The 121,339-nt window shown below is 45.7% G+C and overlaps 2 protein-coding genes and 1 pseudogene across 2 annotated transcripts; all 3 read left to right on the top strand.

The window, feature by feature from the left end:
- The first annotated feature begins 39,600 nt into the window (after window positions 1–39,600).
- Window positions 39,601–63,864, top strand: LOC122943163 (cytochrome P450 4A4-like). The gene is made up of 12 exons (XM_044300680.1): window positions 39,601–39,961; window positions 45,573–45,717; window positions 47,393–47,437; window positions 52,711–52,838; window positions 53,000–53,124; window positions 53,437–53,588; window positions 55,465–55,571; window positions 56,838–57,028; window positions 57,271–57,404; window positions 57,663–57,727; window positions 62,102–62,184; window positions 63,520–63,864. Exons 1-12 carry the CDS (start codon window positions 39,770–39,772, stop codon window positions 63,692–63,694), a joined length of 1,542 nt encoding a protein of 513 aa, XP_044156615.1. The 5' UTR covers window positions 39,601–39,769; the 3' UTR covers window positions 63,695–63,864.
- Window positions 63,865–80,410: 16,546 nt separating this feature from the next.
- LOC122943287 (cytochrome P450 4A4-like) lies at window positions 80,411–105,450 on the top strand. The gene is made up of 12 exons (XM_044300898.1): window positions 80,411–80,587; window positions 81,115–81,259; window positions 82,358–82,402; window positions 82,523–82,650; window positions 83,791–83,915; window positions 84,365–84,516; window positions 100,718–100,824; window positions 100,932–101,122; window positions 102,566–102,699; window positions 103,453–103,517; window positions 104,926–105,008; window positions 105,273–105,450. Exons 1-12 carry the CDS (start codon window positions 80,411–80,413, stop codon window positions 105,448–105,450), a joined length of 1,530 nt encoding a protein of 509 aa, XP_044156833.1.
- A 5,528-nt stretch (window positions 105,451–110,978) lies between these two features.
- LOC122944135 lies at window positions 110,979–119,003 on the top strand (annotated as a pseudogene).
- The last annotated feature ends 2,336 nt before the right edge of the window (window positions 119,004–121,339 follow it).

Here is a 121,339-nt window from a genome sequence, read left to right as displayed (position 1 = left end):
ACGCATATGTCCTTGATAAAGGGGCGATGACATGCCATATACTGCATGTGACTTCTGCATCCAGTCCCTGGCCTTGGTGGTGTAAGGCTCTAGGCCAGTAGCTGGCTGCAGTGGTCACATGCAGTTTACAACACTGTCACACTGCGGTCAATTGGAATCCACTGCTGTGTGGCCACGTTGCAGCTGTGTCGCAACCGTGCCATGTGGTCATACATTGCAAAGCAGAGGGTTATCATGTTGGACTTGGACAACCCATGGAGGCTTCCTTCACACTGATATTTGGTTTGGCTCTGGTTTTAATTGTTCTTTGAGAGAAAAAAAAGTACAGCAGAAAAATTCTAACAAGAAAAACCATTGAAATTTAACTTTCACAATATTAGGGAGATTTGTGTTTCCTCTGTGTAATTCTCTAATGCCAGCCATAAATAATTATTTAGTTGAATCTTGATCTGAGTCCAAGAAAATCTGAGTTTCCGCAATCAGTACTCGTGGTGCATTTAATGGGAAGGGGCACTGTAGGATTTTTTACTTAAAAAAAATTATCCAATAAAGTTTTGTTTTTTTGTGGCAAATGCCTGCTGGTGTAAATACACACAAATATAATGCATGGGGTAATGTGATCCTCCTTTATCTTTCCAGCCTTCTGATCTGAAAAATGGCTGACCCAATTTTGAGAAATTAGCCTGAATCGAATCATAAAAAATTCTCATTTCACCCAAATTTTTGGGAAATTCATGTTGATTTGATTACTTTAGAATGAATTTGCTAATTTCTAGTTAAGACATATAATATAGCACAAATTATCTACTAGTAATAACCTAGCTGAACTGTCCATACGCTATCTTGGCAAGACTTAGCTGCTGTCATGGGAACCAGGTTAGTTAAGCTTCATGTGTGTTTTTTTTTGTTATGAGGAGTAATATTATTTTTAGGGATCTGGTGCACAAAAGATATTGCTAATATTACTATATAAGGGCAGAACAGGGGAAAAGCATCATTGTATGGGGGAATAAAGAGTCATTGTACTTTAACACAATTTCATTTCATTTAATAGAGAATGGTGTAACTTGCAAACTTCTAAATCACTTCGTTTAAAAAATCTGCCTGCATCCCCCTGAAAAAAGCTGTAAAGTCATGGCCACTAGGGGTCTCACTTCCACCTAATTTGAAGTCCACTGCCTGTTGTCAGGCAATATCTATCCCTTGTAACATAGACTCAGAAGAGGGTTCACAGGAAATGAAGGTGTGTCAGAGCTAGCTGAGATCCTGAACTGCTTCTATACAGGTTCTGAAGATTATAGGAACCTCCTGTCTGTCTGTAAATGTGATCTTTACCTCCTTATCTGTTCTGTGAGCAAGGTAGCTGAAAAGTGGGAAGGGAAAGGACGTCATAGCAGTACAGTGCTTGCAGAATCCACAAAAGGAAGATGCCTCCTGCTTATGTGTGAAATGCATCTAGCTGTGCAGCTGAAACAGTGAATGAGCCTGAAAGTTAGGGAAGCCCCCAAAACATCTGTTCTTTCACACTTATGATTGTACAATGAAGCACAGCCATTATGCAAACTTTTTGAATACTCAGGTACGCTTTAAAAAGAGGGGCGGAGAAGAGGGATGCATTACTGTGTGTAGGCACAAGGGAGGCACTATTACTTTATTGTAGCACCTTAACTATGATTGTATTAATAAAAAATTCCAGCACAACATAAAAATGACAAGAGTCAAATTAAATCTTTGTTTTATTTTTTTATTTAAAATCCCACCTCACAACCGTTCCGGATCTAACGGGATAGTCCTGGATTTTGGCAGCTGTACCACAGTCCTGGGAAGACTCAGGTATGTCCTGTCAACTGATCCATTCAATGGTGAATCATCGAACCGTCAGCTCCACCATTCCCCTGAATGCGCTCTGCAAAATTATTTTAAAATATGCAGAAAAAAAGACTGTAGAAAACCATTCTAAAAGTACAGGGATGTTTTGTTTTTGTTTACAATTTTTTTTCCTAAAGTATTTTTTGAGGGTGGAGTTGTTTTTTTTAACGTTTTCTTGAACATTTTTAAGACTTTATTTTCTATAGGAAAAAAATAGAAAAAATGCCACACCCAGAGCATACAGCAATTTCAAAAGAACATTATAAATAAATCTCAAAACTCACTTTCAAAGCCACTTATAAAAAAGATAAAATAACTTTTTGTGTGACACCCCCCTTATAAGTAATACCTTACAATACACAACTTGTATGTCTCACAGACTTTAATTCAGTATACTATTACCTTTGGGCATAGAGGTCGTGTGAGGTTTTTTTTGTCTGCTTTTGGTCAAAGTCCAAAAGGTGAACCAAGTTCTGCTGCTGTAAACTCTGCGAATTTCCACATGACACTCATTTCCTCCACCCCCACTCCAGATACTTAATTGGAATTTGTAGGAGTCGTGATGCAACAAACATGTAAGGAAATACCCCCTGATTTCCTTCGAACTTAGTAGATTTGATTAAAATGAATAAATGATCTGAGATTGTGCACCAGAGGTATGATCAGCATTGGACTGGAGTTCTTTGGGCCCACCAAAAGAAATTATTTTCGGGGCCCAACCATTATATTATCAATAAGGTTTTAATTTAAAGTAATAGACCCTTGTGGTAAGTGTCTGGTTCCTAAGGCAGCCAAAAGGGTTCTTTTCTATTAGATCTTTGGGACCCACTACGGTATCAGAGCCATGGGCCACCTGAGGATCCTACGTTACTCTGGTGGACCAGTCCAATGCTGTAAGAGATACTAGCCCCCATGTATCACACGCCATTTATAATACTCATAGCACTAGGGCCTTTAAGCCTCAGAATCTGATGCAACTCCTTCTCTGATCCCCAATAGCTACACCTCAGAAGTGTCTTACTACACCTATGAAATGATGAAAAAAAGATTGAGATTCCACTGTGGTTGATACCAGGAGAGTATGGGAACACAAGTTCATGACAACCTTTGACACAGTCAGATCAGGAATTAATGTGTCTCATGGCTTAATGTCCTTCAGCATCTCTTAACGAAAGTGCCCCTCTGACCTCTTGGGTTCATTGTGTAACGCCCCAGAGTGCTGTTACCACCTTTGCGCCTCACTACTATCGCCTATGGTTAACCTAATGTCATCATATGTATTTATTTCCAGGTTCTGAACAATGTGCATATCTCTTTCCATGTAACTGTTATGTTAATGTATTGTGCCTGGTTCACCAGCAGATGGCGGCATACATGGCAAAGCTAGTTTACTTAGTATGGAACCCTTCTTTCCGTTCTAGCTCTCTCTAAGAGAGGGAGGAGTTTGCTTAGTTAGAGGTCAGTCTAGCTTACCCCCTGCTTGGGGAAGGAAGCAGGTGCTCGTCCCTGCTGGATGAGCCTTGCCTAGGCCATCTAGAGCACCTTAAGCTCTGCTGGACACAGAGGCCAAAGCCTGAAGCATCAGAAGCCAGGAGGAGAAAGTTCCCTGGATAAAGTTAGAGACCAGATTACAGAGCAAAGTACAGCCTACAGCTACAGCCAAAGTCTACAGTTATCCTGTTAGCACAGCAGAGCCAGAGAATAACATACATAGCAGAGTTGAGTTTGTTTGTCTGCCACAGTTAATGCCAAAGCATGCTGGAGACCAAGACAAAGCCTGTAAACTGTTTGGAGAAGATTAATTCAAAGTAAAGAGGTTGTTAACTTCATCACAAGGTCTGGACTCAATTTATTTCTTCATCCCCCTCATCAACAATTCCCCTTTCATTGCTTTGGAGCCAACCCCTGGGGTTCAGCGTATCCAGGTAGGAGCACTGTGACAAGTGCGTGCAACACCACTAAGGGACATTAGATCACCCATCACCACTCTGGCATTCCTACGCAGGGTACCATTCATATCACTAAAAGGGGCCTTGTGCCCTTGTTGCTTCATTGCAACTGGTGTCACGACAAATCAAACAAGTACTTTACTCATTATCCCTTATTTCTTAAAGGGTCCTGGGGGGAAGTGCCCGCTGCAATTGCATTCATGGACTGGATATCAATTAGAGAACAATAAAACTTTCACACTGCTTATCTATAATCCTCATGTATACAGTTGCAAGAATAAGTATCTGAACCCTTTGGAATTATATGGATTTCTGCACAAATTGGTCATAAAATGTGAATGATGCCTTGCACAAAAGAGCTCTCAGAAGACCTACGATTAAGTATTGTTGACTTGCATAAAGCTGGAAAAGGGTTATAAAAGTATCTCCAAAAGCCTTGCTGTTCATCAGTCCACGGTAAGACAAATTGTCTATAAATGTAGAAAGTTCAGCACTGCTGCTACTCTTCCTAGGAGTGGCCGTCCTGTAAAGATGACTGCAAGAGCACAGCGCAGACTGCTCAATGAGGTGAAGAAGAGTCCTAGAGTGTCAGCTAAAGACTTACAGAAGTCACTGGCATATGCTAACATCCCTGTTAGCGAATCTACAATACGTAAAACACTAAACAAGAATGGATTTCATGGGAGGATACCACAGAGGAAGCCACTGCTGTCCAAAAAAAACATTGCTGCACGTTTTCAGTTTGCACAAGAACACCTGGATGTTCCACAGCAGTACTGGCAAAATATTCTGTGGACAGATGAAACCAAAGTTGAGTTGTTTGGAAGAAACACACAACACTATGTGTGGAGAAAAAGAGGCACAGCACACAAACATCAAAACCTCATCCCAACTGTGAAGTATGGTGGTGGGGGCATCATGGTTTGGGGCTGCTTTGCTGCGTCAGGGCCTGGACGGATTGCTATCATTGAAGGAAAAATTAATTCCCAAGTCTATCAAGACATTTTGCAAGAGAACTTAAAGAGGACCATTCATCAGAAAAAAGTATGTAAACTGACTATACTGACGTGTAGAGCGGCGCCCAGGGATCCCCCTGCACTTACTGTTATCCCCGGGCGCCGCTCCCTTCTCCGGTTATAGCCTCCGGTATGTTCCTACTTAGGCTCCACCCGGGGGAACTTAGGTTCCACCCAGGGGAACCTGCCGCGGTCTCTTTCCCCTATGCTGTAGCGCTGGCCAGTCGCAGCGCTCAGCTCATAGCCAGGCTATGAGCTGAGCGCTGCGATTGGCCGGCGCTACAGCATAGGAGAAAGAGACGCCTAAGTTTCCCCAGGTGGAGCCTAAGTAGGAACATACCGGAGGCTATAACCGGAGAACAGAGCGGCGCCCGGGGATAACAGTAAGTGCAGGGGGATCCCTGGGCGCCGCTCTACACGTCGGTATAGTCAGTTTACATACTTTTTCCTGGTGAAAGGTCCTCTTTAAGGCCATCTGTCCACCCACTGAAGCTCAATAGAAGATGGGTGTTGCAACTTGACAACGACCCAAAGCATAGAAGTAAATCAACAACAGAATGGCTTAAACAGAAGAAAATACTCTTTCTGGAGTGGCCCAGTCAGAGTCCTGACCTCAACCCGATTGAGATGCTGTGGCATGACCTCAAGAAAGCGATTCACACCAGACATCCCAAGAATATTGCTGAACTGAAACAGTTCTGTAAAGAGGAATGGTCAAGAATTACTGTGCACATCTGATCTGCAACTACAGGGAACGTTGTGTTGAAGTTATTGCTGCCAAAAGAGGTTCAACCAGTTATTAAATCAAAGGGTTCACATACTTTTTCCACCTGCACTGTGAATGTTTACATGGTGTGTTCAATAAAAACATGGTAACATTTAACTCTTTGTGTGTTATTAGTTAAGGAGACTGTGATTGTCTATTGTTGTGACTTAGATGAAGATCAGATCAGATTTTATGACCAATTTGTGCAGAAATCCATATCATTCCAAAGGGTTCACATACTTTTTCTTGCAACTGTAAGTGCTCCAACCATTAATTGTTTATTCCTCCACTCATATTGATTTGCTTAATATCACTTGTCTCATCTACCTCATTATTCCTATGTACTTTGGTGCATATGTGAATCTTCAGATGCTGTCTTAAGTGACACTTGACGAAGAGGCCCAAGTAGCCTCGAAAACTTGCAATTTTGTCATCATCTTTTCAGTTACCCATGAAAAGTATCAACCACTGAGGAATCTCAATATTTTTTTGATCTTATATTAACTAACAAACACGGTACAAATATGTTTACTACATTTATGAATTAACCAATTGTAAGTGTGTGCTAAAAAGGTGAAACTAGGTAAAAACTGTGTCTTAGCATTTCAGCAGATACACAGTCCATTCCTATACTTTCTCTAATTTTAGGGTGCCATTTAATTTTTACCTTAGCCATCAAAGGTTGTAAGAACCCCATAGGTAGTCTTGCTATTCAGGAGGCTAAAACGAGTGCCATGTTTTTTTTTATTATCCATTCTTTTCAAGAACTGATAGAACTATAAAGAAACCTCATAGCATTTTACCTAGATGGAAGAAGACATCTTGAGATCTTTAAAGCGAGTTGTCTACGATTAGACAACTATTTTTTCCAGACATGGCGCCACTCTTGCATCATTGAAGAAAATGAGCCTGAGCTGCAATACTAGATGATGACAATGGACAAGGGTGGTGCTATGTCTGGAAAAACGCAACACCTTTTTTCTAACTCTGGACAGGTCCCCCTAGTGGTCAGACTCTGACAGTCAATTTTGAATGGCTTTATTGCCATTATAAATGCTAAGACTACACTTCACACAGACAAAAACATGGTAGAAGTAGAACATTAGAAGAATCGCAGACTCTACAGTCGTGGCCAAATGTTTTGAGAATGACACAAATATTAGTTTTCACAAAGTTTGCTGCTAAACTGCTTTTAGATCTTTGTTTCAGTTGTTTCTGTGATGTAGTGAAATATAATTACACGCACTTCCTACGTTTCAAAGGCTTTTATCGACAATTACATGACATTTATGCAAAGAGTCAGTATTTGCAGTGTTGGCCCTTCTTTTTCAGGACCTCTGCAATTCGACTGGGCATGCTCTCAATCAACTTCTGGGCCAATTCCTGACTGATAGCAACCCATTCTTTCATAATCACTTCATGGAGTTTGTCAGAATTAGTGGGTTTTTGTTTGTCCACCCGCCTCTTGAGGATTGACCACAAGTTCTCAATGGGATTAAGATCTAGGGAGTGTCCAGGCCATGGAGCCACTTAGTTATCACTTTTGCCTTATGGCACGGTGCTCCATCGTGCTGGAAAATGCATTGTTCTTCACCAAACTGTTGTTAGATTGTTGGAAGAAGTTGCTTTTGGAGGGTGTTTTGGTACAATTCTTTATTCATGGCTGTGTTTTTTGGGCAAAATTGTGAGTGAGCCCACTCTCTTGGATGAGAAGCAACCCCACATATGAATGGTCTCAGGATGCTTTACTGTTGGCATGACACAGGACTGATGGTAGCGCTCACCTTTTCTGCTCCAGACAAGCCTTTTTCCTGATGCCCCAAACAATCGGAAAGAGGCTTCATCGGAGAATATGACTTTGCCCCAGTCCTCAGCAGTCCATTCACCATATTTTCTGCAGAAGATCAATCTGGCCCTGATGTGTTTTTTTGGAGAGAAGTGGCTTCTTTGCTGCCCTTCTTGACACCAGGCCATCTTCCAAAAGTCTTCGCCTCACTGTGCGTGCAGATGCGCTCACACCTGCCTGCTGCCATTCCTGAGCAAGCTCTGCACTGGTGGCACTCCGATCCCGCAGCTGAATCCTCTTTAGGAGACGATCCTGGCTGGACTTTCTTGGACGCCCTGAAGCTTTCTTAACAAGAATTGAACCTCTTTCCTTGAAGTTCTTGATGATCCTATAAATTGTTGATTGAGGTGCAATCTTAGTAGCCACAATATCCTTGCCTGTGAAGCCATTTTTATGCAACGCAATGATGGCTGAACACGTTTCTTTGCAGGTCACCATGGTTAACAATGGAAGAACAATGATTTCAAGCATCACCCTCCTTTTAACAGGTCAAGTCTGCCATTTTAACCCAATCAGCCTGACATAATGATCTCCAGCCTTGTGCTCGTCAACATTCTCACCTGAGTTAACAAGACGATTACTGAAATGATCTCAGCAGTTTCTTTAATGACAGCAATGAAATGCAGTGGAAAGGTTTTTTTGGGATTAAGTTAATTTTCATGGCAAAGAAGGACTATGCAATTCATCTGATCACTCTTCATAACATTCTGGGGTATATGCAAATTGCCATTATAAAAATTTAAGCAGCAACTTTTCCCATTTCCAATATTTATGTAATTCTCAAAACTTTTGGCCACGACTATAGACATAGAATCTGACCGGAGAGTGATACAGTTTGTGTTAATATTACTTATCATAAGTATCCTCCAGTGGATGAAATGATGTCTTCAGTTCAGTCTTTTTGACTGATCAGGCAAAAGAGAAAACCGCAGCATGCTACGCTTTTATCTCCGGACAAAAAAACTGAAGACTTGCCTGACTGCCGGCATTTTTTTGATCCGGTATTTTTTTGCATAGGAATGTATTAGTGCCGGATCAAAATACCGGAATGCTGGATACGTCCTTCTGGTCTGCGCATGCTCAGACTTAAAAAAAGGTGAAAAAAATAAATGCCGGATCCGTTTTGGCAATAGGCAATAGGCTTGACATTTACAGTCTTTAATGGCCAATTTAACTCATGGTTGCAAGTAGTAGCCCACAGCTTGCTTTTTACAATGGGCACAAGGCTTGATTGTTACAAGTAATGATCATAACTTGGCAGCTACAGTACAATGACAATGCTAATCTTCCATCACATGGAGTTCAAGGCTCATAGAGTTCCTCCATGGGCCTGGCACTGTCTTGGTCTCTGGTCTTGCTTTTGGGTGGGGGCAGTATAGTTACCACCTGCCTCAGGACAAAATCACAATGGATATTGTCCACAACCACTTGCAGGACATTCAGGGATTTCTTCACCATTCTTGAAGGACTCTTCCCCACATTCTGGCAAGGCAAGGTACTAGAAGTGGTCCACAACCTCTCAGCAGGACTCTTGAGGTCTCTCTGCTTGCAGCCAATATACCTCCTATATAGTTTGGGCCTACCTTCTCAACACTATTGCTTCCACACACGTGACCAGTGACCCCACCAGTCCACCGTGGCGGTCACACAGAGTGCAAAACATATTAGTAAGATCCTAAACGCACAGTACCTGTAAAATAAAAGTATGTTAAAATGGCATAACATATAAACACAGCACAAATATCCAATTAACTTCACAAGTTTGAAGGGAATATATCAGGATATTTCACTCTACTAAACCACTAACGCCACTGGATGGGTCACGTAAAAACAAGCCTGAACATAGCTATGGCAGCATTTCATGCCTGAAAAAAAGAGCTTTAATTGTGTTCCCCACCATGATTGTAATTGTCCGCTGCCCGTGGCCAAGATCCTCAGTGCATCTACCTGGATACACTGGACCCTAGGCATTGGCTCCAAAGAAATGAAAAGGGGGGTTGTTGATGAAGGGGATGAAGAAATAAATTGAGTCCAGACCTTGTGATGAAGTGGATATCAGCTTTACTTTCGTTAAATGTTTCTCCAAACAGTCTCAGGCTTTGTCTTGGTCCCCAGCAGGCGGTAACTTGTAAACTCTAGCAGGCAAACAATTTCAACTCTGCTACATCTGTTGCTCTCTGGCTCTGCTGTGCAAGCTTAAATAGAATCTCTGCTTCTGCAGTATGCTGCAACTTCTCTCTTTAGTCTGACTCAAGGTTTGTCCAGGGAACTTTTCCTCCTGACTCCAAGCTATGCCTCCACATCCAGCAGAGCAGAAGGTGCTCTAGCTGGCCTAGACAAGGCACGTCCAGCGGGGTAAGCTAGACCTTCCACTGGCAGGGTAAGCTAGACTGACTAAAACTGGTCTCCACCCTTCCTGCAGGAAATGGGAGGGGGTGGGGGTTAGAATGGAATAGACAGCTCCATTCTATGAGACTGTAGCTCTGCCGTGTTTGCTGCCACCTACTGTTGAACTAGGCACATTACATGAACATAAACATAACATAAACAGTTTCAAGAAATAGATATGCACAATGTGACGGTCCTTCAATAAATACACAGAATGACATTAGGTTAACCATAGAAGATAGTAGCGGGTGCAGAAGTGGTAATGGCACTCTGGGTCATTACACATGCATGTTCTGTGTGTGTGTAAACTTCATACATGAGTACAGGAGCGTAAGTTTAGGCCGTGTGCAGAGCCTGTGACCTGTGTTCTCAGTTGGCATGAAACTCTGCCTGACAAGTCCAATAATATTAATCACCTGCAATACTGGAGTCAATGGAGAGCAAACTGCTATATAAAAGGTAATCTGTACCTACGCTAAAGGCATAAGGTAATGTAACACGGAAGGCAGAAACTATGACGTGAAATAACCTGTCAGAAGTGTCAAATCACGCAATGGATTATATAAAACCAATGACCCCCAAGGATCTCTGACTGGGGCTTCGCGGTGACTTGGGTCACGACACACGTTGCACGGTCAAAAGCCGCAGTATAGCGTTGCATACATCGCAATTCGCGGGGTCCGACGCGATCAGTTGTTTGAGAAGGCACCAGTGCGCGCAGTATTGCCGTGGCCTTCTCTCAGATCACCAAGCACAGCTCTGTACATTATATAGCGGTTGGTTTCACAGCTCATCCCCATTCCCTTCTATGGGGCTGATCTGTGACCGATACGTGATATCACTAGGCCTAAGAAAAACCGGAGAAGTCCACAGAGCTACTGTGAGATCCGATGACTTCTCAAACAGCTGATTGGCGGGGGTCCCAGGGGTTGGACCTCCACCGATCAGATATTGATGACCTAATCAGAGGATGGTTCATCAGTAAAAAGAAAAACACTTGGAAAACCCCTTTAACTGCTATAAAACAGGTAAGTGGCTCCTGCGCTGAGAAGGTGATGGAACAAGGAAGGCGTAAATTAAAACACAAAACAATCGGTCAGAGGTCAAATCACCGAATAGATTGTGTAAAACCAATGAACTTGAAGGAGCGCCGGCTCTAAAATCATTAGCTAATAGGGTACGACCTCATGTATCGTAAACTGCAGGTTTTCTGCAGCTGAATTGTGTTAGGTTACAGTATTTTTAAAAATCTCATGCACACTCTGCGGAGAGTGTCCACAATGCAATCCGCACATAAGTCTAGAGAGGGAACAGCCTTGTGTGAGTGCTTCTTTTACCTTGTTTTAGTGAGCAGGGGTGTCAGCATTTGGACAGTCACACTTTAAAAATACACGTATTAGGTATCTCTACACTGGTAATGACCCATACAATACGGTTATAATACTTATTAAGGTCAAAGGTAAGCGCTGAAAATGGAAAAAACACCAAAAATATGACTGTTAAATCATCCTAAAACAAGTTTTTGTCAATTTTTTTATTTATTTTTTGCATGAAAAACAAACAAAACACAATTTAAATGCTATTTTGCAATCTTTATTTTTTTCTTTTTTCTTTTTTGAGAGGGGGGGCATTGTTTAGTCACACATTTTACAGTTTTTCCTGGCACTTGATAAAAAATAATTAATACCGGGAAACCCCTTAAAAATTCACAGCTCTCATGGCTGACAGATGTGATACTTTCTACTGTTAATATCCTCATGAACAGAGTCGACAATAAATTGGGACATGGGTCGTGTGATTTTTTAGTTGCTTTTGGTCGGAGTCCAAAAGATGAACTGAGTTCTGCTGCTGTGCTAATCCGGCGCAAGTGTCTGACACACCCATTTCCTCCATCCCTGCTCCAGATACTTACAGTATGTAGGATTTCTAGTAGTCATGATTCAACAAGCATTTACGGTGATTTCTTACGCCGAGCTTAGACATAACAGAGTTAATACTACCTCTACATCACAAATGAAACAGTGTTTGACATTTGGTTCTACTAGTCACAAAGCCAAGATATAAAAAATCCAGGATTACATAAGGATCTTGTGAGGGTCAGTGTTTGGTGTGTGGCCCCCAACACTGTACCCCACATGATGATGGCACAGAAATGAAGCCACCCAAAGCATAGTACAAAGGAGCAGGACTTTACTCTGGTTTGGCCAACAAGCATAATGGTTACTTGTAGCTGTGTTCCCATTTGTGACTGTAACCATCAAGCTCAATGCCACAAACAGTGGCTTTGAGCTTGATGGTTACAGTCCCAAGTTAATAGCACAGTTACAAGTAGAGATGAGCGAATTTCTTAAAAGTTCGATTTAGCTGATTAGCCGAATTTCACCCAAAAATTTGCTTCGTGATGAATTACTTCGCCACGAAGCACATTTTTTTGTAAGTAACAGGTGCAATGATAGGGAGCTGCGATAGCTATTCATGTTTGACCGTATGCCTGTTTTACGCTCTCTGTGTGTCATCCGTGTTTCACTGTACATTTCAAAATTAATTTTTATTACATCTCCTCCAAATGGTCCGTGAAACATGGGTGACATCCGTGTTGCGTCCGTGTTTTTCAAGGATCCATAGACTATAATGAGCGTGACGGACAAAATATAGCATGCTTCCATGCTAAAACCACAAACCCTCATGTGGCAATGCTTGCGGCCAAAAGATGCCTTTTAAATGATTTTCCTAGGCCTCATGCACACGACCGTTCCGTTTTTCACGGTCCGCAAAACACGGAAGCCGCCCATGTGCCTTCCGCAATTTGCGGAACAGAACAGGCGGCCCATTGTAGAAATGCCTACATAGGACATGTTATATTTTTTTTGCGGGGCTACGTAATGGAGCAACGGATGCGGACAGCACACGGAGTGCTGTCCGCATCTTTTGCGGCCCCATTTAAGTGAATGGGTCTGCACCCGAGCCGCAAAAACTGCGGCTCGGATGCGGACCAGAACAACAGTCGTGTGCATGAGGCCTTAGTCCAGATACTCCACCACTGAAAGAGATCATTCAGTGTAAGCCGTGTACCGGTCGGGGTGGGCTCCCCAGGATACAGCGAAGTCACAGTTAAGAAAAGCGACACTGACACCAGCTTTATATGTAGAACAGAAACTTTACTTTAACAATAGTGAAAACACAACAATATAAGTATACACCGACTAAGTTATACCCCAGGCCCACAGTCACCGTCCCTGTCCGAGGGACAGGCCTAGGCCGATGGCGCACACAGCAGAGCCTGCAAGTCGTGCTGTGCCGCTAAAGAGGACACACCTAGCTGGTGGCGGACACAGCAGAGCCTGCAAGTCAATAACTGCACTGCAGTCCAGTACAGTAAGGCCTAGCAAAACATTTAACCCTAACTATCTAACTACTATAAGGCCTAGGCTAGTCTCTGTTACTTCAGGCGCCACACAGTAGAATACAATCAGTAACCAGGTGTACTGACCTGCGTCTGTTCTGGGCCAGAGGATGCCGCTTACCCGGGATGGCCACAAACCTCTCAGCAACCGTGCGGCCTTGCTTGATAATAAAACTGCCCACACGCTGTGGAACAATCTCTCTTTCAAAGAGCTGGATCCAGTAAAGGGACAACAGCTAATCTCCTTCCTCTGCGTGTCCATTCACTCCCGGACTTCCGCAAGCCAAGATGGAATCGGATTCAGTCTCTCAAAGAACAGTGCTTCCATCATGTCAGATCAGCACTTCCTGGTTTTAGAAGCAGCAAGCAAGAGTCATCATCTGCTTTACATATGCATATCCCAGAGTGTGCTGCGTTTGCTGCAAAACAGTGGCCTCTAGTGCCCAGAATGACAAATGACAGCTCCTATACAAATAAAACATGAACATTATACAGGCACAGTTTATCCACAATCTCACATGCCACCCCACTCGAAGTTGTCGTCCTTGGCAACTCTCCCCATACAAACTCCTCCTGAGCATAGCGCTGTGGAGGCACACCAGCATTGGGCCTTGCTGACCTTCTCAGATTGAAGGTTTCAGAAGTACTGGGGACATCAGGCATATTTGACAAGAGAGGAAATGTTGACTGTTCAGCATTGCACCTGGGTGGCAAACCTGTCACAGCCGGAACCTCGGTGGACACCTGGGCAGGGACAACCCACCATTCCTCCTCTTCCTCATCTGAGGGATTTTCCTCCATATTCGGAGTGTGAGGAGGCGCCCCCTCCACGCACACCGGCTCATCAAAATTGCAACGTCTCAACATATTACGGTGTAAGTTCCGTGAGGGTCCCCCTGTCCCTACTGGCTCTACCTCATAGACCGGAATAGCGGGGTCTACCCTTCTCTTCACCGTGTATGGAACTGCCTCCCACCGTCCATCCAACTTCCCAGACGGCCGTTTAGCTTTGACCATCACCCGATCACCCAGGACATACCCATCTTTATGCACTGGTCTTGGGTTAGGGTATATCCCCTGTCCCAGGCACTCCCCCACAACCTTGTGGACCGCTCTCAGCTGGCGGCGGTGCTCCTGCACCCATGCGGTGGTACTTCTCGGTGGGGGCTCCATCGGGTTGGGCATGTGGAGATCTTCAATCTCCCGTCCGGCTCGTCCAAAAATGAGCATATGTGGAGAGTATCCGGTGGTACTGTGTACTCTGTTGTTATAGGCCCACATCAACTCAGGTAGGTACGCGGGCCACTGGGCTTTTTGACTGTCTTCCAGAGTCCGCAGCATCTGAAGCAAGGTGCGATTGAAGTGTTTGCATGCCCCGTTTCCTTGTGGGTGATACGGAGTGGTGCGGGAGCATTCAATCCCATATAGTTGGTACAGTTCATTCATTAGAGTACCTTGAAAGCATGCTCCCTGGTCAGAATATATCCTCCGTGGACACCTGAACATCTGTATAAAGTGTTTACAGACAGCTTTGGTGACCGACTCTGCGGTTTGGTCTCTGGTGGGCACAGCCACCGCATACTTGGTAAAGTGATCTGTCATTACTAGACAGTACGAGTGTCCCGAGGTAGAGTACCTAATCTGTACATAATCGATCATCAGAAGTTCTAAGGGCGCTCAGGTGCGGATGGTCTGCACAGGAGCCCCCGCTGTTCAGTACTCTTACTCAACTCACAGGATCGACACTTGAGACATGCCGCAGCCACCATGTCGGCCAGATCTGGACAGTATACCAGCCGTTGGAGCCACTTGAACGTTTTGTTGCTCCCAAAATGAGCTCCCTTTTCATGAGCTTCCCTGGCGACATGGGAATGACAATCTGTTGCCAGTACTGCAGCTCTGACTGTAAGTATATGAGCCGGCACAGGAGGCCCTGGGTAATTTTCAGCTTGTCTCACTGCCTTAACAACTTCTAACCCTCTGGGGTCAGGCTGGCTCGTTCTTCTGGCCGAGGCCAGATCTTGCTCCGAACCCATTCTTTCACTTTCTACAAATCCCAGCAACTCTCCTGGACTCTCTCCCAATCAGTCAACGTTTTCCCCAGCACTAGCGTCATTCCAGACGCCACCCCGCTTGAATGTGCCACATCCAGGAACAGAGGTAAGTGACCAAGCTTAGGAGTTTCAGTATCCTCTAACTCCTCATTGGCTCTCTGAGTTGACTGTCCTACTGGAACTCGAGAGAGAGTGCATCGGCGTTGCCGTTCTCCCTACCGGACCGGTATTGGTACTGAGAGAGGCGGGCCAACCATCTTTGCTCGAGTGCACTGAGCTTGGCATTCTCCAGGTGTGCCAACGGGTTGTTGTCCATCATCACGGTCACTTTTGCACCAGTCAGGTATTCTGCAAACGCTTCGGTCATGGCCCACACCAGTGCCAGTAGTTCCAGTTTAAAGGAGCTATAGTTATCAGGATTGCGTTGTGACTCTTTTATGGACCGGTTCCCATAGGCGATGACTCTCTCCTGTCCATCCTGGACTTAGGACAATACGGCCCCCAGACCATGTAGGCTTCCATCAGTATACAGCAGGAATGGGGTATCAAACCGTGCGTAAACAAGGAACGGGGCATTGGTCAGCGCCTCTTTCACCGCTTCAAAGGCCTCTTGTTGCCGGGGCCCCCAGTCGATGGGGCGTTTCTTTGAGCCCCCAGCCGTGCCTCTTTGCAACTCGTTTAATGGGCCCACCAGATGAGCGAATTTGGGTATAAACCTCCTGTAGTAGCCGGCCAGTCCCACAAGAGCCCGTACCTCCCGTAGCGTACTTGGCCGGGACCACTTCTGAACGGCCTCCACCTTGCTGGGGGCCGGTTTTACTCCCTCCTGGGTAACCACATGTCCTAAGTACTCTATTTGCTGTCGGAACAGCTGGCATTTTTTTGGATTGATCTTAAGCCCATGGTCTCGTAGCCATCCCAAGACTTGTCGCAGCTTCTGGAGGTGATCTTCAAAGGAAGCCCCAAACACTACTATGTCATCCAGGTATACCAATACTGATTCGAAGTTGAGGTCCCCCAGACAGTGTTCCATCAATCGCTGGAATGTCCCCGGAGCATTGGAGAGGCCGAAGGGCATCTGGTTGAACTCGTATAGTCCCATAGGTAGAACGAAGGCCGTCTTGGCTTTGTCCTTCTTGGCCACCGACACCTGCCAGTACCCACTAGCCAGGTCAAGAGTTGAGAAGAACTTTGCTCCTCAATCCACGGAAGGGGGTAGGCATCCCGGACAGTCTGAGCATTCAGCTTCCGATAATCCACGCAGAACCAGAGACTCCCGTCTTTCTTCCGCACCAAGACTACCGGAGCAGCCCACGGACTTTGACTCTTCTGGATCACCCGGTTCTCCAACATGCTGGCCACCATATCTTTCACCTCCTGATACATCTTAGATGGGATCTGCCGGTAACGTTCCCTGATCGGCGCAGCATCGCCGGTTGGGATTTCATGTTCGATAGCAGTAGCACACCCAAAGTGCTCATCATGTCTTGAGAAGGCCTCCTGAAATTCCCAGAGGGTGTCTCCCAGGAGCTTTTGTTCCCCCGGGGTCAGGGTTCTGCAGTCCACCCCCATACAAGCCATGATCACTCGACCATTCCACTCCACTGTCGGGGTTTCCCCCTGAATGGATCTCCACAGCATAGGTCCAGGCTGATCTCCTATCCGGCTGCAGCGTGAAGCTCCTTCGTCGAGCGATACCCCCTTCGGACACATAAACTTTGGCCAGCAGGGTGCTTGCGGGGACGTTTAACTCGCAGTCCTCAACATTACAGCAGGGTATAGGCACACATCCGTCCTTCACAATGGCGAGGGCCCGGGCTACCAGTGGGCGAATCTGCGTTTCTTCTTGATAAGCGGGTTCGATTAGGACCTCCAGTCCATTCAATCGTCATCCAGCCCCCACTGGCAGCATCAATATTCGCTCTAGTCGAGGTGGGATCTTCAGCGGGGTCCTCTGGAGCACCCTCACGTCTCCAATGGCCCAACCGTACAGGTTACTCTTTTGCAGGCTACAGCTCCTCACCATCTGTTGTAAGACCTTCTGGGTAGGCCGGTGTGCGGTGGCCCGTTGCCAGCGCTTCGGTCCTTCCTTGGCATAGAGTTGATGGTCTAGGTCTCAGTATATTCATGCCCAGGGTCACGTCCATTCCTTTCCGGGACGAATGGTCCACCAGCACGACCCCTTTCTTGCCGATGTCTTGCCCAAACAGTCGGACACGCATCCAGACTATCCCTCTGACATTCATCTCTCTATTATCGGCAGCCGTCAGCCTGATGACGCTCCTGTCTTCGGGCTCCATCATATGCCCGAAAGTGCCTCTCGAAGAACTCCAGAAGCATTAAGGTACACTCTGACCCTGTATCAACTAGGCAGCAGACCTTTCGGCCTTCCAACTCGGCTTTTATTACGGGGCTGCTGGCATACAAATCACGTTCTTCACGCAGAGGGCTTAACTTCTGGTGCACCGCTGCAGGACGCCCAGCTACTGCAGCGGTTGGAAGTTTAACATCGGCTCAGACACTAACTGTTCTGGGCTCTCTCTGGCCATATGGCCATACTTTCGGCAAGCCCAACCGAGGGGCCCTCTTCTGACCGGATCCCTCAACGGGGTTGTTCTGGGTGGAGTGGCACGAGGTGCGGGGACCGTTTCCGGATGCTGGGATGGTTCTGCCGTCATCTGGGACACCTCCAGCCGAAGCTCTTTCAATTCCGCCTGCAGGGCCTGGACCATATCCTTTAAGGACTCCAATTCTTCAGACCCCGGCCGGTCCCTTGTAACATGCGTGCTATTCACCACTCTTGCTGCCGCAGGTATGGGATCTTCCTCTCTCTCTACGGCGGCTAAGTAGACACTGTAGACTGTTATACCGGCCATTGTTGGGGTCAACTCTTGTAATTTATTTTGTAAGAATTTATTGGAGAGCCCCACTATGAACTGATCTCGTAGAAGCCGATCCACCTCTCGGAAGGTGCCCATGGCCTCAGAGTCTTGTCGTTGTATCTCATTCAGCGTCTCGCTCTCCCACTGGGGTCGGTTAAAGAAGTGACTCCGTAACTGTACAACTTTGGCCCGCCCCCTTGGGCTCTCTCTAGCAAGGAGAATATCTTCTCTAGGGTATCTCTCTCGGAGTCAGGCCTTACTGTCATGGTCTTACCTCCTTGCTGTTCTCCTTCGTTTGACATGTGCTGGCGGCCATCTTGGTTTCTGGGTTTCTTGTAGCCTCCCACCCTGCGGCTCCTCCTTCCCACTGGGAGGAGCTGGATGCCTAGCTCATATATATAGGAGGTCTGTGGCTTCAGTTCCCTGCTTGGTCCTCCTGTGCTCACATGCTTCTAAGACTGCTGCTGCTTCTGGTTCCTGATCCTGGCTTCGTCTGACTACCCTGCTGATTCCTGATCCTGGCTTCGTCTGACTACCCTGTTGGTTCCTGATCCTGGCTTCATCTGACTACCCTTCTGGTTCCTGATCTCTGGTTTCGCAAGACCCTGCTTCGGTTTAGCCATCCGTTTGGACTTTTGCCTTACAGCTTTATTTTCAATAAAGCCTTCTTATTTCCACTCATCTCTTGTTGTACGTCTGGTTCATGGTTCCATGACATTAGGACCAAGCCATGAATTCTGACGGTACAGGGCCATCCTCGCTACCTACGCTGGTTGCCAGACTTGATCAGCAGGATCACCTGTTGGGTCGGTTCGCTGTGGCGTTGCAAACCCTGCTTGAACGCACGGCTCATTTAGCTTCCGTTGCCGATGGGTCGGTTGTCGCTCCTGGGCCCGCTCCTACTGCCGCTCCGGTTGTTGCGCCAGAGTCTACCCCGACACCTGTTGCTGCGCCTGCGGTGTTTCGGGGTATGACCGGTTCTGCCCCCCTTCCACAGCGCTTTGGGGGAGAGCCAACTCAGTGCCGAGGTTTCCTTAACCAGGTGGGCATTTACTTCGAGTTGCTGCCACATGCCTTTCCTACTGAGAGATCAAAGGTGGGCTTCTTGATCTCGCTGCTCTCGGACAAGGCCTTGGCCTGGGCCAGCCCTTTATGGGAGAACAACAATCCGGTGGTTGCCGAGTTTTCCGGTTTTGTTGCTTCTCTTCGGAAGGTATTCGATGTGCCGGCTCGTGCTGCCTCTGCTGCGAAGCTCCTTATGTCCATCAGACAGGGTTCACGATCCGTAGCTGAATACGCCATTGAGTTTCGTACCCTGGCAGCAGAGGTGGGCTGGAATAATGAGGCTCTGGTCGCTGCTTTCTCTCATGGTCTCTCGGATGCCTTGAAGGATGAGGTTGCAGCTAAGGACCTACCTGTGGAGCTCGAGTCTCTTATTTCTTTCCTGATTTTGATTGACACCAGACTCAGGGAGAGACCTTCCTTTCAGGAGAGCCTGCGGAGGCCTTCTAACAGATTGGCGCCTACGTTTGCTGTCCCACCCGTGCCTCCCTCTCCTCCCACGCCTCCTGGGGATGACTTGTCTGGGGGTGAACCCATGCAGCTGGGGTTTGCTCGCCTGTCCGAGGGGGAGAGGGTACTCCGGAGACGCGAGGGCCGATGCATGTACTGTGGTCTCGGTGGGCATTTTCGGTTGGCATGCCCGAACCGTCCGGGAAACGCTCGCACCTGAGATCCTGTCGGGGGCAGATCTTGGGTGGAGTCTCCTCGTCCCCGGTTTCCCGTGTTGACAAACCACTGATTACTGTTGTCCTCTCCTGGGTCGGGGGCTCGGTGACGACCCAGGCGTTGGTGGACTCTGGTGCTGGTGGTTTGTTCATTGATAGTGTGTTCGCTGCCGCCAATTCCATTCCTCTGCAGCCTCGAGGTTCCCCACTGGCTCTTGAGGCGATAGACGGCAGACCCCTTCTGCCGCCACACGTGACTCATGAGACCCTTCCAGTGGGGATGGCCATTGGTGCCGTTCACAGAGAGTCGGTCTGTCTCCAGGTTATTTCGTCTCCACACTACTCGGTGGTCTTGGGGTACCCCTGGCTCCAGAAGCATAATCCGACTTTCGATTGGAAATCGGCCGAGATCCTCTCGTGATCACCGCAGTGTGGGGCTAGTTGCATCCATGGGCCTGTCAAGTTGCTGTGTACTTCCTCGGACTCTCTGTTGCCTCCTGAATACGAGGAGTACCGGGATGTATTCGATAAGGTGCGTGCGGTTGCCCTACCTCCGCACCGCCCATACGATTGTGCCATAGAGTTACAATCTGGTGCCGTTCCGCCTCGTGGCAAAGTCTATCCACTGTCGGTAGCGGAGAATGAGGCCATGGAGGAGTACGTGAGGGAGGCGCTTTCACGCGGACACATTCGCAAATCCTCGTCCCCGGCAGGGGCTGGATTTTTCTTTGTGAAAAAGAAGGGCGGTGAGTTGAGGCCTTGCATCGATTACAGGGGTCTCAATCGCATCACGATCAAGAACGCTTACCCGATACCCTTGATTTCTGAGCTGTTCGATCGCCTCAAAGGGGCCACGGTCTTTACCAAACTCGACCTGAGGGCGGCATATAACCTGGTAAGGATCAAGGCGGGCGATGAGTGGAAGACCGCGTTTAACACCAGGACCGGTCATTATGAATCCTTGGTTATGCCCTTTGGGTTGTGCAATGCGCCCGCAGTCTTCCAGGAATTCATCAACGATGTTTTCCGTGACCTGTTGCAGCAGTGTGTGGTGGTCTATTTGGATGACATCTTGGTATATTCTGAATCCATGGAGGCCCACATTCTGGATGTCAGACGAGTGTTGCAACGGTTACGAGAGAACAAGCTGTTCGGTAAGCTTGAGAAATGCGAATTTCACCGATCCCAGGTAACCTTCTTAGGTTACATCATTTCCGCTGAGGGGTTCTCCATGGATCCTGAGAAGGTTTCGGCTGTCTTACAGTGGCCCCAGCCCAGTGGTCTTCGTGCCCTGCAGCGCTTTTTGGGCTTCGCCAATTATTATCGGAAGTTCATCAGGGACTTTTCCATGCTAGCCAAGCCTCTCACGGATCTGACCAGGAAGGGCAGTAATCCCCAGGTCTGGCCGCCCGAGGCCATCCGAGCTTTTGAGGCTCTAAAGTCCGCCTTTGTGTCGGCTCCGATTCTGTCGCATCCCAACCCTGGGTTGCCGTTTGTCCTCGAGGTGGACGCGTCTGAGACGGGAGTAGGCGCCCTCCTGTCTCAGCGTAGAACACCAGAGGGTCCTCTGCTTCCTTGTGGGTTTTACTCCCGGAAACTGTCTTCCGCGGAGTGCAACTATCAGATTGGTGACAGGGAGTTATTGGCCATCGTGCAGGCCCTTAAAGAATGGAGGCACTTGCTCGAGGGCTCGGTGGTTCCGGTTCTCATCCTGACGGACCACAAGAATCTGACCTACCTCTCTGAGGCCAAGAGATTGACACCACGTCAGGCCAGATGGGCTCTGTTCTTGTCACGTTTTAATTACGTGGTCTCCTACCTACCCGGTTCCAAGAACATCAGAGCGGATGCCTTATCACGGCAGTACTCCGAGCTGTCCGGGGAGGAGTCGATTCCGACTTCGGTCATACCTCCGAATCAGATCCTGGCCGCCATTCGCACCAGCCTGACCTCTCCCCTGGGTGAGCAGATTTTGGCGGCTCAATCTGGTGCTCCCTCTGGGAGACCCAACGGCAGGTGTTTTGTGCCTGAGGAGTTGCGCACTCGGTTGTTGCGAACCTACCATAACTCCAAGGCCGCGGGGCATCCTGGAAAGAATCAGCTGTCCTGGGCTGTTTCACGTCTGTTCTGGTGGCCTTCTCTACGTTCCGACATCGCCGCATATGTAGCGGCATGCTCCGTTTGTGCCCAGAGTAAGTCCCCTCGGCACCTTCCGTTGGGCCTTTTGCAACCCATAGCCACCGGGGAGCGTCCATGGTCACACCTGGGGATGGATTTCATTGTGGACCTCCCTGCATCCCGAGGCCATACGGTCATTCTCATGATAGTGGATCGGTTTTCCAAAATGTGCCACTGTGTACCTCTCAAGAAGTTACCCTCTGCACAAGAGTTGGCCTCGATTTTTGCCAGGGAGGTCTTCCGGTTGCACGGTTTGCCCAAGGAGATTGTGTCGGATCGGGGGAGTCAGTTTGTGTCCAGGTTCTGGCGCGCCTTTTGCTCCCAGTTGGGGATTCATCTCTCTTTCTCATCGGCCTACCACCCTCAGTCCAATGGGGCCGCAGAACGATCCAATCAGGCCTTGGAGCAATTCCTTCGTTGCTATGTCTCCGATCACCAAGACAATTGGGTTGACCTCCTGCCTTGGGCTGAGTTTGCCAGGAACACGGCGGTGAACTCTTCCTCTGGGACGTCTCCCTTCATGGCCAATTATGGGTTCCAACCTGCCGTGTTACCGGAGGTATTCTCTCCCCAGGATATTCCGGCTGTGGAGGATCACCTTTCCGTCCTACGTGCTTCTTGGGTACAGATCCAGAGGTCCCTTGAGGTCTCTGCGCAGCGCCAGAGACTCCAGGCTGATCGCAGACGAGCGCCCGCTCCTTCCTACCAGGTCGGAGACCGCGTATGGTTGTCCACCCGCAACCTCAACCTTCGAGTGCCCACTCCCAAGCTGGCGCCTCGCTTTGTTGGTCCCTTCCGAGTGCTTCGCAGGGTAAACCCGGTAGCCTATGCCCTTGCGCTTCCTCCTGGCATGCGGATCTCCAACGTGTTTCATGTCTCCCTCTTGAAGCCACTGGTGTGTAATCGTTTCACTTCCTCGATTCCTCGGCCTCGTCCGGTCCAAGTGGGCAATCGTGAGGAGTATGAGGTGAGCAATATCCTGGACTCACGCCTGGTCCGCGGCCGGGTGCAGTTTTTGGTCCATTGGCGTGGTTATGGTCCAGAGGAGCGTTCCTGGGTTCCCTCCGCAGATGTCCATGCTCCTGCCTTGCTCCGAGCCTTCCACGCACGCTTCCCTCAGAAACCGTTCCTTACTCCGCGGAGGAGGGGCCCTTGAGGGGGAGGTACTGTCATGGTCTTACCTCCTTGCTGTTCTCCTTCGTTTGACATGTGCTGGCGGCCATCTTGGTTTCTGGGTTTCTTGTAGCCTCCCACCCTGCGGCTCCTCCTTCCCACTGGGAGGAGCTGGATGCCTAGCTCATATATATAGGAGGTCTGTGGCTTCAGTTCCCTGCTTGGTCCTCCTGTGCTCACATGCTTCTAAGACTGCTGCTGCTTCTGGTTCCTGATCCTGGCTTCGTCTGACTACCCTGCTGATTCCTGATCCTGGCTTCGTCTGACTACCCTGTTGGTTCCTGATCCTGGCTTCATCTGACTACCCTTCTGGTTCCTGATCTTTGGTTTCGCAAGACCCTGCTTCGGTTTAGCCATCCGTTTGGACTTTTGCCTTACAGCTTTATTTTCAATAAAGCCTTCTTATTTCCACTCATCTCTTGTTGTACGTCTGGTTCATGGTTCCATGACACTTACCATCACTGTCCGCCTGACGTCACCCTCTAGGGCTCCCAATGCAACCTCAGCCCGCAGTTCGGGGGTCAGGTTACACATTTTAACCGCACTTCGCACCCTTTCAGTCAAGTCCTGCAATGTCATGTCATACTTTGGCAGATGACGCCCCTACAGGGATATATCCTACATGGGTTACCATAGTGTTGGGGCAAGCTGGACTTGCGCCTGTGCACCCTGGGCTAGGTCCTGATACGACACCAATGGCGCCGGGGGACGATCTCCCGCCGCATTCCCATCCATAATGGCCGCTGTATCCTGCTGACTACGCCAAGTTGTAAGCCGTGTACCGGGGTGGGCTCCCCAGGATACAGCGAAGTCACAGACAAGAAAAGCGACACAGACACCAGCTTTATATGCAAGAACAGAAACTTTACTTTAACAATAGTGAAAACACAACAATATAAGTATACACCGACTAAGTTATACCCTAGGCCCACAGTCACCGTCCCTGTCCGAGAGACAGGCCTAGCCCGATGGCGCACACAGCAGAGCCTGCAAGTCGTGCTGTGCCGTTAAAGAGGACATACCTAGCCGGTGGCAGACACAGCAGAGCCTGCAAGTCAAGGGCTTTTGGAGGATTTTATTGTAATTTTTGTACAACTGCTGTTGTTATAAAGAAAACTAAAAAATATGTTTAAAAAGAAAAAAAAAAAAAACGAAGACGGTGCTAAAAAGGATGTGTGAATGCACACATTAAAATGTGATGTTTGAATGAGACTTGAATTGCAGTAATGGACTAGCCCGCCCACAGGGTCTTCTTGCTATACAGCGCTTCCTTGGATTTGCTCATTTCTATTGTCAGTTCTTCCCGAATTTTTCAGCACTTACATCTCCAATCTCCGCTCTTACTAAGAAAGGAGTGAATGCCAGAGTCTGGACTCCTCAGGCGGAGGCCGCCTTCATCCAATTAAAAAGGTCCTTTGCTTCTGCATCTGTTCTGCGTCATCCTGATGTTTCCTGCCAATTGTTTTTAGAAGTGGATGCCGGTGCTGTTCTATTACAGAAAGGTTCCAAGGGCAAGATGTTTACATGTGGATTTTTCTCCAAGCTCTTCTCCCCTGCTGAGAGGAATCACTGCATCCAGTGATAATCTTCACCGACCACAAGAACCTTACATATCTTCAGACGGCCCAGCGTCTGAACCATCGCCAAGTCAGACGGGCACTCTTCTTCTCCCATTTTTATTTTGCGCTTCACTTTCGTCAAGTCGAGAAGAACATCAAGGCGGATGCTATGTCTCGGTCTTTTGATGTCTCTGACCAGCAGGAGGAGCCCCAGTACGTTGTAGATCCTGCTCGCTTGATCACAGTGGCTCCTATTCTGGTAAAGGACATCCCTCCCGAGAAGACATTTGTGCCATCTGCCAAGAGAAAACGTATTCTAGCTTGGGGGCACAACTCCAAACTGGCTTGTCACCCAGGGATCTGCAAGACCAAAGAACTTTTGTCTCGCCACTACTGGTGGCCCACACTGTCTAAGGATGTGCGTGATTATGTGTCTGCCTGCACCATCTGTTCTCAGAATAAAGTCTCCAGGACAAAACCACCCATGCTGTTGTTACCTCTTCCTGTTCCTGATGCCCCATGGCAACACATTGCCATGGATTTTGTTACAGATCTGCCCTCTTCTGCCGGATGCACAGCTATTTGGGTGGTCGTGGACCGCTTCTCCAAGATGGCGCACTTCGTTCCTTTGGCTGGACTGCCCTCGGCTGGTGAACTTGCTAAACTGCTCGTATGACACATGTTTCGCTTGCATGGTGTACCTTGCCATATTGCTTCTGATCGCGGAATCCAGTTTACCTCTAAACTCTGGAGAGCTCTTTGCTGGCTGCTTGAAATTGAGCTGGATTTCTCTTCTGGTTATCATTCCCAGACCAATGGGCAAGTAGAGAGGGTCAATAAAACATTGGAGAACTATCTCCGACATTTAGTTTCAGCCCAACACGACAACTGGGTACAATTGCTACCTTGGGCTGAGTTTTCCTATAACAACCACATTAGTGAGTCTACCGGATCCTCTCCATTCTTTGTCGTTTATGGACAACACCTTCGTACTCCTCTCCTTGCTCCTACATCTTCTGTGGTACAAGCTGCAAATTCCTCTTTTAGGTATTTTCTGAAGATTTGGCGTGACACCAAAGACTGCGTGAACAAAGCGGTGACCAGCATGAAAACAAATGCGGACAAGAGAAGAAGAAAACCACCTCAGTTCTCGTCTGGAGATAAGGTATGGCTCTCCTCTAAAAACATCCGCTTAAGGGTTCCCAGTTTCAAGTTCGCTCCTAGGTTCCTTGGACCCTTGAAGTATTGAGGAGGATCAATGTATCTCAAAAGGAACCCGACATTTGACAATGCAATGGATACAGACTCTCAGAGACTTTACTCAACCTCGTAATGTCCGACAGTTGAGAGCCCTTCCAGGTCTAATCAATTATAGCAGAGATTGGATCCCTAACATCTCAATCAAACTGGGTCCTCTCTATACACCATTTCAATTAACTGATGAAAACTGGTCAACCCTCCAGGATCTGATCCAGGAACTTTCTAGAGCCCCGTCACTAGGTATTCCCAACTACAACCTACCCTTTTCCCTTTTCTGTCACAAAAGTAAAGGGCATGCCACTGGGGTACTGACCCAATTACACGGATCCAGGTACAGACCCATCATGTACATTTCAACTGAACTGGATCCGGTCATCAAAGGCTCACCTGGGTGCGCCCGAGCTGTAGCCGCCTGCGCTGTACTATTGCACAAAGTAGGTGATATTGTTTTAGATTCCACTTTGACCCTTTTCACCCCACACTCTGTCCAAGAGATCCTTAACCAGGTCCAAACCAAACATCTTTCGGTCGCCCGTTTGACCAAATATGAAGCGGCTCTCCTCACCCCTACTAACCTTCCTCAATCCTGCATCTCTTCTCCCGACCCAATCAGACTCGGAAGAAGAGAGGGGGACAACAGGATTGCGACTGATGCTAGCACGACCATGACTGAAAACTCAGATGATCACAACTGTCTCGAGCTCATGGAGCTTGAGACAGAAGCAGTTAGCCTTGTCAAGGGAGCTCCCCTTCTGGAAGCAATAAATCTTTTTGTAGATGGCTCCAGGTATTACACATCAGATGGTATACCTCACACGGGCTACGGTGTAACAACAGTCGAGAAAATAGTAGAAAAAGGCTCACTCAGCAGCCACATGTCGGGCCAAGAGGCCAAACTACATGCATTGGCCAGAGCCTGTGAGAAACATGAAGGATTAAGGATGAATGTATACACGGATTCAAGGTACGCTTTCAGAATAGCCCATGATTTCGGTCCAATTTGGAAGGCCAGAGGATTCCTCACTAGCTCGGGGAAACCTGTGAAGCACGCCGAACTAATCAACAGATTGTTCATAGCGTTTACACTCCCATTAGAAGTCGCTATCTTAAAGGTCAAGGCTCACACCACAGAGACCACCATGAAAGCTAGGGGCAATGCAATGGCAGATCTGGCTGCTAAAGAAGGAGCCCTAGACCCCCCTCCCCTGACACTAATGCTGGCTAAACCCGCTGATGTGTCGTTGGATGAGTTCAAGAAGTTTCAGGCTCAGACAGAGAACTCAGAGAAGTGGAAATGGGCAGCGTTGGGGGCAACGGAGGGGGCTGATAAGATCTGGGGTCTCGGTGGTAAGTGGTGCTTGCCAAGAGTATTGTATCCAATGATGGCCCATTTAGCTCACTACCCCAGTCACCAGTCCAAAACTGTCATGAGTGCTCAAGTGGAAGAGTACTGGATAGCTCCAGGATTCTCCACCACAGCCACCAAATTTTCTAGTGCTAGCCTGGTCTGTGGTTTACACAACACTGGACGACCGGCTATAACCCCAAAGAAACATTCCCCAAAACCTGAGTACCCTTTCCAGAGAATCCAAATTGATTACATCAACATGTCTAAGAGTGGGCCCCACGAGTATGCTTTGGTCTGTGTAGACATGTTTTCTGGATGGCCGGAGGCTTGGCCCGTTAAAAAAGCTAATGCCACAACGACTGCCAAAAAGATCCTTTCTGAGGTTGTCTGTCGATGGGGAGTACCCGAAGCCATTAAAACCGACCGGGGGACTCACTTTACGGGACAAGTTTTCAAGGAGATATGTGAGGCTCTCCACATCAATCAGGGTCTCCATACTCCTTATCATCCCCAAAGCAGTGGCAAGGTGGAGAGACTAAACGGTGCTATCAAGAACAAGATCTCTGCCGACACAGGTAAACCATGGCCCGAGTGTTTGTCCATTGCTCTCTACTCTGTGTGCAATGCACCAAGACGGCCTCATGGGCTGTCCCCATATTAGATTCTGTTCGGGAGTAGACCAAAGACGGGGTTGTACTTTCCCCAGGATCTGTTATCTTTACATTCTCAGCTGACGGGGTATGTGCAGTCTCTTCAACGGGAACTCCAAAATATACACCAGAGAGTTATAAATCTATTCCTGATCCACAATCTATAACTGGTTTGCATTCCATACAACCAGGCGATTGGGTGGTCGTTAAAAAACATCAGCACCAGGGACTGGAGGCGAGATATACCGGGCCATACCAGGTTCTACTTACAACACCAACCTCTCTCAAGGTCGAGGAACGTGACGGATAGATCCACGCCAGCCATTGCAAGAAACTACTGGACCACAAAGCGCAATGATCAGGTACCTCGCATCCCTTTATTCTTTCTGTCTAATGCACTTTGGAAAATGTTATGAAGAGTCACATCCGAATTTGTTATTCAGAATGCATTTGCAGTTAGCAAAGACGGCAAGTAGATCCAACTGCTGGGTGTGCTCCAAGCCACCTCCGGGTCAGAGCCTCCCGGCCATGGCAGCAGTTTATGCCCTTTATGACATTAGGGTGGGCATGAGAAAAATCAACCCTTTAGGTAAATCTATGGCGTGTCACCTATCCATGGAGTTCAACCATACATTCTTAGATGGTAACGTCACTTATGGTCTTGATTTCAGCCCTGAGACTTTTAGTAGGCTTAGTAGACCCGTGTGGGTATCCGGTCGATTAGGGCGACCCCAGATTTGTTTTAATATCAGCTCTGGATTTGGAGCTAAGTCCATGGGTCGTACCGAATGCCCATCTGGGTGTCATGGAACCATGAACCAGACGTACAACAAGAGATGAGTGGAAATAAGAAGGCTTTATTGAAAATAAAGCTGTAAGGCAAAAGTCCAAGCGGATGGCTAAACCGAAGCAGGGTCTTGCGAAACCAGAGATCAGGAACCAGAAGGGTAGTCAGATGAAGCCAGGATCAGGAACCAACAGGGTAGTCAGACGAAGCCAGGATCAGGAATCAGCAGGGTAGTCAGACGAAGCCAGGATCAGGAACCAGAAGCAGCAGCAGTCTTAGAAGCATGTGAGCACAGGAGGACCAAGCAGGGAACTGAAGCCACAGACCTCCTATATATATGAGCTAGGCATCCAGCTCCTCCCAGTGGGAAGGAGGAGCCGCAGGGTGGGAGGCTACAAGAAACCCAGAAACCAAGATGGCCGCCAGCACATGTCAAACGAAGGAGACAGCAAGGAGGTAAGACCATGACAGTACCTCCCCCTCAAGGGCCCCTCCTCCGCGGAGTAAGGAACGGTTTCTGAGGGAAGCGTGCGTGGAAGGCTCGGAGCAAGGCAGGAGCATGGACATCTGCGGAGGGAACCCAGGAACGCTCCTCTGGACCATAACCACGCCAATGGACCAAAAACTGCACCCGGCCACGGATATTGCTCACCTCATACTCCTCACGATTGCCCACTTGGACCGGACGAGGCCGAGGAATCGAGGAAGTGAAACGATTACACACCAGTGGCTTCAAGAGGGAGACATGAAACACGTTGGAGATCCGCATGCCAGGAGGAAGCGCAAGGGCATAGGCTACCGGGTTTACCCTGCGAAGCACTCGGAAGGGACCAACAAAGCGAGGCGCCAGCTTGGGAGTGGGCACTCGAAGGTTGAGGTTGCGGGTGGACAACCATACGCGGTCTCCGACCTGGTAGGAAGGAGCGGGCGCTCGTCTGCGATCAGCCTGGAGTCTCTGGCGCTGCGCAGAGACCTCAAGGGACCTCTGGATCTGTACCCAAGAAGCACGTAGGACGGAAAGGTGATCCTCCACAGCCGGAATATCCTGGGGAGAGAATACCTCCGGTAACACGGCAGGTTGGAACCCATAATTGGCCATGAAGGGAGACGTCCCAGAGGAAGAGTTCACCGCCGTGTTCCTGGCAAACTCAGCCCAAGGCAGGAGGTCAACCCAATTGTCTTGGTGATCGGAGACATAGCAACGAAGGAATTGCTCCAAGGCCTGATTGGATCGTTCTGCGGCCCCATTGGACTGAGGGTGGTAGGCCGATGAGAAAGAGAGATGAATCCCCAACTGGGAGCAAAAGGCGCGCCAGAACCTGGACACAAACTGACTCCCCCGATCCGACACAATCTCCTTGGGCAAACCGTGCAACCGGAAGACCTCCCTGGCAAAAATCGAGGCCAACTCTTGTGCAGAGGGTAACTTCTTGAGAGGTACACAGTGGCACATTTTGGAAAACCGATCCACTATCATGAGAATGACCGTATGGCCTCGGGATGCAGGGAGGTCCACAATGAAATCCATCCCCAGGTGTGACCATGGACGCTCCCCGGTGGCTATGGGTTGCAAAAGGCCCAACGGAAGGTGCCGAGGGGACTTACTCTGGGCACAAACGGAGCATGCCGCTACATATGCGGCGATGTCGGAACGTAGAGAAGGCCACCAGAACAGACGTGAAACAGCCCAGGACAGCTGATTCTTTCCAGGATGCCCCGCGGCCTTGGAGTTATGGTAGGTTCGCAACAACCGAGTGCGCAACTCCTCAGGCACAAAACACCTGCCGTTGGGTCTCCCAGAGGGAGCACCAGATTGAGCCGCCAAAATCTGCTCACCCAGGGGAGAGGTCAGGCTGGTGCGAATGGCGGCCAGGATCTGATTCGGAGGTATGACCGAAGTCGGAATCGACTCCTCCCCGGACAGCTCGGAGTACTGCCGTGATAAGGCATCCGCTCTGATGTTCTTGGAACCGGGTAGGTAGGAGACCACGTAATTAAAACGTGACAAGAACAGAGCCCATCTGGCCTGACGTGGTGTCAATCTCTTGGCCTCAGAGAGGTAGGTCAGATTCTTGTGGTCCGTCAGGATGAGAACCGGAACCACCGAGCCCTCGAGCAAGTGCCTCCATTCTTTAAGGGCCTGCACGATGGCCAATAACTCCCTGTCACCAATCTGATAGTTGCACTCCGCGGAAGACAGTTTCCGGGAGTAAAACCCACAAGGAAGCAGAGGACCCTCTGGTGTTCTACGCTGAGACAGGAGGGCGCCTACTCCCGTCTCAGACGCGTCCACCTCGAGGACAAACGGCAACCCAGGGTTGGGATGCGACAGAATCGGAGCCGACACAAAGGCGGACTTTAGAGCCTCAAAAGCTCGGATGGCCTCGGGCGGCCAGACCTGGGGATTACTGCCTTTTCTGGTCAGATCCGTGAGAGGCTTGGCTAGCATGGAAAAGTCCCTGATGAACTTCCGATAATAATTGGCGAAGCCCAAAAAGCGCTGCAGGGCACGAAGACCACTGGGCTGGGGCCACTGTAAGACAGCCGAAACCTTCTCAGGATCCATGGAGAACCCCTCAGCGGAAATGATGTAACCTAAGAAGGTTACCTGGGATCGGTGAAATTCGCATTTCTCAAGCTTACCGAACAGCTTGTTCTCTCGTAACCGTTGCAACACTCGTCTGACATCCAGAATGTGGGCCTCCATGGATTCAGAATATACCAAGATGTCATCCAAATAGACCACCACACACTGCTGCAACAGGTCACGGAAAACATCGTTGATGAATTCCTGGAAGACTGCGGGCGCATTGCACAACCCAAAGGGCATAACCAAGGATTCATAATGACCGGTCCTGGTGTTAAACGCGGTCTTCCACTCATCGCCCGCCTTGATCCTTACCAGGTTATATGCCGCCCTCAGGTCGAGTTTGGTAAAGACCGTGGCCCCTTTGAGGCGATCGAACAGCTCGGAAATCAAGGGTATCGGGTAAGCGTTCTTGATCGTGATGCGATTGAGACCCCTGTAATCGATGCAAGGCCTCAACTCACCGCCCTTCTTTTTCACAAAGAAAAATCCAGCCCCTGCCGGGGACGAGGATTTGCGAATGTGTCCGCGTGAAAGCGCCTCCCTCACGTACTCCTCCATGGCCTCATTCTCCGCTACCGACAGTGGATAGACTTTGCCACGAGGAGGAACGGCACCAGATTGTAACTCTATGGCACAATCGTATGGGCGGTGCGGAGGTAGGGCAACCGCACGCACCTTATCGAATACATCCCGGTACTCCTCGTATTCAGGAGGCAACAGAGAGTCCGAGGAAGTACACAGCAACTTGACAGGCCCATGGATGCAACTAGCCCCACACTGCGGTGACCACGAGAGGATCTCGGCCGATTTCCAATCGAAAGTCGGATTATGCTTCTGGAGCCAGGGGTACCCCAAGACCACCGAGTAGTGTGGAGACGAAATAACCTGGAGACAGACCGACTCTCTGTGAACGGCACCAATGGCCATCCCCACTGGAAGGGTCTCATGAGTCACGTGTGGCGGCAGAAGGGGTCTGCCGTCTATCGCCTCAAGAGCCAGTGGGGAACCTCGAGGCTGCAGAGGAATGGAATTGGCGGCAGCGAACACACTATCAATGAACAAACCACCAGCACCAGAGTCCACCAACGCCTGGGTCGTCACCGAGCCCCCGACCCAGGAGAGGACAACAGTAATCAGTGGTTTGTCAACACGGGAAACCGGGGACGAGGAGACTCCACCCAAGATCTGCCCCCGACAGGATCTCAGGTGCGAGCGTTTCCCGGACGGTTCGGGCATGCCAACCGAAAATGCCCACCGAGACCACAGTACATGCATCGGCCCTCGCGTCTCCGGAGTACCCTCTCCCCCTCGGACAGGCGAGCAAACCCCAGCTGCATGGGTTCACCCCCAGACAAGTCATCCCCAGGAGGCGTGGGAGGAGAGGGAGGCACGGGTGGGACAGCAAACGTAGGCGCCAATCTGTTAGAAGGCCTCCGCAGGCTCTCCTGAAAGGAAGGTCTCTCCCTGAGTCTGGTGTCAATCAAAATCAGGAAAGAAATAAGAGACTCGAGCTCCACAGGTAGGTCCTTAGCTGCAACCTCATCCTTCAAGGCATCCGAGAGACCATGAGAGAAAGCAGCGACCAGAGCCTCATTATTCCAGCCCACCTCTGCTGCCAGGGTACGAAACTCAATGGCGTATTCAGCTACGGATCGTGAACCCTGTCTGATGGACATAAGGAGCTTCGCAGCAGAGGTAGCACGAGCCGGCACATCGAATACCTTCCGAAGAGAAGCAACAAAACCGGAAAACTCGGCAACCACCGGATTGTTGTTCTCCCATAAAGGGCTGGCCCAGGCCAAGGCCTTGTCCGAGAGCAGCGAGATCAAGAAGCCCACCTTTGATCTCTCAGTAGGAAAGGCATGTGGCAGCAACTCGAAGTAAATGCCCACCTGGTTAAGGAAACCTCGGCACTGAGTTGGCTCTCCCCCAAAGCGCTGTGGAAGGGGGGCAGAACCGGTCATACCCCGAAACACCGCAGGCGCAGCAACAGGTGTCGGGGTAGACTCTGGCGCAACAACCGGAGCGGCAGTAGGAGCGGGCCCAGGAGCGACAACCGACCCATCGGCAACGGAAGCTAAATGAGCCGTGCGTTCAAGCAGGGTTTGCAACGCCACAGCGAACCGACCCAACAGGTGATCCTGCTGATCAAGTCTGGCAACCAGCGTAGGTAGCGAGGATGGCCCTGTACCGTCAGAGTTCATGGCTTGGTCCTAATGTCATGGAACCATGAACCAGACGTACAACAAGAGATGAGTGGAAATAAGAAGGCTTTATTGAAAATAAAGCTGTAAGGCAAAAGTCCAAGCGGATGGCTAAACCGAAGCAGGGTCTTGCGAAACCAGAGATCAGGAACCAGAAGGGTAGTCAGATGAAGCCAGGATCAGGAACCAACAGGGTAGTCAGACGAAGCCAGGATCAGGAATCAGCAGGGTAGTCAGACGAAGCCAGGATCAGGAACCAGAAGCAGCAGCAGTCTTAGAAGCATGTGAGCACAGGAGGACCAAGCAGGGAACTGAAGCCACAGACCTCCTATATATATGAGCTAGGCATCCAGCTCCTCCCAGTGGGAAGGAGGAGCCGCAGGGTGGGAGGCTACAAGAAACCCAGAAACCAAGATGGCCGCCAGCACATGTCAAACGAAGGAGACAGCAAGGAGGTAAGACCATGACACTGGGATCAATGTCTAGATCGACCATAGAATCCCTGACCGTAACAACCTAACCACCAGACACGACTATATCTGCTGGGGGGAGGGTCTGACATTCAGGAAGGTGCAGCAATCCCTTTATCCATCCAGCTGTTGCTCAACTCCCGTAACCGGAACCCTAATGACCTTTGTGTCTCTCTAACTGGGCACTATTACTTCTTGTGTGGGCAGGCTGCTTATAGAGTCATTCCGACTAATGCTAGAGGGTCATGCTCCATAGTCAGGTTAGTCCCCGCCTCCTACATTGCTGATGGTCACGAGGATCTGATGGTGCAGCGGAGGGTGAGTATGGGAAAAAGGACTAGGAAGGAGCTGTTCTCTGCAGGGGACCGTGCTTGGGCATGGTTTACGGCATGGACCGGATGGGGTATAGAACTTATGAAGCGACTGAACAAATTTTCTCCCATAGTGGATGAGATGTTCAACTAGACAGTCGAAGCCATGAGAGAACTCTTCTCTGAACAGCGACAGTTAAAAACTCTTCTCCTCCAGGAGAAGCTGGCTCTCGACTATCTATTAGCTGAAAAGGGGGGTTTCTGTGAATTCATTGGGGAGGATTGCTGCACCTGGGTGGAAGATACCGTTGACAAGGTGCAGGCCCATCTAGATAGAGTTAAGGCGTTATAGGGGCAAGCACGTGTGAGTGCAGATGAAGGTTGGAACCCCTTTAAAGGTCTGGGGGGCTTCAGTGATATGTTGTTCGCTATAGGATCGTGGCTTAAGGAAATAGGAGTGTATGTCCTGTTACTGCTGTGCTTTCTATTTCTTTTCTATGTGGCCGTGAGAATGACCTGCTGCTTGATGAATCGAGTCACAAGGAGCCGTTCAGAGGACCACGTTATGATCGCAGAGAACCATCGCCTGGAGTAACCGGATTCTTACTCCAGGAGGACCAACCCAAGAAGAACCACCGCATTTTAAGGAACCGTCATGGAGAATCACCCTTCCTTTTGAAGCCATTTCTTTATTAGAGACACTTTATAGACTTTTCACTGCCACCACCCTTGCCGGACGTCGCGGTTAAGCAACCGAAGAGGCCCAAGAATGATAGGCCAGGTTCTTCTTGTTAGTTTATCTGTAGTGTAGCATGTTCCCCTTTACATGTTTATTCCCTTTAGAGGTCTGGTTTGAGTGATTGTAGTGTTAGGAAGCCGCTCAAATGACGACATATGGCGAAAAAGGGGGGAACTGTTGTGGAAAAATTATTGTTCGCTGTATGGTTGCCATCTATCCTATGGAGATGCGCAGATTCATTTGCATTCGCGTTCGCATCTGTGGAGAGACTTTCGCACGATGGTCTGGTCGTCCCGACCTGTAGCTGATTTGCCCAGCTTAGTATTACTGCAGGATACCAGTGTCATGGCGCTGGCTGAGGCGGGAGGGATGGGGACCTTCGAACAAAGGTTTCTTCATCCACAAGGATAAGCGCGGCAACGGAAAGGGCGCAAATAAGTGTGCGAACGCGCGAACATAAGTTTGCGCTATCATTCACATCTTCGCAAGCCAATCACTTCATATCATAACCTGTCTCCCTATTGGTCATGATTGTAAGACCGCCTTCCAGCCAATCACTTCGTACCATAACCTGTCTCCCTATTGGTCATGATTGTAAGACCGCCTCCCATCTTCTAGTATAAATAAACCATGCCTAGCCGTTGGAAGCAGGCACATTATTGGAATTTACTTGAGAACGTTACTGTGATGTTATTTTGGAGGAATTGCGCACACACCGACGCATACTACACCAAGGTTTTCCCGATTGTACTTCTGGCAGTCGTTTTCAGTTGTGAGAACGAGACAAAGGAGCAAACGGCAATATCAATACCAAAGTACAAGAGGGTCTTCAAGTGTGACCAGGCTCTAACACAATAATGGGCTACAAAGCTCCAGCAGAAGACAACTTCATTTGGAGGTGATTTTGGAGACAATCACTTGGTATATTCATATGGGATATGTCACATATTATATCCTATAGACTTGATACGTCTTGTTTGCGCAGTTAACATTGAACCCCAGTCTATTTAACATATATTTCCATGACCATGAACTTCTGCATCAAGGACCCGCACTGAAACATCTAGGCTAGGTGGCCTTCTGCTCTGAATAGTAGTGGGACAAGCTGAGGTTTTAGCTGAAATAATTCTTCTTCTTAACAGTTCAAACAAGACGGGACTGATTTGGACATTGTGAATAGTTATGCAAAGCAATTTAATTGCTTCTTCCCCCCCGTGGCTTGAAAATGTCTTTGACACTGTAGTGGAGTACCTCAGGGGTCAGTATTGGGCCCTATTCTCTTCAATATATTTATTAATGATCTTGTAGAAGGCTTGCATAGTAAAGTATCAATTTTCGCAGATGACACTACACTGTGTAAAGTAATTTACACTGATGAGGACAGTATACTACTACAGAGGGATCTGGATAGATTAGAGGCTTGGGCAGATAAGTGGCAGATGAGGTTTAACACTGACAAATGTAAAGTTATGCACATGGGAAGGGTTAATGCAAGTCACCCGTACATACTAAATGCCAAAACACTCGGTAACACTGACATGGAAAAGGATCTAGGAATTTTAATAAACAGCAAACTAAGCTGCAAAAACCAGTGTCAGGCAGCTGCTGCCAAGGCCAATAAGATAATAGGTTGCATCAGAAGGGGCATAGATGCCCGTGATAAGAACATAGTCCTACCACTTTACAAATCTCTAGTCAGACCACACATGGAGCACTGTGTACAGTTCTGGCCTCCTGTGAACAAGGCAGACATAGCAGAACTGGAGAGGGTCCAGAGGAGGGCAACTAAAGTAATAACTGGAATGGGGCAACTACAGTACCCTGAAAGATTATCAAAATTAGGGTTATTCACTTTAGAAAAAAGACGACTGAGGGGAGATCTAATTACTATGTATAAATATATCAGGGGTCAGTACAGAGATCTCTCCCATCATCTATTTATCCCCAGGACGGTGACTGTGACGAGGGGACATCCTCTGCATCTGGAGGAAAGAAGGTTTGTACACAAACATAGAAGAGGATTCTTTACGGTAAGAGCAGTGAGACTATGGAGCTCTCTGCCTGAGGAGGTGGTGATGGTGAGTACAATAAAGGAATTCAAGAGGGGCCTGGATGTATTTCTGGAGTGTAATAATATAACAGGCTATAGATACTGGAGAGGGGTCGTTGATCCAGGGAGTTATTCTGATTGCCTGATTGGAGTCGGGAAGGAATTTTTTATTCCCCTAAAGTGGGGAAAAATGGCTTCTACCTCACAGTTGTTGTTTTTTTGCCTTCCTCTGGATCAACTTGCAGGATGACAGGCCGAACTGGATGGACAAATATCTTTTTTGGCCTTATGTACTATGTTACTATGTTACTATGTTACTCTCACTATCTACCATCCAGACTACATAAAAGCCATTCTGTCTAGGCAAGGTGAGGAACAATTCTGTTAATATAATTTTTTTATGTTTGCATTTTATTCATTCAGAATATTCTGTTCTGAAATAATTATTTTTCAGAAACAGCACCATCTAAGGGCAGCATCTGGTATTACAGCTGAGTCTTGAAAAGGTCTGAACTGCAAAACCAAACATGGCTCATGGGCAACAATGAGTAATGAAAAACACCATTTTTTATCTACAATAGCTTAAAAAAAATTGTAACTCTTTGTTCCCATTCTGCTCTTTATAGTTCATGGAAAACCCACAATGCTCCGTTTTTATTTTTTTGGGGGGGGATGGCATTTCAACATACTTTATTACCCTAAACCTTAATTTCCACAGATTTTATTATGTTAAACCCCAACTAATTCCCACTCAACTGCCCCACAGAGGCGAGGGGAACTAAAAAAATGTTTTATTTAGTTTTACCTTGTCTTGGCTCCCTTCTTTTTATAACAGCAGATCCAATGTTTTCCGGTATGTTTCCCCATGGGCGCCATCCATATCTATTCATACATCTTACTGTGCCTTTATTATAAAAACATTTTTTAACTGCTCCTATTGTTATTCACAACTTCCAACCATTCTTTCCTTAATGATATTTCAGGACTGGAGATGAACAAATCAATTCTCAAATTCATAAATTCATCCCAAATTTTCTAAAAGATTTTGATTGGAACTAACTGAATTTTGTATGATTCGAGAAAGAGAAGAGAAAGAGAAGGATGGAGAGAAATGAGAGAGAGACAGAGAGGGTGGGAGGAAGTGAGAGTGATGGAGGAAGGGAGATGGAGAGAGAAACAATGTGGGAAGGAGGGAGAGAGACAGATGGGAGGGAGGTGGAGAGAGAAACAAGGTGGGAGGCTGAGAGACGGAGATTGAGAGTGACGGAGGGAAAGAGAAACAAGGTAGGAGGTAGGGAAAAGGAGGATGGGAAAGTGGGAGAGAGAGACGAAAGAGAGTGAGAGAGGGTGGGAGGGAAAGAGAGTGACGGAGGGAGATGGACAGAGAAACAGGGAGGGAGAGAGATGAAGGGAGGGAAAGAGAGTGACGGAGGGAGATGACAGAGAACAGGGAGGGAGAGAAGATAGTAGGAGGGAGAGAGAGAGAGAGAGAGAGAGAGCGAGAGGAGAGGAGAGAGAGAGAGAGAGAGAAGAGAGAGAGAGAGAGAGCTAGAGAGAGAGAGAGAGAGAGAGCAGAGAGAGAGAGAGAGAGAGGTGCCTGTGGGGGAATTTAACAGACACTGGAATGGAAAGGCTGACATACTTGAGGAGATGCTCATTTAACAAAAAATTGGAGCGGACACTTAATTTTTTCCAAAGCTGTATATACTATGAATAAAATAATCTAATGCCATTATATGAAAAACCTGGAATATTTCCATTAAATGATCTTTGAATTTCCTGCAGTTCCCCAGCAGACCACCGCCTAAACGAGTTGTCCCATTGACTAGGGGTGTTGTATGTAAGCAGACAGCCACATCTATAGCATCCAAGGTGTCGGCAGTCTTATGATTTACCCACATGACTGCCTCCATGGCTGCATCTCTTCTGTGCAGGTGCTGAGAGTGTTCACTTTTTAGCGCTTGCACAGTAGAAGATGTAGTCTGGGGAGGCAGTCATGTATGTGAGCAATGCCTCATTCACGCGTCAGTGTTCAGTCAGTGATTTCCATCAGTGATTTTGAGCCAAAACACAGAACAGGAGCAGATCTTTCCCTTATACCTTATGTCTGTGGAGGCTCCAATCCTGGTTTTGGCTCACAATCACTGATGGAAATCACTGACTGAACACTGATGTGTGAATGAGGCATAATCAGGAATCAAGAATCTTTCCATTCACTGACAGCAAGGTCAGCCCAGTGCATAGTAGAGATTCTAAAGTTCAGCGCATGTCGGTTGCATCATGTTTGCTACCAGAGAACTGTTGTCAGCACTTTCTCTTGATCTGATGTGTTAGAGATTTCCATGGATTATAATGTCACTGCTTCCTCCCTCTGCTTACAGTAATGCAGCTTCCTAGTTGCACTGATCGCTCCATGTTTGGGTTGTGGACACACCTCACGCTTGTCTCCTCCTCTGTACATTGCCCTGTCCTCCTGCATTTGTGACATCGTATAGCTCCTCCTGTCACTAATATATACCCTGGAAGTATAGCACAGAGCACAGTGCAGGCATGGCATCCTCCATCCTGCCGGGTCTCCTCTCCCTGAGCCTCACCGACCTGCTGTACGGGGGAGCCTGCCTGTGTGTCTTCTACCTGCTCTACAAAATCTCTGCCCTCTACCTGAGACAGAAATGGTTGGAGCGAATATTCAGTGCTTTCCCAGGTCCTAAACGCCACTGGCTGTATGGCAATGCCCACGAGGTAAGTGGCATCTGAATTTTTTTATTTTTCTTTCCTGCTGCAAAGTGTTTGTGTTACTTTTTTCCTCTGGTGTGAATAAACACTGAACTTTTTGCTTTACTACCATGTTCTTGCCTCTGTACTGTGACCGCTTACCCTGCCTACCAGAGCAAATCCCCACAATATATATATATATATATCCAACAGTATACAGGACAGGAGTATATAGTGTATATATATATATATCCAGCAGTATACAGGAAAGGAGCATATAGTGTGTGTGTGTGTATATATATATATATATATATATATATATATATAAAGAAATAAAAAAGCAATGGCAGCACCGTCCTCAATGCAAGCTGGTGGGTGCAGCAGGCCCAATGTGGATCACTCCAAAAATAATAGAAAAATGGGCAGCACTCCAAAGAGTAAAATGCAAGAAAACGTTATTTACCCCAGTGGGAAATACGCGACGTTTCGGCTCCGAATCAGAACCTTTCTCAAGCGATTGAGAAAGGTTCTGATTCGGAGCCGAAACGTCGCGTATTTCCCACTGGGGTAAATAAAGTTTTCTTGCATTTTACTCTTTGGAGTGCTGCTCATTTTTCTATTTCTATATATATATATATATACATATATATATACTCACACACACACTATATACTCCTGTCCTGTATACTGCTGGATATATACAGGTCCTTCTAAAAAAATTAGCATATTGTGATAAAGTTCATTATTTTCTGTAATGTGCTGATAAACATTAGACTTTCATATATTTTAGATTCATTACACACAACTGAAGTAGTTCAAGCCTTTTATTGTTTTAATATTGATGATTTTGGCATACAGCTCATGAAAACCCCAAATTCCTATCTCAAAAAATTGGCATATTTCATCCGACCAATAAAAGAAAAGTGTTTTTAATACAAAAAAAGTCAACCTTCAAATAATTATGTTCAGTTCTGCACTCAATACTTGGTCGGGAATCCTTTTGCAGAAATGACTGCTTCAATGCGGCGTGGCATGGAGGCAATCAGCCTGTGGCACTGCTGAGGTGTTATGGAGGCCCAGGATGCTTCAATGCGGCGTGGCATGGAGGCAATCAGCCTGTGGCACTGCTGAGGTGTTATGGAGGCCCAGGAGGCTTCAATGCGGCGTGGCATGGAGGCAATCAGCTTGTGGCACTGCTGAGGTGTTATGGAGGCCCAGGATGCTTCAATGCGGCGTGGCATGGAGGCAATCAGCCTGTGGCACTGCTGAGGTGTTATGGAGGTCCAGGAGGCTTCAATGCGGCGTGGCATGGAGGCAATCAGCCTGTGGCACTGCTGAGGTGTTATGGAGGCCCAGGAGGCTTCAATGCGGCGTGGCATGGAGGCAATCAGCCTGTGGCACTGCTGAGGTGTTATGGAGGCCCAGGAGGCTTCGATAGCGGCCTTAAGCTCACCCAGAGTGTTGGGTCTTGCGTCTCTCAACTTTCTCTTCCCAATATCTCACAGATTCTCTATGGGGTTCAGGTCAGGAGAGTTGGCAGGCCAATTGAGCACAGTAATACCATGGTCAGTAAACCATTTACCAGTGGTGTTGGCACTGTGAGCAGGTGCCAGGTCGTGCTGAAAAATGACATCTTCATCTCCATAAAGCTTTTCAGCAGATGGAAGCATGAAGTGCTCCAAAATCTCCTGATAGCGGCTGCATTGACCCTGCCCTTGATAAAACACAGTGGACAAACACCAGCAGCTGACATGGCACCCCAGACCATCTACTGACTGTGGGTACTGGACACTGGACTTCAGGCATTTTGGCATTTCCCATTCCCCAGTCTTCCTCCAGACTCTGGCACCTTGATTTCAGAATGACATGCAACAGTCCAGTGCTGCTTCTCTGTAGCCCAGGTCAGGCGCTTCTGCCTCTGTTTCTGGTTCAAAAGTGGCTTGACCTGGGGAATGCCACACTTTTTCCTTCCCACAGACTTCCCACTGAGGGGCCTTGATACAGCGCTCTGGGAACAGCCTATTCCTTCAGACATGTCTTTCTGTGTCTTACCCTCTTGCTTGAGGGTGTCAGTGATGGCCTTCTGGACAGCAGTCAAGTCGGCAGTCTTACCCATGATTGCGGTTTTGAGTAATGAACCAGGCTGGGAGTTTTTAAAAGCCTCAGGATTCTTTTACAGGTGTTTAGAGTAAATTAGTTGATTCAGATGATTAGGTTAATAGCTCGTTTAGAGAACCTTTTCATGATATGCTAATTTTTTTAGATAGGAATTTGGGGTTTTCATGAGCTGTATGCCAAAATCATCAATATTAAAACAATAAAAGGCTTGAACTACTTCAGTTGGTGTGTAATGAATCTAAAATATATGAAAGTCTAATGTTTATTAGTACATTACAGAAAATAATGAACTTTATCACAATATGCTAATTTTTTTAGAAGGACCTGTATACTCCTGTCCTGTATACTGCTGTATATATATATATATATATATATATATATATATATACACAGTACAGACCAAAAGTTTGGACACACTTTCTCATTCAAAGAGTTCATCTCGATTGGGTTCAGGTCCGGTAACTGTGGAGGCCAGGTCATCTGGCGCAGCACCCCATTACTCTCCTTCATGGTCAAATAGCCCTTACACAGCCTGGAGGTGTGTTTGGGGTGATTGTCCTGTTGAAAAATGAATAATGGTCCAACTAAACGCAAACCGGATGGAATAGCATGCCGCTGCAAGATGCTGTGGTAGCCATGCTGGTTCAGTATGCCTTCAATTTTAAATAAATCCCCAACAGTGTCACCAGCAAAGCACCCCCACACCATCACACCTCCTCCCCCATGCTTCACGGTGGGAACCAGGGATGTAGAGTCCATCCGTTCACCTTTTCTGCGTCACACAAAGACACGCTGGTTGGAACCAAAGATCTCAAATTTGGACTCATCAGACCAAAGCACAGATTTCCACTGGTCTAATGTCCATTCCTTGTGTTCTTTAGCCCAAACAAGTCTCTTCTGCTTGTTGCCTGTCCTTAGCAATGGTTTCCTAGCAGATATTCTACCATGAAGGCCTGATTCACACAGTCTCCTCTTAACAGTTGTTCTAGAGATGTGTCTGCTGCTAGAACTCTGTGTGGCATTGACCTGGTCTCTAATCTGAGCTGCTGTTGAACTGCGATTTCTGAGGCTGGTGACTCGGATGAACTTATCCTCCGCAGCAGAGGTGACTCTTGGTCTTCCTTTCCTGGGGCGGTCCGCATGTGAGCCAGTTTCTTTGTAGCACTTGATGGTTTTTGTGACTGCACTTGGGGACACTTTCAAAGTTTTCCCAATTTTTCGGACTGACTGACCTCCATTTCTTAAAGTAATGATGGCCACTCGTTTTTCTTTACTTAGCTGCTTTTTTCTTGCCATAATACAAATTCTAACAGTCTATTCAGTAGGACTATCAGCTGTGTCTCCCCCTGACTTCTCTACAACGCAACTGATGGTCCCAACCCCATGTATAAGGCAAGAAATCCCACTTATTAAACCTGACAGGGCACACCTGTGAAGTGAAAACCATTTCAGGTGACTACCTCTTGAAGCTCATCAAGAGAATGCCAAGAGTGTGCAAAGCAGTAATCAAAGCAAAAGGTGGCTACTTTGAAGAACCTAGAATATGACATATTTTCAGTTGTTTCACACTTTTTGCTATGTATATAATTCCACATGTGTTAATTCATAGTTTTGATGCCTTCAGTGTGAATCTACAATTTTCATAGTCATGAAAATAAAGAAAACTCTTTGAATGAGAAGGTGTGTCCAAACTTTTGGTCTGTACTGTATATTTATATTTTATTTATATAGAATAAATATATATATATCCTATATATACAGTACAGATTCTCAATTGGATTCAAGTCTGGACTCTGGCTGGGCCTCTCCAAAACATTAATGTTGTTGTCTGCTAACCATTTCTTCACCACTTTTGCTGTGTGCTTTGGGTCATTGTCATGCTGAAATGTCCACTGGTGCCCAAGGCCAAGTTTCTCTGCAGACTGCCTGATGTTGTCGTTGAGAATCCTCATGTATTGCTCTTTTTTTATGGTGCCGTTTACTGTGATTAGTTTCCCTGGTCCATTGGCTAAAAAACACCCTCAAAGCATTAGGTTCCCACTACCATGTTTGACAGTGAAATGAAGGAAACATCATTGTGACCAAACAATTCAATTTTTGTTTCATCAGACCATAACACAGAAGACCAGAAGTCTTCTTCTTTGTCCAGATGAGCTTTTGCAAAGGCCAAGCAAGCTTTTGTGTGCCTTATCTGGAGAAATGGCGTCCTCCTTGGTCTGCATCCGTAGAACCCAGCAGTGTGCAGTGTCCGTTGGATTGTCTGCCTTGAGACATTGCCACCAGCAGAGCCCAGATTCACCAGGATGGCCTTGGTGGTGATCCTTGGATTCTTTTTCACCTCTCTAACTATCCTCCTGGCCAGCACAAGTGTCACTTTTGGCTTCCGACCACGTCCTCTGAGATTTTCCATCTTGTATTTTTTGCTTAAATGTAAATAAAAGCAGACTTTTATCTTTTGGGAGACACCTATGTCATTTCCCATCAAAAAATGACTTGATGGTTTAATAAAAGTAACTTTAAGTCAAAATTTGCCAGGGGTATGAATAATTATGGGCAGCACTGTAGATGTTGGGGGACAGAAGGATCGGTCAAGTTGAATCCTTTCGTTCTTGGGACGATAAGCCACTGGCAAAGGTATCTGTCGCCAGCTTTCACTCAATAACAACTCAGCTGAGAATGCTTCTATGTCTATGAGGGGATTGGGAGAGACAGCTGTCTGTCAAATACTCATTAGACCAACAATAATCTGAAGTGTATGGCCGTCTTAATTTTCTGGAAAGGAGTATCCAAGAATCTCTCAAAATAATCATATTTGGATAAAAAAGACATAAAAAATGAACTTCTTCAGAGGTAAATTAGGCAAGAGGGATGAAACCAGGATTGTGTGGATCCTTTGAGGTCCTCCAATTTTGGTCAGGGGTTCCTCAGAAGATGGCAAGAGTAATAGTAGAGATAAAGTAGTTTTAGGGTTTCCTGAAGAGGGGTACCTTTTTTCGGGGTTTCCTATGTGGTAGAAAGGTTGCCAATCACTGCTTTTGAGGAACCACAATATGGGCTGCATGACCAAGCTATTGCTATGTTCTCAACAATCCCTTCATATTTTTTAAGACCAATGTAGGATTGGGGGAGGGTGAGATAGACGAAACAAGAGTGAATTTCCCCAAACAAGGTCAGACTTGCATACCAAAGTACAAGAGGGCCTTCGTGGGACCAGGCTCTAACACAATAATGGGCTACAAAGCTCCAGCAGAAGACAACTGTATTTGGAGGTAATTTTGGAGACATTCACTTGGTATATTCACATGGGATATTTCACATATTAGATCCTATTGACTTTAAACGTCTTGTTTGCACAGTTAACATTGAACCCCAGTCTATATAACATATATTTCCAAAATGTATGACCATGAAGCTCTGCAGTAAGGACCTGCACTGAAACATCTAGGCTAGGTGGCCTTCTGCTCTGAATAGTGGTGTGACAAGCTGAGGTTTTAGCTGAAATCTTTCTTCTTCTTAACAGTTCAAACAAGACGGGACTGATTTGGACGTTATAAATGGTTATGCAAAGCAATTTGATTGCGCCTTCCCCATATGGCTTGGAAATTTCTTTGCCACTCTCACTATCTATCATCCAGACTACATAAAAGCCATTCTCTCCAGGCAAGGTGAGGAACAATTCTGTTGATATCATTTGTTTATGTTTGCATTTTATTCATTCAGAAAATTCTGAAACAGCACCATCTAAGAGCAGCATCTGGTATTACAGCTGAGTCCTGAAAAGGTCTGAACTGCAAAACCAAACATGGCTCATGGGCAACAATGAGTAATGAAAAACACAATTTTTCATCTACAATACAGTAGCTTAAACATTTTTTGTGACTTTTTGTTCCCATTCTGCTCTGTATAGTTCATGGAAAACCACAATGCTCCCTGTATTTTTTATTTATATTTTTGGATTGCATTTCAACATATTTTATTACCCTAAACCTTAATTTCCACAGATTTTAAACCGCAACTAATTCCCACCCAACTGCCCCACAGAGGAGAGGGGGAATTTTTTTTCATTTTTTTTCTTTTTACCGTGGCTCACTTCTTTTTATAACAGCAGACCTAATGTTTTCCGGTATTTCTCCCCCAATGTTCCTATTGTTATTCACAACTTCCAACCATTCTTTCCTTAATGATATTTCAGGACTGGAGATGAACGAATCAATTCTAAAATTCATAAATTTATCCCAAATTTTCTAAAAGGTTTTGATTGGAACTAACTGAATTTTGTGTGATTCGAGAAAGAGAAGGATGGAGAGAGATGAGAGAGAGAGGGTGGGAGGTGGAGAGAGAAACAAGGTGGGAAGGAGGGAGAGAGATGGAGGGAGAGAGACAGATGGGAGAGAGGATGGGTGGGAGGTGGAGAGAGAAACAAGGTGGGAGGATGACAGACGGAGGGAGGGAGAGAGAGAGGGTGAGAGTGATGGAAGGAGAGAGAAACAAGGTGGGAGGGAGGGAGAGAGACGGAGGGAATGTGGAAGAGAGAGACGAAAGAGAGTGAGAGAGGGTGGGAGAGAAAAAGAGTGAGAGTGACGGAGGGAGGGTGGTAGAGAGAGACGAGAGAGAGAGGGTGGGAGGGAGAGAGTGAGAGTGACGGAGGGAGAAAGATGGACCGAGAAACCGGGAGGGAGAGAGAGAATGATGAAGGGGGGAGCCAGAAAGAGACAAAAGAGGGAGGGAGATGGAGAGGACAGAGAGAACTTACAGCCACTTTCAATTCGGGTTAAATTCATTGGAACTGAAATTGAATTGGCCATCCAATTTGGACCAGGATCATATTTTAAGAAATTCGCTCATCTCTATTCAAGATCAATATTTAGTAAATAATACTCTAGCCTTTTGAAGATCCAAATCTGTGAAATACCCCAATATACATGTAAATGGGTCCAACTGGACCTTTATTCCAAGAATTGTACTCAGTAATTTTGTTACTTTGATCCAAAAGTCGAACAATTTTGGGCACTTCCAAAAATGATGTAAGAATTCTGATCCTTCCATTTTACATTTCAAGTACTCTGATGATGTTTTCGTCCCTATCTTAAAAAGAAAACGATATAAAGTACGACATAGTCTATGCTCCAGAAAAAACATGGATCTCCTGGCTGAGGACTTCTTGGAGACCATGTTCCTTGTACTCCTCCTAACAACGCTTGACAGATTTTAGAACTAAAACCTTCTACTACCCACCATAACGGCATCTAGAATATGAAGCCGAACCCTGTTATTTATATGAATCAAAGCCTTGTCATGCTTAACAAACATATCCTAAATACACCTACCATGTCTTTATAGATCCAAAGGACAACTTTATCTATCATTTCATCACCCCCTGGATTGGTATGTAACATGGCTTTGTTAGTTATATCATATCTAGGCAAGCTTTAACCTCACATTTTCTGACCACTGTGTTTCAGATTTTAAACATAACACATTACGGAGGGTGAAATAAGGGATGAGGGTAATGTAGAAGGGACATATTCACTAACAATATGGCGTGCCAGATGGGAGGCTGTTTTCTATGGATGCAGAATTTTGCCTATTTTTATACCATGTGAATTGAGACTGATGAAGAGTAATAGTGGCCCATCTCTTAAAGGGGAACGATAGTGAAACTGTATTTATGGACAAGTGGCTCTTAAAGAGGGTTGTCTAGGATTTTTTAAATCCGCACCCCACCACCAAGAGCTGTGAAAAATCTATATCTACCTGTTCCCCGCATCTCAGTTTCTGGCTCTGTGGCTTCCGGGCTGTCTACCCCAGACTTCCTGTCTGTATCTGTCAACTTCCACACGAGAGAGGTCATGTGCACTTCTGCAGAAAATGATTGACCTCATTGATGGCCTTCTCCCCAGGTGAATTAGGAATGAAAAAGGGATGTAGGACACGTCATCAATGAGGCCAGTCATTGGTTGCAGCAGTGCACATGACCCCTTCTGTGAAGTGCAGTGAAGACAGTCCAGGACCCACAGTACCAGAATGGAGCAGCAAGGAGCACCCGAGCACAATGGAAGTCAATGGGAGAACCTGAGCATTAAACCAGGCAGCCCCTGCTCTGAAGAGGTGAGGGAGTCTGGTTCACATGAAAAGGTCAGAAATTGATGGAAACACCACTGAAATGGTTCGGGAGCAGCATGGGGAGGATGTCTGGATGCATCTTGGACTCCCAGGTCGCTGCTGGGGACGATGTTGTCCGAGTAGTACGCAGCTTGTAAAGACTGACAATAATACGCACAAAACCAAAGATAAAATCGATTTTAGAGGAAAAACTGTTAGGAAACATTCTTTCCTGTATATTTACTTGTATATAAAGTGCTAGTGCTGCCAAAAATTACAAGAAAGAGGCACTCCGATACAACCTGTATATCACATAAAGGAGGGCCTCATTCACATTGTGGTACAATTGTTCAGGTAGTGGGACTCCTACACTTATAAAGCCTATGCAGTAAGTGAAAGGGCTGCCAAAAAATACAAGGAACTGGCACTCCAATATACCCTTTATTACACATAGGAGGGCATCATACATTGCCTTGAAAAATTTGGATTGATGGCCTGCTGGTGACTCTCTAAAACATTAGGGGCGAGGGCCTGCTGCTGATCTGACCATGTAAAACATTAGGGGTGAGGGTCTGTTGCTGAGCTGACCATCTAAAACATTAGGGGTGAGGGTCTGCTGCTGATCTGACCTCCTAAAACATTATGGGCGATGCCTGCTAATGATTTGACCATGGAAAAAATTATGGGCGAGGGCCGGCTGCTGAGCTGACCATCTAAAACATTATGGGCGAAGGCCTGCTGCTGAGCTGACCATCGAAAAAATTAAGGTTGAGAGCCTGCTTCTGAGCTTACCATCGAAAAAATTATGGTTGAGGGCCTGCTGGTGAGATGACTCTAAAACATTAGAGGCGAGGGCCTGCTGCTGATCTGACCATGGAAAAAATTATGGGCGAGGGCCTGCTGCTGAGCTGACCCTCTAAAACATTAGTAGCGAGCGCAGCCTAATAAGTATGTTGATATGATGGAGGAGGAGGATGAGAAAAGTAAGATTTAACCAAGGGGTGCTCGGTAATACAGTGTATTCAATACACCATAAAAGCCACATTTAAAGTGCCTTAATGTTCAGCCACTTTCCTCTAGTGCAGTAGAGAAGTCAGGGGCAATCCAGGCCTTGTTCATTTTGATAAGAGCCAACCTGTCAGCATTTTCAGTTGATAGGTGGATGCGCTTATCAGTTATTATGCCCCCAGCAGCACTAAATACTCGTTATGACAAAACGCTCGCATCAGGGCAGGCCAGCACCTCCAAGGCTTAGAGCGCAAGTTCATGCCACGTGTCCAGCTTGACACGGTCTGCTACGTACTCCTTCACCATCTTCCAAAACCTTTCCCTCTTTGTGACACTAGGCCACGCATCAGGGTGAGGTTGCTGGCGGCGTGTCATGAAACTGTCCCAGGCCTTGGAGAGTGTTGCCTTGCCTCTCTTGGAACTGCTGTGTGTTCCCCTCGTCTCCCCTTCTCGGTTGCCCAAGGAACTACGTACTCTGCTGCCTGCATTGTTAGCTGGAAATTTTTAGAGCAATTTTTCCACAAGGACCTTCTGGTATTGCACCATTTTGCTAGTCCTCTCTACCACAGGAATGAGAGATGAGAAGTTCTCGTTGTAGAGGGGGTCGAGAAGGGTGAACAACCAGTAATTGGTGTTGACCAAAATGCGTATAACGCGAGGGTCACAGGAAAGGCAGCATAACATAAAGTCAGCCATGTGTGCCAGAGTCCCAACAGACAATACTTCGCTGTCCTCATCAGGAGGATGACTCTCAATCTCCTCATCCTCTTCCTTCTCTTTGGCCCATCCACGCTGAACAGATGGAATAAGCCTTCTGTGGGTACTACCCTCTGTAGCGGAGGCAACCGTCTCCTGCTCCTCCTCCTCATTATCCAATTTGCGCTGAGAAAACGAACGGAGGGTGGTCTGGCTATTACCCTGTGTACTGTCTTCCCCTATTTCCACCTCTTGCACATGCAAAACGTCCGCCTTCATTGTGAGCAGCGAGCGTTTCAGCAGACACAGAAGTGGGATTGTTACGCTGATAATAGCGGCATCGCCGCTCACCATCTGTGTTGATTCCTCAAAGTTGCGTAAAACCTCACAGAAGTCAGACATCCATGCCCACTCGTCGCTTGTGAAGAGTGGAAGCTGACTGGAAAGGCAACGATCAGGTTGCAGCTGGTATTCCACTACTGCCCTCTGCTGCTCACAAAGCCTGGCCAACATGTGGAACGTGGAGTTCCAGCGTGTGCTCACGTCGCACAACAATAGGATAGGTTTTGAGAAACCACTGAACCACTAAGTTGAATACGTGGGCTAGGCATGGTATGTGTGTGAGCTTGCTGAGCACCAAAGCCGCCACCAAGTTACGGCTATTATCAGACACAACCATGCCTGGTTGTAGGTTGAGTCTGGTCCCTTATACCCTGCCACAGCTATGCGGCATTGTGCTGTTTGTCACCTAAGCAAATTAGTTTCAGCACGGCCTGTTGCCGCTTACCCACTGCAGTGCTACACTGCTTCCAGCTACTGACTGATGACTGACTGGTGCTGCAAGATGAGAATTCAGAGGTGGAAGTGGAGGAGGAGGTGTAGAAGGAGAAGGGGGAGTTGCAGCCACTAAAGTAGGTGGTGGCAGAAATCCTGATGGAAGTAGGGCCCGCAATCCTTGTTGTTGGTAGCACCTGTGCCATCCCAGGGTACGACTCGCTCCCGGCCTCACCCAGTGTGCTGTCAGGGAAATGTAGCATTCCTGGCCAAAAGCACTTGTGCATGTGTCAGTCGTTAAGTGGACCTTCCCAATAACTGCGCTGTTCAGGGCATGGGTGATGTTAAGGGACAAATGCGGGTGTAAGGCAGGGACCGCACACCGGGAAAAAATAGTGGCGGCTGGGGACTGAGTAACGAGGGACGGCCCCCACCATCAGGCTGCGGAAAGCCTCAGTGTCCACAAGCCTAAATGGCAACATTTCCAGTGCGAGCAATTTGGAAAGGTGCGCATTTAGTGCTATGGCCTGTGGGTGGGAGGCTGGGTATTTGCGCTTTCATTCTAAGGTATGGACATCTGTAAGCTGCGCTGAGACACAGAAGTGGATGTGCTAGCTGATGGTGCTTGTGAAAATCCAAGTGCAGGGCAGGAGGCATCCAGGCCTGCATCTTGGAAAAGTGATTGGCCAGCACGTAACACAGGGGAAGAGGAGGCAGTGGTGTAACCCGCAGACATTGGTTACACCACTGTGTGTCATCCTCATCATCAACCTCTTGAGACACTAATTGCCGTTGACTTATTGGCAACTGTGCCTCATCATCATCATCCACCTTGTGAAACACTAATTGCCGTTCCCCACCAGAATCTTCTTGTAACTGTAGATGATCCAGAGTTTGGGAATCAGGGCAAGAACTCCTCATGTCCCTCTTCAAGCGGGCTTTGCGAGAGGCCCAAATCAAGGAATGGCAATGAAAAGAGCTCCTCGGACTATCCGAGTGTGGGATCACTTGTTTGACAAGACTCTCCATGGTGGGAGGAAGGAGGATCAGGGTGAGGATTCTGTTGACCAGACTCTTGGCTACTGAGACTGGACTTTGTGGAAGACAGGGTGGTGCTTAACCGACTGGAAGCATTATCTGCTGCAATCCAACCGATCACCTGGTCGCACTGGTCTGATTTCGAGAGTGGTGTCCTGTGCCACCCTGCAAACTGGGACATGAAGCTAGGTATCGTGGATGAGTGTGTTTCTTGTGCTCTGGCAGCAGGCACAGTTTCACCGCGCCCAGGGGCACGGCCTCTGTGTGCACCATCAGCAGCACGGCCACTTCACCGTCCCTTACTGCTCGCCTTGAGCATATTGAATGGTATATATGCTTGAAAGTATGTCACATGTAGAGTAGACAGAAGGGATAGAACAAAAGATATTTTTTACCCCTTTGGGGGGCACCACCATCCCTCGAATACAATAAATACAATATATATATATATATATATATATATATAAAATATGACCCTCAGTGGGTTAGAGTCTTCAATAAATGTTTCCCTTTTTATATATGTATATAAATTAATAGCACATACATTAAAAGACTAATTTAGAGATCAATCGGATAATGTCATAACATAAATTCAAAGTAAAAGCAATTTTGACTCACTTCACCCAGGAGGTATCGGATGGGATAAACTCAAAACACCCTCCGAATTACCTCCTGCGCATGGGTAGCCGGTAAGATGTCACGGAAGGACAGCAGTCCAGTTGAGCTTCTTGTCAATCGTCTTTATTGAACCACAGGTTAGGGGTGAAGGTGCTGAAGCAACGCCCTAATAGCACCTAGAGGCTCATTAACAAAGTTTAAAAGTTATTTTAAGAGAACGGCGGCAGGCAGGGAGTTATAAAGCACACTGGTATGTACTATTAGCACATCACTAATGTCAGTCAGCTACATAACGTTATTTCTCATGACAGAAACCCTTTAAGCAATTTTAGTAGATGTTCTTGGCTCAAACAGTAAAACTTTCCCTATATACCTGTATATCTCCACCACTTTCACCTGTCTACTGCCTTCCTGTCTTTCAGGGAAAGGTTTGCTGGTGTTGTCAGGACAGAAATGGCACCAGCACCGAAAACTGTTGACCCCGGGATTTCATTACGATGTTCTGAAGCCATATCTTGGAGTGATGTCCGACTGTGTTAATGTCATGCTGGTAAGGAGAACTCACAAGGTTGAGAAACCTCCTCAGCCAAAAATCCATCTAGTGTAAAACAGTACATAGAAGACAGGACGGGAGGAGGGGATCAACCTATGTGTGGTTATTATTTGATTGCAATGAATTGTATATTTGGGTTGATAATGCGTTTTGTTTAGGACAAATGGGAACTAATGGTCCCAGATAAGAAACCAGTGGAGCTTTTCCATCACATCAGCCTCATGACCCTGGACACCATCATGAAATGTGCCTTCAGCTACCAGAGCAACTGCCAGCTGGACAGGTTGGTTTTTGCCTATAATTATTTCTATCCTTGGTAGTTTTCCTTCAGCGTGGTGCAGAAACCTCAGAAGGGATAAAACAACTGGCTGGAGACAACTACGCCAGTTATCAAGGACATGTATACCATAGAGGTGGAACATGTGGCTGCTATAGAACTATTGGAAGGAGGCGGCTCAGCCCTGGTTAGTATCATCCAGTTGGCAACCTGGTGGTAAGAACCTGTGCCGGACTCCCGTCTGCAGAGGAAGCGCCTAGTGGCCATGTTGGGTATTGCACTCCATAAAACATAATTGGGACTTCCTTCTCTTTGCAGTGAAAATGAATACATCAAAGCAGTGTATGAGCTCTCCTACCTGGTGGAACACAGAACCCGCTGCGCTCCCTACCATAATGACTTTATCTTCTACTGGAGCCCGCATGGATTCCGCTTGAGGAGGGCACTGAAAACAGCACATCAGCACACAGGTCGGGTCTTTTATTTAGATTTTTCTGCAAGTCATAATCCAATAGAAAAGATTATGATGAACTTTTTTTTAACACATTGATGGATGTTAGAGATAAGCCAGCTTGGATAGAAGCAGACCATGAAACGAGTTTACATGATGACAGCATCGGATGGCTTTCTCTGGTTTGCATCACACAGCCATAGCGCTTGCCTGCATCTGCCACAAGGGGGGGCTCCTTTCATATTGATTTATGCAGCTTCTCTTAACTTCAATGAGATGTTTAAAATCTACTTTCCCCTAGAGGCAGGAAAAATGTTATCATTTCATACCATGGCTGTGAAATGGGACCTTGGGATTTGTCATAGGTCAGTGTTAAGTATTAAAATATATGATGTCTTTGTATGCACCAACCTGCGTATTTTAAACTCATGTTTAAAGGGGTTGTCTAGTGAAGCAAGCTACAAAACGTTGGCTAGATGAACTAAATTTACCAGCTTTGAAAAGAGAACAGGCATTTCCCCTAAGTTCCCCTTTTACATTATCTGAACTACAGACTGCTTTAAAAGAATCACCATTGCATAAAAGCCCAGGCCCCGATGGGTTCCCAGTTTTTTAATATTATTCCACTTTCAAGGAAATTCTACTCCCAATCTTTTTAGATACCTGTAATGAAGAGAAGGAGAAGGGGGCCTTCCCCACAGACATGTTGCATGCACAGATTTCTATCATCCCCAAACCTAAAAAAAAGACCACTCACTCTGCACAAACTACAGACCTATATCATTGTTAAACGATGATCTTAAGCTTTACGACAAACTGTTAGCAAACAGATTGAAGAAGTACTTACCGGATCTAATCTCTCCTGAACAAGTAGGTTTCGTGCCTGGTAGACAAGGGAAAAACAACATTGTTAGGGTGATCCAGCTTATACAACTGGCAAAACGATCATCTATTCCTCTGATTTTGCTCAGTATGGACGCTGAGAAAGCGTTTGACAGAGTGGACAGGTTATTCATGTCTACATTACCTTTCCCACTCTTCCTCTCAGTTTTTCCTTCACCACCCCCCCCCCCCACCCCCTTTATATGTCATGTTCGATTAATCGCCACAATGTTGCAGTATCTTACTTTGCAATGATTGTTATATTGTATTTATAACTATTTTATAAGATTTTGTATGAGCTTACTGATATATGTGTTATTCATACCTTTATGTATTCTCTCAGTGGTATACAACCTTTCGAAAACAATAAAAACAATTTAAAAATAAATAAAGGGGTTGTCTAGGTTTAGAGCTGAACCCGGGCATACCTACATTTTCACCCAGGCAGTCCCCCTAATATGAGCATCGGAGCATTTCATGCTCTCATTGCGATTCAGCGCAGGGCTAAGGCTCTTTATGGAGATTCAGTGACTAACCGGGCTCTCCATAAGGACTACTAGGCAGAGGCTTCCCCCCGGCAGTGAGCCTGGTGATGTCACCAGCACTAATGGGCCGGCTTTAGCGCTGCCCTAGCCTGTAAAATGGCTAGGGAAGCGCTAAAGCCCGCCAACCAGAGCCAGTGACGTCACCGAATACACTGCTAGGCAGAAGCCTCCGCCTAGCAGTGTAAAAACAAATATAGAAGCCCTTGCCCTGCGTGATATAGGGCAAGGGAGAGCATTGGAGCAGGAAATGCTCCGATGCTGATATCAGGGGGGCTGCCTGGGTGAGAATGTGGGTATGTCCGGGTTCAGCTTTCAACCCGGACAACCCCTTTAATTTTGGTACAAGAAAAGGAAGAACATTCTATGAAGTGTGGTTGAAAGTAAACATCAGTAGTCCCTGGACCGTTTTAGTCGAAATCTCTGAAAATATGCTTCCGGTAATAATCACATTATGTCTGTTCCATATAGAGAAAGTCATCAAACTGAGGAAAGAATCCCTAAAACAGGAGACAGAACTGGAGAAGATCAAGCAGAAGAGACGTTTGGATTTTCTGGACATTCTTTTATCCGCCAGGGTAATAAATTGATTGACAATCTGACTTGTACCCAGAGGGGTAGCTATAGGGGCAATTGGGGCAGTTGCATCCGAACGTTGCCGCATTACATTAGAGTATAAAAGGGGTTTTCCAGAAAAAGAATATTGAAGACCCATCCTCAGCAGGGCCGTATTTAGCGTTCATGTTGTCTTAGGCACTTTTTGGGCCCGTTCACACAGCAACAGCAGGCACAGGGGGCAGTGCTTCAGTTCACAGGCTGGTGGTTTAAAACGTTGAGATGGTACATGTACCATCTTGGCGCAGTGTCGCCTCTTGAAGCTGTGACAGGTGTTCGCCTGTGGTTTAGCTCCATTTAGTGTAGTTAAGTTGCTAGCGGGTCATTGAAAGTGAACAACCGCGGCAGAAACCATCAAGTAAGGCCTCATGCACACGGCCGTTGTGCAGTCGTTTCGTGCATTGTGGACCGCAATTGCTGTCCCCAATGTACGGGCAACATCCGTGCAGCAGGCCGGACCAACTTAACTTGAATGGGTCCATGGTCTGTCCCCACCGGAAAAAAATATGACATATTTTTTTGTGGTGTGGAACCACGGAAAGAAACACAACAAAAGCACTCTGTAGAGCTTCCGGTGTTCCGTTCCGTGACTCCGTTCCACATCTCTAGAATTGCGGACCCATTCAAGTGAATGGGTCTGCATCCGTGATGCGGGGTGCACACGGACCGGCGGCCAGGGACTGCCGACCCGCCATTTGCAGGCCGCAATATGGCCACGGCCGCCCAACGGCTGTGTGCATGAGGCCTAAGTAGCAGATTTTTACAGCGTCAAAACCCACCGTGTAAAGGACATTCAAGACAGTAGCTGCTGCACAGGTTTCACGTTGCGATGCAGCTAAAAGCTATGGTTCCTGTGGATGAAGGATGTCCCAATCTTGGGGTTGTGGGTGGCACAGGCAGAGTCATTCACTCCAGTCGGCCTCCATAATAAATCAGAGTGATCTTGGAATTATCCAGGACCACAAAGCAGCTTTACATTACTTGATTATTTTGGTAAAAAAATGAGGCAGAAGCATAACATTGGGGGGTGCAGAGGTTGCAGTTTTGCAACTTTAAGCGACTCTCCATTTAAGTGAATGGAGCTGAGCTGCAATACCAGACACAGCCCATAAACAAGAGTGGCGCTGTTTCTGAAATAACATTAAGCCCTTTGTTCTAATCCTGGACACCCCCTATAGCTGTCATCCAAACATTTCCAGTAACAGAGTTACGTGTCTGTTTTTTGTCAGGATGAAAATGGTCAGGGATTGTCTGATGAAGATCTGCGGGCAGAGGTGGACACCTTCATGTTCGAAGGGCACGATACAACAGCCAGTGGCATCTCCTGGGCATTTTACTGCTTGGCTAAGTATCCAGAGCACCAGGACAAATGTCGGGAGGAAATCAGACAAGTCCTGGGAGATCGGAGGACGGTGGAGTGGTGAGAGCTTATATTATCTTAAATATAGAACATGACAAAGGAGTAGTAGTAGGGAACCATTGTATCTCCATAAGGGGACCAACGATACATCTAGATATGGCGGTGTAGCTGAATTGGGCAATTGGGGCATATTGCCAGGGTAAGAATTCTAGGTAACTTGTTTTCAATGGCCAAAAGAGGTGAGAGGTCCTCTTTAAGTATGGTATTACAGTATTATTATTATTACTCTTTTGTGATGCCAGGGAGGACCTGAGTAAGCTGCCGTACACCACCATGTGTATTAAGGAGAGCATGCGTCTCTTCCCGCCTGTGCCAGGGGTGGCTCGTGAACTTAAAGAACCAATCACCTTCTTTGATGGACGGAGCGTACCTAAGGGTCAGTGACAATTTCCGAAAGATATTAACAATTTGTAAACCCAAATTATTAAAATAGTGTGTATATATATAGAGAGAGAGAGAGAATATATGTATGTGTCTCTCTCTCTCTCTATATATATATCTTGCAGAGATATTAACCTTATATTAAGAGTCTATAAAATCCAATAATCTTCAAGACTAGTAAACTAGTCAATCTGTGATGAAATAATAAACCAAGATTTTCTTCCTCTTTTATTTTTATCTTTTGTTGTAACAGGTACTGTCATCTTTCTAAGTATTTATTGCATGAACAGATCTCCCAGCATGTGGGATAACCCTGAGGTACGTGGAATCAGCAGTGGTATTTATATGGCAGAACTAATGTGAATGTCAGCCCAAGATATAACTACTATGGTCCCTGGTCATCAAGTCTGGAGCAGGATAGAATAATGTTAATGACTATAGTTTGTATAGTAAGTTCTAGCACATCGTCTCTTGTGTTAGGACTTAAAGGGGTTTCCCAGCAGGATTAAATATAGGGCATAATGGCTTAAAAAAAAAGTATTACTCACCTCATCAGTCCCCCACAGCTGTTATTGCGATCTACAGATGTTGCAGGGTTAGCACTCCAACTTTTAACTCAAATTTCTTAACTCATAGAAACATAGAAGCATAGAATGTGTCGGCAGATAAGAACCATGTGGTCCATCTAGTCTGCCCAATATACTAAATACTATGAATAGCCCTTGGCCCTATCTAATATGAAGGATGGCCTTATGCCTATCCCATGCATGCTTAAACTCCTTCACTGTGTTTGCAGCTACCACTTCTGCAGGAAGGATATTCCATGCATCCACTACTCTCTCAGTAAAGTAATACTTCCTGACCTGATATTACTTTTAAACCTTTGCCCCTCTAATTTAAAACTATGTCCTCTTGTAGCAGTTTTTCTTCTTTTAAATATTCTCTCCTCTTTTACCTTGTTGATTCCCTTTATGTATTTAGCAGTTTCTATCATCTCCCCTCTGTCTCGTCTTTCTTCCAAGCTATACATGTTAAGGTCCTTTAATCTTTCTTGGTAAGTTTTATCCTGCAATCCATGGACCAGTTTAGTAGCTCTTCTCTGAGCTCTCTCTAAAGTATCAGTATCCTTCTGGAGATATGGTCTCCAGTACTGAGCACAATACTCCAGATGAGGTCTCACTAGTGCTCTGTAGAGCGGCATGAGCGCCTCCCTCTTTCTACTGGTAATGCCTCTCCCTATACACCCAAGCATTCTGCTAGCATTTCCTGCTGCTCTATGACATTGTCTGCCTACCTTTAAGTCTTCTGAAATAATGATCCCTAAATCCCTTTCCTCAGATACTGAGGTTAGGACTGTATCACTGATTGTATATTCTGCTCTTGGGTTTTTACATCCCAGGTGCATTATCTTGCACTTATCAACATTACATTTTAGTTGCCAGATTTTTTACCATTCCTCTAGCTTTCCTAAATCCTTTTCCATTTGGTGTATCCCTCCAGGAACATCAACCCTGTTACAAATCTTTGTGTCATCAGCAAAAAGACACACCTTACCATCAAGGCCTTCTGCAATTTCGCTGATAAAGACATTAAACAATATGGGTCCCAGAACAGATCCCTGAGATACCCCACTGGTAACAAGACCCTGGTCTGAATATACTCCATTGACTACAACCCTCTGTTGCCTGTCCCTCAGCCACTGCCTACTCCATTCAAAAATATGGGAGTCCGAGCCCAAAGACTCTAATTTATTGATTAGCCTTCTATGTGGGACAGTATCAAAAGCCTTACTAAAGTCTAGATAAGCAATGTCTACTGCACCTCCGCCATCTATTATTTTAGTCACCCAATCAAAAAAATCTATAAGATTAGTTTGACATGATCTCCCTGAAGTAAACCCATGCTGTTTTTCATCTTTCAATCCATGGGATTTTAGATGTTCCACAATCCTCTCCTTAAGTATGGTTTCCATTAATTTCCCCACTATTGATGTCAGGCTTACTGGCCTATAGTTACATGTTTTTTCCCTACTACCTTTCTTGTGAATGGGCACAACATTTGCTAATTTCCAATCTTCTGGGACGACTCCTGTTACCAGTGATTTGTTAAATAAATCTGTTAATGGTTTTGCTAGTTCACCGCTGAACTCTTTTAATAGCTTTGGGTGTATTCCATCAGGCCCCTGTGACTGATTTGTATTAATTTTAGACAGCTGACTTAGAACCTCTTCCTCTGTAAAGACACATGCATCAAAAGATTCATTAGTCTTCCTTCCTAACTGAGGTCCCTTTCCTTTAATTTCCTTTGTAAAAACTGAACAGAAGTATTTATTGAGGCAGTCAGCTAGTTCTTTATTTTCTTCCATATACCTTCCTTCTTTTGTTTTTAATTAGGTAATTCCTTGTTTTAGTTTCCTTTTTTCATTTATGTATCTGAAGTATGTCTTATCGCCTTTTTTCACTGACTGAGCTAATTTCTTTTCTGCCTGTGCTTTAGAAGCTCTTATAACTTGTTTGGCCTCTCTCTGCCTAATCTTATAAATTTTGCCTGTCATCCTCATTTAGTTTATTTTTATAATTACGAAATGCTATCTGTTTTTAATGATTTTGGCCACTTCTGCCGAGTACCACAGTGGTCTCTTCCTTTTTTTGCTTTTACTGACAAGCCTAATGCAATTATCTGTTGCCTTCAATAGTGCCACTTTTAAGTAGTCCCATTTCTCCTGGACTCCATTGAAACTGTACCAATCTGATAGGGACTCGTATACCACTAATCTAATTTTAGAAAAGTCAGTTTTTCTAAGATCTAAAACGTTTGTTTTTGTGTGGTGTGACTCAGTCACTGTACTTATAGTAAACCACACTGACTGGTGATCACTAGATCCCAAGCTTTCCCCTACAGTAATATCAGATACCAAATTCCCATTTGTGAATACTAAATATAAAATGGCCTCCTTCCGGGTTGGCTTCTCAGCTACTTGCTGTAGAGATAATCCCAGTAGGGAATTTAGAATATCTGTACTCCTGGCAGAACTAGCTATTTTGGTTTTCCAGTTTACATCAGGAAGATTAAAGTCTCCTATAATGATAACTTCCCCTTTCAATGTCATTTTAGCTATTTCCTCAACTAGTAGATCATCTAATTCTTTGACTTGACTAGGTGGTCTATATATCATACCTACACGAGTTACCTTATGATTATCAAGCTGCAAGGTAACCCAAAGTGACTCTAAATTGGTCTCGCTAACTTGTATTAAATTAGATTTTATGCTATCTTTCACATATAGGGCCACCCCTCCCCCTTTCTTGCCTTCTCTGTCTTTCCTATATAGAGGGAACCCTGATATTGTTATATCACAGTCATTACTCCCATTGAACCATTTCTCAGTAACAGCCACTAAATCTATATTCTCAGATGCTATTATAGACTCAAGTTCATTGACCTTGTTCCCTAAACTGCGAGCATTTGTAGACAAGACTCTGAGCTTGTCATTTCTTAACCTCTGTGCTACTGGCATTTTCTGTCATTGTTCCGGGGGGCAGTCGGACTGCTGGATTATCACCCTTTCGCCCCCCTTTCCTAGTTTAAATGCTCCTTAGCAAATACTTTGAACTGTTCACTGAGGACATTCGTTCCCTTGAGAGAAAGATGCAAACCATCTTTCTTGTACAGTTCTTTTCCATTCCAACGAGAGCTAACTCATTGCGTTATCTTGAGACAAAAGCCATTGGAAAGCAATTGAAGGTGTTTGCTTAGATTAGATAACACAACTCAGAAATCCCAGAAAACAGGATTGTTAACTGTACTCCATCCATAGGAACTATTTTCAATCCTTGTTCTTCAACCTCAATGCAACCCACGCCAGTGGTGCCAACCTGAAAAGCATTTGTACAATAAATTATTAGAAGGGTATTCTGGTGAAGTTATTTTTTTTATACATGGTGCAGAATAGATCAAAAAGAAGCATTACTCACCTCACTGATCCCCCACAGATGTTGTTGCGATCCTTACCAGATCCCCAATGGTCTCGACTTCCTGGTCTTGACATGCAGGAAATAGAGATGCTTGATCAGCCAATCACTGGCTGAAAGTGACACACCTCAGTCACTGATTGGCTAAGCAGGCATTTCTTGCTGCATCAAGCCACTACCAGGTAATGGAGACCTGCTGTGGGGGAAAGGGGGGGGGGGGTCAGCGAGGTCAGAAATGCTTAGGTTTTTTTAAACCCATTTTACCCCATATATATGAAAGTGCATTGAGTGTGAAAAATAGGGATTGGTAACAGTAACTTAAACACAGAAAAACTAGTATTGTGCACAAAAATACAGTTTCAGCAACCCTGTGCTAACCCCTACCCTACTGAACTCTTACTGAGGTTTGATGTGGAATTAAACATTTCTGCATTTGGGCTTTTGGTCTTTTCAAGGCACATCTAATAAGGTTTTATTTTAAAACATTGTGGGTACCTTCCCCAGTAAAAGGTCAAACATGTAGAACCCTCTAGTACCAGGTGGTTATACAAGCAGCAAAACGTTTATACAGCACTTTCATGATGGATTTCAGCTTCCTTAGAGTCCTCTGTCCTTTACATACTCTGTATAGATTGTGGATGAGCCTCATTATCTTGTATCATCAAGCTATAGGACCTCTATCTACAATCAGGTTTATGTCTCATCTATTTATGGATTTTAGGTTTTTGATCCACTGAGGTTTTCACCGGAGAATGCATCAAACAGACATTCACATATGTATGTTCCTTTTTCTGCTGGAGCAAGGTAAGACATCTTGAAGATCTAAAAACGATGATATATGTAGATAAATAACAGTATTGGGATACAGGTGCGGTATGTTCAAGTCTCACAACGTTGGTATATACTTGTAGTTGGCACCAGGGTTGGACTGGGTTTCCTTGGGCCCACCAAGGGAATGATTCTCAGGACCGAACCCCCCTATATCATCCACAAAGTGTAATAGGTTAAGAAAAAGAAATAGACTCTAGTGCCATATATATTTTTTTGTTTTGTTTTTACTGGATCTTTGGGGCCCACTATGGTATCAGAGCCTGGGCCTACCAAAGGATCCTCTGGTTCTCTGGTGGGTCAGTTGGACTTTGGTTGGCAGTAACTCAGTAACAAGTCCCTTAAACAAAGAAGATCTTGAAAATGGCTTTCAAGTTTTATGTAAATAAACGTTTACATAACGAATCCTGCTCTTAGCAGAGAATTTGATACAACTGTATCCAGTCCAGACAACCCTTATTCTGCTGTTTAGTAAAGAGAAACTTTGTTTTCTACCTTTAGCCTGAGTACTGACTCCAACACCTTTTGCTGGCCACAGCATCAACATCTCGTGCCTTACATCCACACTAAAAACCACAACACCAAGGACACCTCAAGTACCATCAGGCAGGACCCCTAACATCTGGATGTGCCCCGATGGAAGAAAGGGTGTACCCTTTTTTCACTGCCCTGGCCCTAGGGAGCAGCAATTTATGGAAAGAGAGAGACTTTTGCAGCCAGAGCCACTACCACTCCCATTCTCCTTTCTGGCTCCTCAGAGCCAAGCGCCCAAAATCAAGCCCACATTCATTAGTTTGCACCAGTTTTTTGTGAAAACTACAGCAAACATTGTATGCTAAAATTGCTTAGAATTTCACTTTCTGGTTGCTCTTGCCAAACGTTGGAAAAATGGGTGTACTCACTATGGAATGGGCATGCCTTCATGTTTAAAGCTTCTCATAGCTCATATATAAAATTTTTACTTAAAGGGGTTTTCTGGGATTTTGATTTCAATGGCCCATCCTCAGGATAGGCCATCAATATCCAATCAGCAGGGGTCCAACACCCGACACCCCTGCCCATCAGCTGTTCTGCAGTAGCTCCAGCTCTGGAAGTTGGCCATTAATCTTAAAATCCTAGAAAACTAGAAAAAGAGGCGCACATCTTTTAATAAATCTGGCACTAATAACTTCAACAATCCGGTGTAAAGAACAACAGTCTTAATAAATGTGGCTCAATGTTTTTATTTGCAGTCATTTTTGTGACATAATCTGCCCCATATTTAATACATTTTCCAATTCACACCAAAACCTTCATGTCTTCTCCCCCTAGGAACTGCATTGGACAGAACTTTGCTATGAACGAGATGAAAGTCGCCATGGCTCTGACACTTCTGAGGTTTGAACTGAGTGTAGATCCCAACAATGAGCCGCTGAAGTTTCCTCAGCTTGTCTTACGTTCTGTGAATGGCATTCACTTGAATCTGAAGAAAATACAAAAAACATAAACTCTTAAGATCGCAGTGATTTCGTCGTGCCTTCACTTTTGTTTGTTCATGCTGTGCTTCTGTAATTTACCCCCAAAATGTATTATACAATAAACACCATTAATGATGTATTGTTCAATGGAGAATTTAGTGTTATGCCCCCTAGAGGAATAAAAGTGGAATTAACATGATTGCATTGCTTGGAGCTACAGGATAACATATTCCAGCTCCACTGGTCATTTTAAAGCTGGGGACATAGGTTAAAGGGGTGCACGGGTGGAAGTCACACCCAGACAATTATGTCAGAAAGAATTAAAGACTTTCACACAACCTGTAATATAATTACATGTGCAGAAAGCTCCCCCTGGTGGTGGAAACCTTTTAGTGGAAACATACCTGCTGTGCCGAAGTCAAGAGAGTTTTCCTGTTTGGGCAGCCAGCAGGACAGTCCTGGTTTTATAGACTTGGCTTATTGCAGATGCAATGCCGAAAATATGACATTTCCCACTCTGCCAGTCTGTAGCTTTGTTGTCCCCATTGTCTGCTGCTTGACCTTGTTCTTATGAACCGTCATCTTTGAAATTTTAAGGATAGAAGCGACCTGACAGTCCCTGTATCCCTCCACAGTAAAGCTAGAATTGAACCCTTCTTTTCCTCACTCAGAACTTTTTTTTTCAACTCTTTTGTTATTTTTTGATTAAAAGTCTTTCAATACTACGAGTAGTTCTTCTGCCATCCACCCGGTTCTATAACAAGAGAACAGTGATGACCACAGGAGTGGTTTTTATACTACTGTCTCCCTAGCTGCATCCTCTTCTGCGCAGGTGCTGAAAGTGTTCAGAGCAGGTGAAGATACAGGAGGTTCTGTTGCCTGTATCAGGGCTGAACACTTTTTAACGCCTCTGCAGTGAGACCCAGAGGAGTCTGTGCAGAGGATGGGAGTGGTAGTGCCCTGATGAAGTGTTGTGTCATGGTGTACTTGTAACAGCCCAGAGCTGTGTTACTAAACTCTTCTACCCCGCTACAATCTGTTAAAAACATTTACCTTGTCATCTTGTGTAATTTCACATAATATCCTCACAACTGTGCATTATAAGCCTTGTTAAATGTACAGACGTGGACAAAATTGTTGGTACCCTTTGGTCAATGAAAGAAAAAGTCACAATGGTCACAGAAATAACTTTAATCTGACAAAAGTAATAATAAATTAAAATTCTATAAATGTTAACCAATGAAAGTCAGACATTGTTTTTCAACCATGCTTCAACAGAATTATGTAAAAAAATAAACTCATGAAACAGGCATGGACAAAAATGATGGTACCCCTAGAAAACACAGAACATAATGTGACCAAAGGGACATGTTAATTCAAGGTGTGTCCACTAATTAGCATCACAGGTGTCTACAACCTTGTAATCAGCCATTGGGCCTATATATATGGCTCCAGGTAATCACTGTGTTGTTTGGTGATATGGTGTGTACCACACTCGACATGGACCAGAGGAAGCAAAGGAAAGAGCTGTCTCAAGAGATCAGAAAGAAAATTATAGACAAGCATGTTAAAGGTAAAGGCTATAAGACCATCTCCAAGCAACTAGATGTTCCTGTGAGTACAGTTGCACATATTATTCATAAGTTTAAGATCCATGGGACTGTAGCCAACCTCCCTGGACGTGGCCGCAGGAGGAAAATTGATGACAAATCTAAGAGACGGATAATCCGAATGGTAACAAAAGAGCCTAGAAAGACTTCTAAAGAGATTCAAGGTGAACTTCATGCTCAAGGAACATCAGTGTCAGATCGCACCATCCGTCGTTGTTTGAGCCAAAGTGGACTACATGGGAGACGACCAAGGAGGACACCATTGTTGAAAACGAATCATAAAAAAGCAAGACTGGAATATGCCAAACTACATGTTGACAAGCCACAAAGCTTCTGGGAGAATGTCCTGTGGACAGATGAGACAAAAATCGAAGTTTTTGCCAAGGCACATCAGCTGTATGTTCACAGACGAAAAAATGAAGCATATCAAGAAAAGAACACTGTCCCTACTGTGAAACATGGAGGAGGCTCTGTTATGTTCTGGGGCTGCTTTGCTGCGTCTGGCACAGGGTGTCTTGAATCTGTGCAGGGTACAATGAAATCTCAAGACTATCAAGGAATTCTAGAGAGAAATGTACTAGCCAGTGTCAGAAAGCTTGGTCTCAGTCGCAGGTCATGGGTCTTGCAACAGGACAATGACCCAAAACACACCGCTAAAAACACCCAAGAATGGCTAAGAGGAAAAAATTGGACTATTCTAAAGTGGCCTTCTATGAGCCCTGACCTCAATCCTATTGAGCATCTTTGGAAGGAGCTGAAACATGCAGTCTGGAAAAGGCACCCTTCAAACCGGACACAACTGGAGCAGTTTGCTCATGAGGAGTGGGCCAAAATACCTGCTGAGAGGTGCAGATGTCTCATTGACAGTTACAGGAAGCGTTTGATTGCAGTGATTGCCTCAAAAGGTTGCGCAACAAAATATTAAGTTAGGGGTACCATCATTTTTGTCCATGCCTGTTTCATGAGTTTATTTTTTTACATAATTCTGTTGAAGCATGGTTGAAAAACAATGTCTGACTTTCATTGGTTAACATTTATAGAATTTTAATTTATTATTACTTTTGTCAGATTAAAGTTATTTCTGTGACCATTGTGACTTTTTCTTTCATTGACCAAAGGGTACCAACAATTTTGTCCACGTCTGTATATTGTTGTCATTCTTCATGTTCACCAGCAGGTGACAGCACTGTTCTGGCAAGGACTTAAGTTCAGTTTAGTGTTCCTTGGCTGGAATAGTTCATTCCAGTTTAGCTCCCCCTCTGTGAGCAGAGTGGGTTGCTCCCACATCCTGCCTCATGGGTGGAGAAGGAAGTTCGAGTCAGTGTGCCAGCCACCCCTGCTAGAGGAAGGCTGTGCATGTTAGGAGCTCCCAGATATAGAGGAGAAAGCCAGGATCTTGTCTCGGTTGAGACATTTGTAGTGTCCCACTACGTAAATGTGGGCACTGTATTGCTCTATTTATTTATGTGTATTCTTCCCTGTGATGTGTGCAGCAGGCCTATTAGGGTGCAGTGTATCATCCTAGACACTAGAGGGAGATAGGGAGCCCCTAGTATATATATTTAGGCCCAGACAGGGAGGGGGAAGTCTGTAGTCAGGAGTCTGTGGAGACAGAAGTGAGAGGGCCCCAGCCAGAGACAAGCTGAGGGCCTCCTCCTGACATGCAGCTAGACAGTCCAGGCTTCTAGTTGCCACCAGGAGGCTAGTAGAAGGATCCTAGCCTGCCTGAGGATAAAGAGCCAGAGGTAGCTCAGAAGAGTCACCCCATGAGAAGAGTTTGCCTCCTGGGAGAAACATGCATTTCCCACAAGCCGAGCAGAGCCAGTGTTCCAGCTAGACAAGTAAGCTGAAGGGCAGAAGGATTATTAATCTTAAGCAAGGGATATATACCCGAGGAAGATTGTAGCCAAGGATAAAAGCCAGCATTAGGGCATCCGGGCCTTGGTATAAGAACAGACAGGAGTTCTTAGGAACAGTGTACAGTATTTCTGAGGAGAAGGTACAGCCTGATCTGGAGTGTTGTTGTTACCCTCTGAGTATCTTGCAAGGAACATTATACCTGCCGTTGATGTGAAAGCCTGCTTGTAATGTGAACCTGCTATATGGATCTGAACTTACAAAGGACTGTATAACGTTTAACCGTTCCCAGTAAAATAAAGTTTGGTTCACCACAACCTGTGTTCCTAGCTTATTACTCCTATAACTCGGTGTGCCACCGTTACAGGCACTGGCGTCACGAATCTTAAAGGGACCTTGCTCTAGGCACATTAAACACCTGCAACATCCAGGGCACCTCATCCACCATCAGGCCTGGTCCCTAAATACAGAGAGTGCCCCAGAGGACCCCTGTGCCAGCCTCTCCATCACTGCTCTACGCCTGCCCAGGGTCACCCTACAAACTATGAGTAATCCAGAGCAACCCTCGTATGCCTATTAACCGTGACCTCACATATCAATACCCTGCAGGTCGGCGTACTGCAGACGTCAAAGCAGTACAGTGCTTGAAGAATCCACAAAAGGACGATGCCTTCTGCTTATGTGTGAAATGCATCTAGCTGTGCTGCTATATTTAGGGAAGCCCCAAAAACATATGTTCCTTCACACTTATGATTGTACAAAGAAGCACAGCCATTATTCAAACTTTTTTGAATACTCAGGTACGCTTTAAAAAATGGACGGAGAAGAGGGATGCATTACTGTGTGTGGGCACAAAGGGGGACACTATTACTTTATTGCGGCACCATACCTTCCAGAAATTCATACCACCAAAATTCCAGCACATCATAAAAATGACAAGAGTCAAATTAAATCTTTATTTTTTTTAATTTAAAATCCCACTTCCCAACCGTCCCGGATCTAACGGGATAGTCCTGGATTTTGGCAGCTTTACCGCAGTCCTGGGAAGACTGAGGTATGTCCTTATGTCAACTGATCCATTGAATGCAATGGTGAAGCATAGAACCATCAGCTCCACTATTCCCCTGAATGTGCTCTGCAAAATTATTTTAAAATATGCAAAAAAAAAAAGACTTTAAGAAACCATTCTAAAGCTACAGGGATGTTTTGTTTTTGATTACAATTTTGTTTGTAAAGTATTTTTTGGGGGTGGAGTTGTTTTGTTACATGTTTTACTTGAATGTTTTTAAGACTTTATTTTCTCTATAGAGAATTCTATAGGAAAAAATTTGAAAAAATGCCACACCCAGAGCATACTGAAATTTCAAAAGAAGAATATCTCAAAACTCACTTTCAAAGCCTCTTATAAAAAAGATAAAATTACTTTTTGTGTGACCCCACCCTTATAAGTAATACCTTACAATACACAACTTGTATGTCTCACAGACTTTGATTCAGTAAACAATTAATACCTTGGCGAATAGAGGTCGTGTGAGTTTTTTCGTCTGCTTTTGGTCAAAGTCCAAAAGGTGAACCAAGTTCTGCTGCTGTAAACTCTGCTAATCCCGCACATGTGTCTGACACATTTCCACATGACACTCATTTCCTCCACTCCCACTCCAGATACTTATTTGGAATTTGTAGGAGTCGTGATGCAACAAGCATGTAATCCAGCAATCTGGAAATACCCCCTGATCGCCTTCGAATTTAGTAGATTTGATTAAAATGGATAAATCTGAGATTGTGCCCCAGAGGTATGATCAGCATTGGACTGGAGTTCCTTGGGCCCACCAGAAGAAATTATTCTCGGGGCCCAACCATTATTTTATCAATAAGGTTTAAATAAAAAGTAATAGACCCTAGTGGTAAGTGACTGGTTACTCTGGTGGACCAGTCCAATGCTGTAAGAGATACTAGCCCCCATGTATCACACGCCATTTATAATACTCATGGCACTAGGGCCTTTAAGCCTCAGAATCTGGTGCAACTCCTTCTCTGATCCCCAATAGCTACACCTCAGGAGTGTCCTACACCTCTGAAGTGTCTTACACCTCTGAAGTGTCTTACACCTCTGAAGAGTCCTACTACACCTATGAAATGATGAAAAGAAGATTGAGATTCCACTGTGGTTGATACCAGGAGAGTATGGGAACACAAGTTCATAACAACCTTTGACACAGTCAGATCAGGAATGAATGTGTCTCATGGATTTATGTCCTTCAGCATCTCTTAACGAAAGTGCCCCTCTGACCTCTTGGGTTCATTGTGTAATGCCCCAGAGTGCCGTTACCACCTTTGCGCCTCACTACTATCTCCTATGGTTAACCTAATGTCATCATATGTATTTATTTCCAGGTTCTGAACAATGTGCATATCTCTTTCCATGTAACTGTTATGTTAACGTAGTGTGCCTGGTTCACCAGCAGATGGCAGCATACATGGCAGAGCTAGTTTATTATTATTATTATTATTATTTATTATTTAAGCGCCATTCATTCCATAGCGCTGTACATATGATAAGGGGTGCACATACATAATACAGACAATTGCACTAATCATAAACAAAATGAGTTACAAACTGGTACAGAAGGAGAGAGGGCCCTGCCCGTGAGGGCTTACAATCTACATGGTATGGGAGAAGGACACAGTAGGTGCGGGTTAAGTTGGTCATGGCGGTATAGAGGCAGCAGGGTCACTGGTTGTAGGCTTGTCTGAAGAGGTGGGTTTTCAGGTTTCTTTTGAAGGATTCCACTGTAGGTGAGAGTCTGATATGTTGGGGTAGCGAGTTCCAGAGTATGGGGGATGCACGGGAGAAATCCTGGAGTCGATTGTGGGAAGAGGCAATAAGAGGAGAGGAGAGAAGGAGGTCTTGTGAGGATCGGAGAGTGCGTGTGGGGGTGTATCGGGAAATTAGCTCAGAGATGTAGGGAGGGGACAGGTTATGGACGGCCTTGTATGTATTTGTAAGTACTTTGAAGTGAATTCGTTGGGCAATGGGGAGCCAGTGAAGGGATTGGCAAAGGGGAGAGGCAGAGGAATAATAGGGTGAGAGGTGGATTAGTCGGGCAGCAGAGTTGAGGATAGATTGGAGGGGTGCGAGAGTGCTAGATGGAAGGCCACAGAGGAGAATGTTGCAGTAGTCTAGGCGGGAGATAATGAGGGCATGTACAAGTATTTTCGCAGATTCAAAGTTAAGGAAAGCGCGGATGCGGGAGATGTTTTTGAGTTGGAGACGGCAGGTGGTGGAAAGGGCTTGGATGTGCGGTCGGAAGGAAAGGGCAGAATCCAAGATCACTCCAAGGCAGCGGGCTTTGTTGACTGGGGATAATGTGCAGCCATTGATCGTGATAGATAGGTCTGTTGGGGGGGTTGAACAAGATGGGGGAAAGATTATGAATTCTGTCTTATCCATGTTAAGTTTAAGAAAGCGAGAGGCGAAGAAGGATGATATAGAAGATAGACATTGTGGGATTCTAGATAGTAAGGTGGTGATGTCTGGACCAGAGAGGTAGATTTGTGTGTCATCAGCGTAGGAGTGATACTGAAAGCCATAGGACTCTATGAGCTGTCCCAGGCCAAAAGTGTAGATAGAGAAGAGCAGGGGTCCTAGGACAGAGCCTTGCGGGACACCAACAGAGAGGGAATGAGACGAGGAGGTGGTGCGGGAGTGGGAGACGCTGAATGTCCGGTCTGTGAGGTATGATGTGATCCAGGAGAGGGCCAGGTCAGTGATGCCAAGAGATGAGAGAGTTTGCAACAGAAGGGAGTGGTCAACAGTGTCGAAGGCAGAGGACAGGTCAAGGAGAAGGAGGACAGAGTATTGTTTCTTGGTTTTGGCTGTGAGTAGGTCATTGGTGACTTTGGTAAGGGCAGTCTCGGTCGAGTGGTGGAGTCGGAAGCCAGATTGTAGGCGGTCAAAGAGGGAGCAGGAGGAGAGGTGGGAGGACAGTTCTGAATGGACATGTTGTTCAAGTAGCTTTGAGGCATACGGAAGAAGTGATATGGGGCGATAACTGGACAAGGAAGATGGGTCAAGTGAAGGTTTTTTGAGGATGGGTGTAATGGTAGCATGTTTAAAAGCAGAGGGGAAGACACCAGAGTTTAGTGATAGGTTGAAGAGATGAGTTAGGGCTGGGATAAACACTGCAGTGAGGTTAGGGATGAGGTGGGATGGGATTGGGTCAAGTGCACAGGTGGTCAGATGAGATTTGGAGAGTAGAGTGGAGAGTTTACCTTCTGTAATGGTAGAGAAGTGGGTTTTGGGAGAAGAGGACCGAGCAGTTGTGTAGAGGGTCTGTGGGGACTGTGTAGTAAAGCTTTCTCTGATGTGGACTATCTTTTGTTTGAAATATTTGGCAAAGTCCTCAGCTGAGAAGAGAGGAGAGGGTGGGGGCGCTGGGGGACGGAGAAGGGAATTAAAAGTGCTAAAAAGTTGTTTAGGGCTGTGGGACAGGGAAGATATGAGAGATGAGAAGTAAGCCTGTTTTGCATCAGCGAGTGAGGATTTGAATATGAGGAGGGATTGCTTGTATGCGGTGAAATGATCTTTAGAATGGGATTTCTTCCATTGCCGCTCAGCAGCCCTGGAAGCTTGTCTGAGTTTTTTGGTCAGGTTGGTGTGCCAGGGTTGTCTGTTGATTTTCCGGATTTTGTTGTGTGTGAGGGGGGCAACAGTGTCCAGAGCTGTACTTAATGTGGTGTTATATAGGGTGGTAGCAGCTTCTGGGTCTTGGAGGCAACAGATGGTAGAGAGTGGGAGAAGAGAGTCAGAAAGCAAGCAAAAGTCAAGCTGTTTGAGGTTCCTGCGGGGGTGTGCTAGTGTGTGGACCGGGGGAGCTGCAGAAGAGACCAATGAAGAGAAGGTGAGTAGATTGTGGTCGGATAGGGGGAGAGGCAAATTAGAAAGGTTAGATAGGGAGCAGAGGCGGGAAAAGATCAGATCCAGAGTGTGACCATCTCTGTGGGTGGGAGCTGAAGACCACTGTGATAAGCCGAAGGAGGAAGAGAGCGACAGGAGTTTAGAGGCGGCCGAGTGGCATGTGTCAATAGGGATGTTGAAGTCACCCATGATGATAGTGGGGATGTCGGCAGAAAGAAAGTGTAGTAGCCAGGTGTTAAAGTGGTCAAGAAATATGGTGGCTGGGCCTGGGGGGCGGTAAATGACTGCTACTTGAAGGTTGGAGGGAGAGTAGATGCGAACAGAGTGTACTTCAAATGAGGTGAGCGTAATGGAGGGTGGCAGTGGAGTTGGGCTGTAGGAGCAGGTGTCTGATAGGAGAAGACCAACTCCTCCACCATGTTTGCAGCCAGGGCGGGGGGTGTGAGTGAATTGAAATCCACTATAAGAGAGTGCAGCAGGGGAGGTGGTGTCTGAGGGTGTCAGCCATGTCTCTGTGAGACCCAGAAAGGAAAGGTTTTGAGAGATGAACAGTTCATGGATGTATGACAGTTTGTTACAGACAGAGCGCGCGTTCCATAATGCTCCTGCAAGAGGAACTAAAGGCACAGGGGTCAGAGGAATGGTTATTAGGTTTAAGGGGTTGTAGAAATTTGTAGACGGAGATTTGTAGTGGGACATGGAGGTGATAATGGGGATTTGCTGAGGGGGTCCTGGATTTGGAGAGATATCACCAGCAGTAAGGAGAAGCAGAGAAAGTGTTAATAGATGAGAATAGGAGAGGGCATGAGGTGTCTGTGTGTGTTTGGGAAGGAAGTGTTTTATGTTGGCAAACAGGTTTGTGCAAGCGGTCAGATGAGAAGGTAAGATGGACGAAGAGATGAATAGTTCCTTGCTGGGTGAATGGATGTGGGGGTATTTCAGGAGGTTATGGACAAGTAGGAGGAGTACGAGGAAAAAATTAAACATTGTTTGCATTGACTATGTCTGTAATTACCTGTGGTCCCCTTCTGGTCCAATTCTGGTATAATTCAGTCTGTGCACTTAAAAAGTTGCACTTGAGAGATGTTGCATGTAGAAAGACCAAGGTCTGAAAAGACCTAAGACCTTAGATTTATACCACTCAGTGATCAATCAGGTGTGACCAAGAGGGGAGGGGGCTACATATGGCCTTATCAAGATAGCACCAGATACAGGGGTGAAATAGTCAATGTAAACAAATACTCAATAAATCCAGCAGGATAAGAGACATTAATAGTTCAATGCAATCATACCAAGATTTAGAAGGAGAGATGAGAGGGGGTGGACAATATCAGACTGGAAAAGCTGGGTGTAGCAGTAAGCTTCAATGCAATCATACCAAGATTTAGAAGGAGAGATGAGAGGGGGTGGACAATATCAGACTGGAAAAGCTGGGTGTAGCAGTAAGCTTCAATGCAATCATACCAAGATTTAGAAGGAGAGATGAGAGGGGGTGGACAATATCAGACTGGAAAAGCTGGGTGTAGCAGTAAGCTTCAATGCAATCATACCTGGAGATGAGAGAATTGGGTGATGGTCAGTAAGCAGTGATGACAAAGTGGAATCAATATCCATAATATTACATTCTGGTATAATTCAGTCTGTGCACTTAAAAAGTTGCACTTGAGAGATGTTGCATGTAGAAAGACCAAGGTCTGAAAAAAGAAACCCTAGTGGTAAGTGACTGGTTACTCTGGTGGACCAGTCCAATGCTGTAAGAGATACTAGCCCCCATGTATCACACGCCATTTATAATACTCATGGCACTAGGGCCTTTAAGCCTCAGAATCTGGTGCAACTCCTTCTCTGATCCCCAATAGCTACACCTCAGGAGTGTCCTACACCTCTGAAGTGTCTTACACCTCTGAAGTGTCTTACACCTCTGAAGAGTCCTACTACACCTATGAAATGATGAAAAGAAGATTGAGATTCCACTGTGGTTGATACCAGGAGAGTATGGGAACACAAGTTCATAACAACCTTTGACACAGTCAGATCAGGAATGAATGTGTCTCATGGATTTATGTCCTTCAGCATCTCTTAACGAAAGTGCCCCTCTGACCTCTTGGGTTCATTGTGTAATGCCCCAGAGTGCCGTTACCACCTTTGCGCCTCACTACTATCTCCTATGGTTAACCTAATGTCATCATATGTATTTATTTCCAGGTTCTGAACAATGTGCATATCTCTTTCCATGTAACTGTTATGTTAACGTAGTGTGCCTGGTTCACCAGCAGATGGCAGCATACATGGCAGAGCTAGTTTACCTAGGATGGAACCCTTCTTTCCATTCTAGCTCTCTCTAAGTGAGGGAGGAGTTTGCTTAGTTAGAGGTCAGTCTAGCTTACCCGCTGCTTGGGGAAGGAAGCAGGCGCTCGTCCCTGCTGGACGAGCCTTGCCTAAGCCAGCTAGAGCACCTTCAGCTCTGCTGAGCACAGAGGCCAAAGCCTGAAGCCTTTAGAAGCCAGGAGGATAAAGTTCCCTGTATAAAGTTAGAGACCAGATTACAGAGCAAAGTACAGCCTACAGCTACAGCTAAAGTCTACAGTTATCCTGTTAGCACAGCAGAGCCAGAGAGTAACAGACGTAGCAGAGTTGAGTTTGCCTGCCACAGTAATGCCAAAGCATGCTGGAGACCAAGACAAAGCCTGTAAACTGTTTGAAGAAGAGTTTATTCAAAGTAAAGCGGTTGTTAACGTCATCACAAGGTCTGGACTTAATTTATTTCTTCATCCCCCTCATCAGCAACCCTTTTATTGCTTCAGAGCCAAAGCCTGGGGTCCAGCGTATCCAGGTAGGAGCACAGTGACAAGTGCAACACCACTAAGGACATTAGGCCACCCTACACCACTCTGGCATTTCTACGCTGGGTACCATCCATCACTAAAAGGGGCCCTGTGCCCTTGTTGCTTCACTGCAACTGGCATCATGACAAATCAAACAAGTACTTTACTTGTTATCCCTTATCTCTTAAAGGGCCCTGGGGGGAGTCTTCCACTGCAATTGCATTTGTGGATTGGATATCAATTAGAGGACAATAAAACTTTCACTCTGCTTATCTATAAGGGTCCATTTACACATCCGTGGATCCTCCAAAAATGTCCGTGGATCCTCCAAAAATCAAGGAAGACCCACGGACGAAAAAACGGTCATGGATCACAGACCTACGGACCCCGTTTTTGCGGACCTTAAAAAAAACGGTCGTGTGCATGAGGCCTAAGGATTAAGAACAGAAAATCCGAGCAGATTTCCTTAGCCCAAATCCGCGCCAAAAAATCATGTTACTTGCGGTTTTTGTTGCGGATTTGATGCAGTTCTGCCGCAGATCTCACCCTTGCATTGAAAAGGGTGAAATCCACACAGAAAATTGCACAAACAGTTGATTTCTAAATCGGGATGGCAAGTCAGTTTTTGCATGAAAAAAAATAAGCAAAACATACGTGAGCTTTGTTTCATCTCATACATTTTGCTGCGTCGAAAATCTGTGTAAAAAAAATGTGCGTATTCCGAAACGTGTGCAACCACCCTAAAAGTGCAGCCACATTAGAAGAGATCCTGTTATGTCCCTCACTATCCCCCGCATAATGCTGCAATAAAGCTATAGATTTTCGCTACAGATTTCACCCTTTCAATGTATGGCTGTGGAGTCTACGTGGATTTGCAGAAATATGAACGGTGAAAAAAATCTACCAGGGCTTTACCCAGACAGAAAATTCACATGCTTATCCCCGTATTATACTCCTACATCACAAACTCCTGGATACTGCTATCTAAAGCGTGAAGACCTCGCTACAAAGAAATAAAAAAGTAGTCCTAACTCCAGCTTTGTAACCCCATTCTATTAGAATGAAGGAAATATCTACGAACTTTATCATTGAATAAAAATAGGAAGCTTTGAATTTCTGGGAGAAAAACGCGCACCCATAAAGCCAAGGTCACCACCAATCATTCATATGTCATTTCTAAAAATCATTACACTGAATTTGGAAAAAGGAAACTTTCAAAAAGAGGGTTTCCCTTATTCCCGTGTAAGTTTTTAAAAAATTATCTGTTCATTATCTGCCTGATGAGCCTAGACCTCATCATCGCTAATATTAAAGGGGTTTTCCAAGTATTTCTAACGGATGCTCTACCTTCAGGATAGGTCATCAGTATCTGATCGACGGGGGTCCGACACGATCAGTTGTTTGAGAAGGCACCAGTGCGCGCAGTATTGCCGTGGCCTTCTCTCAGATTGCCAAGCACAGCTCTGTACATTATATAGCGGCTGTGCTTGGTTTCACAGGTGATCCCCATTCACTTCTATGGGGCTGAGCTGTGACCGAAGAAAAAACGGAGAAGTCCACAGAGCTACAGTGAGATCCGATGACTTCTCAAACAGCTGATTGGCGGGGGTCCCAGGGGTTGGACCTCCACCGATCAGATATTGATGACCTATCCAGAAGATGGTTCATCAGTAAAATAAAAACACTTGGAAAACCCCTTTAACTGCTATAAAACAGGTAAGTGGCTCCTGCGCTGAGAAGGTGATGGAACAAGGAAGGCGTAAATTAAAACACAAAACAATCGGTCAGAGGTCAAATCACCGAATAGATTGTGTAAAACCAATGAACTTGAAGGAGCGCCGGCTCTAAAATCATTAGCTAATAGGGTACGACCTCATGTATCGTAAACTGCAGGTTTTCTGCAGCTGAATTGTGTTAGGTTACAGTATTTTAAAAAATCTCATGCACACTCTGCGGAGAGTGACCACAATGCAATCCGCACATAAGTCTAGAGAGGGAACAGCCTTGTGTGAGTGCTTCTTTTACCTTGTTTTAGTGAGCAGGGGTGTCAGCATTTGGACAGTCACACTTTAAAAATACACGTATTAGGTATCTCTACACTGGTAATGACCCATACAATACAGTTATAATACTTATTAGGTCAAAGGAGAGCGCTGAAAATCGAAAAATCCTTGGTAATTTTTTTTTTTTGCAGTGGTTGCAGTTTGCAGTTTTGTGGTGTTATTTATTCTATTGTACAATTGTATGCAGCTTTCTTTTTTCAAGTGTTTTTAAATACCCCCTAGTGATGCTGAAGAGAAATCGTAACCCCCCCAAAAAAAAAAAAGTTAGCACCAAAAAATGCTTTGTACGAGGTTGATTGTATAATTCCTATAAAATTTGAAGTAACATTTTGACTTTGCAACATTTGGATGCCTTAAAATAAATGCTAAAAAAAACCTGCAAAATTATCTTTAAAAATGCCAAAACCACCAAAAATATGACTGTTAAATCATCCTAAAACAAGTTTTTGTCAATTTATTTATTTTTTTGCATGAAAAAATAAAAATAAAACACAATTTGCTATTTTGCAATCTTTCTTTTAAAATTTTTATTTTTTTTTTGAGAATGTTTAGTCAAACATTTTACAGTTTTTCCCGGCACTTGATAAAAAATAATTATTACCAGGAAACCCCTTAAAAATTCACAGCTCTCATGTCTGACAGACGTGATACTTTCTACTGTTAATATCCTCATGAACAGAGTCGACAATAAATTGGGACATGGGTCGTGTGAGTTTTTTAGCTGCTTTTGGTCGGAGTCCAAAAGGTGAACTGAGTTCTGCTGCTGTGAACTCTGCTAATCCGGCACAAGTGTCTGACACGCCCATTTCCGCCGTCTCTGCTCCAGATACATATGTAAGATTTCTACCAGTCATGATGCAACAAGCATTTACCGTAATTCCTTACGCCGAGCTTAGACATAACAGAAAAGGAAAACGACCCCAGAAGTCCCCCAGCATATATAGCAAGGGCAATGCCCGTATAATAACCAAATATAGGGGGACACCCGAAAGAAAATAACTCGGTACAAGCTCCGAGCATGACGGCAGAAAACAGAAGAAAAGAGCTTAGAGTACCATAAGTTAGAAAAATATACGCTTTTATTAAATTCATAATAAAAAACACACATATAGTGAATGCCAAGGACAGGGTAAGGGAGCAGGGCTTATACATAACAGAGTTAAAGGGGTTGTGCAGTGGTATTGATGACCTATCCTCCAGTGGATGAAATGATGAAATCCTCCTGACATTTCTCATTGTTGCATTCTTAGACATCACAGAGCAGTGATTGCTGAATACTACCTCTACATGACAAATACAACAGTGTTTGACATTTGGTTCTACTAATCACAAAGCCAAGATATTAGAAAAGATCCAGGATTACATAAGGATCTTGTAAGAGGGTCAGTGTTTGGTGTGTGGCCCCCAACACTGTACCCCACATGATGATGGCACAGAAATGAAGCCACCCAAAGCATAGTACAAAGGAGCAGGACTTTACACTGGTTTGGCCAACAATAATGGTTACTTGTAGCTGTGTTCCCATTTGTGACTGTAACCATCAAGCTCAATGCCACAAACTGGCTTTGAGCTTGATGGTTACAGTCCCAAGTTAATAGCACAGTTACAAGTAGAGATGAGCGAATTTCTTAAAATTTCGATTTGGCTGATTCGCCGAATTTCACCCAAAAACTCACTTTGTGACTAATTACTTCGTAACGAAGTGCTTTTTTTTGTAAGTAGCGGGTGCAATGATAGGGAGCTGCGATAGCGCCGTCCCAGTCATTCTACCTCTTAGATGCCGCGTTCATACATGATCGCGGCATCTGAGTGTAAAATGAACAATGAAAAAAAAAAATTGAATCAAATTTACTGCCTCCATTTGCCCACGACGGGCCGGCCGCCGTCATCTTGCTTGAAGATTTTGGCCGAAATCCTGTGCGGCGCGAGATTACGTCACCACGCCAGCCGGCGTGATGATGTAATCTCGCGCCATGCGGGATTTCGGCCGAGATCTTCAAGCAAGATGGAGGCTGGCGGCCCATCGCGAGCAAATGGAGGAGGTAAGGTTGATTTTTTTTGTTTTTTATACTATTTCGCTGACACAAAGCATGAGGAAATTCGGCTTCTAAGCAAATTGAATTTAACCTGAAATTCGCCAAACTCTCTCGAAATTCACTTTGTGGGATTCGATTCACTCCTCTCTAGTTACAAGTAATGGCACAAAGCTTGACAGTTATAATCTCTAATAGGCACTTTACTTGACAGTTTCAAGTAATGGCTTGGTTGTTACAGTTTATAATGGGCAAAATGCTTGGTGTTTACAGTCTCTTTTGGGCACAAGGCTTGGCACTTACAAGGAATGACACATAACTTGGCAGTTACAGTCTCTAATGGGCACTGTGCTTGGTGGATGCAAGTAATAAAACACAACTCGATGGTTACAATCTCTGTTAATTCTCCAGAACAACTCATAGTACTAGTTCATGCAGGGTCTCTGTAGGCCTGGCACTGCCTTGGTCTCTGGTCATGCTTTTGGATAGGGGCAGTATAGTTACCACCTGGAAGTGGTCCTCAACAAGCTGCAAGATACTCAGGGTCTTCTACACCGGTCTTGGAGGACTCTTGCCAGCAGAACCAAGTAACAGCAGCAGTCTGGTTCAGGATCAAGTTAATGGAAGTGGTCTGCAGGGTTATCAGGACCCAAGTGCTTGGAGCCAATACACCTCCTATACAGACTGGGCCCACCTTCTCAACACTACTTCATCTGCACACATGACCAAAGACCATACCAGCCCACCGTGCCGGCCACACAGTGTGAAACATATTAGTAAGCATGAAGGGAATATGTCAGGACATTTCACAAAAAATATATTTGAACAAAGCTATGGTGGCATTAATAGAGGAAGCATGCCTGAAAAAATAGCTTTAATTGTGTCTCATACTATGATTGCAATTTTCTCCTTGCCGTGGCCAAGTTCTCTGTTGCATCTAAAATATAAAATACATCAACTTTGCAAATAGCTTTCAATAAAAAATGTCTTAAATGTTTAGCCCACATCTATGAGCCCTGATAAACTTCATACACTTATGCAGAAGTATAACTGCAGCTGTGGAGTATACTTGATGCTGTCCCTCAGGATCAGTGCATGATACATAATTCAATGTATATATAAAGTGAGTGAGCTTTTTATGTAATATTATTCTATAGATTGCAGGTTAAGCAGTTTCTTAATATTGCAGGTGAGAGGTGAACTGACTGACGATGTAATAACGCCTGTGCTTGACATGTTGTCTCTAGTAATTTTCATCTTCTGACTCATTCATGAATGGAATGTTTGCGCTTGTTTTGGTTCGCGTCCTCTTTTGATTTTTCTCACCTAACCCTTTCAGCCCATTCATCTTTGGGGCGTTACCTCCTGATGTCACTAACATATATAAACGCTGGACTTTGCGGCATGTATAGAACTGTACACCTTTGCTGACAGCAGACATGGCACCCTCAGCCCTGCCAGGACCCACTGAGCTCTTGTACTGGGCAGCCTGCCTAGGTGCCCTCTACCTTCTCTTCAGACTCTCCAAATTCTACCTGAAATTCAAGGAGCTGCAGAGAGCCTTCACCGCCTTCCCGGGTCCTAAACGCCATTGGCTTTATGGCAATGCCCATGACGTAAGTAGCATGAGAGAATTAGGAGACTGTTCGGTTTTCCAAAAAAGCACCCAGAAAATAGGTGCCATATACTGTACGATCCATTGCCGCTGTCTTGCCGCCATCTTTGTTATACAGAGGTTATGGTTCCTTTCAGTTATACCACCAACTACTTCATGCACTACCGAGCAGTGCGTCTGTGTAGAACCTATAGTTTATTCATTTTCTATTCATTATACGCATGAATAAAATGCAAACATATTAGTGAAGACTGACACAAAAAAGAGCACTAGGTAAAAGGAGGCTGTAAGAGCATAGCCATCCAAATTTACATGTCAACCCTCGTCTGTGTCAAGAAATGGGGACAACCCCTGTAAGCAATAGGGACAGGAAAAATTCTGACGAATAAGGTGAAGGTTCTGTCCAACGTATTTTTTTGAAATCTCGTTTTCTGTCATGTTTAGGTACATCTATCGGATACATAGTGTCAGATTTGAGACATTTTGTTGCAAAGAGTTGTTATAATTATTATGTTTCGTACTTCGCAGTTCAGGCATGACGGAAAACACTTGGACATTTTGGAGGGCTACGCGAAGAAGTACGACTACGCCTTCCCCATGTGGCTGAGCAATTTCTTGCCCACTCTTTTTGTCACTCACCCGGACTATGCAAAAGCCATTCTGTCCAGACAAGGTGAGGATCTTTCTCTGATGCATATATATACAAAACTGTGCAAAAGTTGTATGCAGGTGTGGAAAAACTGCTGCAAAGTAAGAATGCGTTCAAAAACTGAAGCGATAATAGTTTATATTTATCAATTAAGAGAATGCAAAGTGAATGAACAAGAGAGATCTAAATCAGATCAAAATTTTATGTGACCCCTCCTTTCCCTTCAGCATCAGTTCTTCAAGGTAGACTTGCACGCAGTTTTTGAAGGAACTCGGCAGGGAGGTTGTTCCAGCCAGTTTGGAGAACTGACCTCAGATCTTCTGTGGATGTAGGCTTGCTCAAATACTTCAGTCTCTTTATGTAATACAAGACAAACTGGGTGATGTTGAGATCAGAAAAAGCGGGTGTATTGACCCAAACCTTCTCTCCATGAGTAGCTTTACTCTTGCCCTATGCTTTGACCCTGGACCACAACCAGGTCTTTGTGTTTTTTTTCTCTATGTTGAGATCAGGGCACTTTGGGGACCATATCAGGACTCTCTGTTCTTTTTTACACTGAAGATACTTCTTAATGACATTGGCTGTGTGTTTGTCCTGCTGCAGTATAAATTTGGCGCCAATCAGACGCCTCCCTGATCATATTGTGTGAAGTACCTTCCTCAGCATTGAGGACACCATTAATCCTGATTAAGTCCCCATTTGCTGAAATGCAGCCTGAAACTTGCAAGGAGACCTACTGCTCTCCAGCCCTTCCATGAAGAAACTGACTTCTGTCAAATATTATACATTTTGAGTTTTTAGCATAGTTCAGTTGCTTGGCCTTGTTTCCATGTCGAAGGTGTCCAAAACCACTTTTGGCCAGATTTCTCCGAACATTAGATTGGTGTAACCCATGTGACACCACCCCAGTTGGGCACTCAGACTTGCTAATTTCAGTACATCCCACAAATTTGTACATTATATTGCAGCATTTTATTCCTTCGCACTGTGGACATAAGGGTCACCCATACTAATAATTGGGGAGGGTGGGAAGGTACAAACAATGGTTGTTAGATGATTGGTCGATAACTCTATGTCCATGTCCCATGCATACTTCATAAATAGTCTTTCTGTTCCTTACAGATCCAAAGGATAACTTTGCCTATCGCTTCATCACCCCATGGATTGGTGAGTAATAGGAGAAGATACAATGAATCTAAGCCTTTGCTACTATGTAATTCTTCCTATAATCGATGTTCTGCTGTGGTCATCATACATCGTCATTGACTCGCTGATTATGTCCTTTAGGAAACGGGCTGCTGGTCTTATCAGGGCAGAAATGGCTCCAGCATCGAAAGCTACTGACCCCCGGATTCCATTATGACGTTTTGAAGCCGTATATCAGAGAGATGTCTGAAAGTGTAAATGTTATGCTGGTAAGAGGAAAGAGTTACCAGAAATGTAAATCATTTCTCCATCTTTTTATACTTAAAATGAAATGGAACTAAGCATCCCCCCCCCCCCCCAGTTACTAACTTCAGCTTATGGGTGGATGCTGACATCAAACGGCCCCTGTGCAGGATGTGTGTCTGTGCCCCTCCTGCATATACACCTGCATATATAAAATACACATATACACATACATATACATTACACTGTTACAGCAGTCAACCAACAGGTTTGGCTTTAATCCTAAGGGCGTTATCCTAGCAGTCCCCTGGTCTTCACCCTTTCCCCCTGTACATGGATCTGGATTTGGCTGCAGGGGAGCCACCAGCCCAATACCTCCTGGAGTAGTCCCTGTGTAGTTGACAGCTGACCCATGGGGGTCAGAGACACTGGTGCAGAGCACTAAGAGATCAGGTAAAACCATAGTCAGGGACACGTTGAGGTCAGGGCAGGCAGAGTACATGCAAATCCAAGAAACACTTCAAAGTCAGAGCAGGCAATAAAGAATCAATACGGTGAACCAGCACAGGTCAGGTCAGGCAGCGGAGAATCAGAGTCATGAATATGGCAGGAGTCAGTATACAGGCAGACAAAATGAATAGAACACCTTTGCATGGATTAGCAAGCTGGAAACACCGATTGCTCAGGCACCTTACAACAGGTAAAGGCATCTAAAATACCCAGAAGTGGCCATCCATAGTCTGGGAAAGAATTAGAGTGTGCCTTTTAAGTGCCAGGGATTGCATGCACATGCCATATGGGCAGACTGGAGAGTCCTAGCCAGCAAGTTGAGGCCATAGTCTGGAACTCGAGATGGGCACACAAAACTATGGCAGCCAGGCAGCTTGAGGCTTTAACGCTGGCCCTAATAAATGTGCCCCACAGTCTTTAGCTGGATCTCAGACCCCATCAAGCAGCAGGAGCCATTACAATTGAAGGTGGAGGGAACACACAGGACTACGAGCCCCCATGATGTTCTCCTCCCCCTCCCCACCTGGTTTCGACTTCCGAGTTTTATTCTTTATTTGAAAAAAATATATATACATTCTTCCCTAAGAGGCACCATAAGAAACCTTCTGGCATGAGTGTAGTATACAACATTTAATGTACCCATTATACTTTGTTAGGAAAAATGGGAGGAGATGCTACCAGAGAAGAAACCAGTGGAGCTTTTCCATCACGTCAGCCTCATGACCCTGGACACCATCATGAAATGTGCCTTCAGCTACAAGAGCAACTGCCAGCTGGACAGGTCAGTCCCAGAGATTGGAGATTTGCTTGGCTTTATCTGTTCAACCCATTCTTAGAATAAAGCTATACTTGGGATCGGCTAAATACTGAGGAACTGTTCTCTCTAACCCAAAGTGACGACCTGTCACCAAGAAGGAAGCTCTACCCGGCCAAAGATTATTCCTCATAATGGAGGAAATGTAATATTACAAGATGTCAATCCAAATGCCGGAGTGACCATGTAATGGGTATGGGTTGGTACTGGCAGAAGATCCTTGCTAAGGCTCATGGAGGGGGGATTCCTAGTGCGGGATAATAGAACATATGGAAAGGAATTGTCTATTCTAGGAAAAATGGGTAATAACCCTAAGTTAGATATAGAGGCTGCAATCACCAAAATTATAAATGCAACACAGGAACCTAAAAAGAATTTTCTGCTTTCATGATGACTTCATTTCTCTTTTTCTGCAGTGAAAGTGACTACATTAAAGCCGTATTCGACATCTCCTACCTGGTAAATTACAGAATCCACCACGTTCCGTATCATAGTGACTTGATTTTTCACTTGAGCCCTCAAGGATTTCGTTTCCGGAAGGCGCTGAAGATTGCACGTGAACATACAGGTCAGTAGGAACACCAATTGTTCGACTTTTCACAGTTTCAAAGACTTGTTTATTGAGAGATTAAGATAATAAGTCAATACAGAGTAAAGAATAAATAACAAAACAAATAGTGGTAGTAATAATTTTGGGGGGTATTCCTAGCATGATGTATATAGCAATCAGTATATTGGAAACGTGGGATAGCAATGGGGGTCACATAACCCCCAGTATACATATTCCAATCCATTGTACAAGAAAGTACCAATCTATAAAGCAATGCATTGAGTAAAGTCAGTGGAGTAAGAGGAGGACAGCCAGGGCTTCTATACTTTTTCAAAAACAGTAAATGTGTCACGAGGGTGTCAAGAGCCACGCCTGACTCCGTTGTACCCGGGGTCAGGAGGTCGCAGCGGTTGGCTGCACGCTCTATGTCAGATAGGGAAGTTTCCTTATTGTAGCTTTCTGGGTTTGCTTTACAAACCCTTTTGGCTCACTCAGGGATCCGTAGCTCCTTCTCTCAGCTGTTCCTTGTCCAGCACTCCCAATCCTCCTTATATTCCCCTCTCACACTTCTCTGGTTGCCAGATATAGAGCTTCCTGCCTGGACATCTATTCTGACCCACTGGAGCTGTGTTGCTGCGTTCTCTGAGTGTTGCTTTAGAACGCTACCCTCCGGATCCCTGTTGGACCTTTGTGGACAATTGTTGTCGCCCACCTGGGTGTTTGTGTTTGTCTGTGTTTGTCTGTCCTCTCCCTGGTGTTTCCCTCTTAGTGCAGTGGTGAGGACTAGCGATCCCACCGGCCCGTTCATTATCTAGGGCTCATTTCAGGGAAAGCCAGGGTTTAGGCACGTGATCGCCGCACGGGTGAGGAACCCGTCTAGGGACGTCAGGGCAGGCAGGTGCCAGCTGCAAGGTGAGTTAGGGGTCACCACCTTTCCCTCTCCCTTGGGCAGGGCTTTCCCTGTTTTCCTCCCTGTGCGTGTTGCCGGTCATTACATTATATCTGGCCCTTATTTTTGTGTAGGTAAAAAAAAAAAAAAAATTTTTTTTTTTTACCTACTTAGAATCCAGTATGGATCCAATTGCTGCTCTGTCCGAACAATTTCATGGCCTGTCTTTGGAGGTGGCAGGATTGAAGGCGTCGGTCCTCCAGCAACAGCAGCAATTACAACAGACCGCAAGCCCAGCGGTTGCTACTGGTAACCAGGTTGTTGCGGAACCCAAGGTCCCTCTCCCTGACAGATTTTCTGGGGGAAGGGACAAGTTTTTGACGTTCCGTGAGGCCTGTAAACTATACTTTAAACTGCGTCCTTACTCCTCTGGTAATGAAGAACAGCGGGTGGGTGTTGTTATTTCCCTGCTGCAGGGGGACCCGCAGTCCTGGGCGTTCTCTTTACCTACTGATTCCCAGGCTCTTCGGTCAGTGGATGAGTTTTTCGGGGCCTTGGGTCTCATATATGACGACCCTGACCGAGTCGCACTGGCTGAATCAAAATTACGGAGACTCCTACAAGGAGAGCGGCCGGTAGAGGAGTATTGCTCTGACTTCCGTAGGTGGGCTACGGATACCCAATGGAACGACCCGGCTCTCAGGAGTCAGTTCTGCTCTGGGTTATCCGAAAGGGTTAAGGATGCGCTTGCATTATATGAGACCCCCTTTTCCCTTGATGCGGTTATGTCCCTTTCTATCCGTATAGATAGACGCCTTAGGGACAGGTTGAAAAAACCGGAGCCATTGGTAACCCCTCCCAAGCAGCAGTTAGTCTGTATGGACATAGACGAGCCTATGCAGCTAGGAGGAACTACTCGTCAGGTCCGTCCTCCTGAGGTTCGCCGTAGGCGTGGGGGTTGTTTTTTTTGTGGGGAGAGGGGTCATTTCATTAACAAGAAAACTCAGAAACAAAAAAAACGTCGGAAAACTACTAACCCCAGGCTGTGTGGAGGATGTCAGCCGGGGGGTATACGTTTCCTCCATACGTACATCGCAATTTGTGTTGCCAGCGGTTATTGTTTTTGGTGATAAGACAGAGACTGTTTCTTTCTTTCTAGACAGTGGAGCAGGGGTAAATTTGATAGATGCCCATTTTGCCCGCACTATGGGTTTGTCTCTCTGTACGTTACAGAGACCTATTCCCATATTTGCTATAGATTCTGCTCCCCTGTCTCAGAGAAACCTCACCCACATCGTTCATAATTTACACCTTCGGGTAGGGGACCACCATAACGAGATGCTCTCATGTTATGTTCTGGAGGGGTGCAGTGTCCCAGGGGGTCAGTAGTGTATGCTGGGCTTTGTAGTGCAGATTGACCACTAACCTGGGATCCACTGTCGTCTTCAATTGGGGCAAATACAGGAACAGGCAGATATTAAAAGTTCGTGACGCCAGTGTCAATTAAACGGTGACACGCCGTGTAAAGTATGGTGGAAGAATGAAGCAAGCACAGGATAGCCAACAAAAACTGGAACTTTTACTGAATATCAGTCAGGATAATACATGGACACAGGTACAGCACAGTTCCATGAAAGACGGTTGGTTTCTTGTAGCAATACAGGTGGTTCTTGGGAATTACAGAATGGCCGGTCTTAGCAATGTATAATACAGAGTGTTGATTGCAGGAGATGCAGTACAGGCGGCTTGCACACTATTCCTGACTGGTCCCGCTACACGTGACTTTCCCTCCAAGGTCTAATGCCCTTTATCTGGCGTACCCTTGAAGCTGTCCTTATCTAGTACCTCCTCTGTTATCTTGAGTACCTCTTGCTTATCTGATCGGCCTCTGTGGTAATCTGTGTCTTGGCTGGTGTCTGGCTTATGCTGCTTCAGCTAAACGGATGATGACTCAGGAGGGGAACCTTTTCCTTGGATCCGGAACCCGGTTACAGGGCCTTTACTACCCTCTCCTAGCCGGCAGGCTTGGGGCCTGCTTTGCTCTCACAGGCCCATAGCCTGGCTTCCACTCAGACACAGGATCATCTCTGACCTCTGCTCCCACTGTCTGCCTCTCCTGCTACTACTTCCTGACTGGGCCTTATATAACCTAGGGTTCCCTAGCTCCCTCTAGTGACTCAGAGCTGGAACTACACCCTAGCCGGCCTGCAAATGCACGTTTCACAGTAACAGGAAAATACATAGCATGACATTATAAGATATTCTATACCAACCTCCCCAAAAATACAGGGGGAACGACAATACCCAAGTGACCCTTCTGTAGTGACGGGGTATTACTCTCCCGTACACTACATACCCCGCTGCTTTAAGCTGAGTACGACCTCGTACTCCATCAGGGCCCGCCCAACTGGAATCATGACCTGAAATAGAGAAAGACACATGCATGCATACATATATGTCCATTACACTCTTATCAGACCCAATTGGAAATGGTGAAGTCTGGTGACAAGGGGCGTCGTTCTCTTTTTCACAGGATAGTGTGTGGAACGGGGGCGCTGACCTGGCACAGCGGATGTTGAAAGAACCAGGATAGTCCATGACAATAAATAAGTCCATAATAAATTAACCTCTCAGAGGCTTGCACATAGGAAGTCCATCTCTGGGCACATATACTTGAATAAAAAACCGGTTATTAAATACTGTCAGCAGCACATATATAAAATGACAATACAGGACTCTGACAATACCAGGGCCTTGTTATCCTGGCAAGTCCTGCTTACCCTTTAAAATAGTGCTGACATAAAAATGTCTTTTCAACCTGAAATGGGGGTAAAAAGGGAAAAACAGTGCAAAATAAGGCACAACTGGGATTGTAGCAGCAAACCGGATGTCCCAAACAAAACAAAGGCAGCTGGAAGCATTGATACACAGTGGCACATTATTTAACTAGGATGCCACCGGCCGTGGGTAACTGGCAGCGAGCTTCACCAGCTCTGCCAAATGGAGGGACAAACGGCCATTAAGGAGATGAACAAGAGGGCAAAAGTACTCACAGACGAGTATCATGTTCTTCCTCAGATGACGAGTCGACATAGGGAACCTGCAGCAGTTGTTCCGGCAAGGACGGCCACATTTGAAACCCGTCTCCCCTGACAATTTTTAGAGGGGGAGGTTTATCTTTCACGGCCTCCATCTCGGCCTCCGTCCTCGGAAATGGAAACCATCGCACGCCTCCTGCGCAGCCGAGGTCCGCCACCCAATACACCCTCTTTCGTAGGGCCTCTAGTTCTGCTTTGGTACAGGTGGTCGGATCTACCGGAGGTCCAGGGGGTCCGGCCGCTGGGGGAACAATGGCAGCTGTTGCTTGGCGCCGGGCCTCAGCACTTTCCTCGGCTCTCCGGCAGCTGTCCTGCCGCTCCTTCTCTTCCTCCCGTCTCACTGCATCCGGAGGGGGGTATCGCTCCTCTAGCCCCTGCAGCACGATAGGCTCCCAGAAGACGTCTGGACTGAGGTAGGCCTGACTTTGAAGATGGGTGGTTTGGCCCTTTTCCCCGTGCGCTCTCTCTGTCTCAACTGGCTCTGACCTCTCTTTCCCAGAGTCCCAGTTCTCAGCCGGCGCCTTCGGGCGAGTCACTGCGGTGGCGTAGGGGCCCCTTAGACTTTCGGCGGGGGTGTATTCTACGATCTCCCCCATAGTCAGATTGTGGAGATGCTCCGGGAGGTAGTGCCGCTTTACCGATCGCCGGTTGACATAGAAGTCCCGGCCAGTCCCCAACTCCTGGATAAACCCATAGCCTTTGTCCTTATCAAAGGACACCACGATCCCGCGGCGCCTTTCTAGCTGGGGCTTACCCGGAAAGGAGTCTCCCTGTATGGACTTAGCCATCTCCTCGAACCGCTTCTTCCGGCTGGTGTTCTTCTTCGCCACCGCGGCTCTCAACTCCTCCATAATAGCCGGCCATTCTGCATGCCGGCGACGGATCGGTGGGGACTCAGGTCGGGTGATGCTTAGGTCCATGGCCTGGGCCCAGGGGGTGGCCGTCCAGGCTAGAGGATCCCACGGCCCCAACTCCGGAAAGTCCGGTGGAGTGGCGCCCCACTCGCACGTGGTCTCATCCTCGCTCTCTGCAGCGCATGCCATCTCTTCTCTTCCTGGTTGCTGCATCGACTCTGACTCCTCCCACGCACTGGGCCAGTCTATCTCCATCGGAGCCCCGCCTCCCAGGTGTAACTCTTCAAAGTAGTTAGCCGCTTCGCCACTCCTCAAGGTGGGCGGCGCTCCAGGGCAATCGTCCCCTCCTTCTTCTTGGAAGGTTTCGGCGCCAAATATTCGCGCCTCTGCACATCCTGATGGCGCAGTAAAAAGCCTCATGGCGTCGGCGGCCATTTTAGATGTCCTGATGCTGCAATTCACTGACAGCAAGCAGGATGATGAAAAGTCCAATAAAACACAGTCCACAAATGCGATTTTCTCTCTGGGGGTAGCGCAACACAGTACAGCGTCTCTGATTCCTCCCAGGCACAATTGTAATCCACAGGTTTAGAAATAAAGGGTGCAGACTTTGTAATACGGTGGTGGAATGGTTAAAGCACACAGTTCACACTTCTCTGCACTGTAGAAGTATGCGGATCCTGTTCGTGACGCCAAAAAGAGCGATGCAGTGTCCCAGGGGGTCAGTAGTGTATGCTGGGCTTTGTAGTGCAGATTGACCACTAACCTGGGATCCACTGTCGTCTTCAATTGGGGCAAATACAGGAACAGGCAGATATTAAAAGTTCGTGACGCCAGTGTCAATTAAACGGTGACACGCCGTGTAAAGTATGGTGGAAGAATGAAGCAAGCACAGGATAGCCAACAAAAACTGGAACTTTTACTGAATATCAGTCAGGATAATACATGGACACAGGTACAGCACAGTTCCATGAAAGACGGTTGGTTTCTTGTAGCAATACAGGTGGTTCTTGGGAATTACAGAATGGCCGGTCTTAGCAATGTATAATACAGAGTGTTGATTGCAGGAGATGCAGTACAGGCGGCTTGCACACTATTCCTGACTGGTCCCGCTACACGTGACTTTCCCTCCAAGGTCTAATGCCCTTTATCTGGCGTACCCTTGAAGCTGTCCTTATCCAGTACCTCCTCTGTTATCTTGAGTACCTCTTGCTTATCTGATCGGCCTCTGTGGTAATCTGTGTCTTGGCTGGTGTCTGGCTTATGCTGCTTCAGCTAAACGGATGATGACTCAGGAGGGGAACCTTTTCCTTGGATCCGGAACCCGGTTACAGGGCCTTTACTACCCTCTCCTAGCCGGCAGGCTTGGGGCCTGCTTTGCTCTCACAGGCCCATAGCCTGGCTTCCACTCAGACACAGGATCATCTCTGACCTCTGCTCCCACTGTCTGCCTCTCCTGCTACTACTTCCTGACTGGGCCTTATATAACCTAGGGTTCCCTAGCTCCCTCTAGTGACTCAGAGCTGGAACTACACCCTAGCCGGCCTGCAAATGCACGTTTCACAGTAACAGGAAAATACATAGCATGACATTATAAGATATTCTATACCAACCTCCCCAAAAATACAGGGGGAACGACAATACCCAAGTGACCCTTCTGTAGTGACGGGGTATTACTCTCCCGTACACTACAGGGGCTTCCCACTCCGGTGGTGCTGGGTCTTCCCTGGTTGGTAGCGCACAATCCAGTGGTGGATTGGCAGGCCAGGGAGATATTGGAGTGGAGTGAGCCGTGCAGAGAAAATTGCTTAAATAGCAATTGCTTAGTCGCCTCCATAACTACCCTACCTACATTTGTTTCGGACTTTGATGACGTTTTTTCTGAAAAGGGTTGTCAGAAGTTACCACCTCATCGTCCTTATGATTGCCCGGTTAACCTTATTACCGGCGCAAAATTACCCAAGACCAGGTTATATAATCTTTCAGGTCCAGAGAGACAAGCCATGAAGGATTATATCTCCGAGAGTTTGGCTAAGGGACACATCAGACCCTCTTCTTCACCCGTGGCTGCAGGGTTTTTCTTTGTTAAAAAGAAAGATGGGGGCCTGCGTCCTTGCCTAGATTTTCGTGAATTAAATCGGATAACCATCCGAGACCCATACCCGCTTCCTCTCATTCCTGACCTGTTTAACCAGATTGCGGGTGCTAGGTGGTTCTCCAAACTCGATCTTAGGGGGGCCTACAATCTGATTCGTATTAAAGAGGGGGATGAGTGGAAGACAGCGTTTAACACCCCTGAGGGGCATTATGAAAATCTAGTTATGCCTTTCGGCCTGACCAATGCTCCTGCCGTCTTTCAACATTTCGTTAATGACATTTTTAGTCATCTAATCGGCAGGTTTGTAGTCATATACCTAGATGATATCTTAATTTATTCGTCTGATCTGAAAACACATGAGGAGCATGTCAGACAAGTACTACAGGTCCTACGGACGAATGAATTATATGCTAAAATTGAAAAATGTGTCTTCGCCGTTCAGGAAATACAATTCCTGGGTTATTTTTTATCTGCTTCAGGTTTCCGTATGGATCCTAGGAAGGTCCAGGCAATTTTGGATTGGGATCTTCCTGAGAACCTCAAAGCACTACAACGGTTCTTGGGCTTCGCGAATTTCTATAGGAAATTGATTAAAAATTATTCGGTGATCGTAAAACCCCTTACTGACATGACTAGGAAGGGGACTGATTTTTCTAAATGGTCTGACGCCGCTAAAGTTGCTTTTTCCTCTCTAAAAGAGAGGTTTACCTCAGCACCTGTACTAGTCCAACCTGATGTCTCTCAGCCTTTTATTGTTGAAGTTGATGCATCAGAGGTGGGAGTGGGGGCTGTGCTGTCTCAGGGTCCGTCTCCTGGCAAATGGCGTCCTTGTGCTTTCTTTTCTAAAAAACTATCTGCAGCAGAACAGAACTACGATATTGGCAATAGGGAACTGTTAGCTATTAAACTTGCGTTTGAGGAGTGGCGTCACTTTTTAGAGGGGGCAGTCCACCCCATCACTGTGTTTACGGACCACAAAAATCTCCTGTACCTCGAATCAGCTAAGCGTCTCACTGCTAGACAGGCTAGGTGGTCGCTATTCTTTACCAGGTTTAACTTTGTGATTACCTATCGTCCTGGGGTAAAGAATACCAAGGCTGATGCACTATCTCGTTGTTTCCCTGGAGGGGGTAATGTGAGTGATCCGGTACCCATTCTACAAAGAGGAGTAGTTGTCTCTGCGGTACACTCTGCTTTGGAGGGGAAGGTGTTAGAGGCCCAGGGGGACGCCCCGGTCTCTTGCCCCTCAGAGAAATTGTTTGTACCGTTGAACATACGTCTCGAATTATTAAAGGAACATCATAATTCGGCACTTGCTGGGCACCCGGGTAGTAAAGCAACCTTAGAGCTATTGTCTCGTCGTTTTTGGTGGCCAAGGTTGCGTCAGGATGTATTGGATTTTGTGTCTTCTTGTTCTACCTGTGCGCGCGCAAAAGTTTCACATACACGTCCTGCAGGGTCTCTATTACCACTCGTCATTCCCAATAGACCATGGACACATCTGTCTATGGATTTTATCACTGACTTACCTTTGTCTGCGGGTAAAACAGTGATTTTGGTAGTAGTGGACAGGTTTAGCAAAATGGCACACTTTATTGCGTTACCCGCACTACCTAATGCTAAAACTCTTGCTCAGGTATTCGTCAGTGAGATCGTGAAGCTTCACGGGGTCCCCTCCGATGTTGTTTCGGATCGGGGAACCCAGTTTATTTCTAAATTTTGGAAAGCTTTTTGTTCCTGTTTGGGGGTTCACTTGTCCTTTTCCTCAGCTTTCCATCCTCAGTCGAATGGACAGACTGAGCGTACCAACCAAAACCTGGAGACATATCTAAGATGTTTTGTGTCTGAAAACCAAGAGTTGTGGTCGTCATATTTACCGTTAGCTGAGTTTGCCATAAATAATCGCCGTCAGGAATCCACTGGCAAGTCACCTTTTCTTGGTGCATATGGTTTTCATCCCCAATTCTGTACATTCAAAGAGGGGGGGTCTTCTGGGGTTCCCGAAGAGGAACGGTTTTCGTCATCTCTTTCATCAGTATGGCAGAAGGTGCAAGCTAACTTGAAAAATATGGGAGGTAAATACAAATGCATGGCTGATAAGAGACGGTCGCCAGGTCCGGACCTAGGAGTGAATGACTATGTGTGGTTGTCTACTAGGAATATCAAGTTGAAGGTTCCCTCTTGGAAACTGGGTCCTAGGTTTATTGGTCCTTACAAGATTGTAGCCATCATCAACCCTGTGGCTTTTCGCCTGGAGTTACCTCAGACTTTTAAAATCCATAATGTCTTTCATAAGTCGTTACTCAAAAAATATGTTCCACCTCTAGAACCGTCACCGCTGCCACCCCCTCCTGTTGTCGTGGATGGTAGTTTGGAATTTCAGATATCCAAAATTGTTAATTCTCGTCGGGTCCGCCGCTCTCTCCAATATCTGGTGCACTGGAGAGGTTACGGTCCCGAGGAAAGAATGTGGGTTCCTGCGTCTGAGGTAAACGCCGACAGGCTAGTTCAGATTTTTCATGCCTCTCATCCTGAGAGACCTGGTCCTGAGTGTCCGGAGGCCCCTCGTAGAGAGGGGGTACTGTCACGAGGGTGTCAAGAGCCACGCCTGACTCCGTTGTACCCGGGGTCAGGAGGTCGCAGCGTTTGGCTGCACGCTCTATGTCAGATAGGGAAGTTTCCTTATTGTAGCTTTCTGGGTTTGCTTTACAAACCCTTTTGGCTCACTCAGGGATCCGTAGCTCCTTCTCTCAGCTGTTCCTTGTCCAGCACTCCCAATCCTCCTTATATTCCCCTCTCACACTTCTCTGGTTGCCATATATAGAGCTTCCTGCCTGGACATCTATTCTGACCCACTGGAGCTGTGTTGCTGCGTTCTCTGAGTGTTGCTTTAGAACGCTACCCTCCGGATCCCTGTTGGACCTTTGTGGACAATTGTTGCCGTCCACCTGGGTGTTTGTGTTTGTCTGTGTTTGTCTGTCCTCTCCCTGGTGTTTCCCTCTTAGTGCAGTGGTGAGGAATAGCGATCCCACCGGCCCGTTCATTATCTAGGGCTCATTTCAGGGAAAGCCAGGGTTTAGGCACGTGATCGCTGCACGGGTGAGGAACCCGTCTAGGGACGTCAGGGCAGGCAGGTGCCAGCTGCAAGGTGAGTTAGGGGTCACCACCTTTCCCTCTCCCTTGGGCAGGGCTTTCCCTGTTTTCCTCCCTGTGCGTGTTGCCGGTCATTACAAAATGTGTCCAAACCAATGGCTGCGAGCCACTTGTATAAGCAGATTCTATTGATCCTATCGAGAACCGCCTGGTATCTCAGTGAGGGAGATCGCTATTTGAAGGCAATGTGGATTCTGGCAGCTAAAAGTATGAATTGTGCCAATTTGAACCTAGCGTAAGTAATCCAAAAGGGTTTATCCCCTAGAAGGCAAAGAGAGAGTGATGTAGGAAAGGCACAACCCAACAGTGATCATAACAAGCTGCTGATTTGATTCCAGAACCTCCGCACCGTAGGGCAGGTCCACCATATATGCAGCATTGTGCCCTCCTCACCACAGCCTCAAAAGCACCCCGAGGGAACCTCAGGATAAATACGGTGTAATCTGGTCGGGCCCATATAGGTCCTATGTAGGATTTTTATAGAAGTCTCGGCCAACGTAGTTTGCCAAGATCCCTTGGTAAGCGTTTGGAAGCGCTGGTACCGTCTGGAAGATGGTTATTCCACATGCATGTCCTCCTCCCACTCCTTCATGTAGCGCAATTTAGCTCCCTCCGGAGCTGCATTGAGTATTGCGTAGATCCGAGACAACAGTCCTTGCTTATATAGTGAATATGCCATTAACTGTTCAAAAGGAGTAAAATCAATTGTTTGAGTAGTCTTCCGTAGGAAGTAAAGGAACGAGAATATTTGACGTACGTTAAATTGCTACCTCTCAGGAGGGGGGTATTTATCATTAAAGTCAGCTGGAGAAATCAATTTACCCCTCACTAGGAATGCCTGAAGAGAACACAACTTATTCAAGATCCACCATGAGAAAGTACTCGCCTGAAGTCCAGGAGGAAAAGAGGGATTACCCAGGAGATATGTCAAAGGGGAAAGTTTGGATTGTAGAGAAAAGATTAATCTGACAGACCTCCACAGGAGAAGGGAGTAATGGGACAGCAGGGATTTAGTGGGGATGGCAGTTGGAAGGGTAGACCATATCAGGGCCCTCCAAGAGTATGGAGCGAGTATAGATTGCTCTAGTGAAACCCACAATGGGTGAGATTGAGTATCCAAATGTGTCAAGAAGAGTTGGGCCAATCTGGCCGCTTTATAATATCGCATAAGGTCTGGAACAGAGAGACCTCCCTGAGCTTTATGACAACACATTATTTGTTTGGATAGCCCAGACAAACTTCATAATATCTGCTTGGAGCGTCCGTAGGTTAGAGGCGCGGGGGGGGGGGGGGGGTGAGATCCTCCCAAATTTTGCTGTATAAAGGTAGGTAATTGGTCTTATATACCAACTCAAGTTTCGAGGGTAATAGAGTCCCTAAATAAGAAATGTTATGGGGTTTATGTTAAAATGGGAAGCGGTGTAGTAGAATGGATCTAATTTGGGGCGGTACATTGCAAAGGAGGAGTTCAGATTTGGCATGGTTAATTTTGAGGCCTGAGGCAGCCGATAAGGACCCAAGTATGTTCAATAGGGAAGGGAAGGATATAAGTGGGTTTGTAATGGAGAGCAGGAGGTCATCTGCAAAAAGATTTAGCTTATATTCTGTGCCTCCAACTGAGAGTCCTGTAATATCTGGGTTGGTTCTGATATGAATGGCCAGGGGTTCCATTGCTAGTGCAAATAGAGCCGGGGAAAGGAGGCAGCCCTGACGTGTACCTCTGTAAATCGGGATAGATGAGACATGTAGCCTGCAGGGTAGAATAAAGGGACCTGACTTCTTTTAGGAAAGGTCCCCCAATACCCATAGAGGAAAGGACCTGACATAGATAATTCCAAGGTGTCAAAGGCCTTTTCTATGTCTAAAGCCAGTACGGCGAGTTGAGTATTGGTTCTATTGGCCTCCTGGATCAGATTTAATATTTTTCTGATGTCTGGGGCTTCCCTACCACTTGGTCTCTATGTATAAGATCGGGACGTATTCTTTTGAGGTGATGCGCTAATATGGAGGTAAAAATTTTGTTGTCTGGGTTAAGAAGGGATATGGGCCTATAGTTGGAGGGAAGTAGGGGATCCTTGTTTGGCTTAGGAATCACTGTAATTTTGGCAGAGAGAAATTCAGATGGGGGTGTAGATCCCTTCAATAATTGTTTGCAGTAGTGGGTGATGTGGGGAATCTATAGTTGGGCAAATTTTTTATAGTAGAGCGCAGAGAATCCATCAGGCCCCGGGGCCTTTCCCAGCTTTAGGGCTTTAATCGTATATTCTACCTCATCTCCCGAGACTTCCCTACTCAAATCCGCTAGAGCCTCAGGGGAGACCCTAGGGAGTGGGACTGAGGACAGAAAGTTAACTACCTGTGATTTAAGGTTCTCAACCGGATTAGAATACAACTGCTTATAAAAACTATGGAATGTATCATAAATGACATCAGTATGCGATGTGGTTCGTCCCAAACGTGTACGTATTTGGAATACTAGATTCATTTTTTTGTCTAGCCTTATGTTGGCGCGCTAACATCTTATCCAGCTTATTGGCGATATTAGAGAGCAGCATATTAAGTTGCGTTTTAGTATCCTTCACCTCCTTAAGGAGATATAAAGATGGGGATTGTTGGTGAGCTCGTACTAGCCTGCCCAACTTAGCCTCCAGTGCAATTTGAGTTGAATTCCTGTCTCTTTTCAATCGGGAGGCTACCTTGATCAACCTACCCCGCATAAAAGCTTAATGAGCTAGCCACAGCACCATTGGATCCATTCCTGGGGTAGAATTCTCTATAAAAAAGGTCTTAAGGTCATCATGAAGTGGACCATACATTGTGGGGCGTGTCAAGATAGACTCGTTCAATCTCCTAAGAGTAAGGAGTGCTGGAACGATCAGTCAGCCAAAACTATGTGGTGGTCAGACTATGAGGAGACTACATACCTAGAATAAGCCAAATGGGGCAGGCAGGACGTTGAGATCAGTATCATATCGATGTGAGTGTAAACCTGGTGGGGCGGGGAGTAATAGGTGTAGCCCCTTTGGGAACCGTTATGTTCTCTCCAGGAGTCAGGCAGGGACAAAGATTCTAAAACGTGTCGTATTTTGGCATTATGGGAAGGTGGGCGAGCATGAGTAGTGGGGGATGAGCGATCCAATATAGCATTAAGTACAACATTTAAATCCCCACACCACATAAGCCTATGGTATGAGAGGAGTTCAATAATGGAGTGCATTTCCATAAATAAAGCAATAGGATCTTGTGATAGGGAACCTGGCAAAAACACCTTTCAGAGATCATTATTATGCTACTTTTACTGCAGAGCACGTTGAAAAATGGGATTTCTTGCTAGAAAAGGATTTTGAGGCCACATGTAGTAAGTTTAAAAAATCTAAGTTTATTCCCCTTCCAGAACCCACTTGGTTGGAAACATACACTTTGCTTCCAAATGTCCCCCCGAAGTGCATATCACTTATCTACACACAACTGCTGAAAGCTAGATATAACAACATTCCCTCATATATAGGAGCCTGGGAGAGAGAGCTGAACTGCTCCCTAGATGACCTAGCTAGAAATTACATATTACTGACCCACTCCCATGGATTCTCCAAATGCATTAGGATTCAGGAAAATTCCCTGAAAATCCTAACCAGGTGGTATAGAACTCCTGAACTACTGCATAAAATAGGCCTGACATCCGATGATCTTTGTTGGAGATGTGGCAGGGATAAAGGTTCTTTATCACATATCTGGTGGTTCTGCCCAAGGCTGAAGAAGTTCTGTGAAGATGTTGAGAGGATAATTAACCAGATTTGCGCTACAAATCTGAAACTCTCACTGGAGCTGGTACTACTGTGGTTACCCTCAGCTGACTTTAGGCCGGGCATATAGCATATGATCACAGCAGCTAAACTTTTAATACCTATAAAATGGAGGGACAAGAAACCACCATCCTTGAAAATGTGGTATGAGAAAATGGATGATATATGTCGTATGGAAGAGTTAGTGGGTTGGACATATAATGCTAGGGGAAGGTATTTACAGGTGTGGGAGCCGTGGTTAGAGCATGCCAAAAATGCAGATCCGCCCGAGAGTAGAAATTAAATTTGCAGACCAGGGTGAGGACTCTACACTCTGGTTCTAGCCCATGTGACCAGTTGCGCTTGTTCCTCAAGGGCAGTGGCGTACATATAGGGGTCGCAGGGGTCGCACTTGCGACCGGGCCCGGCACCCCAGGGGGGCCCGGCCGCCTGCGGACCCCTGGCCCCTGCTGCAGCTGCGTCTGGCATCCATCCGTCCGATTCACATAACATTTAAGTTGCCCCCCCGGGCCCGCCTCCTTCCCTCCTCCAGGCCCGCCTCCTTCCCTCCTCCTTCCTCCCTGCGGCCGGCGCCGGGCCCGTGAACTCCCGCGAGACCTGTGTGAACTCCTGTGCAGGTCTCGCGGGAATTCAGAGAGGACGTCAGATTCGAGAAGAGGACCGCCGAGGCGCCGACCGGAAGAACAGAAGAACTGAAGTTCCCCTGCCCTGCCAGCCGGTAACTCGACGGTAAGTAAAAGCCGGGGGGGGGAGCGGACCCGACCGGACCCGACCCGACCGGACCGGACCCTGGGCTGGCCTGGCAATCGTCGGCTCTCTGGGGCACAGGGCAAACTAGGCCCCTGGCATCCCCCCTGCCAGATGACCGGGGGGGGGGGCAGCGGCAGGCCGCAGCAGCAGGGCACATTGGGGGGGGGGTTGAGCTGCCTGGCAGGAAAAGCCCGCCTCAGGCTGGGCCCCTGACTTGAATAGTGAGGGCCCCTGGGGGCCCTGGCCTACCATGAATCCAAAAGTGGCTGATGGGGGGTCTTTGGGCTGATCTGAGGTCTGATGGGGGCTGACTGGGGGTCTGGGCTGATCTGAGGTCTCATGGGGGCTGATCCGAGGTCTCATGGGGGCTGACTGGGTGTCTGGGCTGATCTGGGGTCTCATGGGGGCTGACTGGGGGTCTGGGCTGATCTGAGGTCTCATGGGGGCTGACTGGGGTCTCTGGGCTGATTTGAGGTCTCATGGGGGCTGACTGGGGGTCTGGGCTGATCTGAGGTCTCATGGGGGCTGATCCGAGGTCTCATGGGGGCTGACTGGGTGTCTGGGCTGATCTGAGGTCTCATGGGGGCTGACTGGGGGTCTTTGGCCTGATCTGAGGTCTCATGGGGGCTGACTGGAGGTCTTTGGCCTGATCTGAGGTCTCATGGGGGCTGACTGGGGGTCTGTGGGCTGATCTGAGGTCTCATGGGGGCTGACTGGGGGTCTGATGGGGGTAGGAAACTAAGATGTCTGTCTGTCAAACTCTGCAGAGATGAGAGATGGCTGAAAGAAATCATCATGGTGGTCCGGTCTGAATGGAGAAGATGAAGAAAGAGAACATCTACATCAAAGGAGACGTCACTGGATGTAAGAGGTATGGGCGCGATATATAGGTAGGGCTGTGCGTAGGTGTGGCTTGAGGGTGGGCGACTGGGCGGGGACACTGGGGGGGGGCGGGGGGGCCTTGGATCAGTTTCGCACAGGGGCCCCATGGATTGTGTGTACGCCACTGCTCAAGGGTGATCATTTACCTATTCAGCCATAGCTTATCCCATGTAGGTTGAGTAAGTGACATATAAAAAAGAGACAAAAGGCATTTTTGTTTTTAGTTTATTGTTTATTTTCACACTTAATCGATGACAGACAGACCTTCTTTTTAGAGAAACGGTATTCTCACCTACCTGTGATGTCGGGCTAGAGCCCTGGAAGCCTAATTTATGTTTCATGTCTTAATCTGACAGACCCAATGTAAAGGTCTGATTTTGCATTATCTTGCTTTGTGAATCTTTTTATTCCAATAAAAAGAGATTTGACAAAAAAAAAAGCAATAGGATCCTCAGTCGGAGCATCGACTTTTCACATTTTTAAAGGAAAATCTTGATCCTGTGAGGGACACTTTGGGTGCTGTAAGGGTGTCTATACTGGTTGTCACCCAAGTTTTGCAGAAAATGGCTTATACGTTCAAGGAATTTTTTTGGGGGGGTGGATTTTCCTAAATTTCTAAATTGCAATAACATTTTTGTGTACGTCCATTTTCTTTTGTGCTACAGCCTTAATGACTTAATATTTATTTATAGTTAAAGTGATTAAAAGGAGACAAGAATCTCTTAAGCAAGAAAGTGAACTTGAGAAAGTGAAGCAGAAGAGACATTTGGACTTTCTTGATATTCTCTTATGTGCCAAGGTAATTTACGTGACTCTGTACTACCACAAAACACCACGTGGGGGCACTTTACTACAAACATTTCCAATATGTAACTACTAATGTATGTGTAACTTTCAATGCTTCAGGATGAAAATGGTCATGGACTTTCCAATGAAGATTTGCAGGCAGAGGTGGACACCTTCATGTTTGGAGGACATGACACAACAGCCAGTGGCATCTCCTGGATATTGTACTGCTTGGCTAAATATCCAGAGCACCAGGAGAAATGTCGGGAGGAGATCGGAGAGGTCCTGGGAGATCGGAGGACAGTGGAGTGGTGAGCCTCAAAGAGTTTATTCACTTCCAAGATGATTATTAAAGGTTTTATTTCTATACCAAGATGGGAGTGGCGCCTACCAGTGGGCTAACACTGCACGGCATTTGGAGGGTACATGGGCTAACTGTGTACCCACAAGCCCAGACCACCTCAATTTTTGCAAAAATCTCCTTATCACCTCCTTAAAGAGACCAGCTGTGTATGGAGACTTAGAGGCAATGCTCAATGGGAAAAGAATATTTAAAGAGATCTCGCTGAGAAAGAGAACCATCTCATTAGTGCCACCTTCTTTTCAACTCAATGGGGGTTACGAAGGGGATGTGGATTCCTATGTGTCACTTGAACAGATTTGGCTTGGGGCTACTCCTAAGGGCGTTACTCTGGCAGTTTCCTGGTCTTCACCCATTGACCACTGTACAGGGATCTGGACTTTACTGCAGGGAAACCAGCAAGCTGCTACCTCCTGAAGTAGTGTCTGTTTAGATGACGGCTGAACCCCAGGGGTCCAGAGACACCAATGAGGAGCACTGAAGAATCAGGCAAAACCGTAGTCAGGGAAAGGCCAAGGTCAGGACAGACAGATTCTGTGAAATCTGATTAACAGTCTGAGGTCAAGGTGGGCAGCTCAGGGTCAGAACGGAGATCAAGCAGAGGTCAGGTCTGACAGTGAATGGTCAAATCTGGGAAACAGGCAGAAGACGGTACACAGGCAGGCAAATGTAATCATAACACCTTTGCAGACACTTAGTGCACTAGAACTTGTTGCTCAGACATCCTCCCATAGAGAAAGGTGGCTTAGGTACCCCAGGGTAACAAGCCATTGGCTGGGAAAGATTAGGGTATGTGTGCGCTGGCCCTTTAAGAATCGTAAGGAACATGTGCACCCTATGAGCAGCAAGAGGCATAGATGGCAAGAAGCATAAGGCTACTTTCACATCTGTGTTTTCCTTTCTGATTTTGAGATCTGGCACAGGGTCTCAAAACCAGAGGAAAACACTTCAGTTTTGTCCCAATTCATTGTGAATAGGAAAAAAACTGAACAAACCGGAACGGAGTGCACCAGAAAGCATTCTGTGCCCACTGACTTATTATAGTTTTAGTGCTGGATCCTTCTTGTTCATTTTGGAGATAATACATCCGGATCCATTCAGATTGGATGCAGATGGTTGAATTGTTGACCGGATGCGTTTTTGCTGATCCCCTGCCGGATCCAGCAAAAACGCAAACGTAAAAGTAGCCTAAGTGGATGAACAGAGCTACTCCAGCTCCCTCTAGTGGCAGCTGTAGGCTAATGCTATGACTGTTGGGAAGCAGGCAAGCATCTTGAGGTCTGGGCCTTGTAACCTGTGTGCATACACGGTGTTCATAATTAACCTCCATTTTTTCAGTCTTAACATATATTGACCAGACTATATATATACTTATAGTAATTGTATCTTACAGGGAGGACCTGGGTAAGCTGCCATACACCACCATGTGTATTAAGGAGAGCATGCGTCTCTTCCCACCTGTACCAGGAGTGTCCCGTGAACTAAAAGAACCAATCACATTTTGTGATGGGCGGAGCCTACCCAAAGGTAGGCAGTTTTTAATATCTACATACGGTAATATCTTCTAATAACTATAACTTCTCGGATGGGGTGACCACCAAAGAGGCAAATGTAATGGCCACACCGCTGGTGACACTTATCTCTTGGGGTAACTGAGAATATTTGGTTCACCAAGTATCAGGTGTCTGAGGACAGTGTGGGTCACACACGTTGGGTTTTATTCATAGTAATGGACCAGGGAGACCTTCTGGGCTTCCTCTAGCTCCAGGGTCAAGTATGACCACAACTTCTTCACCCCTACATTTAGTCTGGCCATGAAACTGAGAATATTTGGTTCACTAGGTATCCGAGGAGACTGTGGGTCATACACGTTAGGTTTTATTCATAGTAATGGACCAGGGAGACCTTCTGGGCTTCCTCTAGCTCCAGGGTCAAGTATGACCACAACTTCTTCACCCCTACAATTAGTCTGGCCATGTACATTAGATGTATGTAATCTAGATTAGCCAGTTTCAGTGAAAAGGGCCAACCATCTAATGTATAAGGGGGAAGATAAGGATCGGGCCATTGGATTTCAACATGCCTCATCATTTTATTCTTGGGGAGATAAGCTAGAGGTGCTCTCCACCAAAGTTAACAAAACTCTGCTAAGCCAACTGTACATGTGTATGGAATGGTTGGGAAAGATAGCTGTTGGCCAGTCTTACAGCAGATCTTGACACAATCATCTGTACGAGGGTGACTTTGGTTTCTAATCGGTCTCTCTTTTTCCCATGGCAGGAGCTGTCACCATCATAAATATATATTGCATCAATAGATCTCCCAGTATGTGGGACGACCCCGAGGTGAGGCTCTCCATCATCTGGTATAAATTATGATGAATTAGAAGATATATTTGTGGTATCACTATTTTAGGGTGTGAATGTTGCTCCTATGCTTTTGGGGAAGAGCTATGTGCCAAGATTGATAAATTGGCAAATATCATCTGGTATAAATTATAGTGGATGAGAAGATATATTTGTGGGGCAGCCATATCCAGGATGTGAATTCTGTGCACATTTTGTTGCACAGAGTGATGGGGATAATCTGGGGGTGACACCTGTTGAATGGAAATGCCCTATGGTTCCTCTGGAGCCCCATATAGTATTGTGATATTGGCCTGAGTCAGCAAGATTCTGCAGGATTAGGTCCAAGTTATTGGGCAGGGGCGCAACTTGAAGCTGAGTAGAGGATGTGATTCCCAGTTATTGGGATGAAATGGTCCCTTGTCTTCTCTTTTGGAGAGGAGATTGGTATACTTCCTGTCCAAACACTGGCTGGGACAAAATCTGCTATACTGTACAACCCCCTTATTGCTCTTGAACAGTGATAGTACCCCCGAAAAAAATAAAATAATGAATAGTCACCTAACTCCATTCTAACGATGAACAGAGCAGCTCAGGCTACAGTCCTCTTCCGACTTCTAGCTTGCTTTGTCTCAAGTGATGCCATCATGCAGGCCTCCATCGAGTGAATGGTTCCTAGTAGACCGCCGGCCTGAAGTGATCTGAGGCCTGCAAAAGTGTGTGCCAGGGAGCGAGCACCTTGCTGCTCCAGTAGTATTCAGATTTATCCAGTGTAGTTGATAAATTTGGGACCGGCCTCTGGAACGCCTCATACAATGCAGGACTGTATTTATGGTCAGGGTTTACATAAGCCTCGTAAATTTTCAGCCCGGTAAAGACTGTGTTTGAAGGAACTGTCTCTGAAAATTAGGGATAGTCGCTGCAAATTCGAGACTGTTAGTAACTCTGCGGTTTCCATGTCCAGAGGGCGAGGATACAGTTGAAATGAGTGGAAGGGTATGATCGTAAATATGTAACCCCACCACCCTTCTGTAAGCCCCTGCAAGTGTCCTCCATTGTCATTGTCACCAGAACCCGTATGTGACTCTAATCCCTGCACTCCCATAGCTATGTGTCCACATTATAGCTGGTATATTGGAAACAAGTAAGTCCTGCCCTGGTAATGCCCACAAACTCACAGGGCCATCCATGTATGGGTGAGGTTTTCATAAGCCCCATCCATTTTTGGCTTGGGACAGATGAAATTTTTGGCTTGGGACAGATGAAATTCGCTCTTTGGGAAAAGCTATGTGCCATTTTGGAGAAGTCAGCAAGAAGCCTTCCATCTGTGCCGCCCACATTGACATGAACATTTTTTAGTACTGACATTTTTATTTACGTATTAACAGTGTGGTTCAATTTTTTTTAGGTTTTTGACCCACTGAGATTTTCACTGGACAATCCGTCCAAAAGACATTCCCATGCCTTCCTGCCATTCTCAGCCGGATCAAGGTAAAATAAATCCTAGGAAACTTATCATAGAGGGGGATGACCCATTAGGACACCCCGGTCATTAAGCCATATTAGGGAACATTGATGTCATTGAGGTAGGGAGACATGATTGAGAATCCCCCTATTAGTCATAGCAGCTCCCCGCACCCATGGATTATATGGTCACCCATGAATCAGAATATTTGGGCTATAAATATAGAATTCATAAAAATAGTGGTGAATGATCAGAGGTAAGAAATCTCACTTTCAGATTTCGTTTCGCAGGAACTGCATTGGACAGAACTTTGCTATGAATGAGATGAAAGTTGCCATCGCCCTGACGTTACGGAGATTTCAACTGTTTCCAGACCCGGACAAAGAACCAATAAAAGTCCCTCAGCTAGTCCTCCGTTCTCCAAATGGTATTTACCTGAATATGAAGAAAATACAGGAAGAATCATAAAATCTTTTGGGGAAATGTTGTATTTTTGTGAATGATATATATATATATATATTTTTTGTAGTTTACCAGACTAATATGTTTATAAATAAAAGTGATTCTTGGAGGATGGAGACTTTCTAAAAATTGCTACCAAGGAGAATGTACCTGCGGTAAACCACTAGTGCTTCATGTGGCCAAAGAAAAAGGGGCACTACTAAGGGCTCATGCACACGAACGCATGTATTTTGCAGTCTGCAAAACATGGATCCGCAAACAAAACGGATGACATCAATGTGTTGTTACATCCGTTTTTGTAACAAAGCCTGGCCTTGTCTGCAAAACGGACAAGAATAGGACAAGTTCTATTATTTTGCAAAATGGACTTGTGGACATACAAAATTCAAATGTTTTTTGTGGCCCCAATGAAATGAATGGTTCCGCATACGGGCCGTAAAAAATATGTTCATGTGCATAAACCCTAAGTCATGCAAACTGTGAAGATAGTCCCTGCTGCTCCTATGACGGCAGGAAGAGAGAGAGTTGTAGCTTAGATTAGTCCTTTCCATGGGCTACTCGCAACTAGCTTAAAGGGGTTATGCCATGATTGATGTAAAAAATTAAAATCAGACATCATATAGTACAAGATAATTTATTTTAAATAAAGCTAGAACCAGCCCTGCACCTCACATGGGTCCAGATCTCCCCATTCATTCTGCTCCAATTGTTCTGCTAGATTTATTTCCGGCTGGCAGCTCAGAGGGTGTGTCCTTTATCAAGTGGCATGCCCTTTTTGCTGCGGCTCTCTGCCTGTAACTGCCACAGCTTCAGTTGATAGGGCTGGTGATAGCTGAAGATTTAAACTGAGTGCATGCGACCACTTCAGTGAGGTGGACAAGAAATAAGGAAAAGAACAAACAGCAGGTGGCGCTGTACAGATAGATTTTCTTGAATAGTGGCTACAGTACATTTTTAATTACAAAAGTATTCCGATCCAGGTGCTGGTTTGAAAAATGTTGGCTTTTAACTGGGGAAAATGATAGGAGGTATTCAAACAAATGGACATCTCTCTTTCCAGCAGCTCCCTACTCTTGCTTATAGAGAAGGGTCCCAAGCAGCGGAGCCCCTTCACTGATATCCATAATCTAATTCTAATAAGATGCCAGATTATCATTTCTGGTGCCCTGCATTTTCCATCCGGCCACCACATTTCTACTGTGTTGCTGTGTCCCTGGGTCAGGCACATGCGCAGGGAACCTGTCACCATGAAAATACAGCCCAGTCTGCAGGGAGTATGTTATAGAGCAGGCAGGGCCAGTGCAAGGATTTTGGCCGCCCTAGGCAAAGTAGGTAAAGATCCATTTTGCCGCCCCTTCATGTCACTTACTCACTGACAGACACACACACACTGACAGACACACACTCAGACACTCACTGAATGACATACACAGAAACTCACTGACAGACACACATACACTCACTGACAGACAGACACACACTCACTGACAGACAGACACACACTCACTGACAGACACTCACTGACAGACATACACCTACCCACTGAAACACACACACACACACGGAAACTCACTGACAGACAAACACACACATATACTCACACATATACTGACAAACATACATATACTCACTGACAAACACACAGACACTAACTGACCGACAGACATCCACACTCACTGACATACAGTCACTCAATGACAGACACACATACATTTACTGACAGAAAGACAGACATACGTACATACACTCACTCACTGACATAAATACACAGGCAGACACTCACTCAGTCAAACACTTAAACACTCACCTCCCTGGGGTCCAGTGTGGTGCAGCTCCATAGTCCTTCAGCGCTCCGTTTAGTATGCCGGGGCCGGAATGATGTCATATTCTGGCATCACAGAGGGCACGCGAGGGAGCTGCAAGAAGAGCCTCCTGTCACGGATGGTGTTGCAGAAAACTAGAAGACACAAATGAAGATCCGACTGACTTGACCCAAAACTAAGGAACAAAAGGGTAAGCCTTGTAACAGCCCTAGCTCTCTCCCTTACTGCTCAGCCTATGCAAAAATCTCTATGGTAGATAATTGCATATCCTCGTTCCTCGACTGTATGACACCTGAACACCCTATAATAGTGAGGGGACACGACCACCGACTCCCTACACTAAATACGGAGGGAGTCAGGGTCACCTAGGATCAAGACCACAGGAAAACAGATATAAAGGAACAGACTTATCTTGTGGATGCAGCAGTAACAGCTTCTAGCATCAGCACAGTCCAGGAAGTTGTATAAACCGCAAGGTGAGGCAGTATGAGGAGGAGAGGCAATCACTGCTAATAGATGACAGCTGGGAAAGAGAGGAGAGATGTCAAAACGAAAACAAAACAAAAGAAGATCATGCAGGAGGTACTGAAGAACGTCTATCAGAACTTCTCAAAGATCTGGTGGTGACACCTCCCTTGCCGCTCGCCTCCTCTCCTCCGGTAATTTACTGGCAGAGCAGGCACCTGCCATTAGGGTAAGCAGATGCCTGCTCTGCCATATTTAAGAAGGACCTCCACCTCCTGGCCCCCCTGTAACGGCGCTGGGAGTGGCTCAAGAGACGCTCGCCCTGTCGCCCAGGGCTGCAGCCCTAGTCAGGGGGAGCCTATATGGTTGTGACGGCCCTGAGAGCAATACAATCAAAATGTATTCCCTTGGAACTATCCCTAGGGATAATGGTACACAAAGAATACACTGGTCACCTGACCAAATATTTCCCACTTGGGGCCCACTCCAAGTGTAATTAAACTTAACTTGTATTAAACTACTTAAACTATTGAATAAATTGCCCAGATAAAAAGAAAAAAGTTAAAATTATCAGCTGGCTGCTGAGGGATCTGTATGCCAATCCATTGTGGTAAGGGAGTATTTGTAGCGGACACTATGTGCAGGTGTCTGTATGTGTAGTGTGATGGACTATTAATCATTCATAGCCTTTTGTATTTTGTCAGATTGTCTGTCTCTATACACTTCTCTAGCTTTAATTCCGGAACCACTAAGGGCTCATGCACATGAATGTATTTTCTTTCTGTGTCCGTCAAGGTTTTTTTGCGGATCGTATACGGAACCATTCATTTCAATGGGTCCGCAAAAAAAAACGAAGGTACTCCATGTGCATTTCGTTTCCGTATTTCCGTTCCGCAAAAAAATAGAACATGTCCTATTATTGTCCGCATTACAGACAAGCATATACTGTTCTATTAGGGGCCAGCTGTTCCGTTCCTCAAAATACAGAATGCACACGGACGTCATCCGTATTTTTTGCAGACCGCAAAATACATACGGTCGTGTGCATGAGGCCTAAGTGGCTAACTGGTTTGAATAAATGACTTGGATAGTCACGCGGAATCCACCCCTAACTTGACTGAGGGTGAAACCTGCACCAAATCTGCAGTGTTTGCAGCAAAGTCCAAATGATTTTGTGAGGATTTAATCCGAAAATTTGCAGGGGACCTGCTGAGCGTGGCTGTACCCTGCAGCAGCATTATAGGACGAGCTGCTAATATTCCTCAGACATACAGTATGTAGATTGACAACAATCTCTGTACACTGCTACAGAATATGCAAGCGCTATCTAAATGAATAAAATAAGTATGGGAGGTAAAGAAGTGATTGTGGGGCCAGGGATGCTACCTGCCTCGCTGTCAATAGTGAAAACAAGTAGATTTTGGAGTAGGATCCCCAACTTCCTTCGTAATCCTGTCCAGGTGTAACATGCTTCTATTTAAAATTTGTTCCTGACTTCAATCAGGCATCAGAATAACTCCCTGGATCAACAGCCCTTCTCCAGAATTTGAATAACTAACTTCTAATATTATTACACTCCAGAAATCCATCCAGGCCCCTCTTGGACTCTTTTAGTGTACCCACCATCACCACCTCCTCAGGCAGAGAGTTCCATAGTCTCACCGCTCTTACCGTAAAGAATCCTCTTCTATGTTTGTGTACATAGAAGAGGATTCTTTACGGTAAGAGCAGTGAGACTATGGAACTTCTTTCCTCCATGTAAGAGTCAGCCTTATATTCACCAAATTACATTGCACTGACATCTCTGGTGATAATGCTGCACACAGGCTGTGATATCCTCCTCCAGCCACAAGAGGCTGTCATTAACCCATTGCGCCTCTGGTGCGGTGGTACTGTACTGTTAATCCAATTTTCCGGCAGTTCCCTTTTGTGCTTTAATAAAGCTGATGTATGTTTCAGCCTCCTTGTCTGCTGTACTGTATATGAATCCTGCCTTGCGGTCTCTTCGGACCGCTTTAAGTGGCGCTGCGAGCAGGGTACAGTCACAGAGATGGAGGCGGCTGAAGGCAATGTGCATGATGTTAATGTGAGTACCTCAAACAATGGTGGAACCCCTGCAAGGGCCCTCCCTATTGGCACGTTGTTTAACTTGCTACCCAAATTTGATGGCCAGAACATGTCACTGTCGGACTGGGTGACAAGGTTACAGAGCGCTGCTAGGATTTACAATGATAGCCCAGAACTACAAGTAGAAATCGCTTTGGCTGCTCTAGAGGGTGAGGCCCGACAAAATGTTCTTCTACAACCGGAAGCCACACACAATACGTTGAAAGAGAGTGCGATTCCTGGAAGAAATATATGGTGAAACGGCCAGTGCAGGGCACCTCAGGGCGAAGTTCTTTTACCGGATTCAGCGGGAAGACGAAGGTGTCTCGCAGTATGAGATGGCGCTACAGAAAGTGTTGGCCGAGGTGCAGAAAAAAAGAGTCGGGCGGAGTAACCGCCATGGGAACTGTAGATGAGATACTGCGGGAACAATTAATTCTGGGACTCTACAGCACTCCCCTGAAACGGGCCCTGCAGGAACGAGTTAGGGTGGACTCTACCCTAACCTTTTGACAAATATTAGCAGAGGCAGTGGCACGGAGCAAAGAAGAAAGTTATGAGTCCGGAGTGATACAGACCCAGACCGTCACACCCCTTGCGGTTACAAAGAGCGAAGAGGTCCTAGTCAGAGTGGTACAAGACTTGAGCTTCCTGAGTGCTATGCACGAAAAGTTGACGCACCTGGAAAAACGGATGGAGTAGTGCTATACCCCTGAAGCTGCCTACCCGGCCCGACAACAAGCTTATCAGGCGCCCCCATGGGTTCCTACACCAGAATATCCTCACCCTAATTTACCTTCTCACCAAACTCCTCAATATCCTCCAAGGAGGCCCGTCAATCAAGCCCTAAGGGCACCCGCCATATGCAGACAAGGAGAAGGCCGTCAAGGGGCGCGGTGTTGGTGGTGTGGAAATTACGGCCATTACGCCAGAGAGTGTCTGAGTGATGCAGCTGGACACCCAGAACCTCCGTTAAACTTCCTGCCCCCGCAGTAGTGGGGCGTACTGCGGGGGGAGGTGGAGAGCCAAGATACCCAGTATGGCTCCGAACACCTGGTCGCAGGGTGTCCCACCATTCTAGCCTAATTTGAAGGCATTCCTGTCGACTGCTTAGTGGATACCGGGTCACAGGTGACGACTATGCCTGAGTCACTCTTCTACCGTTACTTCCAAGTGCCGGCCAAGCCAGAGCGAGAGATGCTGGTCCGGGTTACAGCGGCCAATCAACAACAGATCCCTGTCACAGGAGTTGTATGGCTGAATGTATAGCTATGTGGGCAAGAAGTGGGACGGAAAGGTATCCTGTTGGTCCCCGAGACATTTAAAGAAGATGTGCCTGTGATAATGGGAACTTATAAAGAGAATATTTTATTCACAAAAAAATTGTGCAGTGCTTACAAAAACACATGTAAAATGAGACTAAATAAAAATAACATAAAAAAAAGTAAGAGTAAAATAAATGGGAGAAAATACAGTAATAAGAACTTACTGCCCCGGGAGAAGGGAAGAAATAGATACCCGTCAGCTCTGAAATACTGTATGTCCATGCAACAACAATATTTTTTATAGAACCAGGATTGGTTTCCAGTTTCTGATCGGCCCAGTCATTGACTATCCAAATCCCAGTTCTGCTATTGGGGGAGGAATTAATGAGGGGAGTGGGGAGCATTGAATATTAAAAGGTCTTTGTTTTAAACTTTTTAAATCTCCCTCCAAAATGAGTTCCTTACCTCCAGAATACGGTTTATCAGGGTGAACAGATGCTTTTTTAAAGTTTGTACCGGGCAGCCAGAGGTGTTAAATACGACAGGAAGATGAAAAATAACTGTAGCTGGCAGGGGCCCAGCCTGCCCGACTCCACCCGGCTGGGACACAATGGAGGCTTCAAAGCAGACAGCCATTTGCAGAAATCACACCATATAAAGCAGATACACAGCACATATCATTCTAAAATGGTTACTACAAGTATGCACCCCGACATCATATTTATGACACTCCCATAGAAGTGAATGGTTTTTATGGAAACAGAGGAACAGAGTGAGTTACACTGTTTCCAAAACTCAGAAGCTGTAGAAACAGAATAACATACTGTGTTACGCCATTTGCGGAAACATTTTATCACAATCCGCTCGGCTGCTTCTGTAGCCCGGCTGCCTCTGACCACCACGTAGGATGGAGTGAGAGTGTTAGTTTTATATTATATATTTCTCATGGAGAGTGTTTCTATTGTTTAGACCCTGGGCATGGGAAGGTTCATATTGTTGAGGTTTGTCGTGGTGTTCTGGAAAGTAGGGGGAAAGTTCACTGTGCACATTTTGCCTGCTGGTTGAATTCACAAGAGTCTGTAACGTGAGCCGCATAACTGTTATCTACATTCAGATTTCATATTCATGCATAGTACTGAAACAACAAGAATGGCTTAATTGTTATTTCATATATGCAAATATCTAATATGCATAATAACTAGTTGGTTCTGTAAGAAGTAGTATATAAACAAACATTTTCCAGAACAGAGTCCCCAGAGAACCTTCTGGAGGAATATAAGCCATATCTGTCTCTGTTGATTCTCTCCGGTCCACCGTGTATCTTCTTTAATTTGTAGCTTGGGGTGAAGGCTAAAACGAACTGTTCTAATAGATGAGTATTCAGCTCACCAGTACGGCATACATATTAGGACATCCTCAGACATCATCCACAACTCCCTCCTCCGTCAGTCAAAACTCCATCCTCTGTCAGGCAAAACTCCCTCCTACCTCAGACATCATCCACAACTCCCTCCTCCATCAGGCAAAACGCCATCCTCCATCTGGGCAAAACTCCATCAGTCCTCCTCCTTCAGACTAAACTTCCTCCTCCCTCAGGCTATACTCCTTCCTCCCTCATCCCAAACTCCTTCCCCCCTCAGACGTCAGCCCAAACTCCTTCCTCCCTCAGCCCAAACTCCCTCCTACCTCAGGCGTCAGCCCAAACTCCTTACTCCGTCAGCCCAAACTCCCTCCTCCCTCAGGCGTCAGCCCAAACTCCCTCCTCCCTCAGGCGTCAGCCAGGAACCTCAACACAGATGTGAACGGAGCCTAACCTCTCAATAACTCCATGTCCATGTCCCATGCTGCATATTTCTTAAATAATCTTTCTCTTCCTTACAGATCCAAAGAACAACTTTGGCTATCGTTTCATCACCCCTTGGATTGGTGAGTAGTAGGAGAAGATACAATGAATCGAAGCTTTTGCTACTATGTAATTCTTGTTATAATAAGTGTTATATTGTGGTCATTATTTACTGTCATTGACTCCCTGATTATATGTACGGTATATAATTTAGGAAAGGGGCTGCTGGTCTTATCAGGGCAGAATTGGTTCCAGCATCGAAGGCTACTAACCCCGGGATTCTGTTATGACGCTCTGAAGCCGTATATCAGCGAGATGTCTGAAAGAGTTATTTTATGGCTAATACAGTTATATACAGAGTGTATCTCTTGGGAGAGTGGACAAGTTCTCTTTAAGGCAATATGGTGGCATAGTACTTACTGGGCGGCTAGAGTGGCAATGTGGTAGTGCATATCCCCCAGGGACAATAACAAATCTCCTGGCATGAGTGTAGTATACAAAGTTGGATGTGCCCATTGTACTTTGTTAGGATAAATGGGAGATGCTACCAGAGAAGAAACCAGTAGAGCTTTTTCATCATGTCAGCCTCATGACCCTGGACATCCTCCTGAAATGTGCCTTCAGCTACAAGAGCAACTTCCAGATGGACAGGTCAGACCCAGGGGTTGGAGATTTGCTTGGCTTCATCTGTACAATCCATTCTTAGAATAAAGCTGTAACGTAACGTGAATTCAAAAGATTTGAGAATGAATAAGCTTACCCAGGCTAAGTGAATAAATATAACAGAATGGTACAAATAAAAAGAAACAGAATTAAAGGGACAGAACAAATCAGAACTTAAAAAACTCCCTAACAATACAAAAGCTATACTGGGGATCATCTAAATACTGAAGAATCTGCCTCTTTAATCCATGGTGATCATTTGTTATCAAGAGGGAAGCTCTGTACAGCCAAATATTATCTTCTATAATGGCAGAAATGTAATATTACAAGATGTCAATCCAAATCCCTGAGTGACCATGTAATAGGCATGGGTTGGTACTGGCTGAAGCTCTATGCTCAGGCTTATAATGGATGGTCCCTAGCGTGGAATAATAGAAGAAATGAGAAAAGTGAATGACAACCCCTACTGGAGTTATACCAGTTACTACACTGATCACCAAAATTATAAATTTAATATGTAAACCTAAAAAGAACATTCTATATTCATGACAACTACATTTCTGTTTTCTGCAGAGAGAATGACTACATTAAAGCCGTATTCCATATCTCCTACTTGTTAGATTATACTGTAGGTTGCACCATGTTCCGTATCACATTGACTTCATTTTCCACTTCAGCCCTCATGGATTACGTTTCCGCGAAGGCGCTGAAGATTGCACGTGCACATACAGGTCTGGAGGAACCCCAATTTTTTCAAAGGGAAGGGGGGGGGGTAAGTCATTGTATTGATAATGTATGGAAGATAGAATGTAAACTGTATGTTACACAGTATTATAATTTTTGACAAAACTAGGCTTAGATTAAAGGAGTTGTCTCAATGTAGCAACCTATCCCTTATCCACAGGACAGGGGATAAGTGTCTGATTGGTGGGGACCCGACCCCTGTGGCCCCCATTTGAATGGAGTAGAGTACATACATGCATGCTGCCAGTACATTCAATTCTATGGGACTGCCGGAGATAGCAGAGTGAAAACACTTGGCTATCTTCACAGCCACAAAGCGTTTAACCACTTCACTGCTGGAATGTTTACCTTCCTTACCAAGCCAATTTTTCAGTTTTAGCAATGGGCCTATCTAACAGAAAATACATTAATTTCTGAGCCAACCTATGTGTGTATTTGATGTTATTTTTCATGGGACAGATATAATATTTTTTTTAAATGTTAAGGAAAAACTGAAAATGATGAAAAAAGCATATTTTTCCTTTTTATTAAGACAACATTTCTAAATTGTAGTTTTTTTTAGGAAGCAAAAAAGTAAAAAAAAAAAAATGTGTGTATATGTTTGTATATTTTACACACACAAAGTCTGCTACACTATTGTTAAAACTAATAAATATATTATATATTTAATAAGGGGGGATTTGTGTATCTGTGTGTACACGTAGTCTGTGATACTACTGCTAAAACTAGTAACTATAGCTATAACTTTTTACGGTAATTTTTTTTTCTTTGTTTCACCTTTTAATATTTTTTATTTATTTTTTATAAATTCTTTTAGTTAATTATTTTTATTTATTTAGTATTTATTTTTTAGCTCAACAAAGAAAATTAACCCCTTCCTGCCATAGTCAGGACAGAAAAAGGTTATTTCACAGACTGCAGGCTCACAGCTAGTTGTATAATCAGCAGGGGGCACTCTTACATCATTACAATGATGCCAGGCTGAGAGACCGCTTCTGCTGGTCTCTTAGATCTTTACTTTGATGCCGCTATTAGGAATTTTTGCATTTTGTTGTTGTGATGACAAATCTGTCTGCAGCCATTTTCTTCCTGCAAAGCAGTAGCATTAATAATTTAAATTGTTCTTCTAGATCAGGCATGTCCACACTGCGGCCCTCCAGCTGTTGCAAAACTACAACTCCCAGCATGCCCTAATAGCTGTAAGCTATCCAGGAATGCTGGGAGTTGTAGTTTTGCAACAGCTGGAGGGCCGCAGTTTGGACATGCCTGTTCTAGATAAAGTAATTAAAAAGAGACAAGAATCGCTTAAGCAGGAAAGTAAACTTGAGAACATGAAGCAGAAGAGACATTTGGACTTTCTTGACATTCTTTTATGTGCTAAGGGAAATTATGTGGTTCTGCAGTACCGTAAAACACCACATGTTGGCGCCTTTTCAAGAAAACACCTCCAATATCATACTAGTATATATATATAGATGGTAGCCATCTGTGGGTCCTCAACTATATCCCTGCCCTCAGGTTGGTACAGATGAACCGTGGTGGGGGTGGTAGTATTTTGTGATGAAATCAGAAGCCTATGAAATTCAAGTTACTGTGAACACCCTATTCTACCTTAAACAATGACCACTGGCTGATTCCCTTAATGTTGCAAACCCCCCCACACCCCACATTTATATGCCAAAAAACAGACGTATCTGGTTTGGTAAATATCCACCACAGTCTTTTTTTTACCTTGAAGGGGGAAAACATCATGTTTATCGCCCCCTTTCATGTAACTTTCAATGCTTCAGGATGAAAATGGTTATGGACTTTCCAATGAAGATTTGCAGGCAGAGGTGGACACCTTCATGTTTGGAGGACATGACACAACAGCCTGTGGAGTCTCCTGGACATTATACTGTTTGGCTAAGTATCCGGAGCACCAGGAGAAATGTCGAAGGACACTGGAGTGGTGAGTTTTATACACTTCCAAAATTATTATCCAAGTATTTCTAGCACTACTCTTTGGCAGATGTAAATATCTCTATGTAGTGAGCTCCTCCTAGTGGTTACTGCAGGTTAAGGCCATAACTGTGTCAGGAAGCAGCAGAAGCAGTGCTGGGCCCCCTCCATCCATGAGCCCTATTTGATTGTGGCTCTATTGTACTGTACAGCCTAAATCTTGAAGACGCTAAAACTTAAATGCTATGTACACCTTCAGGGAGAATTTTATTCTTATTGTATTTTTTACTTTCACTTAATTACTAAAAGGTCATAAACACTTTTGTAAGCCACATCAGTAAGATAAGAACTGAGCTATAATAAGTGTTTATAAGGTCAGAGATCAGAGATAAGGAGCCCGTCAGGTAAGCTGGCTGACAGAACAGAGTGAAAATTCAGAGCCTTCTATTACAGTAGCTTGTTAGAGTATAAGTCTGTGTTCAATGCTTATGGCAATGCAGACTTGAGGGTTACGGCCACGTCACAGCTGCCACATGTGGTCATACTCTTAAAGCATAGTGAGCAGACAATATAGTATACGCTTTAATTATGTATATTTTACAAGAAAGACCTGGGTAAGCTGCTGTACACCACCATGTGTATAAAGGAGGGCATGTGTCTCTACCCACCTGTATGAATTAAAAGATCCAATAACATTCTGTAATAAGCAGAGCCTACCCAAAGGTTGGTCACTATCTACATAATATCTACCAATAAACATGAATGCTTGGATAAGCTGAGCCTAAATGTGTACTGCCTTAGAGAGAGGGGGATTAGTGAAGAGACCTATTACAGGGACCAATGCACAGGCAATTATCAGAAACAAACCAAATGTTCCCTATAATTGCCTGATTGTTGAGTGAAGGAGATTTACTTCTCTGCATAGGGATAAATGATTGTAACTGTTGCTAGGAGGAAGTGGGTCAGTGTGTGGCTGAAGTCATATGGGAGGCAGAAGACAACCATGAGGACAGCAGGCTGCAGCTTGAAAGACAAACAGTAAGACTTAAATGGGTATTCTGGTAGGTACACGTTATCCCCTATTCACAGGATAAGGATTAACTATCAGATTGATGGGGTCCTACAGTTGGGACTGCCACTGATCACGAGACACATGCACATGACTGCTCCATTCAATTCTATGAGAGTTCCACATGGTTTACATGGCTATTTAGGGAACTCCCCTAGAAATTAATGGAGTGGCCACACAGCTTCGGTCTTTTTAGAGGAGCAGCAAGGGTATAGCAGGGGGTATGGGGCCCCCGTTCTAGTGGTGGTCCCAGCATGGGATAGGGGATAACTTGTACCTACCAGAATACTCCTTACAGGTGGGCTCACAAGATAATACACAGGTCCCCTGAATAGGCCATTCTGTTGCTGTATTAGACTGTGGAGGTGTCTTTCATATCGCTGTTCCTCCAAATTGGAGCAGAGGGATCTCTTGGGCCTCCTCAAGCTCCAAGGCTTGGGGACTACAGACTGGGGACTGCACCCTTTCCAATTATACCCCTTGACTGTTGGCAGACTCTGCTGTAATCAGCAGTATTTATCTGATGCGTATGGCTAGCAATACACTATATACCAAGACCTGAAAGCCTGGGGGTGCTGGCACATCTTCAGGCTTTTTGATGCCGTTTTGGAAGGAGAGAAGATAGGAGAGAAGATATTAAGGACAGATACAACTTCTACACTTTTTTTTAATTCACTTCTGGTTTTGGCTCCCAATACTGCATCAAAAAACCTGAATGTGTGGCAGCACCCCGAGTTGTAGCCCTTATACTATCATTGTCTCTAGCAGCAGAACCATACTCAGGCCTCACAGGATGGACTTGGATATAATGCTGGACAATGTGGTGTATCTGCATGAGGCTCTCTCCTTTCTCTTGGCAGGTGCTGTCACCATTATAAATATATATTGCATCAATAGATCTCCCAGTGTGGGACAACCCTGAGGTGAGGGTCTCCATCATCTGGTATAAATGATGGGGTATCAGAAGATATATTTGAGGTATCACTATTTTAGGACGGGAATTCTGTACTTACGCTCCTGGAGAAGAGCTACCGGTATATGCAAAGATGGATAAGTTGGCAAGAAGTCTTCTATCTGTGCCCTTTTTAATATAAGCATTTTTATTTACCTATTAACAATTTGGTTAATTTTATTATTTTTCAGGTTTTTGACCCACTGAGATTTTCAATGGACAATCTGTCCAAAAGACATCCCCATGCCTTCCTGCCATTCATAGAGGGTGTAACCCATTAGGACACCCTGGTCATTACACCCTATTATGGCACATAGATGTCACAGAGGCAGGGAGACATGATTGAGAATCCCCTATTAGTCATAGCAGTTCCCCTCACCCATGGATAATATGGTCACCTATTAATCGGACAATTTGGGCTGGAAATCTGCGGTACAAAAAAAAATGGTACAACTGGAGGGTGCAAGTTCACAGATAAGAAATCTTACTTTTTAAAATTCTGTTTCGCAGGAACTGCATTGGACATAACTTTGCTATGAGTGAGATGAAAGTTGCCATCGCCCTGATGTTACAGAGATTTCAACTCTTTCAAGACCTGGACAAAAAAACATTAATGGTCCCTCAGCTAGTCCTCCGTTCTCTAAATGGTATTTACCTGAATATGAAGAAATTACAGGAAGAATCCTAAGATCTTTCTAGGACCTTTTGCGTAAATTATATTTGCTTTATTATTTTTGTAGTTTGTCAATTCTGTCCATTAATAAAAGTGATACTTGAAGGATGGGGAATACTAGGGTATTTCATACTAAGTCATACATGCAATGAAGACAGTTCCTGCTTCTCTTTTGATAGTAGGAAGAGAAGAGAGCACACTTTGGGTTAGTCCTTACCCATGGGCTATTCACAGCTCCAGCAATTAGCTTAAAGGGGTTGCCCAATCCCAAAAAATGGTTAATGAGGGCCAGGAAACCACTTCAAAGAAAGAAAGGAAACCACTCATCTATTGAATGCTGGTCTGGCATACCAGAGGTGATAAATTGCCTGATGAAGGAGTTGGTACAACCCTGAAATGTGTTGCCTGTGCAACCAAATACAGTTTGAAAGTACAATGGAAGATCTTCATCCCTACAGCGCTGCTTTATGCCTTCTTTTCTTCTTCACTACGCAGTTCTATCACACTCATAGGGCCAGATTTATCATTAGCTCAGGTCAGAATAATGGAGTGAAAAAGTCCCAAACGCTAAAACTGCGCACAAATTTGCGACTTTTTTCTGCTCTGCACTATGCTCGCCAGTTTTCTGAAAGTGGGCGTGTTTTCTTATGTAAATGAATCTCTAGACAGATTTACTTTTGGGACTATTTAAAAAGTCGCAACAAAGTCGCAATTTCACTCCAGTGAGGACCATGCTTATCTTATGAGACTTTTTAATAGAACATGCGACTTTTTCATAAAAACTTGCAACTTTTTTGTAAAGATGTGCGACTTTTGTAAAACTGCTTACTGACGGATAAACTGCTACCGTCAAACCACATTTATTACAGTCTTAAAGGGCCGATCATAAATCTGACTTTAGCCATATGTTAAAGTGGAGTGAGCTGTCAGAGTCATGATAAATCTGGCCCATGGAGTGCAAGAAGCTGAGATACGGGGAGCTGTTCGGGGGCACATGCTACAGAGCCGCTTTAGCTATGTCTCTACTTTTTTTACATGGAGGAAATGCGGCGTGCTGAAAACTGACCGGGGCCAGAGGTCCCTTTTTAGTAAAGGAATAAATATTTTGTCGTGATGCGTTGCAGTGAAGCCACAAGGTCACAGGGCCCTTTTTTAGTGATAGCGTAGTAGATGGTACCCAGGGTAGGAATGCCAGAGTGGTGTAGGGTGGCCTAACTGTCCCTTAATGGTGTAGCACTTGTCACAGTGCTCCTACCTGGATACGCTGGACCCCAGAGCAAAGGGGTAGGTGTTGAAGGGGGCAAATAAATAAATTGAGTCCAGACCTTGTGATGAAGTTAATAAACCCTTTACTTGAATAAACTTTTATCCAAAATGATTTACAGGCTTTGTCTTGGTTTCCAGCAGGCGTTGGCATGAACTGTGGCAGGCAAACTTCTCTCTGCTAAGTCTGTTGCTCTCTGGCCCTGCTGTGGTAACATAATAACTGTAGAATTTAGCTGTAGCTGTAGGCTGTATTTTTCTTGGTAATCTGGTCTGTCTTGAACTTTGTCCAGGGAACTTTACTCCTGGTTTCTAAAGTGTTCAGGCTTTGGCCTCTGTGTCCAGCAGAGCTGAAGGTGCTCTAGCTGGCCTAGACAGGGCTCGTCCAGCAGGGACAAGCTCCTGCTTCCTTCCCCTAGCAGGGGGTAAGCTGAACTCACTCTAAACTAGGACTCCTCCCTCCCTGCAGCAAGTGGGGAAACACCCACCACAGAGGGGGGATAGAATGAAAAGAAGGGTTCGATTCTAGGTAAAATAGCTCTGCCATTTATGGTGCCACCTGCTGGTGAGCCAGGCATATTACATGATACAATAAACAGTTGCAATAAAATAGATATACACAGTGTGACGGTCCTGCAATAAATACATATGATGACACAAAGTTAACCATAGGAGACTGTACAAGGTGCAAAGGTGGTAAAAGCACTCTGGGACGTTACAGAAACATTCTGGTTGCCAGTGACAGTGTAAAGACCCTCCCAAAAACTCTGTAAATCAAAATTTACTGGACCAGTGTGAGTGTAGCTTGGATATTGAGCACGGTGGCTCAGTGGTTTGCACTGGTGCCTTGCAGCGCTGGGGTCCTGGGTTTGAATCCAACCAAGCACAATATCTGCATGGAGTTTGTATGTTCTCCCTGTGTTTGTGTGGGTTTCCTCTGGGTTCTCTAGTTTCCTCACAAGCTGGAGGTTACTGGGAGATTGCTTTGAGTCGGACCTTGACCTCTCGTAAGACTGGGGAGGAAGGATTGCCCACACGGCTCCTGGTATTGCCCACACGGCCCAGGTAGGTTTAGCGTTAGGTCCCGA

This window comes from Bufo gargarizans, chromosome 7, assembly GCF_014858855.1.
Source record: "Bufo gargarizans isolate SCDJY-AF-19 chromosome 7, ASM1485885v1, whole genome shotgun sequence".
Classification (NCBI taxonomy): domain Eukaryota; kingdom Metazoa; phylum Chordata; class Amphibia; order Anura; family Bufonidae; genus Bufo; species Bufo gargarizans.
Note: the sequence above shows the minus strand (reverse complement) of the source record. Positions and strands in the feature narration are given on the sequence as shown.

What these genes read in the sequence shown, in the direction of transcription:
- LOC122943163 (XM_044300680.1), top strand. Translation starts at nt 39,770, where the DNA reads ATGGCATCCTCCATCCTGCCGGGTCTCCTCTCCCTGAGCCTCACCGAC. An exon ending in TGGACGGAGCGTACCTAAGG is followed by an intron (nt 57,405 to 57,662) that starts GTCAGTGACAAT and finishes TTGTTGTAACAG; the next exon opens with GTACTGTCATCTTTCTAAGT. An exon ending in GCATGTGGGATAACCCTGAG is followed by an intron (nt 57,728 to 62,101) that starts GTACGTGGAATC and finishes TATGGATTTTAG; the next exon opens with GTTTTTGATCCACTGAGGTT.
- LOC122943287 (XM_044300898.1), top strand. Translation starts at nt 80,411, where the DNA reads ATGGCACCCTCAGCCCTGCCAGGACCCACTGAGCTCTTGTACTGGGCA. An exon ending in AGCCATTCTGTCCAGACAAG is followed by an intron (nt 81,260 to 82,357) that starts GTGAGGATCTTT and finishes TGTTCCTTACAG; the next exon opens with ATCCAAAGGATAACTTTGCC. An exon ending in ATATTCTCTTATGTGCCAAG is followed by an intron (nt 100,825 to 100,931) that starts GTAATTTACGTG and finishes TCAATGCTTCAG; the next exon opens with GATGAAAATGGTCATGGACT.